Raw genomic sequence first — 133,635 nt, forward strand, 5'->3', positions numbered from 1 at the left:
CCTCCAGGTTTATGATACTAAAAACTGCATTTCCATACTCTTGGTGAACACAGCACTGTGTTGCTTTGTGCTTATTAACAAGGAAACAAATGGACGTCACACTCTAATCTCATCTGTGATGAAAGTTTGTAAAAGGCACAAAATTCTCTTTCTTGTTTCTGTATTATGATTTGTCACTCGTGGTTATTTCATTTGTTCATCACATATACGAGTTCGTTATTTGCAACTTTTGAAACTAATTATTTTCTGTGACCAAACAGTTTTTTATAAAATAGTGATAAGCATGCTACCTAATGGGAAAAGGCAATTTACTCTACAAGACCTTCGTAAACAAATGGTATTTTAAGTTGCTTTTTATTATTATTATTATTAAATTCAATCGTTGTTTTAATAAAATACAGGCCCAGCATTGCCGGGTGGGTTAAGGAGTTCGACTCGTAATCCGAGGATCACGGGTTCGAATCCATGTCACACTATTCATGTTCGCCCTTTCAGCCGTGGGGGCGTTATAATGTAACGGTCAATCCCATTATTCGTCAGTAAAAGAGTTGGCAGTGGGTGGTGATGACTAACTGCCTTCTCTCTAGTCTTACACTGCTGAATGAGGGACAGTTAGGCAGATAGCCCTCGAGTAGCTTTGCACAAAATTCAAAACAAACAATAATGAAATATATGTCAGTTATGAATTGGTGCAAGAACTCTGTAAAGAATTTGAAGTGTGATGATGCATATAAAAAACTAACTTGCATTTGAAAGTCAGTACCTTTAAAGATCATGCCACTTTTATCTGACGTAATAACATGGTGTCCTCTGAAACACTCTGACCCTGGTTGAGAAAAATTGCTTAATTAAAAAATTACAAGCATTAAAATCCTGTAATTTTGTTGTGCATACTGTAATTTTTAGTACGGCATTCACAAGACAAGTTCTATTCGTCCAGTACTGCCCTCTCTATGTGAACTTTTTCTTTAGACATGCCACAAGCCTTCTGCTTCCCCAGTTGGAATCAAATGATTCCAACAAGTCTTATGCTAATCACCATGCGTCATTTCTCCACCAATAAGAGCGTGACATAAGTGACGTTTTTGGCCCTAGCAAAGTATTAATTCTTGTTTGGCAACATTTGTGCCCAGACATGTTCCTTCGTTTCAAGTTTCACGTTCAGCTTCAGTATAATTATGAAGTGATCTTCATTTTAATTCTTTCCAAGTTTATTCATACTGTTTCTTTAACTTAATACCAGTTTATTACAATTGCACTATTATTTATAATTTCGAATATTCCATATATCGAAATGAAAGCCTACCTAGCTCTACATAAACGGAAAACAACCACCAGGAAGAAGACAACTTAGAGAACAATTCCAACAACCCATCTTTCCCATCTGTTTCCCCGAAACACCTCAAAACCATCAACATAATTTCACACAAAAGAAAACTGAAAAAACGGCCTCACAGGAAAATATATTAATTCTATAAACAACTTAAAACAAGACAACAGCATCAAAATTCTAAAAGCAGATAAAGGCAATGCTATAGTTATAAAGAACTCTAATGAATACATTCAAAAAATGAACATCTTATCAAATACAAATTTAAACTAATAAACACATGAAAAAACAATTAAACAAAATACTACTAAAAATGAAAAGAAAAACACAATCTCAGAAAACATTTATTCTTACCTACGAAAGACCGACTCACACACACCACAACTATACAGCACTCACAAACTCAATTATCCACTAAGACCATAATGTTGACCTATGAATCAACCTCGGTAAATATATAGCGTGGGTACAAAATAAACATGTAACATCAACCGGCTCCTTTTTCACATACTCTTTTAACTTTAAATCTATTCTTAATCAACTAAACCATAAAGCCTTAATGGGCAGTTTTGATGTAATCTCTCTCTTTAAAGAAGTCTCAACCACTGAAGCTTATAAGATAGCTTTATAACTTTATATCCAAGACCCCAAACCTTACAGAATTCACTGCTTCCAAAACTAACTTTATGTTCAATAATCAAAAACTGCCTACAAATAAGTGGCCTAATATGGGGAGTCCCATGTCACCAGTTCTAACCAACATTTTTATGACACAGAATGAATCTCAAGCAATCAATTCAGCCTTACACCCACCACTAAACTGGTACAGGTATGTTGATGATACAATTTCTGGATTCACATATACAGGACACACACTTAGTTTTCAATCACGTTAACTCGAAACACTAACATTAAGTTCACCTGTGAACAGGAAAAAAACAACAACCAAATAGGATTTATTAACCTCAAAATCACTAGAACCGATACGCAATTCAAAATGGAAATACACAGAAAAAAATCACCCATAATGGATTATACATTCCCTGGGACTTAGAACATGAAACAAAACAAAAACCCAACATATTAAGAAACCAAATAAACACAGCCACAAAACTATGCTCATCCGATGAAATCAACAAAATAAAACAACACTTCATCAACGTCAACAAATTTCCTAAAAAAAAGGAAAAAAAACTATGTGCACACACCTAGATCAACAACAATAAATCCAAAGATACAACAAACTGCAAAACCTTACACTGCTGCATACCATATATTACCGACATCAGCGAAAATATAACCAACATTTAGAAGAAGAAAAAAAACTTATAACAAAACTCAACATTCCAGTAAACACCAAATTTACTGAAATGGCAGTTACAAAACTAAAGTCCCTACTGTAAAAACTACACTGACAAACACAACACCAAGACAATTTATAAAATACAATGCAACAACTTCTATATTGGAGAAACACACTGAAAAATGGAAACCAGATTTATAAAAACAAAACAAAAAACACACGTTTTTAAACACTGCAAATCAAATAAACACAATCATAGAAAACTCCCAGATACTAAGTAGGGAAACAAATATAAACAAATGCAAAATCAAAGAAGCTCTTCTTAGTACAGCAACTAAAACCAAAATTAAACTAATATAAAGGAACACATTTATATCTATACTAATTAATAACGTAACATCCAACTGCAACGTCCCCTACAATCCCGTACCTGTTTATACTCTCGTCCCTAAGACGTGTCCGGCAACGGTCTTTTGGGAACTCTCTTTTTTAACCTGAAGATAACGTAAGGAGGTTGAAATGTCTGCTAATCAATAAAAGTGTTAATATCCGTACCAGCCGTTCTGAGATACACTATCGACATTATTTGTGTGGTAGAAAGCTCACTATTTGACTGAATCGTTTATCATTCAAATGGGTTATGAACTTCAAAAATATGAATGAAATGATAGTATGCTGGATAACAACATTGCAGGTTTATGATTTAGTCATAGAGTACGAACTAAGTACGAATGCTTTGTAAATTGTACAAGATCTTGTCTGCTCATTGAATATACGACTTCTTCACATGCAGTAAGGGAGTTGCGTTTCCTTGAGAATATATTGAGAACTACATAATAGCAATATGAATATTAATTCTGACTTATAATTTTAGCTGAAAAAAATTTAACCAGCATTTTATAGAATAAAGGTATGCACTACATTGTATGACTATCACTCATTTACACAGTGAGGGTGGTTTGCTGATCATAAAATTAGCTATTCCAAAAGGGCTTCATGACAATTTCCTATCTGTGGGAACAGAGTTCCACTACAATAAATCTCTTACAATAACTGTTTGGTTCTCACAGTTTATGGCAGCTGGTGTCAGCAGATGTAACACCCAGAAGCTTGAAAAATCGCTTGAAATGGCATTCTGAGTTATCAAGCAATTTTCTGTGATTAAATGTTGCTCGAGAATATCTTCACAACTCGGCATGTAATGAAAGTCATACAGAAAATAATGCATGTTTTCTCCCATATATATATGAAAAGCATAAAACATGTTGCTATAGCAACAGTACAAACTATAATTTTGACTTATGAGCTAAATTGTATCAGTTTATTTCATGATGCCTTAAAAGAAAAATGTCAAGTTGATGGCACATTATGGTACTGTACGTATCAAAACAGCTTGCTTGATGTAAGCAATAAGAAGATACCAAAATCATTTGTGCTAGAGACAGAGGTGAGTTGTTTTAAGATATTGTATGTGATGATTTATAATGAAGATGTATGTATTTGGCAATATACTTTTATAAATATATCTGTGTAATGTTACATGCATGTATGGACATATGATATAATTCATGAGTTATATAATGTAAATGGATAAATAAGCAGAGAACACAGCTGTTAAGTGATATATGAATAGAAAATACTACCTGGATGTTAGACCTCATGATACAAGGTTAACTGTGATGACTAAGCTGCACGGCTTAACATGAAATTATGGTTCACCTGTTATTTTCATTAATACTAGAGAAATTCGCACGTCATTTGAGAGAAAAAATACTTCTACCTGTTTTTGTTTTTCTTAGTAACAGTAGTGCAAGATATTTCAACTGAATCAAAATGAACGTGAAATTATCAGTAGTAAATTTACAGAAGGTAGCTTAGATATCTTTGAAAATTGCATCTTGTATGTGGAAAAAGTCACAGGAGAGAGACTATAAAACCAATGATAAATTCTAACTATCAAAGTATAGGTTAACATCTGCTAACTGGTTAGCTCATGTGTGGAGAAACCAGATTAACATCTGACCCCATTCCTTTTCTACAGGAACTGCATGTAGTTTACCTAAAATCATACATTAACGAATGGAATGCTTCAGAATTGTAGGGTAAGCTGCACTGACCAATGTCAACAGAATGGCAATCGGGACAGCACAGAAGATCTAAACAGATAAGACTAACTATTACTTAACACATTGTTAACCTAATCTGTTTCAAACTAGTTCACCATGATAGTAACCAAAGTTCTACTCACTGTATGCCTAACCTCTACTTGTTCCAGCAATAGTGAAGACTGGCATATTATACAAATTTAGGAGGGGGAATTAATGAATTTTTAAAAAATGAAGGGTAGCTTAATGTTTTTACACTTTTATGCCACATAAAGTAACCAAACAGTCACAAGCTGGAATTCAACCATCCCATATCATATAAACACTCCAAAAACCATACAAGTATATTGTATGTATTGTACAATATTGTAGTAGGTGTTGTAAAGGTCAAATTTTAAATGTAGAGAAAAGAAATTGTATAAATTTTAAAATAAATACAAAAGCAATTGTTACAGGTGTGTGTTTATCCTTGGGCTATCACAAATAGTTATTAGACATGCAGTAACATTATAACAGCACTTAAGATTTAATTTGAGGGTTGAAGGCAAGTTCTTAAGGAGGTCTTAGATTTTTCTAATGTGAAAATACAATAATGTGTGTTACGGCCTTGATTAATACCGTGTTTTACAGAAAACATGCAAAACCATAAAACTAGTACTTTAATATTATGTCTTTATTTTGTCAGTTGACATCTCATCTTTTCTTAATCAATATCAAATACATTTGAATAGAATCCACATTTAAACCACCTTTCTTGGAATGACTTGTATTAAAATTGATCAAATTCATGAAAACAGTAAATTGATGGATAAAAGAAATTTGGTTGTTGTTTCGTTTTTTCTTTGAAAGCCAACAGTGACAGTATAACCTTTTGTTCTAAAATTTTGAGAATTAACATAAACATCAAACTAAGTACCTGTATCTTAGAATGGTTGGTATGGGTATTAATACCCATACCAGCCATTCTGAGATACATTTTTATTTCAAAGGGGTTTCTAGTCATCAAGAAACTATGTACCTATGCTTTATTAGTAGAAGTATAGTTCAGTGATCTATGAGAGAAGAGCTTGCCTCTTCAAAATAAGTTTAAGTATAAATTATAAAGTTTAGTGTTAAGATATTTTCAAATAACTACTTCTCGCTTTAACTTATTTTGTTATATACAATGTCATTAAGTCTGAGTGAGCTTGAAGGTTTATGAAATCAGATATCTTTATTTCATCCAATAATTCAGGTCTAGTAAGCAATTATTCTATAATAATTATTAGTACAACATAAGGTTTTTAATACATAAATATAATGTACATAGTCAATCACTTCTTCCAGTACAATACTAGCACAATATTGTGAAATAAACCTTTATCACAGATTTCTATGTGGCTTTCTTTCAACAGGCAGTTGCAGTCCATTCAAGTTTTCAAGCTTACTTTACTGTAACTTGTCTGTCTTTTTTATGTCAGTTGTACCTGAAGTATTGTATTTCCTTGTTTGAAGTTAATATTATAACAAACAGGTACATGTTATTGATATATAAGGATTTAATTAACTTTATTTGACTGCAAAGCTCACACATTTTTAAATTAAATATTAGAAAGTGAAACGTTTTACTTAATGATCTGGGCGACTAGACACTGACATTATTTAAGCACTATTTAATCTGTAGTGAAGAACTTTAACAGGCTTGTTTGGCTGAGCTCAATCCATCTTCATATCACTGTGGATCTGTTGTAGGCTAATAACCATTTGACATAATATTTAATATATTTTTGAGTGAGTTCAAGTAAATTCAATAGTGGGAAGACAGGGCTCATCCTCAAGGTTATTGTAAATCTACTATCACTTAAGTATCATTTAAAACATTTTTGATAATGTAGATAGATATTTTTCAGCAAATACTTCCCATACACTATAAACATAAAGGTTTTCAAGAAATACAAAACTCACAAAGTACCAAAAGGACTAACATCATATTCAAGTTTTATATTTCTGTATCTGGAAAATGAACTGAATCATCTTTATTACACCTGGTAACTAATACACATTAACGACAGATTCAGAGACCTCCTATATGATTAACCACATTAAAAACATTTCTAAAATAACAAAAATACTGAAGTTACTCATATGTTAACTAAACATATCAAAAATAAAAATTAAATATAAGAGAAAACACCTGGTTAAGTTGGAACTTGTTTCTATATATTTCAAACAACCAAAAGTAATTCATATTTGTAGTTCCAGGACATATCAAGCATAACACAAGATATTCTCTAATTACAAAACAGCATAAACATGCAACACATTTTCAGAGTTCTAATGATATTTGGATTGATAAAGAAATCACAACCACTCATAATCCAGTTTGAAACTAGTGAATAATATATATGTAACATGCACTTACCCTTTTAATTTTTTAAAAAAGAAAGCACCATAGACCATCAAAAAGTTTTGACAATGATTTCAAAAGAAATAACTTTAAAGGTTATGAATGGGCTGTTTATTTAATGATTTAGGTGCAAAGCTACTCAAAGGTTATTTTGTGTTAATTGTCCCTAACTTTTAATGGGCAGACTAAAGGGAAGCCAACAAGTCAGCACCAACCACTGCCAATTTGTGGATCATCCTAATCAAATAATGGGAATTGACTGTCACTCTTATGAGTGTGCAGCAGTGTTTATTTTGGTGGTAATAGGTCATGAACCTAAGATCCACATTCTGATAGGCTAACTACTTGACTATTCAAAAATAGAATACATGCTCTCTTCCTCAATGTGCATTTTGATAAAAATAAGACAAAAGCAAAGGATTTATTTATAAGATAAATGCCATCTTACTATAAATGTTAGTTTTTATGTCAAAATAAAAACATTTTAGCTCTCATCAGATACAAAAAAAAATTAATTAAAAACCAGCTGGTAAATAATTTTAATCAGTATTGTCTGATGTGAGTTGACATTATTTCTAATTTTAGTAAAGTATTTGAAGAGAAGCCGGTAACAACTTTAAATTTATGAACAAACAAGACAATCTCTCCACAATAATGAAAATACATGAATTAAAGCTCTAACATGTATTTAGATTATTTTTAAAAATCTTAAAGGGTATTTTTAACTTTGAGAAGTTACTGATTTCAGTTAGTTTTTTTTAAGTACATGATATGAGAACGTTCAGATTAATAAAAAATTGTACCAGAAATACTAAGAGAATGAAAAACCTTTAAAAATTATTAACATTTATCTGCACAAAAATGTTGCAGATCTTGCAATTTTTTAAATATATTTGTATATATAAAATAAAGTACTGAGCACAGATTCATCATACAGATCTTGGCTGACAAGTATATTATTGATATGGTTGTTGTACCTATGTGTTTTTTTAATAGCTAACATATGCAGTAGATAGCTTACAAAAGCACTTGTTCTATACACTACCTACCTAAGTATTGCTAAAATACTTTTTCTACATATATGCTATAGTTAACAAGTGCTACACAAGCAGTTGTTCTACATATATCCTAGCAAACAAGTACAATATAGGCACTTGTTCTAGATGCATTCTGGTTAATAAGTGTCACAAAGGCACTTGGTTCTACATACAATGTATCTAACAAGTTAAAAAAGCAATTATTTAACATACTTGTTCTACATGCATACCAGTGAACAGGTGCTGCATAGTCAGTTGTTTTACACACATCTCTATGAACAAGTGCTACGTAAGCAGTTGTTCTACATACATCCTAACAAATGAGTATGCTACAAAGATATTTGTTCTACATAAATCTTACACAGCTAATTTTAAGTAACTAAAATAAAAACAACAAACTAATAAAATATGCTGATGGGTAACTTAGTAAAACAAATATCCCATTAATGAGTGGGTGGGATTGTTTATCAATATTTGCAAACAATGTTTTTTCTAATTATTAACCTACATGGTTTGCATTTTAAATATTAAAAAAAATCACTTTACAAGATACTAAAAATTGTATGGTTTGTTTTCCTGAAAACGATAATGAAAAATTGTACTAAAATCACAATCAAAATGTAAAACTTATTTTATAAAAGAAATTAATCAATCAGTTTTAAAGTTCATGAAAGCATTTTCTTTACAAGATAATGATCATCAAACCTTTCCAAATCTTACAATGAAAAGCAATAATAGCACTACATACACAATTTAGTTTATCAGAGACACTGATGCATTTGCATTTCATTCTAAACATAATTTTTTAAGGTTTAACTAAAATAGGTAAATACATTTACAATCACTGAAAACATTCTGAACAAAAGTAACATACAAAAATTGTATAACACCTACCCTAATTTTCTTTCAAGTAACTGTTCCTTCCCACTTTATCTTGCATTGTAAATCACTGCACAATTAATCATCAATTTTTACAGTTAAAATTGTTCTTACCTTAAAATGTATTTTAGATAGGTACTCACCACCTCTCCACATGATGAACAGCTATTACTTTGTGTGCATTACCACCTACCTTAGCAACAGCAACACTTCAGCACCAAGTAAAAGATTCTTTGAATATTGTCTCTTATTCTGTTACTTTTCTTAGGCAAGGAATGTTTCCTGCTTGATTTAGATGCAGTTTACCACCAACTAGTGTTTCATAAAGCCAACCCCCCCCCCTTTACAATTCTCATGCATTAAGAAGATTCATGGGCATTCCCTTGCAGTTTCTCTATATGTGCCAACCCCTTCACTATCTTCAATATGGGATTCTAGCTGTTAATTGTGCAGAGATCAGTAGCATTTCTGAAGTAAACCTTTTCCTTGCCTGAAAATGTATTTCAGATAGATACTCACTTCTCTGCTTAACCTCCTATTTTTTTCTTCACTTCAAGTGTTTTGTTTGCTTTGTCAAGAATGAGCCTTTGTTCAGTTTCTAGTGCTCATGAGAATTATTACACACTGTCCAACTGGTGAAGGGATATAATCCAATTAGGATTGTGCCATAATCTGTTGCAATATATATATCAACACATACACAAGGGTTGGAGTTTCGTTCAAGGATTTTGTAGTTTTCAGAAACCATTATGGTAGTGTGTGTGAAGTAATAGCCGTTCATTGTGTAAAGGTGAGAAGCACTTTTGAAGCTCACATTCTAGAAGTTCTAATAAGTAGGACAAACCATAACATCATTAGCTTTTTCATTTAAACTAGTATGTATTTAAACTACTACTATATAAACTGTAAATAACTTCTTAGCTACTTAATGATTACCAATGACACATTTCTAGTCTTTGTAAAGCAAATACTACACTTGCTATTGTCATAGAAATATCCTGACTCCATACTTGTTTTAAAATATTATTACGAATTTACCAGTTATCATAAAAAAAGGAATGCATAACACTTCAGATATATTACTCTACCTTCATTACATTTTAATCAAAATGGCATTTCAAGCACAAGTAAAACAAAACTTTTAACTAACAAATTAAAAGAATATGTTGAAAACTAATTAAGAAACTATCTCAAAAAGATACAAACATATTTCGAAGAAGAATTATCCAATTACAATTAAGATTTTACATGTAATATATAAGAAATGTTTCACCAACTAGTACTTTCAGCTAAAACCACATTCTTTGTATGCAGAACAGGTTGTTATAAAACTTAACAAATTAAATATAGTATGTTGGAGTATCAGATAGTTGAGTTTCCAGTGCATATAATTCTGTTAGGTACTTGCCAATGTACTGAAAAAAAACAAAAAACTTAGTAAAATTAGCAAATGTTTTGGTGGACACTAAAAATAAGCATCTATCATTTTATACATAGCTTTTTAGTAACTGGAGTTTAAGCTTCCAGTTTAAGATAACCTCAAAATGTGTCTGCATGAATAAACATTAATCATAAAAAATAAATACTTCTAATCTCTCTTACTTGACAAAGTTACACATTTACAAACCTTCCAATACCTTACAGTTATTCTCCCTAAGTACTCTAAAGCTGTACAATGGATTTCCACTGCAAAAATAAAGGTTCATTTATTTAAATTATACAGTAATTTATGATTTCACAATCAAAATAGTTAAATATATACAAGTAATTTATATTTGACTTAAAATAAATGTAAATTTATACACTTATCTGTAGAATTTCAAGGAAAAAATCTATTACTCTTTGTGTGATGATAAAGATTTTAAAATTTATATTCTGAAACTAAAGTATGGAATGATTTGCTCATTAAGTTGCTACAAAATTATTATACCTTCTTACACACATATTGGATAATTATGAAAGTATCATGACTATAGTATCAGAATATTTTTAGTCACAACTAGAAGTTCATCTTCAGATCTAAAGGTTTTAAAAGGGTTACTGGTTTACTTTAAACATAAATAAAGTATGCAAATGAAAAATAAAGGTTTTTAGAGGTTTTATATGTTTCACAAAAATGCTGTGTATAATGTTTAACAAATATTTCCTGCATACATAAAAATGAACAAATAAATTTAATTAAAGGCTATTTATAATTTAGCCAACTATGACTGTTATGCAAAACAGCTTTTAAGTTTTCCACCCTCTCAAGGGAGCCTTCATCACTGCTGCACTTTGGAAGAACGACCACAACTCAAGAAAAAGTACATAAAATGCAGAAAATTTTGTTTATTAGTTATATATTAATATACCTACATTATGAGTTTCAAAAAAACAATTATAACTGTTATATTAAACGACTTAAGGCTCAAAGCCTAAGCTGCTAGAAACAAACTTTCAGTTTCCATGTACCATTAACCCGTTCATTATGGATTGGGTGGAATCCACCCAGCTCGTAACCACAAAAAGTATCCATGAGAGTAATTATATTATGATTTTTGATAATGTATGAATATGTTTACAAACTTTTACAGGTTATTGGTAAACATTAAGAGGCTTTCATACAGAAAATATCAGGCTTTGAATTAAGTATTAAGATTTTTTAGTTGAAGATTTTCTCATAAAATTCTTTCTTTCAGAATGTTGAATATCCAATAGGCAGAGTAACTTTTATTTTAAGATTAAAAATACTGTTATGCATCAGATAATTTTGAAGTTTCACATATTAAATCTTTATAACTTCCAAACTATTATAAAGTGTGTTTTAAGAAAAAAAAAACTTATATTTTATCTGTTACTTTCACTATTTTGGAAACTGTATGAGTTTGGTAAAATTGATTGATCTCGCAACCACCAGAAAATAATTAGAAAATAATATAAATCATGCTTTTTTCTTTCTAGAATGACTGACTATAAATTATAATTCAAAAACATAAACATGTAATCACATAACTTAAATGTCATAACATTATACATTTATATACATACATATTTATTACATTGACCTATCAGCAATTTCTGGCTAACTTCATAGAACTTACAATGATGTGGTGGATATGCAATCATGTTACCATATCAAAGAATATAAACCTAACCTATACAAAGTGATCTATCTTGGCTGTATTTTTTGTAAGTATTTTGTGAAATGCACTCACATTTCAGTTATAATACATTATATGTGTATATACATTATTACTTTATGCAAATAAGTTTAAAACTTATTTTCTGTAAAACAGAGAACAGTAAATGAAAAAGTAAAACAAACAATTATGTCTTATAGTTACAGACTTTGTAATTGCTTGCTGCTTACTGTACGTTGTTAAGACTTTTGCACATGGAGGGAGGATGTGAAGTGAAATAATTTTTTCATGTTTTATATATACATACATACACTGCTGGCCATAATCTTAAGGCCAATAAACATAAAGAAAGATGTGCATCTTTCATTATTAGACTCAACCACTTATTTGAGTAGAGCTTCAAAAGATGAAAATAAGAAAAGGGAAAATAAAAATAAAATACTTTTTTTAGCATTTAATAGGGAAATTATAAACACTATGAAATTAGCCTAAATACTAGCTGGTCAAAAGTTTAAGACCATACCAAAAAGAAGTCCTAAACAGGGTAGGAAATGCCCAACAAGAGGTCTCAGTAGTGAGTTGCACAACCGTCATTGCGAATAACTTCAAACATTCGCTTTGGCACAGTCAATATAAGCGTTTGCAGAAGGCTGGCTGGAATGTTATTCCAAGTGGTGAAGATGGCTTCAGAAAGATCATGCACTGTTTGAAACTGATGTCCATTTCTATAATCTTCCCTTGACATCAACCCCCAAACATTTTCAATGGGGTTCAGTTAGGATGAACACTGCTGGATGGTCCAAAAGAATCACGTTATTCGCCATGAAAAAGTCCTTTGTCCTGTGGGCATTGTCCTGCTGAAAGATCCAGTCATTTCAACACAAGCAAGGGCCTTCAGTCAATAAGGATGCTCTCTCCAACATACCAACATAGCCAGCTGATGTTTGATGCCCCTGTATAACGTGAAGCTCCATTGTTCCAGGGAAGGAGAAAGCACCCCAGATCATGATGGAACCCCCTCTACTATGTCGTGTACAAAGTCTCCGGTGAGATATCCTTATCATGCCAGCAACGTTGAAAGCCATCTGGACCATCCAGGTTAAAGTTTTTTCTTATCAGAGAACAAAACCTTCTTCCACTTTTATATGTCCTATGTTTGGTGCTTCTCAGCAAAGTTTAAGCAAGCTGTTTCGTGGTGTGGCCTTTGAAAAAGTTTATGATTTTAAAGCCTTTCTCTCATAGATGCCGTCTTATTGTTCTTGAGCTGCATTCTGCATCCATAAAGGCCTTAATCTGATTCGACGATCAGCTGGTGTCTTGCCGGACAACCCATCGAATCCTCCTGCTCAACGCCGGCGAAATTTTCTTGGGCTGACCATTTGAAATTCTCATTCCATATCCCTCAGGGTCTTTTAAGAAATTTGCAACGGCAGTTTTACTATGCCCAATCTCACCAGCGATGGCACGTTGAGAGAGACCTTTCTTTTGCAACTCGACAATTCTGCCACATTCAAACACCGTCAACTTTTTAGCCTTTGCCATGTTTTTACCCAACGTAACACAGAAGATGTCGGTGGGAAATATTGACAATGCTAATGCTTGAACACAAATGACTAAATTTCGTTATGTGTTTACCGATTAATGCTTCATTTCAGTATGGTCTTAAACTTTTGACCAGCTAGTATTTAGGCTAACTTCATTTGTTCACATTTTCCCTATTAAATGCTGAAAAGGTTTTTTATTTTTACTTTCCCTTTTTTTATTTTCATCTTTTAAAGCTCTACTCAAATAAGTGGTTGAGTCTAACAATGCAAAATGCATATTTTTTCTTTATGTTCATTGGCCTTAAGATTTTGGCCAGCAGTATATATATACATATTAGTATGTATACATTTGAATAATCAAAGAGTCATAAATTACTGTATCAATACCACAGAATTCCATTATAATTTATCAAGTTTAATAACTAAGCTGTATTTGGGTCCAAAAAACATTTTGAAATTTCTAACAGGCTAAAGAACCAACTTTCCAGCATAAAGGTTTATCTTGATAGAAAGAGATGGCACTGTTATCTTTGAAAATGGCTGAGAAAATCACTTGTAGGACATTCTGAGCTTTCAATTAATTATTCACATCATATACAGAATTAAGCACATATAAGAGACACTCAACATATAGAAAAGACAGGAGGTTATTACTTTATATTCTTCCCCTTAAATATTGATAATTTGAGTTCCTAATTCTTACATAACTATAGACTTTGTATTCTGATATCACAAACATCTAATATGAGCCAGTGCTGCATTCAATATACCATGTAACACAAAATTGTTAAGTGTGTTTTTAAATATTTACTTTCAAATTGAAAAATTAAATAACATATAATTTGAACATTTGAATTGTAATCTACTGTGTGATATCAAACTTACTGACATAAGTTCATAAAATATAGTTCAATAAAGTTTTGAATGGAAGTCACCAAATGTGATGATGTGTGATGTGGCTTTTGATTCATGACCCATAGCAATAAGGTTTATTAGTTGTACTAATTACAATGTTGATTTTTAAGGAGGCAGATTGATCTGATGACTCAACATAAATGCATAAAATAATCGTTCAATAACACAAACGTAATGACTTGTCTTTTGAGCTGTGATGCATTGCAATAGGGTTAATACAGTATGTCATTCTAAAAAAATAATGTGTGTGTATATATATATTTGCTCTTATGATTTCTACTTTATTCTTATATTATTACTTTAACCAAATAAAACAATGAATCTTTTTGTTCTTAAATTTGTTCAGAACAGTCCAAAACATTTTTGTCTGAAATGATATTTAGAAAAAAAAATCTAACAAAAATGGTAAATATGAGATTAAAAATCAAGGATGAAATATAAAATGTTAGATATGGGACAAAAGAAGTAAACTTGAGATGAAAGAGCAAATTCAAAACTTTCAATCAAAAGACAATTAATAGAAATGTCTAAATTAGAATCAAGAATTTCTAAATTAATGAACCAACTGAAAGTATTTTGAAATCTGTAATTAAATCATAAACTCAGTATAATAACACTAATATTTTCAGCCATAACACAACTTTGTATTTGTTGTTACTGTATGTTACACCTTTCATTATTGTCCCTTAAAAGATATTTACCTTTTACTGTTGCTATTGCAAGATTGGTATTTCACATTATTGTTACACAAGAGCATGTATATCTTTTTAAATTTTCAGCCATAACATAATTTTGTATTGTTTTTACTGTATATTATTCTTTTTATTGTTGTTTCTGCAAGATCTTTACTTTTACTTTTGTTACTGTGTGTTACACACGAATATACATTTATATATTTTTAGCCATAACATTACTTTATATTTTTGATATTGAAATATTATTCAATACTATTCAGGTAGTATTAGTCGAAGCTCCAGTAGCTAAGACGAAATAACCTTTCGGCTTGCCTTAGCCACTCACATCTTGCCTCTGTTACATATCTATAATTGTAAAGCAATTAAGTCTAATATCAGTTCATTACAAAAAAGTTAAAATTGTAACTACATTTTTGGTAGTAAATATCTTTATTACTTAGAATTACTTTTACTTATTTAGAATTTTTCAAATCATCTAAAAACTTTTTTCTACAATATTACTACAGATGATATTTTATAAACATTTGAAAGTCTTAAATACAAGTTCTTTAAAAAGGAATTGATTTAATTGCAAATTGAAACACTTTCAAACAAAATTACTATTTTCATAAAGTTAAAATATATGTATAGTATTTTTAATAATTTGTATAGCTTTTTAAAAACTTCCAAATGTATGGCTCACAGTTTCATCCTAAAGAAGGATCTAATAATACAATATTCTTCACAAAATAACTTTTTAACTTTGCTTATTTTATTTTTTAACAACTCAGAGGTATGTCTACAGACTTACAGCACAATAAAAATGATTTTTGATATCTGTGTTTGGCAAAGCAAAGATAGCCCACTCTGTAGCTTTATGCTTCACATCAAATACACACTCTGTTAATGAAATAACTTTTGTAAAAGTATACTTTTAGTGTAATCCATTTCTTCAATCTATGCAAAAATTGCTTAGCTAAGAAAGAAGCTACCATCACAGAGACTCACTCTCAACCCAGTTGAGCAGATCTGGGATTTGATACATGAAAAAACTTGACAAATCAAAAGCTACTTCCAAAAAAACTTTATGGGACTGTATTTAAAACATTTGGAGTAAAATCCCAAGGGACACTTTGATTAAATATGTTACAACAATGCCTGAAAGATTGTCTGCAGTTATTAAAACAAAAGTAGGACAAAAAATATTAATTGTTTGCTGAACTAAAGTACTTTCACTGAGTTTCTATTGTATTAAATACAAAGGTTAATAAAATTTTGATGTTTCACCAGTAATTTATTTTTCCATTGTTCTTTGAATGTAGCCTAAAATCTAATTTTTGACATGTCCTAACATTTCTGTATATAGTATTGTATATTCCCAAATGAAATTGTATATACAGTGTTTGTAAAAAAAAGCACAACTGTATTCAGATATTTAACAGAATTGGAAAGAATGACAATTTTGAATATACAGTTAAGTTTGTTTAGAATCATAAGTGGAACTGCATAACATAACTATTCATGCATTTTTTATAGTTTAACATAATTTGCAATAATAGATAATTAAAATGTATGTAGCAGGAAGAATGTACTTATACTTATCCAAGTGAAAGTCAACTGTATATATATTTTTCAGCAGCTTTCACCATGATTTCAGATAACTGATGGAAGTCGTAATAATACTTTTCCTTACACATATACATTAACTGTATTATAAAATCCAGAGAAAGGAAGTTTAACCTAATGTATTCTTAGTATAAGACTCCTCTATGTGAAAAGTATTTGGAACCTTAACATCAAATGTGTCTATAATAATTTTGAAAGCATTCTTAATTTTACCTTCCAATCAGATCAATCTGCATCCTCAAAAGTCAACCTGGTAACAAGTATAACTAATTAACCCTATTGCTATGGGTCAGGAATCAAAGGCCACATCATCACATTTGGTGACTTCCATTCAAAACTTTATTGAACTATAATTCATGAAATTATGTCAATAAGTTTGATATCACACAATAGATTTGGTTATGTCTTTAGTCTGCTTGAAATTTCAGATTTTTCTAGACCTAAATACAGCTTAGTAACTTAGCTTGATCAATTATAGTAAAATTATATAGTATTCATATAGAGATTTACTATTTTTTAAATAATCAACTGTGTATATAAAACCTAAAAATATATTGCATTTGATATCCTCCATGTGCAAGATTTTGAAAGGCTTAGCAACTTACATCAAACAACAACTGAGTACAAAGGTTGTAGCTAGAAGAGAGAATTATTTGTTTTAAATCTTTATTTACTGTTCTATATTTTAACAAAAATAAGTTTAATAACTTATTTCTAAATGGTAATAATATACAATGTTTAATAATTGAAATGTGACTGTATATTACAATATACTAGTCCACTAAAACACAGCCAAGACAGGGTCACTTTGTAAAAATTAAAGTTCAATATTATATTACTGGATGTAGTAACATGAATGCATGTGCACCACATCAATGCAAGTTATGTAATGTTAGCTAGGCATGAATGGAAGGTCAATATAATAAAAAAATAACAAACATATAATACACACACACACACACACACACACACTTGAATAACCACACTGGTACCATAGAATTCCACTATAAAATTAAGCTTAGTAATTAAGCTGTATTTAGGTCATAAAAATATGAAACTTAAAGCTGACTAAAGGTAAAATCTACATCCTTGAAATCTTGATTAACTTGTTTATTGACTCGTAAATTATAATCTACAACATGATTCCAAACTTATTGAGATAAATTCATGAAATAGTAGTTTGATAAAATTTTGAATACAAGTCACCAAATGTGATGACATGACCTTTGATCCTGACCCATTGTGAAGGGTTACAGAAATAGCACAGTATGATATATTGAATTATTTTTTAAATGTTTACTTACAGAACACTTAAACACTACTTATCAGCTTCAAGTATTGTCATAGCTTTAGAGTTTTTGGAACTATGTAACCATGTTGTAACTATATATAAGCAAAATGTTCCCTAATTTCCCTCTAAAAAAACAACTGGGCAATGAAGACTTATTAAATTGCTCCAATAGTGTAATTGTAAAGAAGCTTGAGATAAGCTGCTGCACCACATTATTATTTAGGTACAAACAGCACATCCAAAAAGTAAAGTTTCTGAGATACAAAATAATGAGTAAGAAAATAAATTAACACCTAAATCACACAATAAACAACTAAAATACTGATACTCTAATTAACATATAACATTATTAAATGTAATAAGTAACATTTACATTCAAAGATAAAAAAAATATTTATTATGTGGTACAAGAGAACAATTTTAAAGTTTAGTAATAAGCCTTATGATCTTGAAAAAGAATTGTTTCCAAAATGTTGATCACATCACATAGTACAGTTTAGAATTCTACCCATAGTATTCTTAAAATACTAAATCAAGTAGTAACCATTTAGTAGTTCTACAAGTACAATTTACCACAAGATATATATATATATATATATATACACACACACACATAAACCTTATGTTTGTAAGAAAGAAATGTTTATTAATGGTTAAAAGCCAGAAACCATACTCACAGGAAGAGTAATTAATTTCTTACATCCTAAAACAACCAAGAAGATTCCAACCTAGAGAAAAAAAATATTTAAATAGTTTATTAAAGAAAAGTCATTGTTTTCTAACAGGAAATTATAAGATATGATATGAAATGAAACTGGAGAAAAAAAGGATCAATCTTAAAAAGGTAACTAATGAGAAGTGAAAATATCCCACACATAAATTTATCTGAAATTTGATAAAAAATTAACTACACTTTTAGAACAAAATATAAGTACACATACTAGGAAACTAATTTAATACTTATGTGTCTTTTTCAATAATGCACAGTCTTCTGAGAAGCTTTCTCACAAAGAGGAAACACAAGAATATTCATTTACTTTTTACATAAATTTAGCTAACAATCACAGCACTGTGTATTTTACAACAATTATTTGAAAGGTTTGTGGTCTTCAATAAAGAAAGATTTTCACAAAAAGCAGTGACAAGCAAAAACCATAAGATGGTACATCCTGCCAATGATGTTGACTGAGAATTTTAAGAGCAATATAGAAGTTTCTTAGAATAAGTAAAATTACCTAAATGTACAAAAACATAGCATATTAAAAATAACTCCTGGGTATTTACAAACAAAACACCATATTTAAAATTATTACATCATAAAAATTACTTGTCCAAAAGGAAGTAATTTTTAGAAAAGTCTGAACATGGTAATACAGTTTTAATAATTGTCATAACTGGTGTTCTATGTCCTTTTTGTCATTCCAAATATGTACATTAAGCATCTTTAAATTAACCCATTGCAAACACTATATATATTCTGAACAGTGTTTGTTGATCTTCTCAATATCCTGCACACACACTGAGAAGCTTTTATTCAAACCACTAATCTTCTATTGTTAGTAAAAAGGAGAAGTACCTTTGGGACTTCTGTGAATCATAAGGAGGCACTTGAACCTTGCAGCAAAGTATGGATTTTATGCTGGTTATTAAAAAACAAACATCATGTGCCATATCCAGCCTTCCCAAAATAAAATTCAGTGCATATGTAGTGAAATTTTTGTTCCCTTATATCAAGTAGTTTTTTTTAAGGTATATTCGGTTTTTAAACATATGGCTTACTTTCAAATCACCATGTAATAAAATTATTATTCTGAGAACCCAATACTCACCAGGTACAGCACAAACAGAACATAGAAGAACATAAAAATTACTATTCCAAGATACAGAGCCCAATGATGTGGCAGAGTACTTTGAGTGAAGTTGAAGACAAAATAAAGGTTAATAGCAACAACTACAATGGATAAAAGACTTGCAACAACCTTGTTCACCCTACAGCAAAAGAAAAAACACAAATTTTGAAACATAAAAATGAAAAAACAACCTCTTGTTAATATTCTAAAATAGTTACACTAAAACACAGCAAACTTCCCAAATTTGATACTTAAATATTTTTACACGATGCATATAAAATATACAATTAACACTTAATAATTTAATGAATGATAATTTATTTTTCTTGACTTACACAAAATTTACAGGTGATTCTAAAAGATTTTGTAATAAAAACTAATATTCAGAGTTAAAGAATTGAACAGCCAAAAATTACAAGGGACAGACAGAAAATTTTAGCTCCCTTGTTTATACTTTCAACAGCCATCACTTTTATTTTTTATTTCTGAAACTTAGTATCCCAGCAAGCAACTGTGACACAAGAACAACACAACTATGCAACTGTAGTCTGCAATTTCTCTCAGGCTTATGGTTTGAAAATAATTCAAATGTGTAACCTTTCCTAGATGCAAAAATATATCCCACTAGCCCACTATACTCTCTATAGTATGGCTGTTTAAATTAAAATCTAAACATTAATAAATTTTGACCAAGAGGTTTAAAAACATAGTTGCATCTCATCAAAACAACTTGCTAAAAGCAGCAACATGTTGATGAAGACAAAAACCAAAGCAACATGAGCATATGTTTTGTCCCTAAACAATTGATTCATCATGACTTCCTGGTAATTCTACAGTGCAATACTTCCATGGGTAGTCTTATGGATGGAAATCCTATGTTAAAGCTTTCTATAAGTAAAGTTAGTTGAACAGTGAGACTGCTAAATGACACAGAAGAGGAGGACATATCTACATGCAAGTAATAATACTTGCACAGGATTTAGGAAGTAAAAAACCCCAAAACAAAACCCAAAGCCAATCCAAAAGAATGCCCTCATCTGCAAATAAAGGCTAAGGACATAAGAAAAAACGTGAATCCTAAAAGCCATTATGATGAGCTTAGGCATATTTTCTGATGCCAATAACAAGATAATAAATAAGGATTTAAAAGGTTCTGTGGGAAGGTTGTCATGATATGTAATGCATGGATGATGGTACCCTCACAAGGAAGAAACACATACTAAATGCAGATAACTGGAGGTGAACACATGAGATGTAGTTCTAGTGCTCAAATGATGAAGCATCTCCAACTACTGGCAGGGTAGACATGCACGGAAAAAGAAAAGGTGCATGATGGTTACATAGAAATTCATAATGCAAAATGTAGAACCAAACACAACTGTATTCTTAAGACAGCTGGTATGGGTATTACCACTTTAATTAAAATAAAGTACAAAACAATGTTTTGACCTTCTCAGATCATCTTCAGGTTAACAATGAGATAGTTTGCAAATATAATTGCATATAATCTATCAGTTGCAAACTCTCTCTTTGTTAACCTGAAGATGACCTAAGAAGGTCGAAACATTGCTCTGTACTTTATTTTAATTAAAGTGCTAATACCCATACCAGCCATCTTCAGAATACATTTTTACATCAAGTGTGTTTCTTCTCATCACAAATCACCAAATATATTTGTTTTGGCAAAACAGTAACACGTTTTTGGAATGAAGTAATAAATACCATAACCAGGTAAAAATATAAAATAATTTCATTTCAATATAACTCAAGAAGTTACAAAATCACTATTGTATAATAAAAAGTAAACTTGAGAAAAATTAATACAAAAATATTAAAATAAAACACTTAAAGAGAGCACAAACTAAAAGACAGGGCATGAGTAGTGCCAAACAAAGACGTTATAGTTAAGTAGAACTGAATAGAGGATGTCGCATGCATAATGAGTGTCACACTCTTATTGCTGGAGGGTTGACACATGATGGTTTATACGAAAAAGAAATTGGAAGTGGTCATTACCAACGAAGGAAAGATAAAAGGCTTGTAGCATGTATAATTTTTTTTTTACATATAGAGGGCAGTGTTAAACAAAAATAACTATTTATGTGAATGGAGGTAATGTACTGTATCAGAAGTATTTTCAAGGACAGTAAAAGACTTGAAGTATTGTTCTTATAAGATGCAGCTAACCCTTACTCATCAAAAATAACAACTGCTTTATAGATTATTTGTTTTTAACTACATTATTATAATGGCAAAATATAAGAGAAAAAAAAGTGTTTGTACATACAATCCATTACAAAAATCTCCCATAATGGCAACAGATGAAGAAAATGTCAATGTTGGAAGAAGTGCAAATGGAAGTTGCAGACTCATGAGAGCATTCAGTAGATCATTCATGCCAGTCAAATCATCAATGTTACTAAAGATAGCAACAAACAGTGTGGGAAATATGGCTATTGTTCGAGTTAGTAGAACTCGCTTCCAGCGGGTCCAGTGAAGATCAAGAAAACCCTGTAGTTATAAAAGATTCTTTCAAAAGCATAACTAGGTATAGAATGTTTAACTATGCTTGTTTGTACTGATGGGGATAACTATTTAACCTGATGTTATTGACACTGTGTGAAAATACAATTCTATGATCTTACAAGAACCACATGTGAACACTAACAAAGATAATATGAAAAACTTTGTTACATAATTTTATTCTCTTTTTGCTACAAAACACAAGATTTTTGGAGACACAGTCCCATAATTACAAACATTTTATTCACCTACAGAGATGTTTGCTTTCATGAAATTAAGCCTCTTCATTATAAATACAGAGTACAAAGTCTTACCAAAAAGCTGTACCTATTTAAACTAAGAATGACAAATACATCTTTATATGAAGTTATACAAAACTTCAGTCATGTATTACAACAAAAATTTCATTGATAAGCATAACCTCAGGTACCATACAAAATGCACTATGTTCTTTCTTCTAGCAAAGAGTAAAACATCACTTGTTTATGCTATTTTCCATTTAAAAACAAAATTTATGCTAGATCTTGTAAAAGCAAAATAACTTTTATGTAAAAAATTTTAAGATCCACATTATGATAAGAGAAAATACATAGGGTCAAAAAGTTCAGCAAATAAAATGTTAAAAGTTATTACACCATAGAGCTTTTGACAGGTGAATCTTTCTGTTAAAAATAGTAGGACTTTTTAAAGGAACTTTTATATAATGGCACATCCAGTAACAATTGTTTTTAGAACAATTATAGAAAACAAACTATTAACATTTACTTACAAAAAAACACCAAAAAACTGAGTAATTTCTCTTCCCTATACACTTTAGGCCAGTCTATAGTCAAATTGAATGTTTTACTCCTAGTTTTTGTCAGCAGAGGTAATGTTTGGAAGGCAACTATTAGTAATATTTTTATGCTGAAACCACTTTCCCTAAAATCAGTGGTATATTAATTTTAAAGTAAATAACATTTCTTATACTTACTTCCATGACAAACTGGCCAGCATATGTACCAGTCATAGTTGAACTCTGTCCAGCTGCTAAAATACCAACTGCCCAAATGTACATAGCTGCAACCCCAAATTGACAACCTAAAAACACACCCTAAAGAACACATGAAACTTACTGCATCATGACACATGTACAGATTAAAGTTATGTAAAATACTATTCAAACCACTAAAATTACAATTTTCATTGTTGTTTTTATATAAGCATACTAGAGCATCAACATTTTAAAAATTAAAAAAAGTTACATTTCCTCACAAATTTCAAATTAATTAAAATGATATACAAGGAATATTTAGCTTTAGCCATTTTGAGTTTTAACAAGTGTAAGAATTGTTTATTTCTTATGTACACTTTTTCTGTTTCTTTTAACAATGAAGTACATCATTCTTTTTATGAAATTAACTCTTTCTTAGCAATAACAATCCAGTTTTCAACAGAAACTATAACCATGTTCATTTTAATGGAAGTTACTGCTTTACATTTTGACTGATTAGTTAATATTTTTTGAAGCTAAATAATGATACCAACAACTGTTTAAAACTAAAAATTAAGAGAATTAAAACAGAGTAGTACAAAAATTGTCTACATATTATTATAAGTTCATATTTTTACTTTTTCATGTAAAATTTTAAGTCAGAAAATTAAATAAATGAAGAAGACTAAGATTAAAAAATGTCTATGAAAAAAGCAGACATTAGCTTTTATAAAAACTTACTCCTTTATAGATGTCAGCTTCAACCATTTCTGTATTATTCTGGAATGTAAAAAAAAAATATATATGTTTTTATTTGCATCATCTTTTCTGAATTTTACTTTAAAACTTTTTATACAACAAAAATAGATGTAAAATGTTTAACTACAAAAATAAAAATTAAGGGTTTTTATAAAATGAAATGTAATTTACGTCAGTACTTCATCATGTTCCAAAAATATTTATTTCTACCACATACAGTCTTTAGAATGTTTCATCTCACTATAATGGACGTGGATTTTTGTCAGTATTTATGTATGTAACCACAATTTCTGCACCATCTACTGAATGGTACCACAAATAAAAATCCATAAAAATGTTCACACTTTGGGTATTCAAGATTCAGAAAATTAGACAAATAACTGTAGTATGTACAACAACCATTTCTTTATAATAACTATCATAATGGAAGCAAAAATAAATTTGTATATATTCTCATCAAGTATTTATCTTAACAGTTGAATTTGTGTATTTACCTGTCATTTAATAAAACTATTTTATAAATATACACAACTTTGAGAAGTGAGCAACAATTTTTGTTACTATACATTTAATATTTTTATATATATGTAAAGCATGCTATTGTGATGTATTGTGATACATTCTGTGATAATTTCACTTTAAAAATCATCACTATTGCTGTTCAATATCACAGTTATATTCAGAGCTATAAATAATTATAATTTTTGTCAAAGTCTATATGTACTGGTTCAATTACTTTAAAATACAATTGGCACAATTAATTATTCTTCTCTACCCTGTTATTTGAATATAATCTGTGATAATTTCATTTTAAAAATAATCACTATATGCTCTTTAAAGTTACACTCACAATCATGCAGTCTAGAACTACCTTTGAAACTACATTTTTGAAATAAATTTACAGCCTTACAGAGGTCTATAACATTCCATACACTACTAGATATTATGACATAATAATACTCAATTAACATGATGCAATAATACAATAACTCACCAGTTCATAAGTACTAAACTACACAATGTATGATTCACAAATAGTTATGTAAACAAACTTGCAATACCTTATCACTTGGTAAAATAACTACATTTAACACTCACATTACATAAACTATCTATATTATAACATTTGCATTAAACTTAAAATGAAAGTCATGCAGGTATAACACATTATAAGCCATCCACTTTTACATTTAAAAACAAAATTATTTCAAACTATTTGACTAAAAAACAAAATTATTTCAAACTATTTGACTACTTTCATCCAAACTTATGTCAAATGTACTATATAAATAACTATTTATATCATCATAAAAGCAAAACTGAAATAATCAAGCATAGTGAAAGTGTAATAACATGTATTAATAATAAAGATTAACATATATAAAGTAATAGAGAGTCTACTTAATACAGTATTTAGTCATTGGTATTCCAATGAAGAGCTCCATGGCAACTACTATCTACAACTGGGTAATAACCTACCATACTGACAAAGAGTAGTTGACTAACAAAAGACAGTATTATTTTTTCGTACAAGACAGAATGCAATAATGTCAATAAAAATAATAATGATGCTATAATTGTCTAGATCAAACATTAATGTGACTATGACAACAGAGAGTAATGACATTAATAGAACAAGAACTGTCAACTGAAATAAACACAGCAACAACTGAATAATAGTAATGCAGTGTGAATAACGTAAGGCAGTATGAAAACTTGAAACAATAACACAGGGGAACACTTTTTCAGTAACTTTGAGTTACATTGGATATTTTAACTGATTCTGAAGGAGTTTTAGGCGCTGATTTCAAATCTGAAATTAGTTTTTCTCTACAAGCTCTAGTTTGTATGCAATTTGAGGTTAATGAAATTGTACAAATGTGAACTTGCGTAAACCATGTATAAGCATTTTCACGTCCATATATATAGATAGCTCTAATATTTTGATCATTCTTCTTTTGTTTTCAAACATGGCTTCCAAAAATAGATATCATTGCAGAAACAAGCCTGATGCCTTCTGCTACATATGTGGATGCTACACACTCAATCGTCAGAGACGTAACATATCCTCGTTCGTCAAGCGTGCCTACAAGGCATATTTTGAAGTTCAAATTGCATAAAATCTGTAGCTTGCAGACAAAAACCGACTTCAGATTTGAAATCAACACACTCAAATTGACTATAGAAAGGTCTTTTTTTGAATGCAACAAAATGAGTGTTCCCCAGTGTAATTTAATACAAACTTAAACATATTTTATCACAGATACACTAAAATAATAAACCAAAAATCAACTTACGGAAAAATCATTTGCATGAAGTTGGTTATTGGCAAGACAGAGTTTATGCTGAATAAAAAACAAAGTCACATTTATTTCATGATATGCTACTCTTCAGATGATGAGAAATTTCAAACCTTTTATTTATCTTTTATGAATGGACATTTTCAAATGTTATACGTATATACTAAGCAACACTAACTGAAACTTTTTTTTTTCTGATCAATTTGCATACAAATCAACAGGGTAAAAATTCTTTCTTTTTTTATGTCTACCAATAGTATACACAAACTTCTGAACACATATACTCATGCAATTATTTTAGCCTCTAAAACTTAAAACACCATTTCATTTGGAAGATATATCTCACTGGCTGTTGTTCTCACATATTTAAAAATACAATCTCACTTTCTTTAAATTTTACACTAACAGAAACTATTATAATAGTACAAAACAAATTTCATCTTTTTAGTCAATAAATACTATTAATAACAAATCTCATCTCTAAATACTATTTTTGCTGTGACTTTTCTTTTCAAAAATCTTTTTTTTGGTACCCAAATTTATTATATCAAGTTAACAGTTTTTCAAATTAACTTTCCAGGAGAAAACCCTATAACAGCATATTACACTGCCAAAGTTGTTGCACTCACTTCACCCCACTGGCAAGTGGCTCAGTATACACACTTCTTGAAGTAGTGGGACTCTAAACTTATAATTCTACTGTATAACAATAAAAAATTGCATTTATTTATAATGTGTTTGTTTGTTTTTCAACACCTTTATAGTATTTGAAAAAATATTGAAATGGCATATAAAAAATTATAAAATATAAACATAACAGCAGTTAATATGAAAGTAAGCTGAACCATAGTACAGACATACACTGCTGGCCAAAATCTTAAAACCAATCACCATTAGAAAAAATATGTATTTTGCATTGTTAGACTCAACCACTTATTTGAGTAAAGCTTTGAAAGACAAAAATAAGAAAAGGGAAAATAAAAATAAAAAAAATTTTCAGCATTTAATGGGGAAAATGTGAATGCTATGAAATTAGCCTAAATACTAGCTGGTCAAAAGTTTAAGACCATGCTCAAATGAAGCGTTAATCAGCAAACACATAACAAAATTTAGTCATTTGTGTTCAAGCATTAGCATTGTCAACATCTCCCACTGACATCTATTGTATTACACTGGGTAAAAACATGGCAAAGGCTAAAAGGTTGACAGAGTTCGAACGTGGCAGAATTGTCGAGCTGCAAAAGCAAGGTTTCTCTCAACGTGCCATCGCTGGTGAGATTAGCCATAGTAAAACTGCTGTTGCAAATTTCTTAAAAGACCCTGAGGGATACGGAACGAGGATTTCAAGTGGTCGGCCCAAGAAAATGTCTCCGGCATTGAGCAGGAGGATTCGACAGGTTGTCCAGCAAGACACCAGCCGATCCTCGAACCAGATTAAGGCCTTTACGGATGCAGAATGCAGCTTAAGAACACTAAGATGGCATCTATGAGAGAAAGGCTTTAAAAACCATAAACTTTTTCAAAGGCCACACCACGAAACAGCTTGCTTAAACTTTGCTGAGAAGCACCAAACATGGGATGTAGAAAAGTGGAAGAAGGTTTTGTTCTCTGATGAGAAAAAATTTAACCTGGATGGTCCAGATGGCTTCAACATTACTGGCACAATAAGGATATCCCACCAGAGACATTTTCTACACGACATAGTGGAGGAGGTTCCATCATGATCTGGGGTGCTTTCTCCTTCCATGGAACAATGGAGCTTCAGGTTATACAGGGGCATCAAACAGCAGCTGGGTATGTTGGAGAGAGCATCCTTATTGACTGAATGCCCTTGCTTGTGTGGAAATGAATGGATCTTTCAGCAGGACAACACTGCAATCTACAATGCTCGCAAGACAAAGGACTTTTCCATGGCAAATAACGTGATTCTTTTGAACCATCCAGCAGTGTTCGCCCAAACTGAATCCCATTGAAAATGTTTGGGGGTTGATGTCAAGGGAAGTCTATAGAAATGGATGTCAGTTCCAAACAGTGCATGGTCTTTCTGAAGCCATCTTCACCTCTTGGAATAACATTCCAGCCAGCCTTCTGCAAACGCTTATATTGACCATGCCAAAGCGAATGTTTGATGTTATTCACAATGACAGCCATGCAACTCACTACTGAGACCTCTTGTTCAGCATTTCCTACCCTGTTTGGGACTTCTTTTTGGTATTGTCTTTAACTTTTGACCAGCTAGTATTTAGGCTAATTTCATAGTGTTTGAAATTTTCCTATTAAATGCTAAAAAAGTATTTTATTTTTATTTCTCTTTTCTTATTTTCATCTTTCAAAGCTCTACTCAAAGAAAAATATGCATCTTGCATTGTTAGACTCAGCCACTTAATTATGTTCATTGGTCTTAAGATTTTGGCCAGCAGTGTAGATACAATGCTATGATCTAAATTCTATAAGGTTTTATAGGGTTTTAGTTGCTAATTGTAACTGGGCAATCTTGACCCTTTTAAATCTACACATCTGGCTGTACTTTTGACCAACTGGAATTCACCTGACCTTTTGTTTTCAATCAAATTTTTGCTATTTAAGATCAAATTCTTGACCATTCTGGCCTTGTTTTTCAGCAGCCAAATGTCAGCAATTTTATCTTGTTACCATCTTCCCAAACATCTTTCTGAACTGTATAATGGTCTGTCAATTTGATGAAAACTAGTACACCCATAACTTCGACATCAGGAAAGTGGCTACTGACTTTTGGAGGAACCAGTTGATGTTTACCATTGCTGAGCCTTTGGATGCAAATGTGTTGCTTTATAATATACCAAACATGAGGAAAAAAGCTTACTATATCTGTTGTTCAGTTGGACCTAAAACTTCCTGGCCTGAGCAGTCCCCATAAAATATACTAGCCACAGCCTCATTGACACACATAAAGGAACTGGATATCCACGTGCTACAATTGCAAATATCACTACCTCTAGAAGTTCCATCTAGGTAGAAATGGAATCAGCTCATAAATGTATTCATAAAAATATTCAATGTATTGTCAGAGGGTGTAACGTGACCAAATGTGATGTAGACAGATGTGTTCAGACCTCTAACAAGCACACTATATACCAAAACCTGATAAAATTTTTTCAGAGCTTGGATCCTATCAAGAGTTGATCAAATATTGGTAAGGTTAGAGCAACATTGGTTAGGTTCCCTAATAATGCCTTCAACGTTTGCATGCAAGACTGCCAAGATTGAAGATGACACCATTTTCACCACTATCACCACCACTACCACAGTGATGGAGATGAACCAGTTGGTTTGTGAATTAATTCCTCCACTGCTACCAAAAATCTACACTGAGAATTAAAGGACACCGACTCTGTCAACTCCAAGGAGACATGATGACAAGCCCTTTCCTTTATGCCATTACAACGACCACCACCAGTGGTCAAATGGCCCCATGAAAAGTCCAGAGATAGCTAAAAGTGGATCTTCCAATACAACAACCTACACAAAAACAAATGTCAAATTTCTCTATATAGCCTGGCTGATGGAACAAGTAGTACTATTAGTACAAAAAGTAGGATTAAGTTTCTTTGACAGTGGGATGCATATAAAAAGAATACCCAGGTAAAAACTATATTCCTTGTTTTTCATTTGTATTCTTTATTTATTATTATAAGTAACTAAAATGTAGAAATTAGAAACCTGATAAGTTAGATAAGTTTGGGTTATATAAGGTAACCATAAAAATATAATAAAAAAAATTCCTTATGAGATATGCTCCTTAGTCGATCACACTTTATGTATTTCAGTACATTAACAATTGTTGAGTAATTTACAACTTCAATAGCAGAATTATTAGTCAGACATGATTCAAAGGGCAATTATGCAACAAAATTAGGTATAAATAGATGTCTCCTATTATGAGCCCTGTGTTACTTATTTGTAGTTATTATATAAAGAAAAAAAGGGTAATTTAGATATATTTTATAATTTTTTATGGTGGTTATGAGGTCAGTCAAATCAACCAATCCCATATACAGATGTATTAGAGAAAATAGCAGATAAAATACAAAGTTTTATGAAGGAAGAAAATTTTTGATATTTATTTAGGAGGTTTCAGAACATTTTCAAAGATAAAAGTATTTTTAATCTTAACATGAAAATTACTCCACATTCAAAGCAATAAACACTAACTAAAAATTCTGATCTTTTGTCTACAATAAGTTGTAATATTTACTAAAAGCTAAGCAATATTCATTAAGTCCTTTCAGGGTTATAATATATATATCTCCATAGTTACAAGGTCTTGCAAAATACATAAGCCTATTGCAAAGGGTTGATAACTAATTAAACAAGTGATATACACTTTCAAAACTTGATAGTGCAGCTCTACCTTACAATTATAAATATACTTCACATATATGTAAAAATGTGCAAATATTTGGATTAACCCACACAAATACAATTGTTTTAAATTTGCAGGCAATATTTACATGTCAGTTAGTATGCAAAACATCCTAATTTTCAACAGACATATCAAAATATACATAAACTCTTTTTATTGCAATAATTAATGGTACTTTTACTTTATATGATTCTAAGTTGTAAACACAGACAAAGGTCACTAATTTAATAGACTACCTCTTAATTATGTACAAATCAGACTCAAATAGTTTTGAATATACATTTCCAGGAAAATTAATAGCATTTTTCTGGCATTAGCATCTTCTTGTGAGGAATTAGGGAAATATTTTACTTCATTATTAAAAAAAGGAATTGTTAACTCTCTCACCCCACGTATCGTTTACTACACATGATGCAACGTTTTAGTGCTTTACATTAAAAGTTTTATTAAACTACTATTTTGTTTATGTTATACCAATTAGTAAAGCATAAAATCTTGATTAATAATCCACATTTTAGTAGTGTACAAGTTCCTAGTCCTACAAGGCAAGATTTAAAAAAAACTCTAAATTTCCCCAAGGGGTACACATGATATATTTGCTCCAGGGATTTTGTCTTCTCTATTTTACCCATCCATCCCTTGAGAAAGTAAAAATTAAACAAAAATTACTCACTATAAAATTGTCACTGCTCAGACAAACCACAATTTTTGTTTGGTTATAGAGCTATCAAATAGAAAATCAGGCTCTGTCCTGCCACACTCACCTGTCACATCCTTTTATTCAAGATTTGTTAATAGTTCTATTTTATGTTTAATTAAATATTACATATAAGTGACAGAAAGTTAAGGTTTTCATCCATCAAATGGCACATTGTATAATGCTGTATTCTGAACAGATAATGCTCCGATTCACTCAGAGTACAAGCACAATTTTTGTGACCTTTATGACTGACTTGGATAAATTTGTAATGGCACTTATCACATAGTTAGAAAGAGAAAACAATTTTATGAGTTAAAGGAACTTGTCTACTTTTTGCATGTTATTAGTCTAGGTTCTTTGGATCATTATTTTATTCAATAAAAAATATTTAGTCTATTACTAGTATTAGTATAAAATGGTAGGCTTCTGTGTCCTTACCAATCGATAGCCATAGAAAAGAAGATTGCATAAGTATTTTATTTATAATTTTTCATATTTATTCTTTATTTATTGTTATTGTTATAGAAATAACTAATATGTAAAAACAGCAATCTTTTTAGGTTAGTTAAGATCAGATTAATAATATAATAAAAGTGTTTCATGAGGCAATGCAGACAAGCAATACATACAATTTTATTTGATAGTGTAATGTGAGATGCATGTGCCTTGAGTGATTACAACTTATAATGATGCAGACAGTAGTTAGGCATGGTTCAATAGACAACAATATGGGCAATAAAACAATAAAAGTTTATTACCAACAGATGTATCCTGTTACAAGCTTAAAGCTACAATGTAGTTTCATGTTACAGCTTGAATTCATTCTAGAATTGTTATCTTCCTATAATCTCTCAGTATTGTTAAAATTGAGATTAAATATCTATATATCCATAAATGTTACACAAATACACAGGCTTTTATAGGGTCTGCTAACTTTTTCACATGACTGTATTCACTATAATGAAAATTAGAAATATTAAATCTATTAAAGACTTTAAAAACAAGTACAAAAAGGTAATGTGGTTAGTGCAATTGACTGATCCCATGCTGAAAGAATCAACCTACTCAGAACAGTGTCTGCTACATAAATATTTAAGCAATACACAAATTTAAGCAATTTAGGTATATGTTTAGGTATAAATGTAGGTATATACAAGTATTGTAACTAGCAGCACATATGCTATATGAAGGAAACATCTGCTTGAATACAATGCTGAGATTTTCTTGAAGAGTAGAATTTTCATATGCATTTGTATATAAATTTAAGACAGAGGGTTGTTATTGTTGGTTTGGTGTTTTATGGAGCAAAGCAACTTAGCCATCTGTGCCAAACATCCGATAAAAGATTAAAATTAAAGTAAACTTATTAAAATTCATAAAAGAAAATTAAAGTAAAACAAGGTAAATTTTAATTTTTGAATTAAAAACATAAATAGCATTAAGTCCAATTTTTGTATCTAGTCTCCAGCAGTAAGAGAAAAACTACAGTAATACAAATTGTAAAGGGCATTCTGTAGCATAATTGTAATTATCATCACTTGCCAGGAAGACTAACAGGTAAGTTCAATAACCACCATCAGTCACCTGAAGTTAACCTTTTCAGTCCTGGTTCCAAGTTATTTGATGTTATGGCCATTTTCAAAAAGTAAAGTAATAAAAGTTTTAAAAGACTTATAGCAAAATTTTAATTATAACTTGCCAGGATGACTAACGGGTAGTTCAAACAGCAGCATTAGTCACTTCAAGTTGGCCTTTCCAGTCTTGGTTTTGAGTTATTTGACATTATGGTCATTTTCAGGAATTAAAGTAATACAAGTTTTAAAAAACATGTAGCAAAACTTTGATTATTATAACTCGCCAGGATGACTAACGAGTAGTTCAAGCAGCAGCATTAGTCACCTGAAGTTGGCCTTTCCAGTCCTGTTTTCGAGTTAGCTGACATTACGAATTGAAGTAGATGTAGTTTGATTCTTAAAAGGGAATCACATTAAAAAAGGTCTAATATATAAATTAAAAAACTCATATAGCATTAAAAAGATTAATGACCTTTAAAAAACTAAAAACATTTCTAATGTGGACAGTGTCACCATCGCCAATAACACTGTATAATGTTACAGATAAACCTTGGGACAGAACATGTTTAAAACAGTGCCATCCTTGAGAGTCGTAACGACAGCAAGACAGTAAAATGTGGCTTAATGTGACCTGAGTATTACACAGACAAATCATTGGTGCATCAGTCCCAGATAAAAGAAACTGATGAATTAAAACAATTGTGACCAATGCTTAGTCTAGTTAGAACAACTTCCTCCTTCCAATCTTTATGGAAGCAAGACAGCAAAAGTCCAATATAGGGTTTCATTTGGAAAAGCTTGTTTTCACATTGTTCACTCCAAGTTGACTGCCAATTGGCATGGAGCCAAGCCTTGAATACAGGACCATAGTCCATGTATGGGACAGGCACAACAGTTATAGTACTAGAGCAGACAGATTTAACTGCAGTGTGAGCGAGTTCATTCCTGTGAATACCAACGTGGCCTGGTATGCAGAAAAACTGATAGAAGTAGATGTTAAAGTAGTGCAGTTTGAGTACTGCTTAGCTTCTATGTGATCCAGGGCAAGAGAAATGGCATACAGATCAGCAGTGAACACAGACGCTGTAAAAGGGATTCTGCATGCAACCACCAAACCACAACAAACCATGGCAGAGCCCACACAGTCACATGATTTTGAACCATCTATATAAATAGATATGGAAGGATAGTTCAAGCAATGTTCAGCAAATAATAGATAATATTTCCAATGGAGAGTGTTTGCTTTTCTCAGATGACATAAAGATAGGTCAATTTATGGACTGAAATAAGCCATGGTGGGATGGGCTGACCAGTGCATACAACGTTAACCAAGGATACACCAACTTCATCCAACTGTACCTGGGTATGAAGGCCAAAAGAAGCAATGGCAGATTGCCTGTTCTGAATGATCATGGCCCACCAAGAAAGGAAAACATAACCCCAGGTGGAATGCTTTGGTAAGGAATGAAGTTTCGAAGCATATAGTAGAGACAGTTGCAAACAACGGAGGTACAAAGAAGGTTCATGAGACTCTATGTATAAGCTCTGAACTGGGGAACTCATGGAAAGCCCCAGTGCAGATCCGAAGTCCCTGATGACAAACAGGGTCCAGCATCTTTAAGGCCGAGGTCCTGGCAGAGCCAAAGACTAGTGATCCATAGTCTAGTTTCGATTCAAATAAGAGCATAATATATCTTTAATGCAGAACATCGATCTGCTCTCCAAGTGGTGGAAGAGAGGACATGGCGGATGTTCAGTGCTCTTGTACATTTGACCTATAGCTGCTTGATGTGTGGTATAAAGGTCAGCTTAGGTCAAAGATAAGCTCCAAGAACTTTGTCTCAGGGACCACAGGTAGTACAACTTCACCGATACAGAGTTCAGAATCAAGGTGAATACCTTGTTGGCAGCAAAAGTACATGCAAACAGTTTTAGAAACAGAGAAGTTAAAGCCATTTGTTGTGGTCCACTTCAATAAACGATTGAAGGCAGTCTGTAGCTGCTGCTTAATATAACTCATGCTCGACGACTGACATGAGATGTGAAAGTCGTCTACATAGAGACCATTTGCAACAGTAAGAGGGAGTTGTTCAGTGATGGCATTAACATGTTGACTGCCAAGTATTTCAGCTGCTACAATACAACTCTAATGCTTCTTCATTTTGTAACTCTTTTCTTGACGCCATTTTGGATCAAAAGTGAAACAATTTGTAAGTAAGGCAAATGCATGTATGGTGCTGACATCTAGCGTGGAAGTTAGGTATTATTGAGAATGAATTAACTCGTTCGTGGCACTGTGTTACCAATCGGCTTGGATGAGTTATGTTGTCTACGGCACTGAACAGGTTAATCTTTATACTGTAAAATGTGACACTCAAAACTCAGCCCTGATGGACTCCAAGTTCCTGCAGAAAATAATGGAAAAGTGCTGAACCCACATGAACTTGGGCTTGCCTGCCCATTAAAAGATTTTTAATAAAAATGGGCAAATGGCCACATAACCCATATAAATAAAGGTCTCGCAAAATGCCATACCTCTATGCTGTATCATAAGCTTTCTAAATGTCAAAGAATATTGATACAAGATGTTGTCATTTGAAAAAGGCTTCTCTTATTGACATTTCAAGTCAAATCAGGTGGTCCATGGTGGAGTGCTGTCGTTGGAATCCACACTGGGTGGGCGAGAGGAGGTTGTTTGATTCGAGGAGGCAAACAAGACAAGCATTAACCATGCTCTCTTAGGTCTTACACAGACAGCTCTTCAAAGCAACTGGAAGGTAGTTTGAAAGAATCTTGGGACCCTTCCCAGGTTTAGAGAAAAGTAGAACAATAGCCAGGCATCAGGAAAAACATTCCCCTGCCAGATCTGGTTATAAACAATCAGAAGAATAGGAAGAGAAGCAGGAGATAGATGGTGCAGCATTTCGTACTGTACATCACCATGTCTGACCAAAGTTGTGCCAGACCGATGAAGGGCCAGTTTGAGTTTTACCAGTGTAAAGGGACGATAATAGTCATGGAGACAATCAGCTCAAAAGGAAAGAGGTGATCACTCTGCCCGGATCTTGATGGCTAAAAAGGTGGAGGAAGAAGCAGAAGTGCTAGATACCTGGCAAAAGCTTTCACCTAGAGTATCTGTGATGCTCCAGGTATAAGCTAATTCCTGGCCATCAGAGAGCAAGATTGAGAAGGGGACAGAATTAGATTGCCCACTCACCTTTCAAATTTTGTCCCATATAACTTTGGAGCTGGTGGTAGAAGATATGCTGGTTGTGTACTTTATCCAAGAGTCCTTCTGGCTTTGACGTCTTACCAACCAAGCACGTGCCCAGGCCTGCTGGAAAGCAATGCAGTCCAAGAGTGTGGGATACCTATGAAAAGTATCCCAGGCCTGTTTTTGAGCCTTCATTGCCATGTAGCAGGCTGGATTCCACCATGGACGAGTATATCATATAAAACGTGTCAAGGTTTCAGGAATACACTGAGCAGCTGCCTGTAAAATACATTCAGTTACTGCTGCCACACAGTCGTCTATTGATGGCTTACAGACAATGGCAGGGTCAAGTCCTGCAAGAGTAGTGAAAGAGAGTCAGTTTCCTTGATCCAGTTTCCACCGGGGCACACAGGTCAGGTGGTATCAATCACGGCCAGTCTCTCTCAAAATTATCACTGCCTCATGAGTTATTGTCAACCCTCCATGAAAAGTGGAATAGTAAAGGGGAGCAAACTAAGAGACCAATAGCAGTAAAGGATAGACTAAGCACATGAAAATAAGTATAAGAGAGTATCAAGGTCTGACTGATCATAGGTTTTTTCAGGCAACATGTAGAAAGAACAAACAGTGATGGTACAACCCAAGGAAACACAGATGGCTACAGCCTCCAAGGGTGTATTGAGTAGCAAAGAGAGTGGGCACATGCTGATCAACCAACAGTACCACACCTCCATACACTCATTTATCACACAGCCTGTCATTTCTGTACAAAGAAAACTACCAAAAGGTGGCTGTATCAGCAGGTTTCAGAAATATTTCCTGTAAGGAAAGACATACAGGATGGTAGGAAGCAATCAGTGCTTTGATGTCATCCAGATTAGAACATAAACCTCAACAGTTCCATTGTACCAAGGTGGCCATTTTTATTTATGTGTAGGCAAATTGGGTAGAGAGCCCTTCTGTTTATGATCACATCTTTTTTTTTTTTTTTATCGTCTTTATTTGAAGGAGGTCTGTCGACCTCCATGAATCCTGCCCGAGGTCAATTGGGTAGGTCTTTGTTGTTGGAAAAGGATTCCAGCAATTGAGGATGTGAATGAATGATCGTTTTGCATTTTTGGGTGGGAGAAGAAGACATACCCAAGGAAATGCCCATACCTGGAACCAATGGAAGTGGATCTTGGAGTTTGCTGGAATGTATGTTAAGGACAGAGATGGGTGTTAAATATGATTCATCAACTTTTTTAACCATGGATGTCAAAAGGTTTTTCATTTGGTTTGAGAACAATTCTTTTGGAGGCGCAGAGAGATCCACCTACACTCCCATTGTAGTAGTGGAATGAAGTGAAGCAGCATATGTCCCTCATAAAGTGGTGGACAGCAACTTTCAAGCCTCAGGGTAAGTAATGTTTTGAATCCTTTTCAAACACTGCACCTCTTTTTCTTCCAGCCCCTTAGAGCAAGAACAAAAGTAGGAAAGGTGAGAACCATTACAACTGACACAATGAGGGTCCGTTTCACACTCATAGGCATCATGGGCCTTGCCACCACAATGAGCACACATCAAGGAACTGCTACATGACGTCTTTGAGTGACTACACCACTAACACTGGAAACATCTGAGAGGGTTTGGAATGTATGGCCATACCTTGTAATTAATTTATATCCTGCCTTGATGGTGGCAGGTGGACGCAGTGACGTAAATGTGAGATTGAGGACATTGGTCAGCATCATAATTCCATCTTTGCAAGTGGAGATACGCCTCACTGCAGAAACTCCTTGGGTGGAGAAACTAGTGAGAATCTCTGACTTGGGGATGTTCTTCAAACCCCTCTTAACAAAAGTTTCTCTGAAAGAGAATGTAATATAAGAAAATGAGGTGCAACAGGTGGTACAGATGTTGAAGATTGATGGTCAGATTCTTCAAGATAAGGTCATTTACCTATGGACTGTTTTTTCACTATTTTATTTAAGTTTTTATTTGGAAGACCCATAATAAAAAAAAAGAATATTTCAGTGCCCACTGAACCCTTCGAGGGGATGCCATACAGTGCCAAACAAGAACATTGCACCAATGTCACGGTTTCATGAGCACTATACCCAAACACCAGCATCAGATAGAATGTCCACAACACCTGTTGAGAACATCCAACACTGGTATTTGGTTGACCCTAGCCCAAGTGGACCAGCCAACTGACCCTAGGGGGGACACCCCAAGGCTGCCTGTCTACAGGAACTCAAGGCCAAAGTAGTGTGTTAGGATTAGACTCCTCAACCACCAGGATCCTCTCCTCCCCTTCACGGGTCACCACGCATGGCAAACACGTGGGTGGATGTTTAGATCCCAGAAGAGGTAAAGTGAAAGAACAGAACCTTCCCTGGGAGGTCCCCTCACCAAGTACAGTAATCCATACTGAGGGGGAGACAGAGGGAGAACACACATAGTGGTAAAGGCATACTTGAAACTTAACAGCTGACCAAATATATTAGTCAAAAATGCATTCCAAGCTGTAATATGAAAATTATAAACCTACATCTCTTATTAGTATCAAATAGACACAATCACAGTATCCAAGAGCAACAAATTTTTATGATACCAGACACCAAACTAATCGAAATAGCCTTATAAAATGAGTAGAAAAAATTTTATCAGAAGTAGCAAATGGAATAATACATGCAAAAAAACAGGTTCATATCCATACATTTTAAGTTAATAGGCATAAAACTTTGTGCTACTGTTAACTAACGATTATTGAGAAGTAATTCCATAAAAACCAATAAGTAAATGGTTATGGTTTACTAGAAGATCACAAGCAAATTAATCAAGTTTGATGAATCATGTGCAAATTTGGATTATATGAACTTCTTGATAAGTTGTAATTATACAAATTAAACTGTATAAAACTCTGTGATTTAAATTTAAAACAGGAGTTCTCTGACCAATCCCAGAAAAACCAGAATCCATGTTACTTCAATATGGCAATTCTTTAAAGCTTAGCAGAAATCTGTCACACAAAGGCCTTGTAAGTAATTAATGGTATAACTATTTAGACTAACAGCATATCCAAGAAATGATGCACTATGTGTAAGAAAAGAACGGTTATAAGAGATAACTCGGTCTTGAATTTAGTAAAACTAACAAAAAATAATACAGTTGTAAAGAGACATACTGGAAGAAGTATTAACTGAATTGGCTAAACATAATTATGTCTGAACAAATATTGTATATTAATTTGTTTGTTGGAGCATCTGTATTGATAACTATTACAGAAGAAATGATTAATGAATAATTAGCTACATAAAATGAAGAATTTACTTACTTTGATGTATAATTATTTTGCAACAATTTTGGTACTGTTGATGTTGACTAATATTTAAACATTCTGAAATACACACTTTCCTATTCTATCATAATCACTTATGATTACATAACCTGGTAAAAAATAAATTTTTTGTAACTTGGGTGAGTCCACCCAACAAATATGTCTACCAGCCACCTGTTACATAAAAAAAAAACAGGTTCATTTAAAGCCTATAAATTTAATGTTTTAAATATTTTTAATTAAATGTGATTATTTCATTTTATTTCTGTGGACTACCTATAATATAACAGTTTTCAATTAAATATAAACTAGTAGTTATAGTGGTATCATAAGTTAGTCATCCACATTACTACTATTAAAGGCTTAAACTTTTATTCCACATTTGTGTTTAGAACCTTAAAAATATGCACTTATGATTGTGATGGGATAGCAGAGTTAAATTTCTTAAAACATGCAGCCATAGATAGAGGATATACACCCCAAATTATTGACAGATTATATCATAATCATATCAATAAATTACGAATGTTAATTTGTACAAAGCTAGAAGGAAACTGTAAAGTATATAACATAATAGCTTGTTCATCATATGTTCAAAGCTTATCTTCAAAAATAGTAAATATAATAAAAAAATATACATAAAATGTAAAGTAACATTCTCTCCACATTGTAAATTAAATAGTCTAACAAGTATACAAGACAAGTTTATATTGGCAAAATGTGTAGAATTTTAAAATGCAGTATCAAGAAACATAAAAACTCTGAAAAATATGAGGTGAATGAATCAGTATTAGCAGAGCATATGGCAAAAACCTTTCATGTTGTAGACTGGAACAATACTAATTTAATAAAATGGGTGGAATTTAAAATAGAACTAAATATAAAAGAAACTACTGAAATTGTAAAAACAACAACATTATATGAAACAAGGAAGCTGGTCCAGGTATGGAAATAATAAAGTACTGAACACATGTGTTACACCTCTGGATAGTTTGAGTCTTGATGGCATTTTAATATACAAATGATTACCAGGTATCTAAGTCCTAACCTTACTTCTACTATTACTTCTGAATATGGCATCACATAGACACCCAGAGATACATACAATCTTTCATGGCTAGTCCCTGTTTTTAATAATTATTTATTGTACAAGATGTTTGTGTGTCAGGTGGTGGCAGAATTAGAGTGAATTAATATGCGAGACATTTTTTTTCTTTTTCATTAGCTAAACTTTTGTGTGTCAGCAATATCAAATGTAAGGCATGCATACACACAATTCCATTTTATTACTCGTTAGGATATACTCTCAACTTGAAATTTGTTTAGGCAGAATTAGAGTAAACTAATCTATGAGACCTTGGGCATGATAAATTTCCTAAAGCATAATTAGATCTCAAATTGATCAAGAGATTATGGAGCTAAGAGCTAAACGTTTGTACCTAAGAAAAACAAAAACTCAGAGTCATTATGCCACAGCTAGAAGGAAAATCACTAAACCAATTTGTTTCATTTACCCAACTTCTTTATCAATCCATTTAAAAATCTTCATGACCCCTCAATTAATCATAACTTACACGTTAACCTGTCTAATATATATGTGTGTGTGTTCTCAAAAACAGGAACAATGAACTATTATGAAAAGGACTTTTCAAAATTACTCCTGTTAAAATACTCTTTTCTAATATTTAAGCTTACCACATCAGCATTGGTCTTGTCATGCAAGCCTTCAGCAAATATAGAAACTACAAAAATGTTGATTACAAGTGAAACAAAGAGAGCAATGGCTGATTCGATGAAAAAGTATTTATTGGCTTCTTTGACTTCATCTTTTCTGGATCTATCTACTTCTCGGGACTGGTAATAAACAATAAAATTACAGTATCACAGTTTTGATTATCCAAAAATTAGTGTATTTATATTTTAAGTCTCTCTGTCTAACGTGTTTAGAACTTCAAATAAAATATTATGTTTAAATATCAGTTAATATTACAGGTAAACATAATATTTCAAACAGTATAGAATAAAATAATTTGAAGTTTTCTCATACACATTTAATTAAATATAAAAGTATTCTGTGGTTCAGATTGTTGTTTCACTCATGGTTTATAACAAAAGCTCCAATAATTAAATATATGTACTCTGCACTTGAGTTTAGTATTTGGTATAATATTATTATAATTAAAATATTTAACTGCACACAACCACTAAGTAAGACTGTAAACAGATAAATATCAAATTACTTAATGTATAGCTGACATTTTTTTTCAGTACATAGGCAAAAAGCAAACATATATATTAAAAATATAAGTAATGTTATATGTTTAAGAAAATAATACAGAGTAAACAATTTTAAAATGCAAATAAAGTGACCTACATAGAAATAAGTCCTATACATTTCAAATTTTTAAACTTTAATTGTCTATGATCAAAAACTAATATAATTTTATGATTAGCATTTCAAGTTCAACATACTTTGACGAGAGCAGAATGGAGGTATAAATTATGGGGCATAATAACAGCCCCAACTATTCCTACAGCCTGCAATAAGGCTTTTGAATCACAGTGAGAACACCAAGGGTAGAAAAGTCCTTTAACAACTTCTGACTGTGTTGGACCAACTTGTACATACTGAAAGAAAAGAACTGTCAAACAATTATATTTATGAATGAGAAAAAAAAGTATTATCTATTGGAAAATCTTTAAACACCATACACAAAATAACACAATGTTGATGAAATATTGAAGAAAAACAAAGACAACTGTATGTTTCTTGAAAACCTCACTTATTCATCAGCACAGTTTCACCAAAAAAGGTATTTGTTTAGAAATTCCAAAGGATTTCCTTAACCCTTTCACGATGAGCTCAGTATAATATACGAGTTCATACACACACTTGTAGACACTAAGTATTTACAGTATAACTTATGATGCAGTTTGTGTATTGTCACAAAATTGGGTAGACTTTTAGTTATGATTGCAAGTGATTTGTATACATAAAATCTGATTCTTTAACAAAGCATTTATACTAAAGATTTATTTGTGAGAACAGTTTGTTTCATTACTAGTTCAAGCGTGATTTCATGTTATGATTATAAACTATTCTTCATCCCAAAAATATCAGTAAGACTTTATATTTTGTCTGTTATTTTCTCTACCCTAACTGAGGTCTGTAAATTTGACCAAACGCACAACCACCATAAAAAAATGGGAAATATAAATTATGTTTTTTTTTTGTTTTAGAATTATTATAAATGACTATTCAAGAACACAAATGTTTCGATTAAATAGCTTAAATCTCATAATATTATACATTTATATATACATATATATTTATTATTTTTACCATATAGACCTATCAGTCATGCCTGGATAATGTTATAGAACATGCACTGATGCAGTGCACAAGCTCTCATGTTACAGTATCTAATAATATAAAACTGATCTTTACACTTTCCAATGTGACCCTGTCTTGGCTGTGTTTTAGAAGACTAGCAATATTTTGTAATATGCAATCACATTTCAATTATTATACAATATATATGCATATAGATTATTACTATAAAAGGATAAGTTATTAAACTTATTTCTCTTAAAATATAAAACAGTAAATAAAGAACTAAAGCAAGCAATTATATCTTCTAGCTACAACCTTTGTACTCAGTTGATGTTTGATGTATATTGCTAAGCCTTTTAAAATTTTGCAAGTTTTATTTTTTTAGGTTTTATATATATATATAGTTCATTAATTAAAAAATAATGAGTTACTATATCAATGCTACAGAATTCCACTATAATTGACCAAGCTTAGTAACTAAGCTGTATTTAGGTATAAAAAAATATGAAATTTCAAGCAGACTTGAAATCTTGGTTTGAAAGAATGAAGAAGCCTTCTAACAGATTAAAACTGCTGAGAAAATCACTAGGGAGACATTCTAAGCAGTCAATTGGATACTCATGTGTCATATATTGAAGTAAGCATATAGAAGGGATTGTTTTCAAAAATGGAAAGAGTTGAATGGGGCCACCACATTTGATTCATTACATATACCAAAACTATAGACATCACAAGCAGCTGATTTGAGCCAGTGTTGCATGCAACATACAATATGACTCTCAAAAATTTATATTTTGGTGTGTTCTTTTACTAACTACTTTTAAATTAAGAAAGTAACTGATGTTTACTACTAAAATTTGAATTCTAACTTAAAATTTGATACATAAGTTCATAAAATTGTAGTTCATTAAAATTTTGAATGCAAGTCAACAATGTGATGATATGGCCTTTGACCTGTAATCCATTACAATAGGATTAATCATTCTCTCAAAATTAAAAATAGTTGTTGAAGTTATCTTTTTTCTGTTGGTTTTTTTTGTTTTGTTTTTATTCTATTGACATCCAACAGCCAAGCCTCCCAGGAAAAATTAAAAATTTATATTTTCCATAAACACCTAAAAAACAACATCTTAAACTATTTTTCAAAGAACTTTCTCACAAAACCATCAACATAATTTCAAAAACAGAAAACTAAAAAACAACTTTATAAAAAAGAGACATTAATTCCATTAAAAACCTAGCACAAGACAAAAACATTAAAATTCAAAAAGCAGATAAAGGAAATGCTATAGTCATAATGAAACGAATGAATACATCCAAAAATTGAAGAACATCCTATCAGACACACACAAATCCAACAAAGACACACAAAATGCAACTAAACAAAATACTATTAAAAATGAAAAAAGCCAACACAATTTCAAAAACACTTATGCAAGACTGACTCACACACACCACAAATATACGGCATCCCCAAACCTCATTAACCAGATTGTCCACTATGACCAATAATGTCCACATATGAATCATTTAATTACAATCTTGGTAAATACATAGCATAAGCATTCTTCGAATATGTAACATCAGCCAGCTCATTCATCAAAGACTCTTTTAATTTCAAATCTAAACTTAACCAACTTAATCATAAAGCCTTAATGGCCACTTTCGATGTTATATTCCTCTTTACAGAAGTCCCAATTGTTGAAGTCTGCAGGATAGCCTTAGAACTCTATATCCGAGACCCTAACCCAACAACAGACATTCCCAGTAACCAATTAGCAACCCTCATAGAATTCACCATGATGAAGACAAACTTCATGTTCAACAACCACAACTATATACAAACAAATGGCCTAAGCATGGGCAACCCAGTATCATCAGTTCTAGCCAATATTTTTATGACAAGTTGAAACACAAGCAATTAACACAGCATTACTTCCACCACTATACTGGTATAGATATGTAGACGACATGATTGTGGGATTCACATCTACAGAACACACACTTAAATTTTTCAATCACATTAACTCTATACATCCCAACATTAACTTCACATGTGAACAGAAAGAAAGCAATCAAATGTCATTTCTTAACCTCAAAATTACAAGAACCGATACACAATTTAAAACAGAAATCCACCTAAAAATCACTCATACTGGACTACGTGACTCAGCACATAAAACAAAACAAAAACACAACATATTAAGAAACCAAATAAACACAGCCATAAAACTATGTTCACCAGATAAAATTAATGATAAATTAGACAAAATAGAACAATACTTCATCAACATCAACAAGTTTCCTCCACTACCATAGAAAACATTATACGCACACACCTAGACAAAAAGCAAAATCAACTTTTTTTTATATATATAATTTTCTCTATGAGTGAGTTTTCTCATCATCACAAATAATTCTGAGAAAAATTAATTCTTAATTAAGCTTTCATTATTAAGTACTGACTTTTTAACCATCACCAGCAGTATCGTATTAGATAGTCAGGTTCAATATCTATATATTTATATCTGCCATAATCAACCTTCAATTACAAGCAAAATAATAACATTATAAAGTTTTGTCACTCGCCTCATATCCAAAAGTAACAGCCATAACAGTGATCAGAAAACCAAAAAAAGCTTCCAGTTTTCGAAGACCATACTTATCAAGAAACAAGAAAGTAAAAGTGTCAGCAACTGTGATGAGAACACCTCCATATAGTGGAATTCTGAATAGAAATTAATTAGGAAAACATTTCAACAATAATTCACTTTTTTTGCATCATTAGTTACAAAATACATGGTATATAAATACATATTTTAAAATAATTCAAAAACATACGAATGCCAAACACTTTTAATTTTTCTTCAACTTTAAAACTGAAATTTCCTATCAGCATTAACTGTCAGGCCTGGATAAGTGCATTACACCTAGAAAGTAAATTATAACATTGAGTTAAAAAATAACCATCCTTCCACACACATATCAGAGAAAAATATACACATTTCAAATTTTAATTTTTTCAACAAAATCATTGTACTTATTTAATACCTACTTAGTCGTTTTTTTTTTAAATCACAATATTTGATACTGATTTCAGAGTGCTCTGAATACAAGTATTAAATCATAATATTGTACTCATAGCTCCCTAAGATGAATGTCAAAATAGTTTTGAATAAAATAGGGTTAACATGATCTTGTAACTTAAATAAAATTATAGTTTTATCAATTGTAGCAAATCACTGTTTTTCAACTTTTACTGTCAAGGACAGTGATCTCGACATGCAATGCAAGTGTTTAAGTTCTTTTCAACTGTATAAGAACATATGGCTTCCAGTTTGGTTGAAAATGAATGTATAAATCAGAACAAAATGATAAAAACGTAGCTGTTTGATATTTGCTAGAGAAAAGGGTTTGTGAACAATATATAAAACAATTTCATTTCCCAATCTTTCACAGCTTATGAAATGTTTGATTTATAATTGTACGCTTCTTCTGAATTACAGTGTTGCAGTATAATAGGAAAGTTTTCATTTCCTTAAATTAAAAATGTATTTCCAATAATACTCACTTCTACTCACTCTTATAGATATTACTTGAATACCAGCGTTGCTTTCTTTGCCCATCTAAGCATCAGTCTAATTTTTTCTCTCGTCCTCCGGTCTTTTATACCCAATTGAACCATTCATCTGCCCTTGGCGATATTTATTTCATGACACTTTCCACCTAAGTCAATCTGCATTCTATCCTAGTACTGTATATAAGCACCTCATTTAGATAATGTTATCACTTTTTAGAGACTGGCTCAATTCCAGTCTCTGAACACCAACTCTTAGTGGCTATGAAGGATAGGAGTGTGTGAAAGGAGGTAAGTGTTATTAGAAATACATTTCCAATTTAAGAAAATGTTAACTTACAAAGCATATTTACCTTCCTTCTTAGCTACAATCCCACACTAATAAGATGGAGTGGCCAGTGAAGGTATTATCTGTACTGAAAGCTACTGCGTAGATCATGGGTGTGCCAACAGAAGATTAGTACCCTACTGGGAGAATTGCACTATATCAAGAACTGGTTTGCTATTCAGCTGGAACTTATTCCTATATTGCAGGTGAAATTTTACATTATTTATCATCACTATAGACCAGGCCCCAACCAGATAGCCAAAGTTCCAATGTTTGGGGTTGGAATTAAAAGGACATAGTCTCTTTAATTTACATTAACTGATAGAACAACTGGATTGAAAACTATATGTATATATCCATACACTTGAGTGAATCCCAACTGAATGTCTTACAGTGATGTATTCCAAGCCACTGGAATCACAATGAAAAGTAAGCAAAACTGAATTGGACAAATTCTCTCCTCAACCTGAAGAAGTCCAAAATCTACCAATTTAGGTTTGGAATGATGGGATCATCTATGCCTTATTTAACTTGAAGAAACAAAACTCATCCAGTCTACCCTCTGAGCTGCTAAGGACACAGAAATGTGACAAATCTGATTAGACATGTCTCACAGAAAATATCTCACCTTCAAAGAGAACCAAGAATAAAAAGTCACTGTCTAGTTTCTGTAAAGGTATTAGTGCAGGTAACAAAACTTTCAAGACCCTTAATGAACATGACCACAATTTAAATCACATTAGGCACAGAAGAGAGAAATAGTGATCAGATGAATCAATGAAAAGGATTTATCCCCTTTCCTGTCTGACAGTGTCTTGGGTAAGAAGAACCTATCTGAGGATGCAGAGAGAATGAGAAAGCAGTCTATGGACAAACAGTTCAAATCACTCCAACCAGCAATGTCTGTAGGTCAACAGTCACAAAAGGTAAAACTTTAGGTGAAGAGGATGCATGGCACATAATGATATGGTCACAAATGTGTTTAGATAGAGCATATAATGTAACCTTAATATACCTGCTAGGTAACTGGAATGACCATTTGATATTAAGGACCCACAGTGATTTGAGGAATCCAGAGAGTACTGGGGACTCAAAGAATATTAGTTATGAGAACTGAATGGTAGTCAATAAAGACACATTAAATGAGGCAATTGTGGAAGATGCAAAAACCCCTGTCAAAGAGCCAAATCAGAAAACAAGTTATTTTTGAATCTTCTGGCTCTGCTGATACACGTTATAGATGTTCATTTTGGGACTAAGCAAGAACTAAGCCAGATAATGGCTACCTCGGAAATCATATACCAATGTTATGTGAAATATTATATAACTCTGTACCCAAAGCTTAAGCTTCTGGATAGTTGGGTGTACCATGTCAGACCATGGCTGCCTCCACAAAAATGGCTTAAAAAGAAGTGTAAGTGTTGGACTTGGACACTCCATAAGATATTGCAGAATCAGAGGAAAAAAAAGGTGTAGTTGTCAATACGGTGCTGTCAACGGGATCTGAAAATGGGTTGGAGCAAATCATTTTAGTACCCTGGGTATCATATGAATTGGAGGGAAGGACAAAACTCAAATTCATATTCCTGTCATGATAGAATGCATCCATTGCTAAAGCCCAAGGAATGAGACAGTGAAGACCAAAATGCTAGTAAATGGGGGAACCAATGAGAGGCCAACTGATTAATCAAAGTTGCAAAATGGGAGTCAATCCAACAGAACCTTACGATGCAGCATCTGTTTTATCAAGAGAATCTAGATGGATTGAAACACTGAACTGCTACCACAGGTATCACCATGTATAACATGAGTGATATGACAGGAATGATCCTGAGAAAGAACATCCAAGATTCAAAAACATGGAGCCTGATGATTTTCCACTTAATAAAAACAGGCACAAGGTATTACCATTTGAAGAACAAGAAGAGATAAAACATTGTATACAGGAGCCTCTTCATCCACACAGACTCCAGAATTCCTGACTGTTGGTATATGCACACCCCCACACCTGAAGCAATGGACTTGTATAAAAGATGGATCTCTGGACAAGGTGGTGGTAGTAGAGAAATAAATATTTTAGTAATGTCCCAACTTAAAAACTCCTCAAAATTGAAGAATGATCCCAACTAAGGAAACTGCAAAATCCAGTGATTTATGTTCATGATCCCCTGATTGCATAGAGACCCCATAAAAGGGATCTCTTGTGCTATTATTCTAAAAGAAAAAAACAACTGTGCAGTAGGAAAAGGAGAAGTGAGTAAGAGTCAGGGTTTTTATTCCACAGAATTGAGCTGTATGAGAGTCAGCTGAGTCCAATTGAGAGATAAAATGATGACATTGAAATGGAGAAAGAATAGATGTCTCAACTCTAAGAATTAAGCCTGCCTTGGTTGTTTATGAAAATAGAATCAGGATGTGTTGTTTTGACAACTGATGAGAAGTTGCCAGCAACAATCAGTCACCTATGGAATGATGTGTGCATGATACAATAGATGGAGGTGATGACAAAAAACTTGTATGTTGCAGCAGAAACCATGAGAAGCCAATGCGAGTTCAAAGGTAAAAAACTGGAACTGCAATATCTGACCACCTAACCCTTGTGCAGAAAAAAAACAAAACACAGATACTGGCAGGATGGTACCATGATGAGAATGTGCAGATAGGAGTTAACTACAATGAATCTAGACATCCACAATCACAGTATAAAAATGCCAACTCAGAAATAACTTGTGAAAATTGGAGATCCTATGCATTGATATTGAGGAGAAAAATTGCTGACTGGACCCCAATCTCCTGTCTTCTAAGGCCCAACAACTGATGGGAGTAAAACTTTGAAAGAACTAGTGTAACTCTCTCACTAGCCCCAGACCAACCACTCTCATATTTGTAGAACTAAGTTCCAAATCAGGAGAATCTGTTTGTTTGTTTGATGGCAACTAATCATCAAAACTCACCAACTCATAGGTTATTCTTCATTAATCATTAACTATCACATTATAATGCTTTCTTGGCTGGAAGGTTAAGCATGTTCAGCAAAGGATAAAATATTAATGGTTTGTTTTTGAATTTCATGCAAAGCTACACAAGAGCTTTCTGTACTAACCATCCCTACTTTAGTAGTGCAAGACTGGAAGGAAGGCAGATAGTTATCACCACTCACCACCAACTCTTGCATTACTTCTTTACCAATGAATAGTGGGATTGACCATCATATTATAATGTTCCCACAGCTGAAAGGGTAAGTGTGTTTGGTGTGACAGGGATTCAAATCCATGAACATCTGATTACAAGTTGAGCACCCCTAACCACCTTGCCATGCTAGGCCTCTGAGAATCTGTAGGAGATGGAAACACTACAAGCTGGATAGATTATAGTGGTGAAGGATGACTAATCCTAACTTAAGCACTTTTAGTGCTCCTGGACCCACAGCCAAGGATATCACACATCCAGAAATTCACAGAGCTGAGCACCCACAGATCCTGAAGGCATACACTAATAACTGGCAGCAATCTGACCAAGTAGCGGAATGTTGTGATGCAGAGAAAACCAATATGCTGAGGTGCTAATGTTGGAGGTCAGGATCCATGAATAGGGTTGGAACTATGATCCCCTATAGGAGCCAATAAGATTCAAGACTCCAACAATGGCACAGTTGAATGTAGAAGCCAACAATTGAAACAACATGCATGCTAACAATGGATCTAGTTAATCATCAGTAAAATTGATTATCCTAAGAGTCTTTCAATGAAGTGAAGTGAAAGGAAAACAAAATGTTGGATTTCAGAGTTGTAAGTCTGTAGGCTTACCCTGTTTCTTCAGTGGACATTCATCTATTCAGGTTAACTATCAACTCTGTTCTAAAACCCTAAAATTTAAAAAGTAAATGTATTACTTGAGAGCCAGAAAATGCTTCCATCTGACAATGGTAGGCTATATCATAAAGTTCTGATAGCTGTGTTGGATAAGGCATAACTGTCTCTTCATGTAACTATTCAGTAAACCTCCCAGCATGAAACACAATATCCACAAATGAAAGAAAAACAAAAAATATGGCTCCAGACCTTTCAGTGTTACACTGCAGAAGATTTGTTAAAAATCCAGTAATGGCTATGGCAAAAATATATGTGACAAGATACTATCATATACATAATTGGTTGTAGTCACTTCAGATTATAAAAAAATCATATGAACAATTTATTAGACTACCTGCTACATCTGTTGGATGTAAAGCTTCAGAAAAATGCCATTTTGTTTAGTTTCCATTCAAATCCAAAATTCAAGCATTTTAAAGATTATTATGAACCTCTGTAGGTTTACAATAGTTCTTCTTCATAGCCTATATGACTGCAGTTTAACATAATTAGCTAAATCACTTCCACCCTCAGTATATCCACCAAAATTTAACTGCTATGTAAATGATCATGCAATAATAGTTATATTGTATGGTATCAGTAATTCAAAAAAAAAAACAATATTGTTCAATGATCTTTTGTGGGATGAAGGAAGAAAAACTTGTACACCACAGATTTACATTTGTAGTACAAGAAAACCACAAATATTTATGTTTTCCTCTATCTTCTCTAATCACAGTTCCTGTGAGCATCTATGTAGTTAACTGAAACTTGGTTTTAGTTTACTAACATATCTATAGCACAACAGAACTTTATTTATATAGAGGGTTGAGCATGTCATTAAAACAATCTGAATAAGATCATTAATCTGCTTTGGCATCAAGTCCACAAGTTGACTGCAATCTTTAATAATTTTTGGATCGAGGTACCACACTTCAATTAACTTATCTTTCATAGTACAGTTTTTCCAAGTCTTTCTTCACAAATCGCCCAAAGATTTTCAATAGGATTTAAGTTCGGAAAGTTTCCAGGCCAGTCCAGCACCTTTATTCTCATTGTAATCATAAAATTCTTCACAAGTTTTGATGTGTGGCACGGAGCCAGATCTTGCTGAAAAATGCCAGATCCATCTGGAAATCTCTTTTTCAATTCTGGAACGACTCTTCTGTGTAAAACTTCGATGTACTGTGGTCCTCGCATTATACCTTCTACAATATGTAAGCTTCCGACGCCATAGTAGCTCAAAAAGCCTCAAAACATCTTCTTCAAGGGATGTTTTACGAACTAATTGATGTGAGATCCTCGAAGTTTCTCACCTGGAGATCTATGAGCATGCAGACATCTTTGACCCTATACAAAGAAATGAGTCTCGTCACTGAATAACACCTTCCTCCATTGTTCTTGCATCCAGTTCTTGTATTTCAGACCCCATTGATATCGTTTTTTCTTCATTTAGTTGGTAAGAAGTTGTTTTTTGACTGGCCTCCTTGCCCTTATAACGCAATTTTGAATGACGTAATATTCCTCAAAATTTCGTCATATACCTCAAAAATAGATCGACAGTACTGCAAAACACAGCGAATGATGCCGTCTGTGTGAAAAAATTACTATTGAAGGAAATCAGCAGGTCCAGCAGGCCTACACTGGCCGCCATGCTGAAAATATTGTAAAATGACCATTTGTTTCAATTAATTTACACAAGGGTGTATCTTCTCATGTTTATATGTGATATTACTGCATTTTTGCATGCAAACAAACATGCAACAAACCTCCATCAATAAGAATGCAACACCACCTTCTAATGCAGCTGGCTCATTCTATATTAAATTATTCAATCATAACTTTGATTGAAAAAATATAATTTTTATCTTGGAAAATATTAACTTCAAATATAATATGCAACCTCTTATCACATATAGCTATAATCCCATGTTAATGTGGTGGAAGACCTCTGCAAAATGTTAGCCTTTGTTTGGGAATCACCTGAAGAAACCCATGGAGTATAATACTATATACCAAGAAAGAATGTAGGGCCATACCTGCAGGAGACCACACTACACTTGTACCAGGGTACACTTCTCATCCATCAAAAAAGTGATGCAAGAATGAGTACATCTAAATGTACACTTCTGAAGACACATCAGGCTTACAGAAAGGCTATGTGGGTAGTGCGACTATAGCATATCAAACTGTGCATATGGGTCAACTCCAGTCAAAAACCATGCAGCACTGGTAATTTGGCTTCAAGGGTGAAAGCATGAGAGAGAGAGCTCAGGAGAATGAATCACTGCCTTACAGTGATCAGAAAAACCCTATTTTTTAAAATCAGACCAGCATTAGGTTTTAGACTAGATATGGAGGATGGGCAGGAATTCTCCTGCTTTACACATGATAGTCCATGAGTGGGTACAGTCTGAAGCTCAGTTTTTTTAACATAATGAGAAGTCTTGAGGTACACCCCATCTCATTGGTGAGTGCTATATAAGGCTGAATTAGCCCTACACTATGCAGATTTAATATAAATGTACCCTGGTAGGCAACATTTATCTCCGAGTGGGGTCGTGTAAGGTGCGAGAGAATCCTAAAAAAATATGGTAAAAAACAAATGTACCCAATTAGAGACAGTATGAGGTATGGAAAACAACAACTGGAAACAGTGCATAGTGTGAAAAAGGAGCAATGGCCAAATGATGTAGATTATGTGTAACAAAGGTGTAAGGAGCCATTTACATGCCAGCTCAATCTCCTCTAATGGAAGTGAGTATAGTAACAAATACAATGGTAGAACACATGTAATTGTCAATATGCATCCATATTCAACAAAAAGTTCATTAAATCAATGAGCTAAGAGAACCATCCAATAAGGATGATGGGGGAAAGATCACCAGTGGAAGAAGGATTCCATAAAAGGAAGAGATAAGATTTGAAACCACAAAAAAATAGAAATGCAGCCAAATAACAATGAATCATGCAAACAAAGCAAATAAGACAATCAGGATCTGTACAAGAATAAATATGAGAAATGGAAGGGACAGATATAGGTTTGAACACATCACAGGCATTTAAGGAAAAAAATCATGATCCAAACAGAGAAAGATATAGGAATTATGTAACAGAATGTAAAAAAAAAATCAACGGCATACACATTCAAATGTCAATAATCCCAGTCGAAAAGGAGGAAATAGGTTTTAAGGAAGAAATGGAATAAGGAACAGGAAGCTAAAGGTCTAATCTGAAGTAAGGAAGAGTGAAGGGATACAGAACAATATTAAGGACCCAGCTGGGAAACTAGAAGAATGACAGGGAAAATGAGATGAAAGGAACAAAAGAGAGTAGTAAGGACTGCTGGGGAGAAAAAACCAACAAATTTCACACATAGAGCTTGAGTGATAACAAAGCTGGATTAAGAGAGAAATATGAGGTTGAAGAAGAGAGCAAATATTGCAAATGTTCTAAAACCAGCATAGCAATATATCTTTGTAGAAATAAAACTACAAAAGCTGTACCTAGAAATAGGGTAAAATAAAATTTTAAATATCTTTCATTATTTATAGATATAAAGAAACCAGAAACATTTCTGTAACTTTTCTGAAGAATCAAAATCTTGAAGTAAAGAGAAGAGATTAAAAAAAAAAAGCAGTCCAGAATGAATGAAAAGTGAAGGTTTTGAATCCATAAAAATCTAAACCCACCATTTTTATTTAAAAATCATACAAATGGGCTTGTATAATATTGCAATTAAAATATATGGTATGGAAGTCATTGGGTGTATAGAAACTAATTTGTTTGTTCTGAATTTCATGCAAACCTATTCTAGGACTATCTGCTCTAGCCGTTCCTAGTTTAACACTGTAAGACAAGAGGGAAGACAGCTAGTTATCACCACCCATTGCCAATTCTTGAGCTACTCTTTTACAAATGAATAGTGGGATCAGCCATTACATTATAATGCATCCATGGCTGAAAGGGCAAGCATGATTGGTGTGACAGGAATTTGAACCCGTGACACTCAGATTACAAGCCAAGTGTCTTAACCACCTGGCCATGCTATACATAGTAGATCCAACTATTATGTGGTAGAAAAAAATCTAGTTATAAATAAAAAAAATTAATTCAAAAGTTCAAGTATTGAAATGTCAAAAAGGAAAAATCATTCCTTGCTATTAGACCAACCAACTCTAAGATATTTCAATGTTAAACTGAGTACAGGAAACACTACCATGCAATAATTACTTCTTATTTGGAAAAACTCTGAATAACTATTTTTGCTCAGACTATTTTTTTCAGCTTGCTCACCTGAACACTGTCTTGTAATGATATTAATTATAAACATACACATGTTTATACCAGCATCTGTGATATCTGTGATCAAAGTGTATGTTTAACCATGAACACTTGTCTTGTACTTCAAAAATAATACACAAGAGGAAATCATATTATTCACTGTCCCAGAGCTCCAAACTATCTCAGTCTGCTATTGCTCCAGATTAATTGAAAATTCTTGTAAGACAAATAAATGATACATATAATGAAGGTTTGAATGTACCATCTAACTTATCATGGGTATTATCAGTAGTCAAAGTAAAGAAAACAACCAATAACTCCAAATTTCACATAGATTACAAAAAAACAAACAATGTAACTACAACAGACAAACTCCTATTGCCAGTTAACAGTGACCTGGATGGGTCAAAATGCATGCCATGACCTTTTCTAGCATTACATTTAAACTTTAATTGAACTTATTATAAAAGTGTATTAATATGAAAACATAGTTTCTAATTGAAAGTTTAATATCATAAAAGTTTTAATTCCTTAATTTCATAAATAAACATTAAATTTTTTTTTGATGTTTCTGTGTCAGGTGATGCATCTGAGTTCCAATTTCTTCACTTAAGAATTTTTTAAATTTCAAAATAGGATACTATACTTCCCAAAAAATTAGAAACACAATTTGAAGCAAGATTTTAAAACTTACTCCAGTACCTTTTTGAGTTACAAACACATCAATACATTTTTCAAATCTACAACAGAAGCACCTCCCCACCCTCTCTCTCCCTAACTTTTAAAGTTGGTTTGTCAATCAATTTTAAATGGCTTTCACAGAACTGGACAATTAATTCAATGAATTAGTATACTCAGTTACCTATAAAGATCAATTAGTATCACATAAAATAAAGTATTAATTAAGAGTACAGTATGATTAAAATAATTATGTCACGAAAATACTGAACTTATTAAAATGCACGTTTTTAACTATTCCATCTGGCCAAGCAACTAAAATATTGTCAATATGATTTCCCATTAATATTTGTTAAGTTAATCTATTAGTGTTGCATTTCATGGAAAATAATCACTTAAAACTAGTGTTTGAGATTACAATATTTTGAAATATTTTAACTACCAACTCGTGAATATAATCGATAATAATATTCCACTAATTGCTCAGGCTCTACTTATAGCCAACAGAAAGAACAGTTTAATTAAATTTTGAAAGTAATACACTAAAACCTCAAGACATATGAAGAAAAACATATTTTTGGAGAAAGGGTTTAATGCACTAAGATATGCAATATATCAATACATTGGGTTTGCCATCTGATTGGGGAAAATTCCATTTAAAGCCTAAGGACAGACTAAAAGCTTCATTTATTATTAATAATGGCCCCTGCTAATTTAAAGTTATGCCTTTTAGATTGAAAAAATACTGTATTTACCTTTCAAGTGTTCAGGAATAAGGCACAACAAGGAATAAAAGATATTTGGTGCAAGGTGGTAAAATATTCTCACAAACTTTTGAACAATATTTGAAGGGTCTTGTACTTCTTACAAAAAATTCTGTGAAGTCTGTATGTTTTATTTATAAAAGCCTAGAGGTACAGGTTGAATTGTGATTATGTATTTTGTTTTAATTGTGGAAGTACTAATGAATGCATTGAAATAACCAATTTAAGAACTTATTCACTTACACCTTATTAGACAATAAATAGAATGCAATAGCTGTTCCTATAACTTCTTGCATGTCAGATCCAATAATGGCAATTTCTATCATAATCCACAACACCAGACGAGGAAATTTTGGATAAATTCTCTGGCAAATTTCTGCCAAATGAAGTCCTGTCACCACTCCAAGTCGAGCAGCTAATCGTTGCATAATCAAACCTAAAACTGTTGCCCACATCAGAATCCACAATAACTGTATAAAATAAAATGTTAATTAATTTTATATGCCTAAGACTATGGTCATGTGACAGAGTCTTATGTGGAATATGTAAAATAAGCTATTTGAGTGGTTATAACAAAATAACAACAGATATCAATTGAATTACTATGAAGATTTAAGCTTCTACTAGAAAAATTTTATAAGCTACAAGTTTTGCAAATTTTATATTCAAACTTTTTAGCTCTTTGTTTACTTGTTCGTACATATTAACATTATATAATATTTCAATTTAAAGTATTACATATAAATAAACTGTTATCATAAAGTATATTATCTTGTAATAAATAAAAATGGAAGAATGCATGTCTAATCATCATCATTATAATAATAATTTTAAACTAAAATTTTAATATTATAAAATGAATTAAATGCAGATCAATCAAAAGATGAATATCAGCAACTAATGAAATTCTAAATACACTTCAAATTCAAATATGCTTCGCTACTGAAGTGTGTAAAAATCCTCAATGAATACTTTCTTATAATTATAATAAATGTATTTTAATTTTGTTTTCAACACACTACATCTAACTATATTTTGCTTACTTTCTTCTCACTAAATGCATTACAAATTACTAATTGATAAGATTACACTTAATGTAAAGAACTAAACTCTTACACTTTATTTCTACCCTTGTTCAAACAAAACTGTTTACTAATACAAAGTATGCACGTTAAATAAAATTCAAATTAATCATATATACAGATAACAAAATGATAAAACAAATGTTTAACAATTAATTCAGACGATATTTTTTCACTTATCAAATTCTCAAAACTTTTAATCATACAGGCAGTGGACAAAAAAATGTAGCCCTCCCTCGAAAATGTTGTTAATCTGTTAAATCTGTTATTAGATAAAAGAAAAATATGTAAAACTAATTGTAGAATCATTAAAAGATATCTTACAAATAAGAGAATTGATGTTTTGGAATGGCCAGGTCAATCACCTGTTATCAATCCAATTGTTAAGCAGATTAACAAAAGATTGTATATGAAACGTGGAAGACAACCATTTTGAAGTACTCAAAGATGGATGGCAATCAGTCACTCATGAATATCTACATAAACTCACTGAAAGCATGCCACATTAATGTGAAGCAGTACTGAAATCCAAGAGAATGTTGACTAAATATTAATTTGTGAAACTGGTTTCTGTTATTCTGAGTTTCATTTTTATGTTCCATTATTGCAGAGAAATTTCTTTGATTATTTTCTGGGCTAACTATAATAAAAAGTTCTAAGAAAATACAACAGATACACAACACTTTTTATAAGAAAATGTAACTAAAATCATGAAAAGTTCAGGTTTTCACAAAAGCCAGTGTTAAAATTAAGATTTGAGATCATATTTGAACAAATCTCATAGAGTGCATTCTAAAAACATATAGCTTTATATCTTTTTTATGTAATAAAAGATGTAACAAATTAACATTTTCAAAGGGGATTACTTTTTTGTCCAACCCTTGTACATGCTGTTGTTACCTTAAACTGTGCAACTGTACCAGACTGAAGATCAGACTCTATATTTCCAGGATCTAGATAAGCTATACTCATTAAAAAACCAGGTCCTGTGAATGCCCATAGCTTTCGAAAGCTAAATGTTTTCTGTATCAGTTAAAAAAAAAAAAAAAGAGGTATGAAACATGGTATCTTTACTAAAATTAACTTCCACACACATGTAATGTTAATCATTTCACTATACAAACTGTACCTTACTTCTAGATAATACAACATGCGTAAAAGAATATTAAAATATAGTACAAGCACTAATGTTTCTATATATTTTTCTCATAAATGTAAAAAAACAACAAAAAAACCATTTAATGAACAACAGCATTATTACTGCAATTTCTATGTATTAAATAAAGTAATAGACTTCTTGGAAAATACGTAATGGTTGAAACCTATGATTAGTTATTAATTTACATTAATTATGTTATTTTGCATCTCTTGTTTGTTATAAAGCATAATATTACACAATGGGGTTTCTGTTCTCTAGCCACAAGTATAAAAATCACATTTTAGTATTATAAGCCCTCATAAATAAAACTGAGCCATTGGGAAGAGCTTTTGCATTTCAGCACATATTTTAATCTTTTAGAATTTGCAAACTCAAAAGAACTTTGACAAATTATACAATTAACTTCTTCATCAACAGACTTGGTACTAGTTTATAGATATTTGGAATTTAAAAATATGTTCTAATAATATCTACACAGCAAAAAGTATCAATGGGATAATTTTTCTAAGCTATTTATGTATCAAACTTCCTGTTGCTCCACAGTCCCAATAACACCAGCCATAGAAAATAACTTACACAAAAATACTATTCAATATTACAATTAATCATACTAATTACAATTGGTAATTATACAAATAAATTCCTCACACTGAAAATTATTGGCTTTACTCTGTATTTGGTCAGTTATTTACAGGCAAAAATAAAAAAATTAATGAATACAATGAATTATGATGACCTTAGTGCTAATTAATGCAATATTACATTCATAATTTGAGGGTTTAAGAATATATGCAACTTGTAATTTCACTGATATGACATGGCAAATCCACTTTTACAAAATGATGTCAATCATACTTGTCAGTTGTGTGAATCAGTAACACAATCTGAAGTGCAAATGATTGGTCATTTAACCTATACTATAAATATACTGATATTATAAGATCATTTAAAGTGCTCTAAATTGTATACAAGTCATAAATAGCACTCATACAAAGGAGTGGATATTCCTCTTATGTGGAGAAGAGACATTAAATGAATTGAAAACAAAAAATTTTCACAGTGTCTCAAAGCATTGTAAGAAGGTGGAACTGTTTCCAAGCCAACAGAAGTTGTCTTGACAGAAGAAAAGCAGGTCATCATGTATAAAATCAGAAGGCGACAGCTGCTGTTTGTCAATTCTAATTTATTATAATTACATCACAGATAATTTTTGTGGATAAAAGATTAAAACATATGTTAAAATCTTAGGAACACAAAAATTACTTGCAGTAAATTAAATTTGAGTTATCTATTGTTGAATAATATGAATCATTTTTTTAACTCTGTAAGTAACTCTTAAACAGATAGCAGATAATTATTTTGATTTTCATCATAAATCTAATATCTCTAAAGTTTTCACAGATTAATTCAACATGTGTTAAAACAATTATCCACCAAAAATGTTTTTGGTGGCACAAAAATAAATTCATATGAGAACTCACAACAGAATCAAAAGACCAAGTTTCCATAGAAATTTAAGAAATACAGTTGAAGGATTTCAGTTATTGCTATTACCTTTAAATGCTAAATGACAATCTCTGTACAGGTTATTTCTACAGTTTTACCATAAACTGGAAATAAATTTTAAAAAATCATGTTTAGATTTACAATACAATGTTCAAAAAATATCAAATATCATGAATATGAAACAAATTCTATTAATAAAAATGAAAACAGATAAATACATACACCTTCTAATTCTGGAATGTGAATCTTCTGTTCAAAGTATGTTGATCTGTTTGATCTCAAGGTCTGAAGTTCATCATGACTTGTAGTCATGTCAGGATTTTCTTTCATGTTTTTACCTTCGCTTGAGACATCTTCACCAAAATTTTCACATTTCACATATGTATTATGTATAAAAGAATATCCTCTAAATAAGTATGCCATATTTCTTTTACATGAAAGTTGTAACTAACTTATATGTACTTTATAAAATAATTTTTAAAGTCAAACTCTCCATCTTTTTCCTAAACAAGTTTCTTTTCTTTATGTTTAAATCATTAATTTTATTTTTTTTTCTTTATTTGGTTTTTAATCTTGCTATTCATTGGCAATTGTTACATTCCATTATTTCTTGCAAACACAGTTCTATTTGCCAGTTACAATGGTTTTGAAGAAATTAAGTTGTTTTAACCTATTCTTTATTTATTTCATACACTTTACCATTTCTTTTGGTCTCTTTTATATATCTGTTAGTATGAGGTAAATATTAAGAAATTTTACAACTTGTTTTAGTTATATATCAGTATTTGTTTAAATTACATGTTTGTGGTGTATTTTGGCTCTTCCTTTCTAACCTGAAAATTGTTGTTTATGTTAATATTTCTTTGTTTACACTTAAATTCCAATCCAAACTAAATGCTATCAGTTCTTTATTCATAACCAGCATCAAACCTTGATTTTTTAGTATGTTAAGCCTTCAAACTTATCACTTAGCCACTGGGAAGTAACACAAAATGTTAATAGTTTCTTACACTGAAAATATATTTCTAATAGAAACTTACCTCTTCTCTCATAACAGTTTTTCTCAGTCAGTGATGCTTTCTATATGCACAAACCTTTTTCACTCACCATTAGCCTTTAAGTCCCACTTTCTCCACATTTTTATATGGTTCAACTTCATTGTAGCGTATAAATAAGCATATGACAACCCTACACCAATAGTAGCATGACATTTTCCTGTCATAGCTGGCTCCCCTATACTATAGACCCCAATCTTCACTTTGAGATTAGGCAGAACAGAAGCAGTGGAGGAAATAGAACTGATGTACAAATTCACAGTTGAACCAATGTGTGTAGTATGGCTACAGATGTAGCATGGTATTTGGATGAGGATGAAACAAACACTTGATCGAGCTAACAGGAGGTGAACATGTTGGGTGTGGTCCATCTGCCAGTCTGGATGATTTTCTTAAAATAACAAGATAGATGGGCAGCCAGAAAATGGTAACATGTCTAATCTGATGTGATGATACCTATAAAAACAAACTGCAAGGAGTCAAGGAATGAATACACCAACCTGTGAGGGTGATGAGTGAAACACCTTTATGAGAGGAAGGGTTTCAAAAGATAAGTAAACAGGAACCATGGAAGGAAGTCTTGCATGCAATATAACATCTCAGAATACACCTAAGACATACAAGACTATTCAAGTGCAAACAGTATTAGTCAAAACTGAAATTGGTGTACATGACACTAATTGTAGGAGTCTAAGTATGAATAAACATGTTATGAAGATACGAAAAAATAATTATTCTGAGCCCAAGAGGTCAAGGCATGATGTGTCCCTCTCTCTCCCCCTGAATGCAATTGTGCCAGAAAATTGAGTCCACATGCAGAAAATTGGGATTGCACAGTCAAGGAAGGAAGATAGGAAAAAATGCCCAAATTGCTTTAAACATGCCTAGATTAATCAAAGAAATGTCAGGTCTGGCCTAGGAAGAAAGAGCCAGCCACATGATGGACCCCAACTCCCACTGAAAACCACAACCTCCACATCCAAAAGTGTAAGGCCTGAAGCCTAAGTCATAGCAGATTAAAATGTTGCAACATTTGTTACTAATGAAGAAGTGGTAGTCAAATAAAATTCAGAATTAATATTCAACTAAAATGAAGTTCAAAATTAATAAATTGCAGTGAGATTATTGCTGTTTCAAATGAAACAAAAAACAACAAAATTGTTTAATAAACCACAAAAAACAAAAACTGGTTAAAAACAGTAAAAGAACAATAAAAGTTCAAGTATTAAAAAATCTTAATACTACTGCACCATATTGAAAAGTGAAGGTTGGGTTCTACACTAAAGTGGAAGGCAGCTGTGACAGCAGTTTATGTTTCACTCCTATTGATGGAGGGTTGCCACGTTTATTTGCAGTTGAACCATGAAGAAATGTTGGATAGGTGGGAGTTTCAAGGCTAAAAACAAGCAAAAAATTTTGTGCATGTAGAGGGCAGCGTCAAATGAAAAAAACTATTATAGGAGAGCAGATAATATATTATATCAGAAATTATTAATTCACTACTGATTGTTTTTCAAATCTACATAATTATCTATCTGTGCACTGTCCACTGCAGAAAATTAAACCCAAAATTTTGGTGTTGGAAGTCCATTTATTTACCATTGACCAACTGGGAAACTCGTATTATTAAAAATCAACAATATTTCTATTAACAAGGACATGAAACTACTGTTAGAAATTATTTACAATCAATTATTTTACTTTTATCTCTTATATGGAAGAAATTAATGGTTTATGTTAAATATATTTTTTAAGTTTGTTACATGTATTACATTCACTCTTTCTGCTTCATTTTTGAAATGAAGTTCACAATGAAAATATTTTTGTGCATATCTTCTAAAAGAGAAATTCATATTGCCAATGAAAATGCATTGCCACTCAAATAAGATATTACTTTGAACAATTTGTTTATTCTTTTACGTTTTGGACAAAGCTACTTGAAAGCTATCTACACTACCAGTGATAGACTGGAGGGAAGACAACTATCCAACATTACCCACTGTCAACTCTTGGGTTACTTTTTGCCAATGAAAAGGGGGATTAACCACCATATCATAATGCCCCATGGCTGAAAGATTGAGCATATTCAGTAAAGTTTAAATTTCTGTGAAATATTTACTTCACTTTTTTGGTAATTGTAAATTTGTATTCCATTATGTATTTTGTAATTAATTTATTATTCAGTCATTTAGTTAAGCTAATTTTTTTTAGAAAAATCCAAAAGTTATCTAACTTTTGTATTGAATTTTATAACTTTTCTCAATAATAAAAGGACCACAGCAAATATATATATACATGTATTTAAAATGAACAGCTTTAGACAATCTTATTTTCATATCACATAATTTTTCTTCTCTCTTCATTAGTTTTGTCTATTATACAAATGATTCAAAAAACCATTTTGATTCAATGAACAATAACTTTACACACATCATGAAGTATTTATTAAGATTATTTGTACACTACTATGAGGCTATGTTATATTTTGTAATTAGCCAATATTTCTATTCATTTAAAAACAAAAGGAATAGAAGTACAGTAACGGTTTCCTCTCACCTTCTTCACCTGAGTGTCTTGAGAAAGTGCCCTCTGAATCTGTTGTTGTCATCTCTAACTAGTTAAAAAAATAAATTATACTGACAAGCCTATATAGTTTCATAACAAAATCCAAAAGTTTTAAATGCTACGACTTTATGATAGTATGAAAGTACATACACAAATGATCAATGTGCTTTATTAGAATATGTTATATTCATGGAATCATAATCTTTATTACTGTATTTTCTACAAATACAAATTTTATTCTCAAAGCAGTATAAATATTTAACAGACAAACAAAATAAAAATGCTATAATCTAACCTCCTACAGTGTATGTTTGACCTCAAAATCTGTAACAAAACCAAACTCACCCTTGATAGTCATGCTATTAAAAATTTTGTAAGAATCAGTTCTATTCACACTGTGATGACACTAAAACTATTTTAATAAAAATCACATAGTCAACTGTTAATCCCACCTCTAACATTTTCTTTAATAATGTATCTTTCATAAAATAAAATTCTCATTCACAGTATCATGTACAATGTAGGGAATGTATAAATTTCTTCTCTTAAAATATTTGTTCCACATCAACTACACATACATAGAGTACATTAATTTTAAATTATGGAAGAAGAAATGTCTACTTCCTAATACTTTTTTCATACTTATTTAAATAACATTTTAAATATGTGAAGCAATATATTATTAATCACTTTTAAAAACAGAAATGAAACTTAGTAACTTGAGAAGCTGGGTAAATGATGTGTATGTCTGTGTGTTTTTGTTACCACATTGGGTTATCTGCTGATTCCACTGAGGGAAACTGAACCCATGATTTTGGCATTTTAAATCCACAGACTTACCACTGTACCAGCAGGAGACTGATGTGTATGTGACTTACCATCTCATAATCATGAGTATCTGGTCTGAAACATGTGTAAAGTCTTTTCACCAGGAACCTGACAAAAACCAACAACACAAGATAAATATTTTCTTAAAACAACCTGTACCCAAGTAACATGGATAATATTTAAGGTATTATGTACTTATGATTTTCCTATCTGATAATGTATTTCCATTAGTTACTGATGTCCTCTCACATGAGTAGCTATTCTAGTTCAGTACTATCCTCTATATGATTTTTTTTTTGAGGCTATAAGCGTTGAGTTCCTCTGTACCCCAAGATCAATGTGGTTCGACTGCATCTCATGCAAATCATCACGTGACAACCCTCCATCAACAGGAGTGTGACACACCCTACTAACATATGCAACTCCCTCCATTCAATTTTACCAAACTATCACTTCAAGATTTGGCAGAAAAATAGAATCACAGGTTTTCAGTGAGGAGGAAAAACTGAAAGTGTAAGAGGGGGTAAGTACCTATCAGGAATGCATTTTCAGTATTGGAAAATTATAGCTTCCAATATGATACATTACCTCCACTCACATAAATAACTATAATTCCACACTGAATAGATGGAAGACCTAGAGGGAGGAAAAGAATGAAAGCATTCTTCAAAAAGTGTCAAGGGGACACCCTAAAAGGGTAGATACTCACAGCAGAGGGTCATACATGGAAGACAACACCACTTCTATACCAGGTATACTCTTTGACCAATGTGGAAAGAGGTGTTACAGAAGTAGGCAGATATTGGGAGGAACAGATCCAAAAGTGAGAGAACAGTGGTTAGATAGGTATCCACACAGTATTGGAATATCAATCCCACAGTATATTAGTGTGGGAGAAAGTAAAAGGATGTTCCTCTTGGTGTAGAGTGACTAAAGAACAATGGATCATACAAAGCAAATCAACTGCATGGAACCAACAATTATGCAGGAGGAGTAGGATGAAAGTCATACCATCAATAAGTGAACTACAATCCAAAATCCTGGCATACTATCTTCACCTCAAATTCAACAGACTGGAGGGAATCTTGTATCTCCTCAAACTACAAATAGGACAGATGATAGCTATGTAATAAACTGCATTACTGACCTAGTAACCAGACATCTGCATTATTGGTATAGTATAGATGTCTCTTATAATGTAAACTACCTCACTCAAAATTAATCCAGCAGAAATTGCACCCAGTACTATCCTGTGGTAAAAGAAAATTGAGGGATAGTATGAGAGGAAGAACCATATTAATCCACAAGTTCCACCACCATGACCTAAAACAAAGATGGAGGAAACAAGAGTATAAATAAAGAAGAACACAGAGATACCTATAATAGATGTATAAGGATTTACGTTGATTAGTTCAGTTCTAAATCCAAAACTCAGCCACTGGGAACTTGTATCCATGTGGAGGTAAGATGAGGAATTCAAATGAAAGGGATAAACTGCAATTTTGATTACTCACTCCAATGATACAACATGCCCTCAGATACACCTGTACAGAGATGGAGTACCAGATTGGAGGACATCTCATCATCTACCCCAACAGAATGCCATTGTTCTACTCCCAACTGGATGGTTTTATCATTACTTGCACTTGCACTATATATTACAATCAATAATTATCATATTCAGGATGATGTCTGCATGGTTCACCACTCTAGCAACTTGAAACTGGAAAATGATAAAGGCTCATACTCCACTAGAAGCAAAGAGGAGGATGTGGTGGAGAGTCTGGAGGAATATCGTCATTGGAGACAATGCAACAGGAAAAGATGTAAACCACACTTTGAAAAGCATACCAGTTTTGATTTATCCAATTTAAGGGATGGTAGGTATGGACAATTATCCTCCTCTGCTATACAGTCCAGAACAAGCATTTGAATGAAGAAAAATATATCATGAGGGATTTTCCATCTCAAATGTGTGTGTTCAGTGAACATGAAAATTATAATTTTTAAGTCATCATAACCTTACAGTGGAGATTTGACTAGCTTAAATACATCTGCACAAGCACCACTCACCACAGAGATCCTTAAAAAGAAAAAAGAGGACATGCCCTTAAAAGTAAGAGGTATATACATATATTTCTTCATAAAAAACTATCTTACCTAGTCACAATCTCACTTAAGAGTGAAATATGGCAACAGGTGAAAAATGGTACCTTAATGAAGAAGAAACAGTGACCCAAAATAGATAATGGGAGATAGAAATATGAGGTGTAGTCCCAGTGAGCAATGAAAAAAGTACTCCTAACATATGACAAAGTAGAGATGCAAGTAAATGGGAAGGTGCCTAATAAGAGTGAAGGCACTAGGAAGTAATTAGAAAAAAAAATGATACAAGGAAGAAAAAAGCCAATTAAATCATAAGCCAAATTAAAGGGTAACACCTCCACCCCCTCCACCCTAAAAAAATATGACAGTGGTGGAAAACTATCGATTAGCCCAAATTGAAAGTGGAATGGAAACAAAGCTGGTACAAGACAGTGTCCTTCCTTCCCTCCATGAAATCCAAAAAGCAAAGTAGGGAAAAGGCTGAAGATGCAAATCGTTCTAACACTGTGGTAAGGTAGAAGAAGGTATCCCATGAATATCCCCCATAAACAGATGGAACCCCTCAGAAAAGAGGTGTATGGTGGCTAATAGCAGTAAGAGAGGTGATAATGGAAAATGATGGCTGGAAAACTTGGGTAGGAAAAAAGGAATAGGATTAACAGATTTTGCTCCCTACACAAGCAACAGAGACTTGAAGTGCAGAGAACCAAGAAAACATAAACCAAAAACAATCTGTTTGATAGTAAGCTAATGTAAAATGAACCAAAGCCCATGGAGGGTGAGGCATACTAGTGAAATCTTTCAAAAGAGATACAAAGAGGCTCTGCATGAAGCAAAATGTCTGGAAAAGGAAGAAAATAAACAACTGTAAAATGTGTTTAAAAAGAGGTGAAGTAGGCCTAGCAGCAGTGGTGGATTTAAGGTTGTGTAGACACAGGGGCTAATTAGTTTTGTGCATCCTACATCTCATGTAATTTTACATAGAATAAAATTAACAACAAGCCTCCATTTAGAAAATGGGCCCTGGGGCTGAGCCCCCTCTAGCTCCTACCTAAATACACCACTGCCCAGTAGACTCCACAGCAAAGACCTGGGAGGGCCATTTTATAATCTGATAAACAAAAACTGTCAATATAGAAGTCATCCTGAATAAGTTCAGTAGGTTGAGAAAGAAGGCAGGCAACAGTAATAGAAGATTGAGCAGACACTAGGGAATCCTCAAAAAGAAATTAATTGTAAGAAGTATAAAATATAATTAATTACAAAAACATCATTATACTATAAACTTAGGCAAGTGTATATTAACAATAAATATTTCAGTAGATGATATATGTTAAAGAAACAATATATTTGATGTAATTTACAATTTACCAATAAAATGAATGACAGGTAAGCATAAACTAATGTTCTAGTATAAAAGGGTATAACTAAATGTTAATTTACAAACCCTAACAGATAAAAAAATAAAAGTAAAATTATTAAAACAAAACAAAGTTTAATTTTTGAATTAAAAAGTTAAACAGCATTAAAAAGGCCAATGGCCCTTAAAAAACTAAAAACACTTCTCAGGTGGATAGTGTCACCATCACCAATGACATTGTCCTGTGTCAGGAGTAAACCTTAGGACAAAACATGTCTAAAATGGTGCGGTCATTGCGAATAGTAACAACGGTATGATAGTAAAATGTGGAATATTGTGTCCTGAGTGTCACACAGAGCATACATTGGTGTATCAGTTCCAGATAAAAGAAACTGATGAGTTAAAAACTGTGACCAATTCAAAGTCTAGTTAGGATAACTTCCTCTTTCTGATCCTTATGAAAACAAGATAGTCAAAGTTCAATGAAGAGTTTCATCTGGAAAAGCTTGTCTTCATATTGCTTACTCCAAGCTGACTGCCAACTGTAGTGGAGCCAAGCCTTGAATATGGGACCATAATCCATGTATGAAACAGGCACTGCAGTGATAGCACCAGAGCAGACAGACTTAGCTGTGGTGTCAGCGAGCTCATTCTGCAAATACCAATATGGCCAGGTATCCAGAAAAACTAATAGAAGTAGATGTTAAAGAGAAATAGGCCAGTCACTTTTGAATACCAGTGAGAACAGGGTGAGAACTAACATGAAGTGATTCCAGGGTCAACAGAGAACTAAGCAAGTCAGTATAAATAGTGCAGTTGGAGTAGTGCTTAGCCTCTGTGTGACCCAGGGCAAGAGAAATGGTATACAGTTCAGCATTGAACACAAAAGCTGTAGAGGGGATTCTGCACACAACCACCAAACTGCAACAAGCCATGGCAGAGCCCACATTGTCACCTGATTTCAAACCATCCATATAAATAGGAATGGAAGGATGGTTCGAAAAATGTTCAGCAAATAACAGACAGTATTTCTAATTGGGAGTATCTGCTTTTCTTAGATGACATAAAGAAAGGTCACATTTACAGATTGTAATAAGCCATGGTGGGATGGGCTGACCAGTTGGTACAGCAATGTTATCTTAGGGGAGACCCAATTCATCCAACTGCACCTGGATATGAAGGCCAAAAGAAACAATGGCAGATCATTTATTTTGAAAAAGCATGGCCCACTGAGAAAGGAAAACACAACCCTAGGTGGAATGTTGTGGTAAGGATTGAAGTTTTGAAGCATACAGAAAAGACAGTTGCAAACAGTAGAGATGTAGAGGAGGTTCATGAAACTCAGAGTACAAACTCTGGGCTGGAAACTGTGGATGATCCCTGTGCAGAGCCAAAGCTCCTGATGGTGAGCAAATTCCAACATCAAGACTGAGGTCCTGACAGGGCCACAGACCAGAAACCCACAGTTCGGTTTTCATTGAATGAGTACACAACAGATTTTTAGCATAGGACATCAATCCATTCCCCAAGAGGTGGAAGAAAGGGCATGGAGGATGTTCAGTGCCCTTGTACACTTTCCAAGTAGCTGCTTGATGTGTGGAATAAAGGTCAGCTTATGATCAAAGATAAGCCCAAAAACTTTGCCTCAGGGACCATGGGAAGCACAATTTCACCTACATGGAGTTCAGGACTGGGGTGAATACCTCCTTGACAGCAAAAGTGCATGCAAATGATTTTATAGAGAGAAAAGGTAAAACTGTCTGCTGTGGTTCACTTCAGTGAACAACTGAGGACAGTGTGTGGTTGCCACTCAATAAACGTCATATTCAACAACTAACACAAGATGCAGAAATTGTCAACATAGAGCCCATTTGCAACAGCTGGAGGGATTTGCCCAGAGATGGCATTAATCATTATACTATAATGTGTGGCGCTCAAGACATAGTCCTAAGAGACTCCAAGTTCCTGGAGGAATGAACAGAAAAGTGTCAAATCCACACAAACTTGGAATTGCCTGCCCATTAACAAATGCTTAATAAAAATGGGCAAATGACCATACAACCCTTATAAGTGGAAGTCTTGCAAAATGCCATACCTCCAAGTAGTATCATAAGCCTTCTCAAGGTCAAAGAATACTGACACAATATACTGTTGCTTAATAAAAGGCTTCTCTGATTGATGTTTCAAGTTGAATCAGGTGGTCCATGGTAGAGAGCTGTAACCCACACTGGGGGAAAGGGGGGCAAGTGGAGGTTGGATGTTTGATTTGAAGAACCAAAAGTGATAAGCATTAACCATCCTCTCTAAGCTTTTACACAAACAACTTGTCAAAGCAATTGGACAGTAGCCTGAAGGAATCTTGAAATCCTTCCCAGGCTTAGAGAAAGGTAGGACAATAGCCTGGTTCCATGCATCATGAAAAACATTTTCCAGCCAGATCCAGTTAAAAACAACCAGAAGAATAGCAAGAGAAGCAGGAGAGAGATGGTGCAGCATCTCATTGTGTATATCATCAGATCCATCTTGAGTTCCATCAGTGTAAAGGGGTAATTATACTCATAGAGGCAATCACTCTTCTTGAGTCTTTGCCAAGAGTATTGGTAATGTTCTGGAATTCAGCAACTTCCTGGACATCAGAGAGCAAGATCAAAAGGGGTACTGACCTTTTAAATCTTGTGCTATATGACTTTGGAAGTGGTGGTAGAAAAAATAGTGGTTGTGAATTTAATCCAAGATTCCTTCTAGCTTTGATGTCTTACCTGCTGAGCACGTGAATGGGCCTGCTGAAAATCAATATGGTTCAAAAGTGTGGAATACCTATGAAAGGTACCCCAGACCCATTTTTGAATCATCCATGCCATGTGGCAGGCAGGATTCCACCATGGACGAGGATACGGTGGAAAACATGTCGATGTTTTAGAAGTACACAAAACAGTTACCTGTACAGTCATGTATCAATAGCTTACAGACAATGGCAGGATCAAGTTCTGAGAGAGAAATGAAAGAGAGCCAGTTGGCATGGTCCAGCTTCCCTCAAGGCATCGACCACAGTGTCTCCCTAAATATGATAGGAAAATGATCACTGCCCTGTGGGTTACTGTCAACCCCCCAAGAGAAATTAAAGAAAAGTGAAGGGGAGAAGACAGAAAAATAAACAGCAGTAAAAGACTGACTACATGCATAAAAGCCAGAATTGAAGAGAGAAAGGTTGTGATCTGAGAGGATATATTCTACAAAGCTACCCCTCCCATAAGTATCAGCATCTCCCCCAGATGGGGTTATGTCCATTGAAGTCCCCCAAGATTAAAAAGGGAGATGGCAACTGTTCAACAAGTGCATCAAGCTCTGATTGATCATAGGTCTCTCCAGGAGACAGGTGAAGAGAACAAACAGTGATGGTAAGACCCAAGAAAACACAGATGGCTACAGCCTCCAAGGGTGTATTGAGTAGCAAAGACAAGGTGGGCACATGCTGATAAATCACCACACAATCTGTCATTTCTGTACAAAGAAATTGCTGAAAGGTGACTGTATCAACAGGTTTCAGAAATGGATGGTAAGAATCAATCAGCACTTTGATGTCATCCAGATTAGAATGTAAACCTTGACAGTTCCACTGTATCAAAGTGGCTATTCTTACTTATGTATAGGCAAATTGGGTGGAGAGACCATCTGTTTTTGACCACATCTTTTTTCTTTATTTGAAGGAGGTCTATTGACCTCCATGGTCCTGCCCTGGGTCAGTTGGGAAGGTTTCTGTTGTTGGAAGAAGATTCCAGGGACTGAGGGTGTGAACAAATGATCATTCTGCATCTCAGGACTGGAAAAGAGTGTGTGTGTTTTCATTCAGCAAATCCACCTAGGGCTATCTGCTAAATCCACTGAGGGGAATTGAGCTCCTGATTTTAGAGTTGTAAACCTGTAGACTTACCGCTGTACTAGCGGGGGATAGACCCAAGGAAATGCCCGAAAGGAAGTGGATCCACAGATCTGCTGGAAGGAATGGTAGAGACAGAAATGGGAGGTCAAAAGGCTTTTCACATGGCTTGAGAACAATTCTTTCAGAAGCACAGAGACATCTGTCTGCATTCCCACTGTAACAGTGGAACAAAGTACAGCAGCATATGTCCAAGATGGAGTGGTGGACAATAACTTTTGAGCCTCATTGAACCATTTTCAAATACTGTACCTTTTTGTCTTCCACCCACCTAGGACATAAACAAAAGTAAGACAGGTGACAACCATTACAACTAACACAATAAGGGTCTATTTCACATTCATAGGAATTGTGGTCCATGCCACTGCAACAAGCACACATCAAGAAACCATGACATGATGTCTTTGAATGACTGAACTGCTGAAACATCTAAGAGGGTTTGAAATATATGGCTGTACCTTGCAATTTAAATAACCTGCCTTGATGGTGACAGGTGGGTGTGGTGATGTAAACATTAAAATTAGGACACCGGTCAGCATCATAATTCCATCTTTGCGAGTGGAGATAAGCTTCGTTTCAGAAACTCCTTGGGTGGAGAAACCAGTGAGGATCACTCACTTGGGGATGTTCTTCAAATTTCTCTCCACAATACCTCTTCATAATGAATTCAAAGTAGCATGGGGAGTAACCTCAATGGGTATATCCCCAATGGCCTTCAAATGCAAGAGGAGTTCACTGTGTTTAGGAATGGATGTTTCCACCAATATGTCACCAGAACAAAATTTTTATGACTGACTTAGGAGAGCCAGTTAGCTCCTCCAGTCCCTTCTGAATAAAAAAGGGAGACATATGTCCTAAAGATTTGTCTAAAAGAGAATGTAGTATCAGAAAATGAGATACAGATGTTAAAGAGGTTGAAGCTTGTTGCTCAGATTTCTCAAGACATGGTCATTTGCCTATGGTCTGTTTTTTACTATTTTATTTTGATTTTTTATTTCAGGGATTCATAATAAAGAAAGAATATTTTGGTGGCCACTGACCACACCAAACATGGAGCCCTACAAGCAGATGCACTAAAATGCCAAACAAGAACATTGTAGCAATACTATGGTTTTGTGAGCACTGTATCCAAACACCAGCATCATATGCAATGTCCACAACACCTGTTAAGAATATCCAACACTAGTGCTTGATTGACCCTAGGACCAGCAGATTGACCCTGGGGGGACCACCCCAAAGCTGCCCATCTTGTGTGCATGTTTTCTTATAGCAAAGCCACATGGAGCTATCTGCTAAACCTCCCGAGGGGTATCGAACCCCTGATTTTAGCATTGTAAATCCATAGACATACTGCTGTACTATCAGGGGGCAGCTGCCCATCTACAGGAATTCAAGGCCAAAGTGGTGTGTCATGGTTGTACTCCTCAACCACCAGCATCCTCTCCTCCCATTCATGTGTCGCCATGCACGGCAAACATGTGGATGGATGTTTAGATCCCAGAGGAGGTAAATTGAAAGAACAGAACCTTCTATGGGAGGCCTACTTGCTACATAAAAGAATCCACACTGAGGGGCCTAACCTTACAGAAAATAGCTACAAACCTGACTAAATATACGTTAACGAAATAAAATAACTACAAATAAAAATATTAACATCAAAATATTCAAAAAAGCCAAAACAGTATAACAGCTTATCTGTTCAAAGTCATTAGATCTAAACATGTGGGCTACTAAACTTGAAGCCCAGTGAAAGTCAACTGTTATAACAATCAGTCTCCAAATGTATTAAAGCTGACAATTCCTAAGTTAAGTACTGCCACATGAAGCCAAGGTAATTGTGCTCCAAATAGATATTTTTGAATTGGAAAAATAAGCATTGGTGAAATGAAAAAAAAATTTAAAAAGATGAAGAACAATCAAAGTAAGTTATCACTTAAAACAGGTAAAAATGAAGCAGAAGAAAAACAAAACCTTCAATCCATATTAAATGAAAATAAAACCTTGAGGAGCACAAACAAAAAAAAACAACAGCACTTCCAAACAAAAAAGTTGTAGTAAAATCAAATACAAATATAGGGAGTCTAATGCATCAGGAGTGGGTGTCATACTCCTATTTGAGGAGAATTATTACATGACAATTTACATGCAAAATAAAGTTGAACCAATTGATTGTAAGGTACATAGGAAACCAAGCATTGAAGCATGCAAAACTATTTTCATATAGAGGTTAACACTGAATAAGAATAGTTAATTTATGTGAGAAGAGTTAATATGCTATATTTGAATTTTTTTCATACCCTCTGCCCTTTGATTTCCACAGAAATAAACTACATTAAATGTACTGGACTAAGTTATACAACTAAGATAGATAAAGTAATTTAAATTTATCATGCTCAAGCTCTGCTTAATTTAGGGCATCAGGTTGTTGTGATGCTTAAAAAAAAGTGATTTGATATGTGGGAATGTTTGTGCCATTGTCATTAATTTATATATACATAAGCATTTAGTAACATTTATAGATTTATTAGATTATTTAAATTTGACTGCCAGATATTTGGTATGTTTCAGTAAGCAGGGTCTCAGTTGCAAAGAAAAAGATGAGATTATTGGAACTAAATATCTCTGTGGATTTTACATAATTTTGTATTACACACAAATATTAAGGCTATGTGTCTGACTGACCTTTAAAGAATCATACACAGTAAAATGAGCAAAAAAGCAGTTTATATTTTGCACATATAAAATGCATAAAATACACAAATTAAATTTAGTTTACAGACCATCTTAGGGCAAAATAAAGATAAATCTCCCACCCCCTCACTGAGTTAGGCTAGATTCCTAGCTTTTGATTCCAGAGATATTTGACAATCCCTGTTCCTACTCATAAACAATAATTGGTTTAGATAAAATAATCACTACCTATTTCTATGAAGTAAACTTTGTTTTTTACAATCATATTCAAACAATATATTTTCACTATTTACTCTTAAGAGATGAGGAACAATTCAACAATAGTTTCTTAAAACTCCTACGAAAAGTGGGGCCTAATAGGCCCCAGAGCAACTTGAAAGGTTATTAATATTAGGCTAATAAATTTGTATTTAAATGAAATTGCCATTTCATTTGATTTCATTTCATTAAATATCATTTAAATTTCATTTAAATACAAAATTATTAGCCTAATATTAATAACTTTTCAAGTTGCTCTGGGGCATATTAGGCCCCACTTTTCGTAGGAGTGTTAAGAAACACATCATTTGTCTTTACATAATGACTTATAAAATGAGCAAAAGATCAAAATATATTTTTACACACAATTAATCATCAATCTTCTCTATTCATACATTTTCAACACCATAACTCAAAGTTACTGTGATCAAACATATAGTACACATAAAAGTGACCAGAGCTTCTATAGAAAAGTTCATGTAATTAGTTTATACTTGTTTTTTACATAATAACTTGTAAATAAATAAGCTTACAAAATATATTTAAATTATAGATAATTCATGGGATTAAATATGAATATTCCTTATTAAATATATAAAGGAACATTACATAGTTGCTCATAATTATAGTAGTATAAAAATTATCAAATAAGTAACTGAACTACCTATAAGCAAAGTTAAACTGCAAGGCTTCACTCTGCATAATTTTTAATATACATGTATTTTCATTCTCTCTTACCAGATATCTCCAATCATATAAAGAGCAGTTTGTAACAGTTTTGAAGTACACCTGGCCTTACTTAAACAATTGCACTTGTTAACCATATGTTATGTATACATATAATAAAAGCTCTGCAGGAGTTTACCATTTGAGAATTCTCAGTAAAATACCCAACATATTCCATAACCACAACCTTTAACACATTTAGTTCCTTCAACAGTGTTCAAAAAGGGAATGTCACAAGAGCTCAATATAAATACTGATATCTGTTGTGACATGAGAAAAACTAGATAAAGTAATAAACAATATAAAACAAGTTATACTGAACATGTACTCACAACTTGAAAAGAAAGGTCAAGATATGATTTACTACTACTATTACAGAATAAATTTCACTTAGAAAAGGATGCATCAATGCTCTGTTTCATTAGAATCTGATATAAAGTTCCATACAATAATTCCCCAACATCTTTTCAAAACTTTTTTGTTAAATATATTATACTTGGGTGCATGGAATTGGCACACCTGTTGCATGGTTTAACTGAAATGCAAAAAAGAAAAAAAACTTGAATTAAATAGCTTGGAACTTAAAAAGATTTCTCTACAAATAACAATATGCAGACTATGCAAATAAAACACCTTTTATACGTGGTACTTGTATGAATTTGCAGCTTTGATATTTTGCAAACACCAAATGTATCTAATTTTGCTTTCATTTTTATGTATATAGAAGAAATAAAGCTTTTCACTGAATAAATTTTACCTCTGAAGTATATTTTGTTTTAAATGCAAGGAAGAATGGCCATGTTCATTTATAAATGTTTTTTAATTCAACAATGCAGTATGCTCTTAATGCAGGCATGACAGAGTTCAGTATCTGACAACAAATTTTGCAGTTTGCATTATATTTCACTTGCAATTTCTAACTTGTTAGTGCTACATAAAATGATGCATGTCACAGCCAAGTTGTTGTTTTATACCAATTATAATTTCACTGCACTTTTTTCAGCAGACTCTGTATACATGTTTGAAATTATGACTATTTTTGCACATACTGTATATATGTGGTGCACAAAAACTATTGGTGTTTGTTCTTTTTATTAATTTGTGTTTTAATATAGTACCGAATTTCTTCGTATACACACAAACAAGCTTAAAATATGAAATAAAAGTATCACCAAATACCTACGTGACAAGAGAGATGAATTTCAATCCCATATTACCTTTACACATAGATAATGTAAATATTTATTAAGGCCATCACAATGGGTAACACAGATGATTGAGCAAGTTGGTATGGGCTGAAGTTTTATCCCCTATATATTATATATATTATTTGCAACAGTCAATGATGTATGTAGCTTTTGGTTATGGTATGTTGTACTTAAATCTATTGTCTGATTTGAAAGTGTAATATAGTATAATTTTTCCTGTCCTGTACTTGTGCAGAAAAGCTTCCTCTTTACTCCAACAACCAGTTTAATCAAAAGAAAGAAAAAAAGCTAACTAGTCTGGTAAATATACCAAATATACTTCATTTTTAATACAAATTTGTTTATATGTGTCTTTTTTTCTTTATTTATAGTTTATATTCACTTTATTCTTTGCATAATACTAACAGAATCTATATTACCGTGTAGTCTGAAGAACTTAAATGTCAAATAGATCATTCTCAAAAGCCAGATAAAATAGTAAGTAAGATAAAAAAAAGTTCAACACCCTGTATAAAAGAAGAGCTGAACGGACCAGTATCAGTAAATCATCCTCATGCAAAAATATATCACAATAGTGAATGGTTAACAAGAGAAGCATGAAAATGTATATCTCAGGATGGCTGGTATGGATATTAACACTTTTATTAATAAAAGAGAAAACAACATTTCAAATTTCTTAGGTCATCTTCAGGTTTAACCCACATCAGCCATCCCAATATATATTTTTACTTCAAGAGCGTTTCTCGTCATTACAGAAGAAACATTAAAACAAGTTATAATGCAAGAAAATCATGCATGCCTTGTATTGGACTGGACAAAAGCCACAAGAGAAGATGGTGTAAAACATCATGATGAAACATGAATTTCCAAGACAGAAAAGATAAGAGTTCTCACAGTTACCAAAAGGTAAAAGAGAAAAGGTCAGAAGAGAAATAATCAAAGAGAGGGCAATGAGAATAATCTGGCAAGAGGTGCAGTAAACTAAGCTGGTATCTTGGAAAGAAGTTGATGAAGCAGACCAGTATACATAAAAATGGTAGACCAATCCATATACAGAGTGAATACTGCTAGGATAATGGAATCTAGAACTAGTGACCAAAGAAGTAAACTTAGCATTGATAACATAACTCCCAAAGTGGGAAAAAATTTACAAAAACAAAAGGAACTGCAAAGACCATTCTGTCTTAATAATTAAGTCCACATAAGATACCCAATTCACCATTAAATTCATAACTTCCAGAATAAAGAAAGCAAATAGCCAGAAATTATTACTATGAACCCAATGTGAGCTTGAGAACAAAAAACACAAGTCCCCTCCCAGGTGATATAAAAATGAAACTAAAGTTGACAAGACAGACCAAAGTAGGATGTCCAGACAGCTTTAACAAAGGAGAGTACTAGGTCCATTGAACTGCCTACATCTTAAGGGCATCAATGGAAAAAAAGTGAAGGTACTTAGAATTTAGAACTAATCATCCCACCCACTCTAGCTAGAAGGACACTTGTAAAGATGTGTAAATCTAAGCAATGTTAAAAAACATGGATATTCACCTATGTGAAAGTGCTTGAACTATGATGACAGTGAGACTGAAAGATGGAAGTACAAAAAGAATAGGTAGTGGATTACAAGGTATATTTTACTGATCTGACAGAACCTCATGCCACATCAGGAAAAAAAAAAGAAAAAAGGAAATACATAGATGCCTTCGAAATCAGATGTTATTTTTCTTGAAAATGTAAAAGAGAAGGTTGAATCCACCCAACAAATTATGTGGTATTCAATCTAAAATGAATCAAATAGTGACTCACGAGCCTAACCATCCAACCAGAAAAACAAGATAACTCTCAAAGGAGAATGGAGGTTGTGGCAGATGAATCCTTCCAGGATAGGGATACTAGTTGTGAAATGTACATAAACTGCTGAAAATAAAGATCTCATAAGTGCATTCTCTATATAAATGCCATCAGAACTTAGTAAAAATCAGAGAGGTGATGGCCCTGGATGTCACAGAAAAATCTTGTGGGACCCAAGGAATTCCAGCAAAGTTGCAAAGGTACCACAGGATCAAAGCTAAGAGGTGGTTTCAGAAATAACTGAATTAACTGTTGAGCCCAATAATGGATAGACTCTTGGGAGGATTTGTTTGTTTGATATTAAGCACAAAGTTACATAATTAGCTATTTGTGCTCTGCCCATCACAAGTATCAAAACTCAGTTTCTATCACTGTAAATCTTCAAACATGCCACTGTGCCACTGGAGAACATCTCTTAAGAGGAAGTACAACAAAATCGGGCCACAGGATGAGAAACTCTCTATAGGTCTGCAATAAAGGTAGGGTGCCAACTAGAGTTCCTTGAAATAAATCTGAGAGAGTCTAATACCACAAAACAAGGTACCCAATGAAGCAATTCCCAGAATAAAAAAAAAAAAAATTAGCTGGACAAAAGCTGAAATAAAAATGTAGAATTGTGAAGAACAACTTAATGTGACCTTTCCCTGGTAAATCTCTTAGGATAGCAGATCACAGCTTCAAAGGAAAGAATAAAGAGGAAAGCAAGTTGGAATGTGAGTAAACGATAGATGTAGAAGAATAAAATAGAGTCACAGTAAGAGAAGAAAAAATTCCCGGTTTGGAAAAAGATTCAAAAGACAGGGTATATATCATACAGAACTTAACCCTCTATTTTGATTTTACTCAGTTTGGAAAAGATTCAAAAGATAGGGTATATATTATATAGAACTTAACCCTCTGTTAGGATTTTACTCAATTTCTTCATTTACAATATAGTAACAGGATTTTTAGACTGCATGCACTAATTTCATATATTTTATATTCATGACTCTAGGAAAATTATATGATTCTTATCTATTTAACCAAATGCTTAGCATAAGTAATGTAAATCAAACTAATATTTAGTTTTTGGATATGTTGTATTTTATATTGCAAGCTACATGTAAAGACTTACTGCATTCTTAATTGGGTTAGTAGTGAAACGTTTCAAACTGTGAAAGAAAATTCTTCCAGTTTTAACATGAAGGAGTGATTTCCCAAAGTTATGATTTAAGAAACTGATAGTGTGCATTACCATCTTTGTATTTTAGTTTTAAAGATTCTTACTTGTAATTTCTAACTTTAAAGAAACTTTTAATTCAAACCTTTCAATTTTGATTTCAATTGCCTGTTTATATAAAGGTTTACTACATTCAGTTTATACCTAAATATGCTATTTAAAGAAGATTTTGTAAATATAACGTCACTTATTTCTTAGTATATAATTTGGCATTTATATTCCAATAAACTAATACTTAACAGTGCATGTAGAACGAACTATGGCAAGACAAGAGTGAGAAATGATAGTAACCGAAATAACTGTAATCAAAATAGGGCATCTTAAGTATCATGAGGTGGCTAATAGTTTATGAAGCCCCTTTAAATAAGACACATTTAATTATACAACACAATAAGAAATTATCAAAATAAGTGGGTAACTGTATCGGAGATACTGGTTACTGCGCAAACCTACGAATACTGCACCTGTGTAAATCACATAGCAATAACAATAATATATATACTGCATTAATAATAACACTAACAGAAGTAGTTCTTGCTTTTTAAATTAAATAATATCAGTAAGACTTCGAACCTAACGTTAATATCACGGACTTGATTTCCCTCCGTAAACACAACGGATAGCTCGATTTTTTTTGATTTTTTTTTTAACTAAACATTCACACACATTAATAAATAATAAAACTAGAAACAGAGAAGTAAAAGATCGTGACCATGTTACAAGAAACGTATAAAAATAAACGTACCTGTAATGTACTACTGATATTATACACACATTTCCAATAATTTCTAAAACATTATTTGTTAATCCTACCTTCGGAATCCTCAAATCTCTGTCGAATAAAGTACAGATATCATTGTATCCACCTGTACGAAGCACGAGTATTATAATAATACCTTGCAGTAAACAAACAAATACGCCATCTATTAAAAACTATACAAAAATTAACTTGGAATTTGGAATTTCGCACAAAGCTACTCGAGGGCTATCTGTGCTAGCCGTCCATAATTTAGCAGTGTAAGACTAGAGGAAAGGCAGATAGTCATTAGCACCCACCGCCAACTCTTGGGTTACTCTTTTACTAACGAATAGTGAGACTGACCGTAACATTATAACGCCCCCACAGCTGAAAGGGCGAACATGTTTGGTACGACGGGGATTCGATCCCGCGACCCTCAAATTACAAGTCGAACGCCTAAACCCGCTCAACAATGCCGGGCCGTACCTACAAGCTAACATGAAAGATAGTTTAATAGCAGTGACAGCGCTACTAATTTTGATGATGATTTTTTATCACACATGGTAACAAAAAAAAAAGACTCCTATATATTCTCGGATTTTTAAATTATTTAAAACAGTTTTAAAAAAGTGCACAATTAATCTGAATGTTTAAGATCAGAATTAAAACAATACAGTAATTTTTTTTTAAGTACGAAGTTACCAAATGGGCTATCTGTACTACGCCCACAGCGGCCTGGCATGGCTAGGTGGTTAGGGCACTCGACTCGTAATCTGAGGGTCGTGGGTTTGAATCTCTAACACCCAAAATGATTGTCCTTTCAGCCGTGGGAGCATTATAATGTTACTGTCAATCTCACTATTCGTTGATGAAAGAGTACCCAAAAGTTGGAGGTGGATGATGATGATAACTAGTTGCCTTACACTGCTAATTTATGGATGGCTAGCGCAGATAGTTCTCGTGTACCTTTGCGCGAAATTCAAAAGATAAACAAACAAATACTATGCTCAGCATGAGTACAGAAACCTGTTTTTATCATTATAAGCTTTACCATTGAGCCACTTGGAAGGATAGAAAATGAGTAGCTAATTTAATATTATATGAACTAGGATTATTCGATGTTATAAAATGGAAACTTATAATAGGAATTCATTGATTCATTAATTAGGTGTCTATGCTATTCACTATTATCAACATTTTCTCCCGTATTTAGTGTTATGTAGTTATAAGGAGCATCACAATAAAATCAAGCAACTTTTAAAAATATCTAGAACAAGATAAATTCAAAATACGATATTTCGTGAAGAGTGGTTGTGTAAGAGTGTTTGTTTTATTTGTTTGATTACTGAATTTCGCGCAAAACTATTCGAAAACTGTCTTTATTAGCCATTCTTATTTATAATGGTTATACTACAAGGAAGGCAGCTAGTCAACACCAAACATCACCAGGGCCGCCGAAAACCGCCCTGGGCTTTGGGGAAGGATTGTTATTTGTGCCTTCTTCTCTGGACCCAAATATGCATGCATAAACTGTTAATAAATTGAGATTTGCGATTTCCTAGTAAAATAATTTATACAGTTTTGGATTAAAAGCATTAATACATACCATCGCGATATATTTACCATTATATGTGTATTCTACTTGCCTATTATGTTGTTTTTTTTACATATTTTACTGTTGTAAATCATATTTTGATGATTTGTAAAAAAAAGTATCAGTGTGAATTCATTGGTCGTTAGTTTGCCTTCATTAATTATACACAGCAATTTATGAGTAACTGTGAATCTTTAGGCTTATGTTACAGCACAAGGTATGTTTAATTAGTATTTATTATACATGTTTTTTATTCGTTGTATATTGAATTATGTCCAAATAACTTCTAATAAATTTTAACATACTACTTGGATAAAACTGGGCAAAATTAACTAAGATATGGTGTTCTCCCTTCCCTCACAAGATTAACTTTCCCGTTTTGAGCTGTCCTCTATTTTCGAACCTTTTTTTAATGCATATTACAAGCCTTAATCCCTCTCTCTGTTGGAATTTAAAGTTCCAAGATGTCGCTCATGTAAATCACTATGCATCACCTGTACACCAGTAGAACATTGCTATCACCAGACTCACGTAACGCTGTCTCCTGTTCATGCTAAGAGTTGGCGGTGGATTGTAATGACAAGCTGCCTTCCCTCTAGTCTTACGCTGCTAAATTAGGGGCGGCTAGAAGAGATAGCCCTTGTGTAGCTTTACGCGAAATTCAAAACAAACAAACAAATATTCCTCTCGATTGCTCCACTGTGTAATAAGTTTCAAAAAGTATTTGTGGCATGTTTTCACTTCTGTTGTTGGTTCCCTCATTATGAGATTTTTGATGACTTGGATCGTTTCGAACTTGTTCACGGTTGCGGGGGTCGAGTGAATGTGATGGCGTTCTATCAGATTCTAAATGACACATTCTCAATCCCTGCCATTAGGCCATCCTGTGCATTCTTGAAGTTTTCTGGTGAGTTTCCCTCTGAGCCCTAGGACTTGAGGTGGAGAAGGCATCAGTCCTCATTCATTTTTTTCCGAGTATGTCAGTACTGAATGAGATAGGTTTTTGGATGTAGTTGACTTACTAAGTCTAGCTCCTTACAGCCTAGCCACTCAAAGTCTTGGAACACATCATCTCTTACCCACCATTCATCATGGGATTTAGTGATTCCAGTTCTTTTATGTCTCTTTCTAGCTCCATCCTCTACCACACACATGTGCTCTTCTTGTTCCGTGTCTGGTCCTCTTGAACTTATCACTTGTCATAGAAAAGATATTTATGACACAAATGTGATGCAGTGCCCCTCCTCATATATCCTTACCTGTTCCTTTCAATTAAGGGGTGTCATTTAGATGCTTTTGAAGCATAAGCCTTTAGTTCTCTCTTCCAATTCAATGTAGGATTCAAGCTAATACTTGGAGAAGAGAGAAAGTACTCTATCGAAAGATATAATTTTCCTTAACTGAAATTCTATTTCTAATAGCTACTTTCCTCTTCTCACATTTCCCTCCCTTCTTCCCTGACCTTGCATGGTCAGGTGGCTAAAGCACTTGACTCATAGTCTGAGGGTCGCGGGTTCAAACGTGCAGTCAATTCCACTGTCCTTTGATAAAAGAGTAGCCCAAGAGTTGGCGGTAAGTGGTGATGACTAGCTGCCTTCTCTCTAGTCTTACATTGCTAAATGAGGGATGACTGGTGCAGATATCCCTCTTTACAGAAGTTCCAACCAGTGAAGCCTGCAAGATAGCCTTAGAACTCTATATCCGAGACCCTAACCCAACTATAGACATTCCCAGCAACCAATTAGCAACCCTCACAGAATTCCCCTCACAGAATTCACCACGATAAAGACAAACTTCATGTTCAACAACCACAACTATATACAAACAAATGGCCTAAGCATGGGCAACCCAGTATCACCAATTCTAGCCAATATTTTTATGACACAAGTTGAAACGCAAGCAATTAACACAGCATTACATCCACCACTATATTGGTACAGATATGTAGATGACACGGTTGCGGGATTCAAATCTACAGAACACATTCTTAATTTTTTCAATCACATTAACTCTATACATCCCAACATTAACTTCACATGTGAACATGAAGAAAGCAATCAAATACCATTTCTTAACCTCAAAATTACAAGAACTGACACACAATTCAAAACAGAAATCCACCGAAAAATCACCCATACTGGACTATACATTCCTTGGGACTCAGCACATGAAACAAAACAAAAATTCAACATACTAAGAAACCAAATAAACACAGCCATAAAACTATGCTCACCAGATAAAATTAACGATGAATTAGACAAAATAAAACAATACTTCATCAACATCAATAAGTTTCCTCCACAAACCGTAGAAAACATTATACGCACACACCTAGACAGAAAGCAAAATCAACCAACTAAAGTAAATACAGCTCACGAATCAAAAAACCACGAAACCATATACTGCTGTATACCATATATTCCTGACATCAGCAAACAAATAACCAACATTTGGCAAAAATTAGTGACAAAATATGACATTCCAGTTAATACCAAATTTATTCAAAAACCCGGCACAAAACTGAGGTCTATACTATGTAAAAACTACACTGACAAACACCACACCAACATTATTTATAAAATACAATGTGATAACTGCCACGACTTCTATATTGGAGAAACAAGTAGAAAAATGGAAACCAGATTCAAAGAACATAAAAAGTCACCTTCACACGTTTTCAAACACTGCAAGTCAAATAAACACAACATAACCATGAAAAATACTCAAATACTAAATAAAGAAACAAACAAACAAATGCAAAATTAAAGAAGCCTTACTTATACAACAACTTAAACCCAAAATAAACCAATATAAAGGAACACCTTTATACCTATATTAATATAATAAAATAAAATTATATATTCAAACATCTAACACCGCCCTCTACATTCCAACACTCAGTTACACAACCCCTTCCAAACATGTGGTCAGCTTCCGGTCTTTCTTTGTGAACCTGACGATGACTGAAGAAGGGCGAAACGTTGTTCGCTTTTCTATGTAAAATATTTTCTCAACCCAAACGAGCCGTTTTTGCATATATAAAGCTAAACATACATCATTTTAAAGAAACTAGTTTTTATTTACTTTACAATTTTCATTCACCCGAATGAATGATTCAAATTATTATTAAAGGATTATAACAAGTACATAACACAAATCTGTTTAAAATCTGAAGCTGTATCCAATACATCTTGATGAATATTCAATATTTTTTACTAATGCACACATTTATAATAGTAAGTACTAATTCATAAACTGAAGTTTTCACTAAGTTCAAATAAGTTTCCTTGAGTTAATCAAATAACTTTAGTTTACTCTTTGTTACAATCATATAAACAATTTTTTCTGTTGATAATTTGACAGCGTACTTAAAAAAATTATGACAACCAACATTTACTGACACTGATAAAAACAATATACATGATAAATTTTAAACTAAAGAAAGGAGGGTTGAGATAAACTTCCTCTGAACAAAATTTAGTTCAAGATCTTTTTAAAATTATAGCTTTTTTTTACTAAACCTATTTAACAATGATTTAAAAAAAGTGATGACTAGTGTAAAAATTCAAAACTTTAATTCCTGAATTATCATTATTTTAAAACACTGGAAATTAACATTGTGGAGACACTAAAACAGTTCAAAGAGTAAACATTATTTTAACAATGGTGTTTCTGAAAACAAACTCTGAACACAAGTTTGAAATTCATACACAAATGATAAAGTTGATAACAATTTGTAACTGTGACAGATTGTAACACTGTTCAAGTCTTGTTCTTTAGACTTCTGCGAGCACATCACCTTGTTCAAGTTTGTATCTGCCAACATGAATCTTATGTGGAACAATTGGATCAGATGATTATTTCCAACATCATAATTGGAGATTTAGAACTGGAAGTTGGTGATCTTAAGGATCCAGGCATCTGGCTTGAGAAGTTTGACATGCTAAGCACTAATCTAGAAACTTTCCCAAAACTATACAACTGGATTGATTTGAAGAAACTGGGGCACAAATATAACTATTCTCCAACTCTAGAATGGTCTTCCACTTCCACAGTGTTATCTCATCTTAACAATGTTTGGTTCTACGTGTATATTCAGACATTTTCCTACATCAGAAACAACCTGTGCTCAGTACTAATAGCAGAAAACTGAACATGAAATTACATTTGACCAGCTGGGAAACAGACTTCAGAGAAAGAAATGAAACAATGTAACAGCACCAATCTTATTAAACGAACACTCTGTAAATATTATAATCAATTTATATTTTCTTTAGTTTTACTTATCTGGTATTTCATTAAGTGTTTGTATGTAACATAAGAGTTTATTTTGATTTCCTGCAATATTCTTGTTCTAAATTCAGATTGGCTCCCAAGACCCAAAAGGTTGCTGACCTCTGTTCTAAAAGATATGTAAAATGTAGAAATTTGGTTAAAAAAACAGAACACGTCCCCATAAAACATTAAAAGACACAAGATCATTATCTATCAAAATATTGAACACAATATTCTCACAACTTTAAGTACTTAAAAACGTTCTACAAAGGAGAACATGAGTGTTATAACACAAGCTACAAGATAGTTTAAAACTGCTGTCACAAAGATGGTGTGAACATTAAGTATATAAACAGAAACAAGATATTTGTTTCTGTATAAGATTTAAGAAGGTTTGGCCTTTGAGGTTGTCATACATCAAATGTTAAGTAAAAACAGAACTCTTCTAAATAACATACAGTATTCATCACTTATTCTTGGGGTACATAAGTGTAGGAAAACTTTCCCTGTTAGACTTAATTTTGGACTTCACTCACCACAAATATTTGATTAGATGTTATTATCAACCTGTTTACTCTGCCTTGTTCAAATTCTACACAGGTCAATGATAACTTATGTTAACATTTTTCTAAATTGAAAATGTACTTCCAATAATTTACCTCCACTCACACTTATAACTATTACTTGACCATCAGGGTTTTGCTCTTTGCCCATCTAAACATTGGTCTGATGTTTTACTTCTTGCTCCAGTGTTTTATATCACTATCAACTGCCATTGGTACTATACTCTCAACTTTGCCCTCTTCTCCAACATCAGATGAAAACACTCAAACACTGAAGGAAAAGCCTCTGTTCACCACCCCAATAACTGGAAACTGGATGTGTTAAAAACTCCCTAGCTGTACCAGTAGTATCTGGGATGTAATGCACACTGGGGAGTCTTGAGGAACAGTGTTCTGGAAACAATGAAATAGGTGAACTAAATTCCCTAAATTTGTAAAAGTAAAATTTATCAAAACTGATGAATGGCATGGATGAGCAGAATCCCCTTTAGCTTTACTCATGATAGTCCATAAGTAATACCATTTGGTAAGCTTCTGGATGATCTTATGAAACAGCTTATTTCTACAGAGCTTGTTACAATTGGTACAGTTAAATTAGTTGTTAGTGTAAAACTGGACTAATAAAAGCACACCTATCTGGTCAAAAACTGCCACAGAGTGGGATCCAGTGAAAAAAAAATTGGGGTAAGGGACTGTGAAAATTAAGAGATGCAAGAGAAGGACACAAAATGCTTATTCTTCCTTGTAATCTAGCAGATGTTGTCCAAATGGACACAAAGGGTAGTTGAAAACTCTCAGAGGAAGAAACTGCCAGATAATATAAAGAATGTGATTGAAAAGTATTTGGAAAAGGCTCAAAAATAGCCCATACAATGTCCTCAAATGGGCAGCTAAAGATATAGAAATCTCACAAATCTGATGACATGCAGCACTCAGAAGTTTCCTTGCCTGGAAAGGAAGTCCAGAACAAGCAACACAGAACAATTTGCAAAGCTGACTTATCTAAATAATTGGGAACACATATCAGGAAACTGAAGAATATCAATGAACAAAGACTCTAGTTCCATCATCCCAAAAGAAGTTAGTGTTAGGCACATAATGCCTCAGGGCTCTGACAGGACACAAATTATCTGTGTATGATTGATCATAGAGATGAGAAACATCTGTCCAAAGAATTGGTGAGAAAGATTTATCCCACTCATTGGCTGTCAGAGTCTTATATGGTCTCATGAGAAGCTGACCTAGTAAACACAGGCACTGGGGAAAAAAAAAAAAAATCCAAATTCTCTTCAGCCTCAGAACCCCCTGGAGAGACATCCCTAAACCAAATAAAAGTTTTCATCTTACAACAAATAAGATCACAGATAGCCTCAACTGAGAATGACCCCCTCTGATCTTTGACAGATACTAGAAAAAAAAAAAAAAGAACAAAGGAGGGCTGATTAGCCTCCATACTAGAAATAGTAACCTGTGAATTCATGACTCAAAATGGTGTGTCACAATTTTTTTTTTCAAATAATGAGTTATCCAGAAAAAGCCACTAGGTGACACAAAAATCACAACCTAGTATGTCAATTATTGCAGCACTTATGTTTTGTTTGTTTGAAATTAAATGCAAAGCAATACAATGGGCTATCTTTGCTCTGCCCATCATGAGCATTGAAACCCAAAGTCTAACACTATGTGCCACTGGGTGGCAGCACTTGTGTAAAGAAAACTGTGCCTAAACATTCTGTCAAGAAAAAGTGATAACATTATCTAAAAAAGGGGCTGATATACACTACCAGTATAGAGAGAGCACTGATGTAGGAGGATGGTATATTGCCAAGGGCAACTGAGTGTGGTATCAAAGACTGGAGCAAGAGAGAAAAAATCATATTGATGCTTAGATGGATAAAGATTGAAATCCTGGTGGTTGAGTAATAGTTATAAATGGCAGCAGAAATAAGTGTGTTTTGGAACTAAATGTAATATGATGAATAATTTATTATATTTGGGGCATTTAATACTTTTGGTCAGAGATATCACATAGTAAATCTTTAAGTATCAATAAACAACTACCTGGGAAATATTCAAATATTTTTAAATTTATGTAGACCAAAACCATTTTAAAGGACCACATTTAAGTGTGAGTAATGCACATTTACCATTTTTTTCTATAAAACTATGTAACTTTCAAGTAATCTGCTAAAAATTGAAAAACTTACAGGTCAGTATCAATACATACATAAATTTGAAAATACAATATCAAGTTGTTTGGATGAAAGTTTGAAAGTCAAACACAACAAACTAGCTCTTACATCAATTAACTGAATGTGCTGTTATTCTGTTGAGTGCATTCTGTGAAATATTACTAATCTGTAAATCAATGTTATGAAGTCGTGCCTTATCTCTACTTCGAACCTCGACATCCTTCAGTTTTCTTAGTTCTTCTTCAATAATATTATTGATGATATTATTTCAATGTCTGATTTGAAGTTTCAAAGACTTTGGAATGTTAGGGATCAACCAACAAATTAAGGATGTGATGATAAAAACAAGACTCTAAAAGAAATAAAAACATAAGTTTCACTGGAGCAGTTTTTAAAACATAATCCTTTTACATAACACTGTTTAACCAATACAGATTATAAAACTTTCTCAACAATGATTAAATCATGAAATTTTCTTAAATTACTAATAAGCATGTACAGTCATTCAGAACAGTATCAGTGCGACAAACATTATACTGGATGAACAGAAGCCACAAAAAATTTAACACTTATAAAATTAGATAATACAAAAGGATAGTTTTATAACAAAAATGATTAATCAAATCCTTCACATTTTGTGAAGGATAATTTGGTAAATGTAACTGAAGATTTTATAAACATTCTAGGATTGTCCTGGCTGTATTAAAATGTATTACCTATTTATAGCCTATTTATGTTGTTTCATTAAAAACAACTGAAAATAATTATAATGTTCATACATTTTCAGTCACAGTAAATGTTAAAAAGTTTTCAACTCCCCTGAAGTTAATTTAATATAGTATTTCTCAACTGGTTCTGTGGGTTTGTTTACACTGAAACATATGTTTAGCTTCCTCAAAAAATTTAAATTACAAATAAAAGGTGATTTAATAAAAGCTATTCACACTTCATATTTGTTTTGAAAACTTTGGTTAAATAAAGTCTCTTGGGATGATAATACACACACACACACACCTGAGATATTTTTTTAAACCTTTGAAAGTCTAAGGTTAGTTCTACAAAACTTTCAATTTGTTTACAAATATTGTTAAGGTTTAAAAATATTCTATCTTTTGAAGAAAGAAGGTTGTATTTTATATCCTAAAGTGAAAGCTACTGTAAATTGATTCTTTTTAATATAAACTAAAATAAACTCTAACTGTAATTAAGTCCAATCAAAAATAAGAGTTATAATTGGAAAACAAATTATTTCCAACTTCAAAAATAACAATGAAAGCCAAGTGAGCTACAACAAGATGCCAATAAATTGACTTGTATTCATACTTGTTGTTTACTGTTGAGGGCTCTCTGGTCTTGATACATGAATGAAGAAATCATGAAATAAAATGACTTTAAAATAGAAGCCAGTATTGTAAACAACTTATAGTGGATGTTTTGCATTTTACAAAATTTCAACTTTATCTTAAAATTATCTGTACTCAGTTACGTTTTTTTAAAAAAAGTTAACTTGCTAACTTAAACAACTAAGTACATTTTGTGTTCTTATACGAGGGCTGTTAAAAAAATACGCGGACTGACGTCATAAAACAAAATGTACTTTATTTAGAAGTTACAGGTCTGGGACCCTTTCAAAGTACTCTCCTCCCCAACGCACACACTTATCCCAACGGTGTTTCCACTTGTTGAAACAGTCCTGGTACGCTTCTTTTGTAATGTCCTCCAGCTCCTTCGTCGCATTTGCCTTAATCTCGGGAATCGTCTCAAATCTTCTTCCTTTCAAGGGTCTTTTGAGTTTGGGGAACAAGAAAAAATCGCAAAGAGCAAGGTCAGGTGAGTAGGGGGGGTGGGGAAGAACAATGATCGAGTGTTTGGCCAAAAACTCACGAGTTCTGAGGCACAAATTTCGCAGCAACGCGGTGCATCTTCAATTTTTCGGTCAAAATCTTGTAACAAGATCCAACTGATATCCCACACTCTTCAGCAAGCTCCCTGACAGTCAGACGTCGATTTGCCCGCACCAGGGTGTTGATTTTGTCGACGTGTGGGTCGTCAGTTGACGTGGACGTCCAGGACGCTCATCATCTTCAATGGACTGTCGACCATCCTTAAAACGTTCATGCCACTAGGAACATGCCGTACGCTTCATAGCAACATCACCGTAAGCCATGTTAAGCATAGCAAAAGTTTCAGTTGCAGATTTTCCAAGTTTAACACAAAATTTCACAGCAAGTCGTTGCTCCTTCAGGTCATTCATTCTGAAATCTGCCAAACGAAAAAAATCGCACTTCACTTAAAACCGCATAGCTAATACACAAATGAAGATATCTGCAATCGGGAAATGGCGTCGGAATCAGCTGATCAGTGCGAAACTAGCGACACCAAGCGGATTCCCCTGGAACAAACTGGAGCCACGCAATTCAAACAGTCCGCGTATTTTTTGAACAGACCTCGTATGAACAACAATATGCAAGTTTGTTAGTTATATCTAATTGTTAGAAAATAATTCTATAGTTTCTTTCCAAAAAACGTTCCTTTGAAATCCTATTGGGTAAGGATATTTTGCTGGAACTTTGTGGATCTGATGCCTGGAAAATTTTAATAGATTTGTACCAGCAGAAAAGTAATAACATCATCCAAGTGTTTTATCTTCAAGTTCTATTGTGTTTTATTTAAACAATATTTGTGTATCAATCCTGAAATACAGTCATTAAAAGAGCAGTTGCAGTTGATTCAAATGTTTCTGAAGATGAAGTCAGTAAAGTTCTCTCTCTTGTATAACTTTGTTACTGCACACAAAACAGAATCTAGAAACAATCCTTCTATCTTCCTCAGAGAAAAAGTTTTAAAGTTTTGTGCAAATGTTACTTCTTTTAGAATAAAAATTAAATCAATGGTGAATATAATGAAATATCTCGTAATTATTTTTTATGTTTATAGAAGGATAATACTATTTCTGTTTAGTACTATGAATAATTATGTTACATTAAAAAATATTAAATAATGCACTTGAATAGAATTCTAAAACTACTGTAATTTCTAACTGACCTACAATTAGGTTTATAAAAATAAAAATAAATTCATTACTGCTTAAAGCAACATTTTTTGTCTAAATCTATCAGGCGAGCTTTGTGAAGTATTGGCTTTGACAGGCAAAATAAAAAGAAATTTGCCTGACTTATGTATAGAATACACTCTTTTCATTGGTTATAAAGATGTCCAATAGCAACGTTAAAGAGACATTTCTTGAAGAACAGAGGATAATGAAGAGATACGTCATTTGGATTGAAATTGTATATTTTAGTTTGTATGTGTTTATGTTATGTTGTATACATTTCCAGAAGAGAAGAGAAAAAAAAAAAAATCTATAAATGAAAAGTCAGAGCATCATCAAATCATGGAGTAAGGTACAAACTGAGAATTTATTTATTTATTACTGAAATCAGAAAGTAGAGTTTGCTGTCTCACAGTGTTAATAAATTATAAATTGTGTTTTGATTTGAAGTTTATTAACACTGTGAGACAGCAAACTCTACTTTTATTTTGTTGTAGTTTCATTTTGTGTTTTTACTATTCCTTCAATCATGTAGTTTAACTATGATATTTTAGTTAATGTGCCAACTTATCTTCTAGCTAGAGCATGTTGATGTTAAGTATGTATCTATTATTAAATTAACACAAGCTTCCCCTGGTGGTGAGGTACAAACATTAAAGTTGTGAAAGATCAGATAGGTTTATGGTAGTAGCCAGTAACATGAGATGTAACCTCATGGTCTAATAACTTCATAAAAACCCTTCCTTGATTCTTAATTGAAGTTTGAATTATTGCTCAATATTACAGTTGATCTTAAGAAGTTGTTTAAATTTGAAATATTTTTAAAAATTAGTTTTTAAATTCTTCTGCTTCTTTTTTTAATTCCCTTATTTATTAAAATAATTAACACTGAGGACTAGGTTTACTAACTGTACTGATATGAATGGTAAAATCTGTAGTTATTTAAAAGTTTTATTTTGGATTTGCATTTTTTTTTAACCATGGTTGTACTACGATATTTTTAGTCTGTTTCAACATGCATATATCATAAAAAGTAATTTAATTAATGTTTGAATCTGTAAAATGGTTATGGCTTATGCAGTTGATGTCTCATTTCAGAAGGGTTAATGTTTGAATCTGCATAAAATGGTTTTAACTTGTTCACTTTGATATTCCATGTCAGTAGAATTAAAGTTTGAATGTATGTAAAATGGTTGCAACTAGTGCACTTTGATGTCCCATATCAGTAGTGTTAAAGAGACATGACACTGGGTTTTAATCACATACACATTGTTTTTAATGCTCTGTTACTTTAAAACAATAAAACAAAATTAACATTTATTTGCAGTATTCAACACTGGTGTCAGTTTCAGAAATGATATTCACATCAACAGAAAAGTCACTGATATTGTTATTGAAATATAATAGAGTGAAGTTCAACAATCCATTCAGTGACCCATCTGGTGAAATGTAAACTGAATATAATATTTGGTCAATAAAACTGGAAATAAAGGTAATGATCAATTTTGTTTTCTAGTATTATTAAACTATTTAATTCTAAAATGTAATAGGACTACATTGCTCTGTAGTGAGATTACAAAGGTTAAAATGATTGTTTTTTGTTTCTACAAACATTAATATGTTCTGTACTATCACCAACTTTTACTTAGTTATGAACACAACATGCTAAAACATTAATGCAATGGGAATAAGCCCAGTAGAGTAGATGCAAGGTACACAAACAAAGGTTTTGAGAATGCACATCTCCTTGAAAAGAAATCTGAAATACTACTGTGGAATTGTCAGAATGTATCATGAAAAAATTTTTCCCTCCAAGATAGACTTCCATTGCTAAATTTACTGCATGGAGATCAAAAACACTGACATGGTAAGTAGACACGTCTCCTGTGCAAATACCCTGGAACTCCTGATCATGAATATGTCTCCAATCTCTGAAGAGATGCATCTGTGCACAGATGGATCTCAGGACAAGATGGTGGAATAAATACTCCAGTAATGGATGGTTCCAATCTAACCACTTTGCAACTGACAATTTTGCTTATGAGTAATGAGACAGGATGATCCGAAGTATCAGAATGCATGATCCATTAACTGCACAGTGACCACTGAAGGAACCTCATATGTGCTTATCTCAAAAGGAATGAGAAGCTGAAGGATGCCCAAATCCCCAGAAAAGATAAAACCATCCATGCAGTAGGAGACAGAAATAAAAGCCTGATAGGGGTTGGTTGAGTGTGATGTATGTGAGTATTGAAAACATATCCAGATGAATGAGATATTGCACTGAGAACAGAATGGATTTCTTCAGTTTGATTACAAAGATCATTTGTGGCTTCTGAAAAGAGAATTTGAGTGTGTTGTTCTGCTAGTTGACTAGAAGGAGCCAGTCATCTGTATGATGATATATGCATAGACTCGAGGAACGTTGGCGAAGAAAAAAGCTTGAACAACTCTGTAGAAGATATAAAGTGCCGACGCAAGACCAGAAGGTAAAGCCCTGAATTGCAGCACCTGACCCTTGTGCACAAATATGAGAAAATATTTGTTCTGTTGGAATAAGTATTAGTAACATCAAAATCGATCACCCAAAGCCCTGGTGTAAAGTGTCATAGTAGGTTGATAAAGGATTTTATTGTAAAGTGAGGAGGATCTAAAAACTGGTTGTGCTGAGACAGAACAATGACTGGATGCCAATCTCCTGTCTTCTCGGTTACACTGAATAAATAGAAATAAAATCTTGAAAGAACAGGGCTGACCTTCTCTACTGCCCTTTTGATTAACAATTCTCTTATAGCCTGGGAATAAAGCTCCATTTATTGTGATTCTGTTGGAAGTGAAAAGCAACAGGTTGGCCAGATAATGGTGGATCCCTGATGAACGAACTTCAGATGTCCAGAAAGTGTTGTAATCATGCTTCCCCCCACCCATGGAATAGTCACTAACACTGTTGTTGTCAGTCTGCCCAAGCTAAAGAACCTCAAGAGAAAGGAATCTATTGTGGGAATCAATAGACCTGGGAAACAATAAAGGTCTATACTTCTTCCAAATTAGTGCCAGATGCTGAAGAAAGACAAGAATCAAAGGATGATAAAGATAAATGTATAAGGGCTGTATTAATTCATGATTTTAACACCTCTGGAACTCCAGTAAGTAACATGTAATTGAGAAAAGGAGCTTCACTTAACACCCTGAGGGTAGAAGATGGTAAATGAGCCCTCTCTAACTAAGTATCTCTACTCAATAAATCCCTAGAGCAAACATGCCAGGAAACCACACAAAGAACTGAAAAAGACAATCTGACTGAGGCAGATATCAACAAAATCATCAACTCGTCCTCTGTATCTTAACTGCAAATATTTTAGTATGAATAGCAATATTAGAAAGAAGAAAAACCAACTAGTCACTTGTTGTTCTTTCCACCAACCAGACAGGAGTAGAGTTAAATACAATTAGAGGGATCCCTAAAACCTCACAAACTCGAATAACCAACTAAAGGAGAAAGAAAAAGTTGATCAAAATGATCCTCTGTTGAGGCCAACCTAGTAACAGAAGGAAAGAGAAAAAGTTAGTGTAAATTTTCCTCAGATAGTACTAGATCATTTGCAAAAACTGCCTCAGAACCACCCAGAGAAATACCATTGGGCTGCATGGATGTCTCCATCTCGCAAATGATCATATCATGGACAGCTTTGACTGAGAGTGACCCCTCCCCTGGCTATTGACAAACACCAGATAACAGAGGTGGAGGAGGAGAGGTCTGGTTGGTTTTCAAAGTTGAAATATTAACACAGGAATTCATACCCATTGGTCCTTTTTTTTTTTTGAACTAATTTATAAATATAACTGAAGATGTAACTGTAGAAATGTCAATCATTTTCAAAGTCACCACGTAAATTGTTAATAATTACAACATTGTTATTTGTAAAAACCTGCACCAAATGCTTTGTCAAGGAAGTGTGATTATGTTCTCTGAATGAAGTGCTTATATACAGTATTTAGATAGAAGGCACATTTAAGTTGGTGGACAATTTTGCAAATCAAAATTTGTTGAGGGCATTTGAGTGGGGTATAAAAACCCAGAGCAAGTGTGTTCAGTGCTTGGATGGGTAAAAGGTGAAAACCCTAAATATAAAAAAAAGCTATTGTCTGCAGAGGTATGTACATTTTGCAATATTCTCTTATTCTAACACTTTTGCACAGTATTGTATAATAGCAAGTTGAAAAAGTTTCATTTACACAAATTCTGAAGGTGTCTTGCTTTACGTTGATACACATATGAAACATTCATTTGTCACCACAATCAATTTAAGTACTGTTACTATCAATCAGTGTAAAAAACAAGCAAGTAAAAACATTGTTTAATATACAATGTATACTTACATTTGTGATAACAGAAAACTTTCCAATACAATCAAGATTTCTGTACCATATTCCTACCAAAATAAAATCAAAATATTAGAATAACTGGAATATATTTCAATAACTTTACTGTCTAAATCTTTTTATTAGTTTTTTGCTTACAGAACAATTCTTTTTTTTGCTTACAGAACAATTCTTTCAATAACATTATATTCATGTATAAAATGGATTATATACAAATATATCTCAGCTAAGTTATGAATTAAGACTAATCAGACGTTATTAATTAACTCTAATAACTCTTCTGTGTATATTTAGTGTAAAAAAATCAAGGTATGAAATAAAACAAACTTCAAAGTGTGTGTATTACATTAATTAACTATCTGGGTAACTTGAATGTCATAATGACAATGAAAATACCTACAGGCTAGAATCCAAATATTTCTTACAACTGATTGATTCACACATGACTATCAAAGTGATTGCTATTATTTACTGATATCAGTCCTCAATCAGTTTATGAAAGAGAGTTTGTACATCATAAAAAAGTTCTATATCATTGCATTATTGTCTGTATTTTAAAAGATTCACATTGTGATTTCTGTCAATTTAATTACTTCTTAACAGAATAAAAAGCTTACTGTGTTCTCCACACTGTGCACTCACTAATGCTTTTAACTCTTTCTGCCACAGGTAGTTGGAAAAAAGTAATAAACTTCCTAGCATAGAGCCTACTTTCTATGATGTTGTTCAGTAAAGCAAACAATGGTGCCAGAAGAAAGGCAGCCACAAAAACTGTGACAAATCCAAACTGCAACACTAGAGAAGGATAATAAATTACAGAAAGGTTTATTAACTAAATTGTACATTTAATGATTTAGGAAGTTTTTATTATTAATGGAACTAGACATTTAAATATAGTCTAAAGTTGCTGTAATTAATGGACTACAATAACTATAATACATGTGGTGACTCCTGGAAGTATCAAGCTTTATTACAGAGAAAATCTAACCTAATGGAGTTGATTCAGGTCTGGAGGTGGTTGAATAATAGATTTAATTTCTAGTTTGACATAAATGTAAATACAGAAAAATTAACATCAAAATCAAGTAGCATATTAATAGTGTTTCATTTAAAGAACAAACAAACTAAAACACAGACAAGGTCCTTTAAAATTGCTGTTCCAAATAATACTAATCATTCAGGTGGTGTAGCTGTTTTACAGATATTTAAGACATGTTTCCCTGTATTTCACACTTTTCTCCAAAATACCAAAAGATTTTATGTGATTGCCACTTTTCTAGTAGCCATTTAGTCAGTTATTTTAAAGTAGAATAACTTAATTTAAAGCCACTTGAGTTACATACAGACTAGGTCATAATTAAAGGTTTAAATGCGTTCCACAAACATGGAAAAAAATACCATTTTAACCTGTCCATGTTTCTATGCAGAACATACATATCCATTATTGTAATTATTTTCACATTATTATTTTAGTTAAACTTAAGCCTTACCCATTTCAAGAAATTCACCAGAAAGACCCAATTGTTCTTGGTTTATTAAGTAGCAGCCACTCTCCCACTGAGTGATTTTCATGAACACACTCACCCTTTTTATGCACTGACCACTTCTTGTAAACCTGTAGCAGCCATCCAGATAGGTGCCAAAAAATTTTCCCCTAGTTATAAACATGGTTTGTCCATCTTTGTAACATAAAAATAGAAGCAGTTTTTGTTGCTGATGTCAATGCATAAATAATTTAATTTTACATACAATCTGACTTACTATACGTTTGAATGAACATTAATAACCTAAGAATCTTGAACACATCAAAATCACTTTTTGAAAAAAAACAAAACAGTTTGTAAGTCTCAAAACAAGCCGAATGTCATACAAAAATTTTCTTACATGAAATTATTACAATAAATGTCTATTTGAATTGAAAAACTTATGGAACTTCCATTTCCATTACAGTGTTAACAGACTGTTTCCCTACCATAATTATAACTAACTGCAAAAAGAGTTCAAACACCCTCCTGTTCCACACTAGAAGAAAATGTAGAATAACAGTTTCAAAATTACTGTGGCAATACCACTTTAAAAAATATCTCAGAAAGGACACAAGACTGAAAAGTATAATAAGATATAAGAAAGCGAGCCACAACACTAATCACTTGTTCAGGACTAAATGGTCCGAAAATTATGTTTCCTACCAAAATATTTAAAGAATGTGTGTGACTAACATGAAAAAAAATTGCAGAGATTGATTCTTCATAGCTTAAACCAGTGGTTCTTAAACTTTTTCAGTGTTTGCACCCCTTTCAAATCAGTAATCATTTCTCGCACCCCCTGGAAACTTAAATATAAAAATATTAAGCATACTCTTATGTAAAAATAGATTTGCTTTAATTATTCATGGGCATCCTCGCACCCCTTGGGAATCATCTTTGCACCCCCTAGGGGTGCAGGCACCCCTGGTTAAGAACCCCTGGCTTAAACAATGCTATTTTTTCCAGCCAATGTAAAGAGGAAGTGTACTTCATATTTTTGTAGCACAAATTCACAGTTTCAGGTCCCAATACCAGTGCAAATGCAGGATTTCTTATAGTTACTTTGTTTATTACTTTATTAATCTGGTTGATTTCTATTACGTTATTGAGCAAAATGTTGTCTTGCCAGGTTTCAGATCGAGCACATACAGACTGATAATGTAGGTTATAGGTCAATGTTGTCTGTGTTTAATAATTACCTCAGGCAGTGATGGTTAGTAAAATCCTGTGGAAACCTATGCACGTATATTAAAATGGCATTCATATGTAGTTTATTAGTTTTTTTGGTTTTGGAATTTCGCACAAAGCTACTCGAGGGCTATCTGCGCTAGCCGTCCCTAATTTAGTAGTGTAAGACTAGAGGGAAGGCAGCTAGTCATCACCACCCACCGCCAACTCTTGGGCTACTCTTTTACCAACGAATAGTGGGATTGACCGTCAAATTATACACCTCCACGGCTGGGAGGGCGAGCATGTTTAGCGCGACGCGGGCGCGAACCCGCGGATTACGAGTCGCACGCCTTACGCGCTTGGCCATGCCAGGCCAGTTTATTAGTACAAGTAATAAGTAATTCATGTATGCTACTTTCTAACCAAATATAAGTTTATATGTATACAAATAAATTATTATTACTTACCTTATATCTTATCTAAGCCTACATCTCAGTTACTGTTAGTAGCAAAAAAACAATGCAAGTCTTAAAGACAATTAGGCTTAAAATATTTAATTTCAGTATCATTGATTGAGATATGAATGTTAGAGACAGCTTTATGTTTAGTGTCATTTTTAAACATTTCTATCAACAGTGATAAATTAGTCTACAAAACAACTGAAAAGATTAGTTTTTATAACATTATGTGTTATTATTTGTCTTTTAGTACCATTTATTTTGAGTACCTTTTCACCATGGGTCTTTTTAATTACTTTGTAAACTACTTCGTTCATATTTTAACTGATGTTAACAAATTACTCACCTTCCTTTGAAAAATGCTACATAAAAAAATTGATTAATAGTAGTTCACAAACTGTAAAAGGAACATCTTCGGTGTCAAACTATTTTCATATTCAGGCTGAGTGCGAAGTATTTCTATATATAATACTTCAGAACAGTATTATCTAATTTACAAATAGAATATTATCATATAGAAAAAGGTTAACATAAATGAAATAAAAAAATGTTTGCTTGGTAAACAGTAACTTAACACTAATGATATCCAACTAATAATGCTATGTTTTTGTTTTTGGAATTTCGCACAAAGCTACTCGAGGGCTATCTGTGCTAGCCGTCCCTAATTTTGCAGTGTAAGACTAGAGGGAAGGCAGCTAGTCATTACCACCCACCGCCAACTCTTGGGCTACTCTTTTACCAACGAAAAGTGGGATTGACCGTAACTTTATAACGCCCCCACAGCTGGGAGGGCGAGCATGTTTTGGCGCGACTCGGGCGCGAACCCGCGACCCACAGATTACGAAGCGCACGCCTTAACGCGCTAGGCCAATTAATGCTATCAAACTCATCATTTCATGTCAGAGGTTTTTAGAGCTCTTACATGAAACATCAAGTTCTATTCTTCAGATCAACCTTTTGAAAATAAACATCTTATTCAGCAGTTCTATTCCCCCTCGGTGGATTTATTTGTTTGTTTTTGAATTTCGCGCAAAGCGACACGAAGGCTAGCCGTCCATAATTTAGCAGTGAAAGAGTAGAGAGAAAGCAGCTAGTCATCCCACCCACCGCCAACTTTTGGGTTACTCTTTTAGCAACGAATAGTGGAATTGATTGTCGTTATATAACGCCCCCATGGCTGAAAAGGCGAGCACGTTTGGTGCGACGGGGATTCGAACTCGTGACCCTCAGATTACGAGTTGAACGCCTTAACCCATCTGGTTATGCCGGGCCTCTCCTCGGTGGACCCTGCTGATAGTCTGATGTGACTTTAGTATGAGAAAAAACACACACACGTTAAATGGGTTTGGTCTTGGCATTATTTTCACCAAATAGTTAAAAATATCTCATCCAACGATAGAACATGTTACAACACAACTGTAAGAAGTGGAATTATTTTGATGAAACTAAGATAGAACCTCGACTGAAATTCAAGATGCAACCTGATCGTGATATCGGGACTTTGCTGAAAATGATAAAGTAATCAAAAGAAGGTCAGGAAGAAAGAGTGAAAAGTATTAGAAAATGAGAAGAAAGATACAGAAAATGTAAAACGGGAACGAGACTGGAAATTAAGATGAGACTAGAAACAGACACACAAAATTTCAAGATCAAAAACAAAGAGACAGGAAATTAGAAGAATGAGACAAAAAATAAATAAAAATGACCATGAAAGTTGTGGATTTTTTAAAATCAAAATGTAAGAGAATAGAATAGTTAAGTGAAAAAAATATAATATTCAAAGAAGAAAAATGAATAATAAATATGATTGAAGATAGGATCAGTTACACTACTGAAAATGTAAAGCTACACGAGGGCTGTCTGCGTTAGCCGTCCCTAATTTAACAGTGTAAGACTAGAGGGAAGGCAACTAGCTATCACCACCCACAGTCTACTCTTGGATTACTCTTTTACCAACGAAAAGTGGGATTGATCGCACATTATAACGCCCCTACGGCTGAAAGGGCAAGCAAGGTTGGTATAACAGAGATTCGAACCCGCGACCCTCAGATCACGACTCGAATGTCGTAACCTCCTAGCCATGCCGGGCCTCAATGAGATGGAAAACAACACCAATGGTAGAATTAAACGTGAAGATAAAACCAGCCACAGTTCTTCCTGCATTTACCAACGATTTAACGCTGTTTAATATTAAATAGGAAAACCTATTGGGCTACTGGTCAGAGCACTTGATCTTAATAACAAAGAAACATAAACAAGTGAGCTGCAGTGCATAGTGCTTCTATCGTGTATGTATTTTGCAATAAAACCATATTTTTTTCCAAATTTTAACTATTTTTCATTACACATGTTAATTTGTTTAGAACATTCGTAATGCTTTCTTTATTTCTAATATTTGTTCTTTACTGAACGCGATGGAAGTTCCGTAACAGATGCGTGAAAGTTGCTTTTCAGGCGTCACATAGCGTCTCATTAACACTCCTACGAAAAGACGTTTCTAGTCCTGATTTCTCCAAGCCCGTTCCCCTGGCTGTGGTTTCGCTAGATAGTAGATAGGGACAGTGGGAATCTCGTTAATCCATTCAGTAATGGATTTAAATGGCAATTTCATTTAAATACAAAATTATTAGCCTAATATTAATAACCTTTCAAGTTGCTCTGGGGCCTATTAGGCCCCACTTTTCGTGGGAGTGTTAAATGGCTCTGGTGTTCTTGTTTGTTTTGTTTTTCTGTTTTTTAAGTACAAACGTTTAGCTAATAGCTCTATCTCTCGACCGATTTGAGATCTATTTACAGACGATGTTGTTGAGGATTCCCTCTTATTTAAAATTTATCCTATGATAACTTTACAGATAAATCATATAATTACAAACTTCGTTTATTAGATCTAGATAAACATATATATATATATATATTCATACTCAGGGTAATATTAACCAAACGAATTAAGCGTAAAACCAAGAAAAAATAAAAGCATATCGTGTATTGGCACAGAAATATGCATTAAAAAAATCAGATATAAAACCTTAAATAACTCATTGCCTCTTAGATTACAAAGTTCTGTGAAACAATCTTTAGATATGTGTTAGTTTGTTAGAATAATACACAGCTTGTTCATCTCTTATTAAGTTGTAGCGTAAAATTAATGTGTACTTAATACATTGCGTAATAATTTCAGTAAACCAGTAACCCGTACCAGTCGGTTTGCGTCAAGTAATGGATGACTCGAGGATCGGTTCATGTCAGATTTTAGTAAATATTCAGAACTAGAGAGCGACAGGCCTTTGGCCCTTTATCCTGTGTATCATATAACCCGACGTTCGTTAAAAGTACCACTAGTTAAGCCAGAAAATACAGTGGCACCTGGGTTCTCGAACAATTCGGTTTTTGAACTTATTGTTTGAGAAAAAAATGTCTCGGATGTTGAACATAAACTCGGTTCCCAAAGCTGTCGTGGCCCGAACCCCCGAAATAACCCGGCTGATGACCCGAACGTTCTCGTTTTTCTTTGTTTTTTTTTTTTTGTTTTTTCTAAATATTCTGATTAAATAAGCCTCCATGAGGTCAAAGAAGGAAAATGAAAGCAGCAAACCAAAAAAGAAAAGTTGTTAGATCCACAATAGAGGTGAGAAAAGATCTCATAGCGAAGTATGAGAGTGGTGTTCGCGTGTCTGACCTTTCTACACAGTTTGGTATGGCGAAGTCTACAGTCTGCACCATACTGAAAAATAAAAAGGTCATCAAAGGAGCTAATGTTGCAAAAGGAGTGACAGTGCTTTCGAAACAAAGATCACAAACAATGGAAGAGATAAAAAAACTGTTGTTGATTTCGGTAAACGAACAACTGTTAGCTGGTAATAGCATTTCTGAGATCATCATTTATGAGAAAGCAAAGCAGTTGTATGTTGACTTCCTGAAAAACACCCCTGGAACGAGTGCTGATACAAGTTATGCCTTTAAGGCTAGTTGGGGGTGGTTTGAAAAATTTAGAAAGAGAAGTGGCATACATAGTGTGGTGAGACATGGGGAGGGTGCCAGTTCTAACAAAGACGCTGCTGAGAAATTTGTTAGGGAATTCAAGGACTTTGTAGAAGCTGAGGGTTTTATTCCCCAACAAGTGTTAAACTGTAATGAGACAGGCCTCTTTTGGAAGAAAATGTCAAAGAGGACTTGCATCACCAAGGAGGAGAAGTCACTGCTAGGACACAAGCCAATGAAGGACAGGCTAACTCTATTGTTATGTAGTAATGCAAGTGGGGAATTAAAACTTAAGCCTTTGCTTGTGTACCATTCTGAAAACCCGAGGATTATTAAGAAAAATAATGTCTTGAAAAGTAAACGAAATGTCATGTGGAGGGCTAATTGTGAAGCATGGGCAACCAGGCAATTTTTTATGGAGTGGGTCCATGAAGTGTTTGCCCCAAGTGTAAAGAATTATCTCACGGAAAAACAGTTGCCACTCAAAGCCCTTCTTGTGATGGACAATGCACCTTCTCACCCACCAGGCTTGGAGGATGGGTTGGTGGAGGAGTACAGTTTCATTACAGTGAAGCTCTTGCCCCCTAACACGACTCCTCTCATTCATCCCATGAACCAGCAGAACATATCGAACTTTAAGAAACTAAAAAAAAAAAAGCACTGTTTCAAAAGTGCTTTAATGTGACCTCTGACACAGAGTTAACCCTCAGAGAGTTCTGGAAAAATCACTTTAATATCCTCTATTGCTTGAGAATCATAGACAAAGCCTGGAGCGAAGTGTCTTTGAAAACCATGAACTCAGCCTGGAAGAAATAGTGGCCAGACTCAGAAGCAGATAGATACTTTGAAGGCTTTGAGGCTGAGCCTACTGTCGAGAATATTGTCTCACTAGGGAAGTGTATGGGCTTGAATGTAAGTGGTGATGATGTGGAGGAGTTGGTGAAAGACCACAACACTGAGCTCACCATAGAAAAACTCCAAGACTTTCAGAAGGAACAGCAACAGAAGACAACTGAGGAAGTGTCTTAGTTCACTAATCAAGGAAATGTGTGAAAATTTCCTTGACAAAGCTGTAGCAAACCGCAGCATAAATCTTTTCAATGACAATGCCATGTCTTACTTCAAAAACATTTTAAAATGCAGGCAGAAACAAACCTCATTAGACAAGTTTTTAGTGAGAAATAGGTCCAGTGAGTCTGAAGCATATTGTAGCGGTGCAAAGAGACAGAAAAGAGAAAGAACCCCAGAAAGAGAGTTACCTAACGTTTTTATAAAAGGTGACTACCCCTCCAAAGAATAATAACCCTCCTACTATCCACGTTCCTCACCACCTTTCACTTACGCCATCAGCTCTCCTCAGCACAGGTAAAGTGCAGTTAAATTTTCATTTGTTGCTTTTTATTGTATTTTTGTGGTTGACTTTATGCATGTAAGTATTATTATACAGGTATATATAAGCAATATTTTTACTTAAAATACTTCATAATACGTAATTGTTGGAGGTGTGTAACGGATTAATTTAATGTACAGTATTTCTTATAGGAAAAATTGATTCGGTTTTCAAACAGCCTTCTAGAACGGATTAAGTTCGTGACCGAGGTACCATTGTACTGGACTTTTTTTTTTCTCTGCTCTTCGTCTAATTACGTGAAGGATAATGAAATATTAACACTTTAGGGAGCTACAATTAAACACTTCGATGCCCTTGTTCCTATTTGTTTAGTTTTAATACTTTTAATACTGTTGGGATTTATCCTAGCGTATATTTGCGCATGACCATATTTATACCGTAAAAAATATTTTCTACACAGCAGAGGGTACAACTTGAATGCTCTTTTTTATTGCATCTCAATAAATTTTGGCAAAGGCTTCCTCGAACTATGTTTTTGCGCGAATCACTACATTTTGTTAGAGTAATTAAGGTTTCATTAAAAATTGGAAAAATAAAATCATAATTAAAAGATATTTTTGTGAACGTTTGGTCTCATGGTATATATATAGTGTATACATACATGTTTCTATAAACAGCTGTAACACAACAACAATACCTGTTTGGACACACGTAACACAACATCAGTAACCATGGGAATATAAACCTCATACGAAACTGGCCTGGCATGGCCAGGTGGGTTAAGGCGTTCGAGTTGTAATCTGAGGGTCGCGGGTTCGAATCCGGTCGCACGAAAACATGCTCGCCCTTTTAGCCGTGGGAACGTTATAATGTGACGGTTAATCTTACTATTCGTTGATAAAAGAGTAGCCCAAGAGTTGGCGGTGGGTGGTGATGACTAGCTGCCTTCCCTCTAGTCTTACACTACTAAATTAGGAACGGCTAGCACAGATAACCCTCGAGTAGATTTGTGCGAAATTCAAAAAAACAAAAACAAATAACCATACGGAAATTTTAGTAATTCTCCGTGAGAAAAAATGTTCCAAACAAAAATTGAAGTTATTACTTGTGTATCTCAGTTCTTATATCTTTCCTATTAAAATAGGACTTTTAAAAAAAGTCACATTGAAAGGGTTAAAATGCCCATTTCTTCCCTTTGTTCAAAAAAAATGCTTACAGTGTGTCTTTTTATGTATGTAAAAACGGCTGGTTTGAGTTGAGAAAATTTTTTATGTAGAGGAACAAACAACGTTTCGACCTCCTTTTGTCATCGTCAGGTTCACAAAGAAAGAAAGAGGTAGCTGACCGATAGCTGACCAGTAATGTATATGGCAAAAACTAATAAAAATGTGGCATTCCACATAATATTAAATTTATTCAAAAACCAGGCACAAAACTAAAGTCTATGCTATGCAAAACCTGCACTGATAAAAACCACACCTACCTTATTTATAAAAACAAAGTGTGATAACTGCCACGACTTCTGTACTGAAGAAAAAAGGAGAAAAATGGAAACCAGATTCAAATAACACAAAAAGTCACCTTCACATGTTTTCGAACAGTGCAATCCAAATAAATTCAACATAACCATAGAAATCACCCAAATACTAAATAAGAAAACAAACAAACAATACGCAAAATTAAAGAAGCCTTACTTATACAACAACTCAAGCCCAAAATAAACCAATACAAATGAACACCTTAAAATCTATATTAATAAATATAATAAAACATTTAAGCACGCCCTCTACATTACACAACCCCCTTCAAACATGTGGTTAGCAAAAGGTCAGTTACCTTATAGAAGTGGAGAAAGGACTGATCCTTAGGGCACTCCTGCAGTTATATTGAATGATTTTGATATAGTTTTGTTGACTTTTACTTGTGCTGTTCTATCTGTTAGGAAATTTGATACCCATTTCACTATGGTAAGGTTTATCTTTAGGTGGTTTAGTTTGTATTTGATGGCATTGTGCCAAACGCTGTCAAATGCTTTTTTGACATCTAGGAATACACCAATGGTTACTTGGTTAAAAGCTTTATAGACTGATTCGGTGAGTCGTGTGAGGTATGATCTTCGTCAGTGACATACCTTTCCCCAATTTAACATACACGCATAATTCACAATACGCAGACGACATCGCTATCTGGAGCACCTCCAGAAACCCAGTGATGGCCATGTCTCGCGTGCAAGAATCACTGAAAAACGTCTCGACCTGGAGTAACAAGTGGAGAGTAGTTTTAAATCCAACCAAAACACAAGCAATCACCTTCTATAGGAAATTAAAAAAAAACAAAGAAAAAATCTAGAAAAAATAAAATTATCACTCGGAAATACGCCCATTAACATGAGCAAAAACATTACATTCCTTGGTATCACTTTCGACACAAAACTAACATGGAAAAAAACATGTTAACAATATACACTCATCAATTAGAAAACGGATTTCACACTTAATGACTCTAACCAGTAAACACTCGAAATGCTCACCAAACACCATTATCCAAATATACAAAGCTCACATCCGTCCACTAATAGAGTATGGATGTCAAGTCATATATAATATGTCAAATAACACACTCCAGAAAATCCAAGTTCAACAAAATAAAATGCTAAGATCTACATTCAGTCTACCATCATTCACCCCAGTAAATTATATACATCAAATTAGCAACTTACCAACACTAAGAAATAGACTAACGGAAATATCACACAAATACTATTTAAAAGCAGATTTTGTTTGTTTGTTTGTTTGTTTTGGAATTTCGCACAAAGCTACTCGAGGGCTATCTGTGCTAGCCGTCCCTAATTTAGCAGTGTAAGACTAGAGGGAAGGCAGCTAGTCATCACCACCCACAGCCAACTCTTGGGCTACTCTTTTACCAACGAAAAGTGGGATTGACCGTCACATTATAACGCCCCCACGGCTGGGAGGGCGAGCATGTTTGGCGCGACTCGGGCGCGAACCCGCGACCCTCAGATTACGAAGCACACGCCTTAACGTGCTAGGCCATGCCAGGCCTTAAAAGCAGAAAACAGAAACAAACTAACGGCATCACTCTACAAATTAACTAGTGCACCAACCAAACATATTTCACCTTATAACATATTTCAAGAATCACACAATAAAGCACTTAAAGGACAAAACTCATGTTAATACTATGCATTTTCTTTTTTAGGTCTCGGGCACAGGACAGGTAAAACTTTCGGCACCTGTCCTGTGAAAGTGGGTTTTTCTCGGGGCGTTCCCGTTCCCCCCTCCCCACAGCAAAAACTTAGGCATTGGATCTTTAGATCCTAGCCCAGACAACTCATTGCCAAGCCCTGAATTGGGTCGTTTGTGTTGATATTTACTTTGACATCTGCCTTTCGGGACGGTACCTGACTTTTCTCCGGTGCTGCCTTTGCCTCGGTCATGGATAATATTAAGTATGACCACCTTCACCCAAAAAAAAAAACAGTTTAAAAACTATATATATATATATATAAAGCTAAAATCAATAACCTTCCACGAAAGGGGACGAAGAGGAACCACAACGTTCCTGAACACCCCAGTTAGAGAGAATTCTTACGATTTCTCTCTCTCTAAACTAAACCCCTGCCACGTCAGTTTGCGTCAGTTACCTCTTTCTTTCTTTGTGAACCTGACGATGACCGAAGAAGGTCAAAACGTTTGTCGCTCCTCCACATAAAAAAAATTCTCAACATTAACCAGCCGTTTTTACAAACATATTTTTCTATAAGTAGGTTTTCTCGTCATCACTGAGTTGTCTTTTTGCTAAGACACTTTATTTGTTTACGAACAGATTACTATTACAGAATCATATTATTATATTTATGTTGCGTTAACTTACTGTCCTATAATATATATATGTATTAAATCAGTTTTAGCAAAAACATCTTTTCTTAATTTAAATTCTTTTTACAAATTTACCCTTCATGTTTCTCTTGAAAACATTACACGAAATCTTCTTTTGGAACTTGTTGAAATTTATTTAATATTGGTCAGATGATCTGTACTTTTTTGTTGTTTGTTTTTGTCCTCATCAAATGTAGGAATACAAGAAGCGTTACTGGGTGTGTAGTTTGTAAACGAATACTCATTTTTTCACGGGATAAATATTTTCGTGTCAATAAAACTTTAGAAGAAGGTGTGGCATAGACTGAGTCGGTGCTGATAGATTTTATGATCAGTCAAAAGACGTAACTTAAAAATAAAGTAACATTTTTTCAACGGTATATTATCTTGATTTTCTTGTTAAACTTAATCCAAAAGACATAATTTAAAATGAACTTCTTATCAAAGTAAGCTGTCTACAACATAACAACTTAAAATTATATGTTTAGCAATGAGCACAGCCAACCAAATATAATGTTCAAACCATATTACTTATTTGCCAAGGGCAACAAAGGGTACAAAGCTCACAGTGTCCAGGTGCTAATTACGAAACTTCTTACCTGTTTTCACTAAGGACGTCACCATATTTCTTATTTATATCATTTGAAAGAAACTTCTATTCAGTCTCTATTTTTAGATTACTGAAAAGTTAACCTTTTGAAAGTTAAGAGTGATTATTTTCGTTTATTCAAAATAATCTTCAAGTGTTTATAAAATAAGTCTTTCGTACAATGATTTTGTAATTCGTTTGATCTAAAATATGTAACTTCAATAGCAAATTTCTTCTAATTTTTCTCGTCTTAAAAACCATTGGTATTTTCTAGTTGGAACTTCAAAATAGTTTTCCTCTTTCCTTCTTCGTCCATATAGTTCGTGCAATCTCTTGTAAGAACATCAGGTGCAACGTTTGCCTGTCTATAGGTCTATACAGTATGGGTATTTTCTTCTAGACGACCCAGAAGAAATACTTTCGTGGCCGCTGTTTTCGAAGTTGCCAAGATTCCTCTTGTTGGGACCCCAACAAATAATCCTATCTTGATGACTTCGATTAGGGTTGCCCATGCAAACTTCGTGTAAATTTGTTTCTTCCTTTTGGTAAACCTAGGCATTATAATTTTCAAGGTATCCTAGAAGTCTAACCCCAAATTCTAAATTTCATTGAAAAAACTCCTTACTGTTTGACAGCAATCTTGTGTAGCCATCATGCGTGTAATGCTCTTAAGTTTTCCCTTACAAAATGTATCTCAGTTTCTTGAATTGTAAATGTGTTTTCTGCTTTTTCACGATCATAATTGCCATTTTGAGTTTGTCTTAATGAATAACCAGCTTGCCTCACTTTTGGGTAAATAATGTCGGCCAGAAGTTGTCTTAAATTTTGGAGGGTTCTCTTGGTTTGCAAGGTACCATCATATTTCTAATCAGGGAGCTCATCTGATGTATAGAAATGACCATCGATTTTTCTCTTAAACTTCTGTAAAAGAATTTTAACAGTTCCTTCATCGTTTGTCCATAAGCCTTCGTTCCAATTGTTAAGGTTACTTTCTTCGCTTGAACTCAGAACATAGGCCCTACTTCTTAGAGATATTTCATCATCAACACTTGACCACTGATTACTGATATAAACGTTTTTTTTTCTCTTCAACTGGGTTGTACATCTGTCTTTCATTGTAATATGTATCTAGGCTGTATCTCTGATTCCCACTGTACAAGGCTCTTTGATTTTCTTCTGACCTGAAGTCTTCATTTCTAGTGCATCTTTTTCCATATTGATCGAACCCCTGGTTTCCTGTGTATAAACTTATTTTTATCTTCTGGAGTGAAACTCTGGTTTCTGCTGTAATACGGTCTGTCGTTATCTAGACTAAATTTTTGTTCCATGGTGTAGGTGGACCTTTCTTCATCTGGAGTGAACTGATAGTTCCCTGTATCCAAAGAATATTCTTCAGCTGGGTTATATTGCTGGCTTCTAGTGTATAAAGGATTTTCTCCATGTGGATTAAGAATTGTACTCTGAACCTGTGGATATCGTTCTTGGTCTGTAGTGAATCACTGGTTCTTAGCGTACATGGGTCTTTTCAAGTTGGCGCTGAGTCCTTGATATTCTGATCTTTCTACACCTGAGGTGAGGCGATGATTTTCAGTACACAAATATCCTTGGCTGCTGGGATAGTTTCTAATTTAAAAATAAAATAAAAACCAAGAGTTTACTTGGTGGTTCGTTTGAAGAGGTTTCTCTCTAAATTTCCTGAAAATTGTTGACTCGGGGCCCGATAATACCTTTCGTCATCAAGTGGAACTAAATCTCGTCTGTTAGGGTTAACGTGTCTTTCACTATCAGCGACAAAACCTTGTTCACTGTCACGCGCTCTTTTTTCTTCACTTCCATCAAATGTTCCGTGCTTTGGATATGAAGTTATTATACTGTCAACATTTTTACTTAATCGTTGTGCTGTGGACTCGGTATCATTCTCACTTCTGCCTCACACAGTTTTCACTTCAGATGGATAACATTTCACATTCTTATCGTCACCAGACTTTCAACTTTCTGTTATAATGTTGAACAGATAAGTTTCATGGCAATATACTGTTGTCTTTCTTTCCTCCTTACAGATGTAATACCGTGTGCAGTTTGGTGTAAAATCAGGATAATAATCATCTGCTTTACCTTTGCAGGAGAATTCAAACTGTGGGGGTCGACCTTGTCAGCTAAACTTTCACACACGAAGGCTGCAGGATTCGAGATTTGGGTTGTATACCAGGTCAGAAGGACACATAAACGAAACCGTTAGACCATTTGTACACACGTGAAACATTCTACAGTTTCTTTCTCCGAGAGCAAAAAGTTCGTTATATTTGTCACTACAGTTAAACCTAGATTCGGGTACAAAATTGGCTCTCACAACTCTAGAGATGTTGGTTTGTGTAATTTGTAACTTGACCACAACTGGCTTCACTTACTGAGTCACAGGATCGAGAAATAGGGTTAAATGTTGTCCCCACTTCTCCCCAACATTCGTCCCACTTCTTGCACCCGCTCTTAACATCTACATAAATCCTTTCATCGTCTCTCTTACATAAAAATGTTCCCAGAAGAGCAGGGGCCCGACAGTCTACTGTTGTGGTATTTTCACATTGTCCTGTTATCTGATTGAATCTCTCCTTTTCTGGACACTTAGAAACATTTTGTTGACCATAAGCACAGACTTGAAACTTTTAACAGGTGGAAAGAAAATCTGCATAAATTCCAAATTTGCCCTCACAACCGTAATGAGAGATATCCCAGCGAAGAAGGAGGGGGGGGGGTGTAAGATATGGTTCCAGTAGTCTGACACTTTATAACCCTTGAAGACAAACATAGTCTGCTTACAGAATCAAACATAGTAGATGGCGGAAAAGATGATTCTGTCACTTTCTGGTGGATAATGCAGACATAAAATGAAGTACACTAATTTTCTTCTGCAGGATATGCACCATCTAAACGATCATTACTGTCCGGATCCTGGGTTAGGGCACAGACAACTTGGGAACATGGCTGACAAGTCCCAGTAGCAGGATCAAGTAGCTTTCCATCTGCACACAATCCCGGTTGAACCAAATTACTATCCCTACAGACTTCGAATTGTCGTATCTGGGGTAAACACTATTCGGCCTGTCCTTACAGTCCGCTGTCTGAGAAAACGCACACACATTAGCTTCGGTATTTTCACATGCCAACGAATCCAGGTTGAACACAAGGGGATAAGAATAGGAGTATTTTTTTGAAATTCTCCCCTCACCTACTTGAAACGCGTGACACATTCTCGTGTAGACAGGGTAGTAGGCATCCGAAAGACCATTACAAAGAAATTTGTGGGGATCGGCCACAGTCCGTCTCTAAAAAGTCGGTACAGTTGCGAGTATTTTCATTAAACACCATTTCTGCTGGTGTACTTCGCTTTTTCCGCACCCATAACACCTCCGACAGTCTTCTGTAATGTCAGGATAAACTCCTTCAGTTTTGTTAAGACAGTCTAAACGAATCTATTCAGTCTATTCTGATGATCTACAGCGACCTCTTCTTCAGTCAAAACGCTTACCAGTTGGACACCTGAACTCGACTTTTCTGCCTCCTGTAAATAAACAATATAAAAATGCATACAAAGTTGTAACAGCGTCGTTAGACCTTGGTTGCATCAAATTGATTGTCTTACTTCCAAATATATATAATTAAAAGTAACGTAGAAATATATCAAATCTACTTACAAAGTATTCTAAATCATTGTTTCTCAAACCTTCCGATATCAGATAATAACTCGTTGTATCCTTGAACTATTATCGGCCATTAAACTTCATGTACAACGAAAAACCGTTACAATTTACATTTGAATATTCAGTCAGTTTGTTTTTTGTATTTCGCGCAAAGCTACACGAGGGCTATCTGTACTCGCCGTCCCTAATTTAGCAGTGTAAGACTAGAGGGAAGGCAGCTAGTCATCACCACCCACCGTCAATTTTTAGGCCACTCTTTTACCAACGAATAGTTGGATTCACAGTTACATTATAACGCCCCCACTGCTGAAAGGGCAAGCATGTTTGGTGTGACGGGAATTCGAACCCGAGACCCTCGAATTACGAGTCGAGTGCCTTAACCACCTGACCATGCCAGTCAGTTTCTTTCTCCTTTTATTTCTTTTTCTATTTTAGTGAAATCCCGCATAACGGCCTCTGTCTTCATACTGGTGGCTAAGAAATACTGGTCTGCCTGAATGAAAAAGCTTTCTCTTTAGCTATTAAATAATAGTTACATTTGACTTTGAGATTATATCTAAATATAGCTTCATGATTAACGTATCATTCATCTGATGTTTGTTTGTTTTTAAATTTCGCACAAAGCTACTCGAGGGCTATCTGCGCTAGCAGTCCATAATTTAGCAGTGTAAGACTAGAGGGAAGGCAGCCTAGTCATCACCACCGACCGCCAACTCTTGGGCTACTCTTTTACCAACGAATAGTGGGATTGGCCGTCACACTGTAACGCACCCACGGCTGGGAGGACGAGCATGTTTGGTGCGATCGAAATTCGAACACGCGACCCTCGAATTACGAGTCGAACGCTTTAACACACTAGGCCATGCCGGGCCCATCACCTGATGTCTAATGAAGGTGAAGTGTTGAGGTAAAATGAAGGATAAAGATTATGTGCTACCTGTCAATGCAGTTATAACTATAAATTAACGGAAGTGCTTAACGTCCCTTTTAAGCATCCAGCCTTGACTAAACACTGGAATGCTTGGTCCTTTATTGGATGAATTTTGAAAACTATATTCTTTAGTTCTTTTAAAGCAACATTTGATATAAACTCCAACTGACTAAACCTTTTTTCTTTCGATTAAAAAAAAAAGTACAGTTCGCATTACAGATGTAAAAAATGATTTAAGACGGTCAGTAAAACGGCCCGGAACAGATGGCGAAGCGTATTAAGGCATGCGACTCGTAATCTAAGGGTCTCGGGTTTGTATCCCCGTCGCGCCAAACATGCTCGCCCTTTCAGCCGTGGAGACGTTATATTGTTACGATCAGTCCCACTATTCGTTGGTAAAAGAGTAGTCCAAGAGTTGGCGGTGGGTGGTGATGAGTAGTTGCCTTCCCTCTAGTTTTACACTGCTAAATTAGGGATGGCTAGCACAGATAGCCCTCGAGTAGCTTTGTGCGAAATTCAAAAACAAACAAAGAAACGGTCAGTAAATATTTGTTAGAAAATGCTCCCTTGGAATAAATCCTGTAACTGACCCGTGCTGTACGTGATTTAACAGTCTGTTTCGGAACTTCATGAGCTGATCATCTGGAGAGAAGGTAACCAGTCAACGAAACCAACTACCAACTTTTGGGTGACTTATAAAAGCTTAAATTTAATTTGTTTATAATGTTTTAAATAACTTCGCCAGATATTATGGTTGATAACTGAAACGCAGTCTATCTTACTTATCTTAAACGGAAAAAAAATGTAATGAATCGGTTAAACGTATACAAAATGTTTTTGTCTTCTTCTTTATCCTGCGATTTCGAATTATAGCTTGTTTGTTTTCACTTTGACCTTAATCCTATCGAATTAGAAGTCTGCCAGTAATATGTGGAAGTCTTTACACCTGAAATAGCTAGCACAGTCAGCAACGAGCATGTTCCATAGTGGGGTATCGCAACCTTCAGATTTGGTTCTACCGCCAATACTACCATACACGTAATACACATATTTTTATTACCACAGACAATACAGCACACAAATACATAGCAAACATAAGTCCAGAAAAATACGTAACCTAACAACGTAAGACGAACATAGCCCTGAAAAGAAAAATTGCGATGAAATCAAATAAGCCCCCAAACCAGCTTATCTACCCAAGCATATCTAACAACAAAAGTACAGGAGGGTAAGAGGTCTGTTAAGAACTTAACTCCTCCAGCTCGCCAATGACCTAAATACCGATGATTCAACCAACAAATCAAACGCAAGGGAAGAAAAGTTCCGAGTAAACTTGACCCTCCCATGTCGCACATAGTGACCAAAATACCGATCCGAATAACATGAATCTAACGCTTTAACGACAAGGTTATGCCAAACTTCAAAATTATTGTTTGCTGTATGTCAAACAGTAAATGATTTTCAAGTTTAACGAAATAATAAAAATAATTCTGGCGTAACAAAAAAGCACATAGGATCTCAAACGAACAATTATAACTTTTTAAACTGTAAGTATTAACACCAACATAATTTTTATGTTATTTTAACACGTTTTTCGGGATTTGAACCCGCAACTCTCAGATTAGAAGTCAAGCGGCATAACCACCTGGTCGTATTCTGGATTGCTCTAGGTGTGGAATGTGTTTATCAGCAATGATCTATGTAAACAAATAGTTAAAGACAACAAGAAATATTTTAATTTTCTTTAATAAACGTTAGTTCTTACACTAACAAATTACAAAATTATCAGGCTTTGGTTCTTCGGTTCTCCCTTCCAAACTGTTTAATCATAAGCACATTAGGTAATTTAATTTATCATCTTAATTGACGGGTTATATAAAAAAAGATGAAACTTTGAAACACTATATAGAACAAATGATAAATAATACTAATAAAAATAAACAGCAGCAGTTTGATTCAGCATAAAAATATACTTATCACATAAATCGAACAAAGTAGGCCTACCTCGACAAAAATAACAACTGTGGCTCGTGTACGCACCGGCCCCCTGTTGTGAACAGTTTTCTGCCAAGGACTGTGAGACGTCCTTCTTTGGAGAGAGATACTTGAAAGAATTAGGCGAGTCACATGCTGACCAGGGATTGAATATCATTCTATCTCGCACCAGAATTTATACTTCTTCCCAGAGTCACACAAAGAAAACGCTCAGCAAGCTTGTTGGTAATCAGCATAGGCGCCATCTTGGATACTACTGCACTCGCTGTCTTATTAACTGTCTTATTTGAAGATAAAATCAAAACAACAAGAATATTTTCGGCTCTTAATCTACACACTGATGATAAGCATTCACAGTATATTTGTCATCTGAGATTAACCCTGTAACAGCCATTTACTTGCTACATTAGGGAAGTACAAGTGATCTTTGCGTTAAAATAAACCAACATAAAAAAGTTGAACATCATATGCTGCCTACAATATTTATCTTCTGCATAAAAAATGAAAGAATACAATTATTCTCTTTGTTTAGTGTGCAATAGTCACATACTGCATTGTTTTCCATACCTAAAAGTGTGTTTTTGTTTTTTTTATCTTATAGCAAAGCCACATCGGACTATCTGCTGAGCCCACCGAGGGGAACTGAACTCCTGATTTTAGCGTTGTAAATTCGGAGACATACCGCTGTACTAACAGGGGGCCCATACCTACAAGAACTTGGTATTAAGATAAAAGTGAGCTTTCCACCAGTTGTTGGAATAGTCTAATGTTGTCTACTCCATGAATTATTGAGATAGTCCAGTACTGCCTGCTCCACCAGTTGTTGGAATAGTGAGACAGCCCAGTACAACTTGCTCCACGAGTTATTAGAATAGTTTAGTATTTTCTAATTCAAGAATTACTGAAGTTTGGCCAGTATTATCTAAATACGTGCGATAGCCCAATTTTGTTTATTTTTTAATTAATAGAATAGTCCAGCTTTGTCTACTTCAAAACTTACTGGGATAGCCTTATTTTGTTTACTGGAGAAACTATTCTGATAGTCCAGTATGATCTATTTCAGGTATTATTGGGATAGTCTCCTAATGTCCACTTTATAAGTTTTTGGGACAGCCAAGTGTTGCCTACTCTGAAAATTATTGGAATGACCCACTGATGTCTATTCCACGAGTTATTAAGACAGTCTATTGATGCATACTCTACAAATTATAGGAATAGCTCAGTGTTTTCTATTCACGAGTAACTGGGATGACCCATTTATGTTTTCTATAAATTATTGGGATAACCCAGTAGTGCCTAGTCGATACTCCACGGATTATCAAGATAGCTCAACACTGTTTAAATAATTTCTCATCTACCTTTAACAGTCATAAGCAAAATAAAATCTTATATTTTAATCTGATAAACTAATGTTATATTGTCTATTAACCATTTCTTCATTTTTTATTGATTTTTATTAATTCTTTGGCTTTGAAATCATAAAACATCTTTAAAGCGATAGTTTTCTCTTACCTCTTTAATTTTTAGATGTGTTATAAATTGACTATTCACCGTGTGCAAAAGTAATTTATCTATTGTTAAAATATATTTATTAATTAATACCTATTTTACCAAATTTAACAGAATATCTTAACATGTGGCAAAACTAGTTTAGATGCACAGAATCTCAACTAAATTATTTTCTTCACGCAGACGATAAAAAAATTAAAATAGATGCAAGATTTCTCAGGCAAAATCAAGGTGAAACTCAAATTACCAGAATACACCATACCAGACACTCACAATCAATCCGTCTGTTGAAAGAACATTTTAGGGTTATAGTCGAACGGTTGTTCTTAGCAACGTAACGTCATACAGAAATTCTTTCTGATTGACTTCAGTCAGAAGTTTAATTTATACTTCACATCAACAGCTTAAAAATAATCGGATTCAGTGATATCTGCATAAAATCAAGGTCATATTTGATAGTGAGGAAATTCCAAACACCATTAAAACTTTGTACTACCCTCTACACGTCGTTCATAGCTCGAGCTATTAATAAAACTGAATGTTTATTGTATTTGGCAGTTACGCACGACGTAAAATGATGCTGTTTGAACTTATCACCTACATAAATAGTTCCTAAATTTACAAAGTTTAAATCAACTCTTCAGGTTCGTGGAACCTCGAAGAATAATACTTTCCTTTTTCTTTTTTAAAGCCAGCTCAGAGAATAACTAGTTAGGATTTTTTAAAACCTACCGAAGTGGCATTTTTCGGGAAAATATTTTACTCCAATTTGTCCACGAAACTTTCTCTAAATACGGAAGCAACTTTCACGTAATTAAGAAAACTATCTTATGAAATATTTCACTTCGATCATCCTCGCGCAGTAAGGTACAAAAATATACTCTAATACAGTGGTTCTTAACCTGGGTTCAATCGAACCCCAGGAGTTCGGTGAGTCAGTCTCAGGGGTTCGGCGGGAAACAAGACACACACACTACAGTGTGTGACGTCACGAATCATACTTCACTTGGCCATTATTGGCTACGGCTGAACACGTCACAACACTTGTCCTTTATATCTATGCGCTTCGCTTTCGACTTGTGACTGTAGTAATTGTTCGTCATTTGTGATTTTTTCCTAATTTTTCAATCCCTTCATACTAATTATGTCGAGCAAAAACAGAAAGTGGTCGGACGGATATGTACAATATGGATTCACGTGTATAACGGAACATGATGGGAGTCAGCGTCCTCAATGCATGATTTGCAATGCCAAGTTGAGCAATTCTAGTCTAGCACCGGCAAAACAAAGAGAACACTCCCTAAAGTTGCAAGGAGATGGGAAATACAAGAACACAACGCTTGCTGAATTCAAGGTAAAGAGGACCAGGTTCGATGAAAAGGATACTTTGTCTGTTTTTGGCTTTGTACCCATCGACAACCCGATCCTCACAGCATCGTACGAAGTTACGTACTTGATCGCAAAGCAGGGCAAACCATACACTATTGGTGAAGCCCTCGTAAAACCAGCTGCGTTGAAGATGGCAAATATCATGCTGGGAAAAGCTGCTGAAAATAAGTTATCCCAAATTCCTCTTTCAAATGACACCATCAGCAGCAGAATAGATAACATCTTGGCTCAAGTCGTTGCAGATCTGATTTCAAGCCCGGCAAAATTCAGCCTTCAACTCGACGAGACCACCGACGTTTTCAATCTAAGCCAGTTTGTTGTATTCGTGCGCTATGTGAAGAACGACGAAATAAAAGAAGATTTTTTTATTTTGTAAGCCTCTTACAACAACAACTAAGGCAGCCGACGTGAAGAAACTTGTGAATGACTTCTTCAGAGACAACGATCTTTCGTGGGATATGATTTCTGCAGTTTGTTCGGACAAAGCTCCAGTCATGCTGGGACGAAACTCTGGTTTTGGTGCGCTGGTGAAAGCCGATGCACTATACATCATTGTAACGCAAAATAGTAGTGGAATGTGTGAACTTTGTGCGAAATGGTGCCCTGATGCACCGCATCTTCAAAGAGCTGTGTAATGAAATGGGCTCTGAATTCGAGGTACTTCTGTACCATTCTAACGTTCGGTGGTTATCCCGGGGAAAGGTACCAAATAGTATTTTTGCCATGCGTTTGGAATTAGCCCTGTTTTTGCGAGAGCACAAACATTGTCATGTAGATTGCTTCGAAAAATCTTAGTTAATTCTCATTTTGGCGTACATGGCCGATATCTTCAATGCTCTCAATCATCTCAATCAACAGATGCAGGGCGGTGGAGTCAACGTCATCTAAGCAGAAGAAAACCTGAAGGCTTTTCTAAAAAGCTACCGTTATGGAAACGACGAACAGAGAATGATAACTTCGCAAACTTTCCCATGCAGGTCGACTGTGTAAGTAAGATCGAAGATGTGTCTGAAATCGGAGACATTTCTGTACCAGGGGAACTGAAGCAAGCAATTGCCATGCACTTAGATGAGCTCGCAAAGTCTCTCGACGGATACTTCCCCACCAGAGAGTCATATCCAGCTTGGGTGAGACAGCCGTTCACGTTTAGTGTTGCAACAGCAGATGTCAATGATGAATACCTCGACGAAATCACTGAACTTCAGCAGAGCCAGGTTCAACAGCAACCTTTCAGAACAACAACGCTCTCAACGTTTTGATGTCAACAAATCGTAGCGTACCCTCTTATTGCTAAGAAAGCCCTTGAGATACTCATACCGTTTGTTACAACGTATCTTTGCGAGCAATCCTTTTCGAGGATGGTAGTCATAAAAACGAAGAAAAAGAACAGACTTCTTGCGAAAATGATATGAGAGTGGCACTTGCCAAGGTGCAGCCGCGCATTTCTGAACTTGTCTGTGAAAGGCAACAGCAAAAGTCACATTGATTTGCAGTAAATATTCATTGAGTTTTGTTTTTGTGTGAAATTCATGTTTTGTTGGTTTTGTTCTTTGAACACAGTGATATTGTGTGCAACTGATGCATGGTTCATTTTGTGCAGTAATAAAATATCTACTCATTTTTTATTTTTAAAAAAAATCATATTTTATTTTTCCAATTACGAAGGGTTCAGTGAATGCAAATATGAAACTTCCGGGGTTCAGTACCTCCAACAAGGTTAAGAACCACTGGCCTATAGACATACTCTGTGCTCACAGTAGCTGGGAAACAGTAGGTACATAGTGAACGAAGGGATCTGATTCACACGCTTTTGTGTGTTCTTATACAATAGTCTGAGAGTAAGTAATTTTGTGTTTCATTTCAATTGTGAAAATTTCAAAGTCGTCAAAATGACAGTAGTGACGTATACTTTAGTCCCCCAGAAACTTCATAAAAATCAGTGTCTCTGTGTAAGGTGAGGCTTGTTTTTAATTGATTACTTTACGTCGTAGTTTTGTTAAAATACTGTTTGTATTATTTATGTGACTACGTATTGTTTGTTAATCACACAGTTTAGTTTTTCCAATTTAAACTCAAATCGTCAAAGTACTCAGTTACAATGACGTTATACATCTATAGCTAGCTAAGTCGAAAACTTGTCTCCATATAATTTTTAAAAATAAAATATAATGCAGATTGGTGGCGCTATCACACTAGCAAATATAATATCGACTTAATTTATTCAAACCCGATAAACAGCCATCCTAAACATTCCCTGTTCACTTATTCATCCACCTAACCAGTTACCCAGTTTAGGGACAATTTTGAGTATCACATGCTCAATACACTTAAAAAAATGACATGACAGTCTGTTATACCCACTATGAGAAAAGTACTAATTATTACTGCTAGTCTTTCAGCTACGAAACCCAAGTTTGTCTGCTTAATTGTTTGTTCACTGAAAGGAACAGTTTTATGATTATATTAAAATGCTTCCTACTGGCACAGTGTTATGGGGGAGGACTTATAACGCAAGAAAAGGGGTTTCGATACCTATGTTTGGCAGAGTACAGATAATCATTGTTTAGCTTTGTACTTAAGTAGAAACAAGTAGACAAAATATATGAAATGAACATCATATGAAATATGATGTTGCCTTAACATCAACCATTGACACTAATGAGTGTCACTTTAACACCAACCATTTACACTTATGAGTGATACTTTAACACCAAACCATTGATACTAATGAGTGTCACGTTAACACCAGTCATTGACACTCAGGAGTGTCACGTTACCATCCAACCATTAACACTTATGAGTGCCACCTTAGCACCAACCATTGACACTCAGAAGTGTCACCTTAATTCTGAAACATTGACACTCAGGAGTGTCATTTTGACAGCAAAACTTTGACACTCAGGAGTGTTACCGTAACACCGAACCGTTTACTCTCAGAAAATTTCACCTTAACACCAAATCCTTTAATCCCAGAAATGTCACCTTAATACCAAACCACTGACACTCAGGAATGTCACCTTAACACTCAACCATTGACACTCAGGAGTGTCACCTTAATACCAAACCACTGATACTCAGGAGTGTCACCTTAACACCAAACCATTTACATTCAAGTGTGGCATCTTAAGACCTCAACATTTAGATCGTGGGTTGTTTTTCACCACAATATTCCCATCTTTGAAATATATACATATATCTTTATTTATTTTTCTCATTTTCCACTTACAAATTATTTCTATAAAATAAGCCAGATGAAATATGAAGAATTCATATCCCTGTCATTTAACTTATAATAAAGGTTTTCGTCCCATGTCAGTACTCTGAGTAACTTTTTCACGTTCTTATGTGGTAATGCGATATTAACGTATAAAATAACAGGCGATGACTTAAACAAAATGCCACTGTCGCATAACAATAATAAGAAACACTTCCTACGCAAAAGAGGAATAAGTTATCTGATGTACAGTGAATTTAGATAATAAATATTAATAAGGTGGTTTGACAACTTTGGGGAGGAGAAGATATTAAGAAGCTGGGTGGAAAGAAATAAGCTAACTTCATCCTGTTAACAGCTGGTACACTAGTCTCGTTACCTCCTTCCTATTGACACCATGTGTATGAAATAGACACCACCTATGACCTATATTAGGACAATTAGACATCATCTTAAATTTGGCTGTTTTCTTCCCTTCATCTACAAAGAAGGCTCTGGCTTGGTGACAGGAGATTTGGCTTTGTTCCATCATCGGAGCTGTCAGCTCGAGACAAGTCCTTTCGTGTTAGGCATATAGAACAAAAAGAAAAAAAGAGAGACAGAAACACTTTACCGCCAAATACTTTATCGCCCGTAAACTCGAGTTTCAACATTATTCCTTTACGATTCAGTTCTTATAGTGACGTCAGTCAAACTATTCGACGAAGGTGAATGTATAACAGAATTAAGCCATGAAAATCCTTGTTCAGGTTCACCAAATCATTATGCCTATTCCTTATTCAAGTTTGCAAAATTAAAATGTCTATTCCTTATTCAGGTACGCCAAATCAAAATGTCTATTCCTCGATCAGATTTACCAAGTCATTATGTTTGTTCCTTGTTCAGGTTCACCAAATCATTATATTATGTATATTGTATGCCTAGTTCAAAGCTGTCTATTGACAGCGTCCCGAACTTTGAGGAAGAAAGCAAAAGAGATAGAAAGGCCATCAAGTTATCACCATTTGAGTTAAACACAACCTAGTTTTAAACATGGTCAGATTTCTCAAATCAACAACGAGAAGTGACATTCCTTTGGTGAAGCAACAAATCTTGAAATAGTAACTTAAAAAATTACCGTAAACATCCAATAACATTATTATATTACACTTTACAGTCAGTAAGTAGTTATTAGAACAGGTGCGATGTTTCGATTATTGTCAAGTTCACAAGTGGTGTCACTAATGATCGAAACGTCGTACCTGTTGTAAAATAAAAACAAACTAGTCTTCCTTACTGTTAAAACCTGTAAACTGTAATGAAAGTTACGTTATTAATTCTGAACTCCACCTTATGGACTACACGGTCAGGTCAGAGACCCCTTGGGGTTCAGGTATAGTCATAATTCATTTTAAATCTCCAACAAAATAAAAGATACTCAATAAGTATCAACTGCCCTCACAAAGACTTTTTCAGGCTCTTTGAAGAGATTAACGGGATTGACCGTCACGTTTCTAACAATACTTCAGTTGAACGTGAAGTATATTCAGCAGAATCACGTCTTGATCATAGCTCGACACCCAGAGCACGCTCTGCTTGTTCTAAATTCTTTAATAATCAACTTTATTAAGTTTTTAGGATAAGATATCCTGAAGGCAAATCTCCAGAATTAGGTATTAACTTGTAAACCGGAAAACCCTAAAACCTGTTCTACTATTTTGACAGGGCGTGCTCTAACACTGAAAAAAATCCCTATAGCACCTCGACTATTTTGCTCTGACAAGACGAGTTCTGCTTTCTTGTCTGGCCTCGTTTGCTGTTTTCTGAGGACACTAGTAAAAATAACGATCTCTAACTATCTAATCTAATAATGTATCTTATCTTTTATTTACTTTCAGAATATATTTCATGAACCACTGAATGTTTTATAACATGTGTTATATAAATGCCCCTGAGTCATCCCAGTCTTCAGGTAAAGTTTGGAACAAAATTAATGATGTCATCACTTTCCTTTAGTGTTAATCCCCGTCACACCAAACATGCTCACCCATTTCAGCCGAGGGGGCGTTATAATGTTATGGTCAATCTCACTATTCTTTGAGAAAATAGTAGCCCAAGAGTTGGCTGTGGGTGGTGATGACTAGTTGCTTTCCATCTAGTCTTACATTGTAAAAGTAAGGACGACTAATGCAAATAGTCCTCGTGCAGCTTTGCACAAAATTAAAAACAACAACAACTCTTTTAATGTTAAAAACTGTTATCCAAGAAATATTATGTCACTAATTTGTGGCTTGAATTCCTGGATTGTTTAGTTATTACTCTTTTTCACGTCTAGGAAATACCTGTCGTTTAATGTGCTATTTTCTGTAATTACATCACTGTTTATAGACTCTCTCGTGGTAAGCCTAATTATCGGACTGTTTATTTATTACTTTTATTCATTCATGTCTAGTAAAGATCTGTCGGTTAAGGTGATGTTGTCTGTGATTATATCACTATTTGTACACTCTCTTGTGGTAAGCCTAATTATCGGACTGTTTATTTATTACTTTTGTTCCAGGAAACACCTGTTGGTTAAGGTGCTGGTTTCTGTTGTTGTATCACTGCTATTAGCCTCTCTTGTGGTCGGCCTAATAGTCGGACTGTCGTTCAGTGCTCATCCTGAAGATGCCACAGCAACAGAAGCATACACTAATGCCGCCATATCTACGGATGCTGGTCAGTGTGCGTCAATTGGAATGTAAGTGGATGATATCTTACTAGTTTGTATTGAATATTAATCGTGCTGGATATGTGCATTTCGATATCTGTGATTTTTCTCATATGACTTTTCTTATCAGTGTATCACGGTTAAGAAACCAATTTTCTTATATCGATGTAATTTATGTTTTCATCTATTTACATACATCTGACATATTCATTTGAACTAATTTTAATATCATAATTTTAATCTGGAAGAAAATTAATGATGTCATCACTTTCTTTTAGTGTTAATCCCCGTCACACCAAACATACTCACCCTTTCAGCCGTGGGAACGTTATAATGAAATGGTCAATCCCACTATTCGTTGGTAAAAGAGTAGCCCAAGAGTTGGCGGTGGGTGGTGATGACTAGCTGCCTTACCTCTTGTCTTACACTGCTAAATTAGGAACGTCTGGCACAGATAACCCTCCTGTAGCTTTGCCCAAAATTTAAAGAAACAAAACAAATACACAGATAGTGGATACGTTTCATTAAAATAACGTTTTTATATTAAATGCTTAGGACACTTGTTTTCATTCTCTCCGAGTTTTTAAGCCTAAAACAAAATAACTTCCTACTCAGCAACTTTTGCGTCATAAACACGGTGGAAATATTAAAAACGACGAGAGTCTTTGCAATCGAAACTTTTCCTTATATCGGAACTTGAACACCACGTAAGTTTTAATGTTAAACATTTACAACACCTTGTGCTTAAGAAGTGTCAGATTTATACAAATAAATTCAGTTTTTATCTGTTCAGAATCAGCTATGTCATAATCTTTCATTTTGTTTACATAGGTTATGGAAATATAGTAACGTTGGGTATTATAAGCCTATTCTAATACTGAAATTTGTGGAGTTCTTAAGCGTATTGTTAAATCCAAATTTAATAATTACGCACTCACGCACTCGTAATAATTAAGGGGGAAAAGGAGGGGCTTCAAACATAACTAATAGAAAATAATGATTTCAAACATAAATACATAATATTTAAGCAGAAATAACTTAAATTTATTGGACATTTCGGGTTCGGTTAGCAATGTAACGATATGATAAAACGTTAATTTTTCCATTATGAAACATATTTACATTTTTATATCATCAATAACCCAAAATAAATTGTTAAACCTTCAGTAAGCCTTTTGTTTACGAAAATGTCAAATATATGTTTGTTATTTTTAACACAAAAAAGAAAATGACTGACTACAAGTTATAAATCGATATTTGCCCTCTGACAATATAAAATCTCTTCCAAATTACTGCAATTACGCTTTTCGAATTTCCATTTCAATGTAAAGCATAAAATTTAGTAAAACTGTAGAGAAAAATGTAGTCAAATTAACTACTTATTTTATAAATTATACATTAATCTTTGGTGCTGTTTTATTAGAATTTTCCATTTGACAACTTGTCTTATAAAACTACATGCAGAGATGAGAAATTCGTAAAAGTTCTAGAAGCACACGAGATGACACTACTAAACGCCCCAGGAGATATGTTTGAAGGAAATCAAAAATTAGCGAGAGAGGGTAAGTTATGCGATCATGCCAGCAAATGTTTTCTGTATGTATCATCAGTATTTTTATACACACAATAAAAATGATTTAAGGTGAATTAAAATTATTTAATTCTAAATAAATGAATTACAAACTTGGAGAATATGAAAATGTTTATCGTCGACACAGTAACACTTACTCTGAGACACCTATTATTGATCTGTTGACGCCATCTTATAGTCAAAAGCAGAACTAACTTATATGAAGTTTTAAAACAACTATTTGTGGGATAATACATTTATTTCTTCACACAAAAAATTTTCATTCTAACAGCGAGACGTAAGCACGTACAACGTTTAAATTGCATTCATTTCTAATGATTTTATGTCCAAAGACCGTTCGTTTCGTTTCTCAGAATTATTCACAATTTAAAACACAATAACTGTAGAACACGTCAGGTTTTAGTTTCGATTTCCAGTGCATCTGTGACAAATCGTGCTTACATAGACAGAATTTAGCTTCAACCAGGTTACAGAGCCTGGATTTGTTGTTAGTGTTTTCTTGATGGACCTTATGAATAGCTTATTCTTATTTTCTTTTGAATTATATCGTTTGAAGTGAAATTATTGCTTAAGCATGTAGTTAATAGTGTCAGCATGGTGGAATAATTATATATTAAATGCTTATTTATTTAATCTAAATTATTACATTAATAACACATAATATCTTACTTACAACAGAATCTACAGCAAATATAGATGGATTTAACCTACGCTTCTTTGTGTCGAAATCTGTGCGAGGGTCGCGGGTTCGAATCCCGGTCGCACCAAACATGTTCCCCCTGCCTGCCGTGGGGGCGTTATAATGCTACGGTCAATCCCACTATTCGTTGGTAAAAGAGTAGCCCAAGAGTTGGCGGTGGGTGGTGATAACTAGCTGTCTTCCCTCTAGTCTTAAACTGCTAAATTAGGGACGGCTAGTGCAGATAGCCCTCGAGTAGCTTTGTACGAAATTGAAAAACAAACGAAATCTGTGATGTTGAACTAAGATCTGGATGTTTTTATCAGACTCTTAATATCTGTGTTGTTCTTGTATTAATATCTCAATGTTTTATCCGACAGATTGTCAATATTTCTCTTTCTTTGTACTAATATATGGATGTTTTTTATCAGACAGTCAATAACTGTATTGTTGTTGAACTAATATCTGATTGTTTTTGTCAGACAGATTGTCAATATCAGTATTGTTGTTGTAGTAATAATATCTGTATGTCTTTACTGTACAGCCTGTCAATATCTGTGTTGTTGTTGTAGTACTAATATCTGGATGTTTTTTTTATTAGTCAATATCTGAATTGTTGTTGAACTAATATCTGAATGTATTTATCAGTCAGATTATTAATACCTGTGTTGTTGTTGTGGTAATAAGATCTGGATGTTTTTATCATACAGATTGTCAATATCTGTGCCGTTGTTGTACCAATATCTGAATGTTTTTATCACACAGATTGTTAATATCTATGCTGTTGTTGTACTAATATTTGAATGTTTTTTATCACACAGATTGTTAATATCTATGCTGTTGTTGTACTAATATTTGAATGTTTTTTATCAGACAGATTGTCAATATCTGTGCTGTAGTTGTAGTACTAATATCTGGATTTTTTTATCAGACAGTTAATATCTGTATTGTTGTTGTACTAATATCTGGATTTTTTTATCAGACAGTTAAGATTAAATATCTATATATCCAAAAATGTTACACAAATACACAGGCTTTCATGGGTGTCCTAACTTTTTCACATTACTGTATATATATATATATATAATATCTGTATTGTTGTTGTACTAATATACGGATGTTTTATCAGACCGATTGTCAGTATGTGTGTTGTTGTTGTACTAATATCTGAATGTTTTATTTTTATCAACAAACAGTAAATATCTATGTTGTTATTATGTTTTGTTTTTTATCAGGCGGTCTATCAATAGGTGTCCCTGGAGAACTCCCTGGTTACGTTGTTGAATGGCAAGAATATGGAAAGCTATCCCGGACAGAATTTTTCAACTTGCCATAGAGATGTGCGAGAGTGGATTTTTAGTGCAACATCAGGTCGCACGTGCTCTGGATTTGAACAGAGAAGTAATACAGAATGAACCTAGTCTACGATAGGAACGGTGAAAATAAAAATAAAATATAAACTTTAATGTTGGCATCACTGAAACAAAATGTTCAATCACTCTTGTAGTACACAGGATGGTTATTGTAAGGGCTGGGTTTGGGCGTTTTAGTGCCTAAGGCAAAGTCCTAAAATAGGGCCCCTGACGGAATAAGAACTCACACCATTATTACCAGTAACCATATATATATATACAGTAATGTGAAAACTTAGGACACCCATGAAAGCCTGTGTATTTGTGTAACATTTTTGGATATATAGATATTTAATCTCAATTTCAACAATACTGAGAGATCATAGGAATATAACTAAACAATTCTAACTGAGGAAAAAGTTGGGACACCCTACCCCATAATAGCTAGTGTTAACCCCTTTGGCTGAAATAACTACAGTGAGACGCTTCTTGTAACCATCTACCAGTCTCTGACATTGGTCTGAAGAAAGTGTGCCCCACTAGCTGCCTTCCCTCTTGTCTTACATTGCTAAGTTAGGGACGGCTAGCGCAGATAGCCCTCGTGTAGCTTTGCGCGAAATTCAAAAACAAACAAATAAAAGAGATATAAAACTGTTTTGTGTCAATTTTATATAAAAAATTAAAATATATATGTAAAAACGGCTCGTTTGGGTTGAGAAAATATTTTACGTAGAGTTCGCTCCTCTACGTAAAATATTTTCTCAACCCAAACGAGCCGTTTTTACATATATATTTCTCTACAAGTGGGTTTTCTCAACATCACTGAAAAAATTAAAATGTTTCATATACGCGAACAGAATTCTCTTCAATTTTCAGGTTCCAAAGTCCCTCAGTGTCACAGCGGCATATCTGCTGACTTACAACGCTAGAAACCGTGTTTTGTTACCCCTGGTAGCAAAGTACCGATATCCACTTGTGTAGCTTTGTGCTTAACTTTAAAATGAAACACATTCGCTCAAACAAAACAATATCAGCTCAGCGATTACTGTCAGGGGCTTATAACACTAAAATTCGAATTTCGATACCCTCAGAGTGTAGATCACAAAAGCCCACTGCGTGTAACCGCAAACAGACAGTAAAGTAGGTAAGATGAATAAAATTGTGAAAGCTTTAGTTAAAAAATCTCGTGTTTTCAAGTTTGTTTGTTTATTTTTGAATTTCGCGCAAACCTTTTGTTTCTTTGGAATTTCGCACAAAGCTTCACGAGGGCTATCTGTGCTAGCCGTCCCTAATTTAGCAGTGTAAGACTAGAGGAAAGGCAGCTAGTCATCACCACTCACCGCCAACTCTTGGGCTACTCTTTTACTAACGAAAAGTGGGATTGACTGTCACATTATAACGCCCCCACGCTGGGAGGGTAAGCATGTTTGGCGCGACTCGGGCGCGAACCCGCGACCCTCAGATTACAAAGCGCACGCCTTAACGCGCTAGGCCATGCCAGGCCGTCGCGCAAACCTACACGAGAGCTATCTGCGAAAGCCGTCCCTAACTTAGCAACGTAAGACTAGAGGGTAGGTAGCTAACTATCACTTCCCACCGCCAACTATTGGACTACTCTTTTACCAACGCATAGTGGGATTGGCCGTCACATTATAACGCTCCCACGGCTGAAAGGGCAAGCATTTTTGGTGCGACGAGGATTCGAACCCGCGACCTTCAGATTACGAGTCGAGCACCTTAACGGCCATACCAAGCCGTTTTTAACTTTACCCAAGTTTTAGCTCTTCTGTTCTTTAATATTTTTGTAGCAAATTTTTTTTGAATAACAATACCGGTGACGTTTACAAAGAAAATGAACGGATGCGCAGACCAGTCCTTGCCCAAACTCTTCGCACACGTTCTCAAAACAGTATTATTACAAATTTCTTCGGGGAACTAGAAGAAACCCTTCCAGAAGAGATCCGAAGTTTTGGTAAGTATTCTATATAATTCAATTTTAGCTACTTTTAATCTGTTGAGTTTCGAATTTGTAAACCACTTATAATACCTATAACTTTCACCTCGTGCAACCCGTCACGATACATTAGTAATATGACACATTTTATAACTCATCACTATACGTAATTAACATATTATAGAACCCGTCACGATACATTAGTAATATGACACATTTTATAACTCATCACTATACGTAATTAACATATTATAGAACCCGTCACGATACATTAGTAATATGACACATTTTATAACTCATCACTATACGTAATTAACATATTATAGAACCCGTCACGATACATTAGTAATATGACACATTGTACAACCCATCACTAAATGTAATTAACATGATATACTATACAACTTCATTTCCTGCCAATAATTAATTTTTGTATTAAACCATTGGACGGTTTCTATGTTTTACAGGGGGTATTGTTACCATGACAGATTTCTTAAAGTACACACCACATTGGGAGGAATTAGTTCGAGTACACTTCCGTAACAACCTAACTTTGTACAGCGTTCCTCCACCAGGGAGCGGGTCTTTACTGGGTTTCGTGCTGAACATCTTAAACGACACGAGTTTCCCAGATCCGTCACAGGATGCTAAAAACTACCACAGACTAGTGGAGACCTTTAAGCATGCTTTTTCAAAACTATCACAATTAGAAGCTCTGGAAGATGGCGATGACAGTTTTAAATATAAACGAATAAAAAACGTATGAAAAAAAGCACTTATAGATATGTTGTAATGTTTCAAACGAGACCTGAAACACAATGATGTGTGTAATGTTTTCAAACGAGACCTGAAACTCAATGATTTCTTGTGTTTTCAAACTACACTCAGAACTTAATGATGTGTTGTAATGTTTTCAAACGAGACCTGAAACTTACAGATGCGTGTAGTTTAACTTAACAATGGTACACGAACTATTGTAAATGTGAATTTACTATTAATATTTATAGTACAAGATATACTTTAGTGGTGTGTTACACTTAACCACTGTACAATAATTAGTTAACATGTGTTTGGCTCAGCCATCTTATTTTATGTGTATATCCACACACATGATTCTATATAAGTTTGTATAAACTATTGTATGTCATCAAGAAATTCTCGTCAACAGAATTCGCCCAAGAAATACGACGGAACATTAATGACCAACACACAAACTGGTTCATTACGGGGTGGAAACCTTTCGCATGTAGGACACGGAAACGTCTCAACTTTCCATAGTTGCACTAAATGGTAATGCTGTACCAGTGTCATCTTCTATTAAATCCCAGTTAGAAACGCCTCTTTTTTTCTTTTCTTTATAACTTTGAAATAATTACACTATGTAACACAAATTTTGTTCCTGGATAGTATGTGTTATTTCTTAATTGCTTGTGTTGCAAAAGTACACAAAATGGACATTATTCTCTTCAAACTTTGCTTGTTCCGGATAATGAAATTTAGAAATTAACCTATTTTCAATATAAAAACGGCAACTTTGCACATTTTCATTTACATAAGGTCTGAATAGCTTTTATAACAAGGGCAAGTATGCTGCAAAGGATGAAACATTTTCCCACCAACATTTGGATGTATGCAATCATAATTATTAGTAAATGATTAGACCCAAAGTCAAGTGAAGATAATGCTAGCGAGTTAGTGCAGTATTACTAAGCGTCTTTATATATTAGAAGGAATTTGAAATTTAATGTTTTTTGGAACATTCCACAAAATTTGGTCTTTTCTGTATTAATTAAGTGAATTTAAAAACAACCGGAGTTTCCAATGCATCAATAAACAGATTTTAAGTGTTTATTTCACTGTTTACAATAAACAGGTTTTAAGTTTTATTTCGTTGTTTATAATGAACAGATTCAAAGTTTTATTTCATTGTTTATTACAAACAGATTTTAAGTTTTGATTTCGTTGTTTAAAAGAAATAGATCTTAAGTTTTTATTGTATCGTTTACAGCTTTGGTAGTAAAAAAGTCTTTATTTCAACCGGTATTATATTCAACAATGCAATGAACACTTTTACCTCTCTTGACACCTCCGATACTAACGGGTTTCCAACATCGATCTACAACAAAATATCACCAGAGAAACGAGAACTTTCTTCAATGTCTCCAACAATAGTGGTAACAGTGATGGAGAAATCAGACTTGTGATAGGAGGTACAGGAGGCAGCAAAATAACTACAGGAACTACTTTTGTAAGTTAGTGGAGTTTAATTTGTTTATTAAGACTGTGTGAAACACCTTACAGTCCATACAAGTCAAAATGTGTAACACATTTTACGTATAATTTAATGACAAGAAGGGGCTTGTTGGTCCTTCTAGACCGTACTATCTTCTAAACTGTACTTTAAAATGAAAATAAAACATTCAAAGCTAGCTCCTAACACTTATATATTTATCAAGCCCTCCTTTAAAGTCGCTTAAATTAACTGCATATATGACAACAACACATTCCAAAGGTCAACCACCCTTTTCAGAAAAGTGAAGCGGTCTTTATCGAATATAACCCCTACCTTGACAAAATTTGTATTTATGCTCCCTAGTGATAAGGCCCTGAATAGCCAGATGGTTAAGGCAGTTGATTCGTGATCCGAGGGTCGCGGGCTCAAATCCCC

General features: G+C 33.8%; 3 protein-coding genes and 2 long non-coding RNA genes across 16 annotated transcripts; 2 read left to right on the forward strand and 3 right to left on the reverse strand.

The window, feature by feature from the left end:
* Positions 1 to 3,080: 3,080 nt before the first annotated feature.
* LOC143233851 (uncharacterized) lies at positions 3,081 to 5,190 on the forward strand. Its single transcript, XR_013018353.1, has 2 exons — positions 3,081 to 4,080; positions 4,675 to 5,190. It is a non-coding gene; the product is annotated as an uncharacterized LOC143233851 (long non-coding RNA).
* A 742-nt stretch (positions 5,191 to 5,932) lies between these two features.
* On the reverse strand, positions 5,933 to 81,378 carry Mvl (solute carrier family member malvolio). 8 transcript variants are annotated; one of them, XM_076470628.1, is made up of 16 exons: positions 81,011 to 81,377; positions 64,889 to 64,946; positions 64,002 to 64,055; positions 60,613 to 60,743; positions 58,626 to 58,748; positions 56,887 to 57,113; positions 45,751 to 45,889; positions 42,300 to 42,455; positions 41,523 to 41,681; positions 26,612 to 26,659; positions 24,297 to 24,335; positions 23,556 to 23,675; positions 22,347 to 22,570; positions 20,039 to 20,198; positions 18,887 to 18,937; positions 5,933 to 10,455 (listed from the first exon to the last, which is right to left on the reverse strand). In XM_076470628.1, the coding sequence occupies exons 3-16, from the start codon at positions 64,051 to 64,053 to the stop codon at positions 10,381 to 10,383; spliced, it is 1,704 nt and encodes a 567-aa protein (XP_076326743.1). In that variant the 5' UTR covers positions 64,054 to 64,055; positions 64,889 to 64,946; positions 81,011 to 81,377; the 3' UTR covers positions 5,933 to 10,380. The 8 variants fall into 8 exon arrangements, with proteins under 8 accessions (XP_076326743.1, XP_076326742.1, XP_076326741.1 ...); XM_076470627.1 differs by having other exon boundaries at positions 64,002 to 64,059; positions 81,011 to 81,375; XM_076470626.1 differs by lacking the exon at positions 81,011 to 81,377 and adding an exon at positions 75,929 to 75,960 and having other exon boundaries at positions 64,002 to 64,059.
* Positions 81,379 to 85,588: 4,210 nt separating this feature from the next.
* LOC143233852 (anoctamin-7-like) lies at positions 85,589 to 98,790 on the reverse strand. Of its 3 annotated transcripts, none has more exons than XM_076470636.1 (5): positions 98,486 to 98,790; positions 97,613 to 97,790; positions 96,993 to 97,045; positions 89,669 to 89,912; positions 85,589 to 86,927 (listed from the first exon to the last, which is right to left on the reverse strand). In XM_076470636.1, the coding sequence occupies exons 1-3, from the start codon at positions 98,661 to 98,663 to the stop codon at positions 97,024 to 97,026; spliced, it is 378 nt and encodes a 125-aa protein (XP_076326751.1). In that variant the 5' UTR covers positions 98,664 to 98,790; the 3' UTR covers positions 85,589 to 86,927; positions 89,669 to 89,912; positions 96,993 to 97,023. The 3 variants fall into 3 exon arrangements, with proteins under 3 accessions (XP_076326751.1, XP_076326749.1, XP_076326752.1); XM_076470634.1 differs by having other exon boundaries at positions 85,589 to 86,932; XM_076470637.1 differs by lacking the exon at positions 85,589 to 86,927 and adding an exon at positions 86,954 to 87,761.
* Positions 98,791 to 109,540: 10,750 nt separating this feature from the next.
* On the reverse strand, positions 109,541 to 118,602 carry LOC143233853 (uncharacterized). Of its 3 annotated transcripts, none has more exons than XR_013018355.1 (3): positions 118,373 to 118,602; positions 116,600 to 116,867; positions 109,541 to 113,525 (listed from the first exon to the last, which is right to left on the reverse strand). It is a non-coding gene; the product is annotated as an uncharacterized LOC143233853 (long non-coding RNA). The 3 variants fall into 3 exon arrangements; XR_013018354.1 differs by having other exon boundaries at positions 116,600 to 116,871; XR_013018356.1 differs by having other exon boundaries at positions 116,600 to 116,871; positions 118,347 to 118,602.
* A 12,271-nt stretch (positions 118,603 to 130,873) lies between these two features.
* LOC143235684 (scoloptoxin SSD14-like) lies at positions 130,874 to 133,171 on the forward strand. The gene is made up of 4 exons (XM_076473903.1): positions 130,874 to 130,985; positions 131,435 to 131,727; positions 132,136 to 132,257; positions 132,976 to 133,171. The coding sequence occupies exons 1-4, from the start codon at positions 130,874 to 130,876 to the stop codon at positions 133,169 to 133,171; spliced, it is 723 nt and encodes a 240-aa protein (XP_076330018.1).
* The last annotated feature ends 464 nt before the right edge of the window (positions 133,172 to 133,635 follow it).

Source organism: Tachypleus tridentatus, chromosome 12 (assembly GCF_004210375.1).
Source record: "Tachypleus tridentatus isolate NWPU-2018 chromosome 12, ASM421037v1, whole genome shotgun sequence".
Taxonomy (NCBI): domain Eukaryota; kingdom Metazoa; phylum Arthropoda; class Merostomata; order Xiphosura; family Limulidae; genus Tachypleus; species Tachypleus tridentatus.

Coding starts and splice junctions, on each gene's coding strand:
- LOC143235684 (XM_076473903.1), top strand. CDS start 130,874: ATGCGCAGACCAGTCCTTGCCCAAACTCTTCGCACACGTTCTCAAAAC. Junction 130,986..131,434: donor AGAAGAGATCCGAAGTTTTG/GTAAGTATTCTA, acceptor TATGTTTTACAG/GGGGTATTGTTACCATGACA. Junction 132,258..132,975: donor TTCCATAGTTGCACTAAATG/GTAATGCTGTAC, acceptor TATCGTTTACAG/CTTTGGTAGTAAAAAAGTCT.
- LOC143233852 (XM_076470636.1), bottom strand. CDS start 98,663: ATGTTTATAACTAGGGGAAAATTTTTTGGCACCTATCTGGATGGCTGC. Junction 97,791..98,485: donor TGGTGAATTTCTTGAAATGG/GTAAGGCTTAAG, acceptor ATCCTTCTCTAG/TGTTGCAGTTTGGATTTGTC. Junction 97,046..97,612: donor TGCACAGTGTGGAGAACACA/GTAAGCTTTTTA, acceptor TTATTTTGGTAG/GAATATGGTACAGAAATCTT.
- Mvl (XM_076470626.1), bottom strand. Junction 60,744..64,001: donor AAGACACTCAGGTGAAGAAG/GTGAGAGGAAAC, acceptor ATTTTGGTGAAG/ATGTCTCAAGCGAAGGTAAA. Junction 57,114..58,625: donor GTACAGTTGCACAGTTTAAG/GTAACAACAGCA, acceptor TATTTTATACAG/TTATTGTGGATTCTGATGTG.